General features: G+C 45.2%; 1 protein-coding gene and 3 pseudogenes across 2 annotated transcripts; all 4 read right to left on the bottom strand.

The window, feature by feature from the left end:
* Window positions 1-42,560: 42,560 nt before the first annotated feature.
* LOC100350513 (tyrosine-protein kinase Yes pseudogene) lies at window positions 42,561-44,419 on the bottom strand (annotated as a pseudogene).
* Window positions 44,420-45,868: 1,449 nt separating this feature from the next.
* LOC149122604 (ubiquitin-conjugating enzyme E2 variant 1 pseudogene) lies at window positions 45,869-46,569 on the bottom strand (annotated as a pseudogene).
* LOC149122603 (ubiquitin-conjugating enzyme E2 variant 1 pseudogene) lies at window positions 46,451-52,371 on the bottom strand (annotated as a pseudogene). The gene is made up of 2 exons (XR_016219020.1): window positions 50,943-52,371; window positions 46,451-47,698 (listed from the first exon to the last, which is right to left on the bottom strand). The product of XR_016219020.1 is annotated as a ubiquitin-conjugating enzyme E2 variant 1 pseudogene (transcript).
* A 26,550-nt stretch (window positions 52,372-78,921) lies between these two features.
* On the bottom strand, window positions 78,922-138,544 carry LOC103351035 (nidogen-1). The gene is made up of 14 exons (XM_089311253.1): window positions 137,560-138,544; window positions 132,021-132,320; window positions 131,730-131,856; window positions 127,362-127,613; window positions 125,185-125,385; window positions 118,998-119,123; window positions 114,032-114,167; window positions 104,301-104,350; window positions 92,172-92,344; window positions 86,469-86,597; window positions 85,941-86,097; window positions 84,393-84,516; window positions 83,630-83,742; window positions 78,922-82,720 (listed from the first exon to the last, which is right to left on the bottom strand). The coding sequence occupies exons 1-14, from the start codon at window positions 137,761-137,763 to the stop codon at window positions 82,599-82,601; spliced, it is 2,214 nt and encodes a 737-aa protein (XP_089167379.1). The 5' UTR covers window positions 137,764-138,544; the 3' UTR covers window positions 78,922-82,598.
* Between the last annotated feature and the right edge of the window lie 5,635 nt (window positions 138,545-144,179).

Genomic DNA, 144,179 nt, shown 5'->3' with positions numbered 1-144,179 from the left:
ATTGGTTTTCTCATTTCTTTACCTATCTGTATTCTCCTGCATCTCACTGAGTCACACCTATTATTTGGCATTCTTTTTCTGTCATTGCAAAAATGTCCTTCAGTTTTAGGATCTGATTCTGGAGGATTGCTGTGTTCTCTGGAGATGTCATGCTACTCAGCTTTTTCATGTCTCCTGTGTGTCTATGTTACTGTCTGCCCACGTTCTGTATTTGTCCTTTCATCTTTCTGATAAATAATGTACGGTTTAACTGGTATACAAGGTATCCCTTGTGCTGTTCCTTTGGGTTTGGATCTAGATGAGGCCAGGGGTATAGTCTGAGTGATTTCTTTTTGTCTTAGTATCAGCTGTGTTATGCTTTGCCCCACACATTGCCCTGAGTCTGTGATACTGGTAAAAGAATAGAGGCATACTGCGTGATTTTTCACGGTGGAATTTGTCACTCTGTGAAATTGGGGTAAGGAAAGGAAGCAAGGCAGTTTCCCTGCTGTATGCCCAAGCATTGCTCACATCCCAGTCAGCTCTCCAGGCTGAAGGACAAGTGAGTGAGTCTCTCTCTGCCTCTGGCTCTCTGTAAGTCTGCCTTCTAAATTGATAAACTTTTTAAACTGGGGGTGGGGGGCTGTGGCATAGTGGATAAAGCTGCTGTCCGCAGTGGCAGCATACCATCCCATGTGGGCACTGGTTCAAGTCGCTGCTGCTCCAGTTCTGATCCAGCTCTCTGTTGTGGCATGGGAAAGCAGAAGATGGCCCAAGTTCTTGGGCCCCTACACCCAGTCAGAGAACTGAAGGGTGCTTCTGTCTCCTCGATTCGGATTGGCCCAGCTCTGGCTGTTGTAGCCATTTTGGCAGTGCAGCAGTGGATAGAAGACTTCCCCCCTCCCTCCTCCTTCCCCCCTCCTCCTTCCCCTCTCCTCTCTCCTCTCTCTCTTCCCCTTCTTCTCCCCACCTCCCTTACTCCCTCTCCCTCTGACTTTCACATAAATAACTAAAACTTTAAAGAAACATTGAGTGGGTTGCTAGGGAATTCCCTGTAAACTAGAAGAGGGAGCAGCATGGTTTGTTTCAATTTCTTCCTACCTTTACATCAGATGGAAGCTGGCAGCTGGCAGCTGGCTTTGCCACTCAGCTATCCTTCCAACTCAGCTGGCTTCAGTGGTGCCTGTGTCTTTTCTAGTCCTGGGGAGGCTTCCTTGTTTGTTGCTTCCTCCCCCTCCCCCAGTCAGTCAGACCCCTGGAAAGGTAGTCATTCTTTTGTAGTTTTCATATTTCAGAGCAACTTGTTAGTGTGGCCATGCCCAATTCCACCATATTGATCTCTGTAATTTCTTGGAAATGGGATTATGTTTTTGAATTCTGTGAGTGTTTATGTACTTTCAGTGACACTGCTTGTATGAAACTTACAAATCCCTTATTCTCGACATTCATTCTTGACAGTGAAACACAGGGGAGAAATACAGAAAGAGTACAAAGAGTGTTTGAAAAGAAAAAGAAAAAAAATCTGATTTACTATTAGCTGTTCTTCAGACTTCCTGTATTTGTGATTTCATTTTGAAAAGCAAATCAAGGCCAGCACCGCGGCTCACTAGGCTAATAATCTGCCTTGCGGCGCCGGCACACCGGGTTCTAGTCCCGGTCGGGGCACCGGATTCTGTCCCGGTTGCCCCTCTTCCAGTCCAGCTCTCTGCTGTGACCCGGGAGTGCAGTGGAGGATGGCCCAAGTGCTTGTGCCCTGCACCCCATGGGAGACCAGGATAAGTACCAGGCTCCTGCCATCAGATCAGCGTGGTGCGCCGGCCATTGGAGGGTGAACCAACGGCAAAAGAAGACCTTTCTCTCTGTCTCTCTCTCTCACTGTCCACTCTGCCTGTCAAAATAAAAAATAAAAAATAAAAAGCAAATCAAGAGGCCGGCGCCATGGCTCATTTGTTTAATCCTCCGCCTGCGGCGCCTGCATCCCATATGGTCATCAGGTTTTAGTCCCGGTTTAGCCAGACCAAAGCCAGGAGCCAGGAGCTTCTTCCAGATCGCCCACCTGGGTGTAGGGGCCTAAGGACTTGGGCCATCTTCTGCTGCTTACCCAGGTGTATTAGCAGGGAGCTGGATAAGATGTGGAGCAGCCAGGACTCAAACTGGTGCCCACATAGGATGCCAATGGCACAGGCAGGGCTTAGCCTGCAGTGTCAGCCGTTAATATGGCTCCAGTATTAAAATTTAACAGGGTAGGCCATAATTTAGACAAATACCCGTTGATGCACATTTGTATCATTTCTACTATTTGGCACTGAAAATCTGTCAAAAATGACATGTATATTCATATGTCAATCAACCTTTAGGGCCAAAGCTCTGGCATACCTGTGGTGTTGGCATTCCATTATGGGTGCCGGTTCGTGTCCTGGCTGCTGCTCTTCTGATCCAGCTCTCTGCTATGGCCTGCAAAAGCAGCAAAGGTGGCCCAGGTTCTTGGACCCCTGCATCCACGTGGGAGAGCTAGAGGAAGCTCCTGGCTCCTGCCTTCAGAATAGCCCATCTCTCTGGCCGTTATGCCATTTGAAGAGCAAACCAGTGGGTAGAAGACCTTTCTCTTTGTCTCTCCCTCTCTCTCTTTATAATTCTACCTCCCAAATAAATAAAGAAAATCTTTAAAAAATACAAAAATTATCCTTCATTTTCAATATCTGAAAGAGTCTTACTGTTATTTATTTACATGACTGGAGTTTACCTTTTGTTTTTTAATTTATTTGCAGCTTATTTTCCTAAATTAAGCATGCATTTTCCCAGCAAAAATTAGAAAATCATACCATTTAGTAAAATCACTTATTCAATTTTATTTATAGAAAGGAACAATCTTCAGAACACAAATAGCATCCATTATTATTTTTTTTAAAAAAAGAAAGCTAATTTGTGTATATCTGTGTAATTCTATCTGGTCATCTTTTGTAGGATAAGTTCACTTGAAGTTGAATTATTAAAATTAAAGTATAGTGTGCACATTTAAATTTTTGATAAAATCTGCAAACTGGCCTTTAAAAGCTTATACCCATCTGTGCCACCAGCATGTGAAATTTTTTTCTCTGCAAAATTGATAGGATGAAATTTTGTTTAATTTTATTTTTGCTTCAGTTTCCAAATTACACAATCATTTTGTCCTTTGGTATCCTGGTTAGAATGAAACCTCTGTGTATGCATATGTGCTCTGTGCATGTGTGTGTGCTTGTGTGTGTGTGTAGGTATGTATGTTTCGGTTTGTGTGTATGAACTCATATGTGTACTGTATACTTGCTGATCTAAAAGCATGTCAGTAACACTGTGATATTGTTTGTTTTATAGCTAGTGAAAAAAATAGAAAGCAAAGTGGTCTGTCATAAGACAACTCAGGACCACCTGTTAGGTTGGCATTGTGTTGCCTTTCAGTGCAATTTTTTTTTTTTGACAGGCAGAGTGGACAGTGAGAGAGAAAGAGAGAAAGGTCTTCCTTTGCCATTGGTTCACCCTCCAATGGCCGCCGCAGCTGGCACGCTGCGGCCGGCGCACTGCGCCTATCCAAAGGCAGGAGCCAGGTGCTTCTCCTGGTCTCCCATGTGGTGCAGCGCCCAAGCACTTGGGCCATCCTCCACTGCACTCCCGGGCCGCAGCAGAGAGATGGACTGGAAGAGGAGCAACCGGGACAGAATCCGGCGCCCCAACTGGGACTAGAACCCGGTGTGCCGGTGCCGCAAGGTGGAGGATTAGCCTGGTGAGCCACGGCGCCAGCAAAGCCAGATGATTTTTAAAAATTAGATATAGGTTCTAAGATTATAAATTGCTATGTAGTGTTATCTATTCTCTATAAATAAAGTCATTTAGTTCTGAGTGTTTTTTCAAATAGTGGTCCTGAATATCCCTTCAAATAATGATCCATGGGCTTCATTAATAGTCTGTTATGGATAAACAGGATGAACAATTTCTGAGACTTCCAGCCAAGGCCACTTATGGCACTGAGTGTGACTGAGCTACTAGACTCAGACTTTGTTGTGTCTACCTGGAACCATCTGATTTGATACAGCTGAACAATTATTTGTCATTGGCTTGAGAATCCTTTGCTTAAGAACATGTATAAAATTTTCTGTTATTTCTTCTCTTAAAGTAAGGAGGGCAACTGCTCAGTTATCCGTAACATTAAGAACATCTTACTTCAGTAGATGTCTTGCACAGATATATATGCTTCATATATATAGCTTCAGCTATATGCTTATTGCCAAGTTAAAAGCTGCAGCAACTTTGCTGTGTAATGGGAAGTTCTTTCCATTTGTAGATGTTGACCAAAGACATTCCATATGCTACCAGGTAATATGAACAGGTAGCACACTACTGAATGGGCCTTCTTTTGGTGGGTTCTGACCTACACTGATACAAAGGCCTTTACAGAAGAACGCTGAGGGCTGCGTTGTGGAGGATAGGTATAATTTGTGTAAGCCTGTGAAAGAACTAAATCTGAAGCAATCTGCAGATATTATGGACCGCTATTTTTACGATGCACTAACCTGGTTGTCAGAAACTGTTTGCTTAGTTATGTTATAAACAAAATAATGTTCATTTTAGAAACTACTCCTATAATTTCTGTTAGTCACAGTAGATTTTACTCAAAATATTTTAAATATCTTAGTTTGGCTGACAGACATGAGCGGAAACACTTTTTCTGTGAATGCCAATGAGGCATTTCTACAATCTGTAACCTGAGAAATCCCCAGAAATCACAGCCCTATGACAGAAGGTAAAACACTTGATTTCTCTTTTGAATTACTAAATTTAAACTATGGAAGTACAGGAAAGCAAACCAATAGTTTATCAAATGTGAAAGAATGTCATAGCAAATATTTTTTTTTCTTACAAATTAGAGAGATTTTGCTTCTTTTAAGGATCCTCTACATGTTTATGTCAATTCTCCAGGAAAGCTTCTGAGCTTTGCATCTGGGAAGCAGAATCTGTCAGCCACCGTGGCCCAGCCTTGGGTGGTGGGAGGTCCAGGACCACCGTGCCATTATCAAATAATGTGTGCACGTGCATATATGCTCTTGAGAATGGCCTCATAATGTCTGGAGTAGAATCTTTTATTTGTCACTTGAAAACACATACTGGGCAGTAACTAAAAAATAAATACACAAGGGCACATGGAAGCTTTCAGCAAAAATAAACCTGCTCATAAATTTTCTTTTGGTCCATCCTTTCTTATAGCCAAAATCATTGTAGTTTCTCACTTTGGTAACGGAAAAGAGCCAACAAACACTTAAAACACAACCATTTTGGCATTTATAGTATTCCTTTTTGTGTAAGTAATCATGTAAGTAATCAGATTGAGACCATTGCCGCGAGCGTCTCGGGGAGTCTGGCCAGCAGACTGAACCCAGGGCCCGCGACGACCGTTTGTCGGGCGAGAAAAGAACGAACAACGCTTATTGGTCTTCAGTAGACTTTTTATTAGAGAAAGTAGACGTGACAGAGGTAGAAAGGAAGGAGAAAAGGAGAGGAGAGAGAGAGAGCTTCCTCCTCACACCCGTGACTTATATACAATATGTGGCCAATCAGAAGCAAGCTAGAGTCCATGCATCAGGCACACCAATCCGGTCTCTGTTCACGTGAAGGGCACGCGTCCTTCGGCCAATCAGGTGAGGTGTCACGCAGCAGGCAGGCAGGCAGACTCACTGCAGGGGGGGTCCTGGCGCCATCTTGTTGTTTACCGCGACCTCGATCCGTCTGCCTCTGGAGAGCCCCGCCCGTTGGAAAGCCCCCAGTCAAAACTGAAACTAAAAACCTCCGCCTAGCAATGCCACCGCGGACTATTCCCCAACATCTCCCCCTTCTTTATTTTAAATTGGTGGTGTGGAAACCTGTCTGTCTTAGGTGACCAGGAGCGCAATACCAGCGTACCTGTCATGGGGTCGGGGGGGAGCATGCCCCTCCGCCCTGTCTTGGATTGCTCAACATGCCTCCCAGAACTTACCCGTCTTTGACTACCATTCCAACATGCTAAGCCACACTCCAGCTTGGGGGTTAGTCATGGGGTATTGTTTGTGCATCGCTAACATAGCTTGTTTAACCACCAGCTGCGTTTGCCTATGGCGGCGTATAATGGAGATCAGGAGGCGAAGTAGCCCAGAACCAAACAAGAGTACCACAATAAACAGGGCCCCGATGGCCACCCATTCTTTAACCGTGTTCCAGGATTTGCTAAACCAGGACCCTAGGGTTACAAAGGGCGACCATATAGTTGTACCAGAAGGAGAGGTTTCCCTTAACCGTAATATATCACATCACAGCTTATCTAACATCAGAGTGAAATTGCTATTCCAAGTAGTATTTATCATTTTTCCTAAAGCTTTAGAGTCATTGGCTAAGTGAGAAAATTCTGCTGCTTTAAAGGTTGTAACACAAGTGGACACGGATTGAAGTAAGCACGGCATACCCGCAAGAGCCCCCAATAAGTCCAGCTCTTCCTGCATAACATGTACATGCTGATTTAGCATTCGGAGGCCAGTATAGAGGTGTAGGTCCATTTCTTGTTGATGTTCCAGCACCGCGGCCGTGTCCTTAGTAATGTTATCCAGTGTGGATAGGGTGGAAGCCTGAGAGACCACCATATCGATGGCCACCGCGCCGGCTGACAAGGCTGCAATAACTGCTGCAATGATGGCAGTGGCACCGAAGTCTCTTCGGTTGTGGAGGGCGACCGCAAAGTCCTGTTCGCGTACCAGTACCCGTACTGGGACCCAAGTTGGAACGCGAACCATGACAGCCATGTGGTTCCCATCCCAGCAGTTAGTCAGATTTCCTGAAAAACAAGTACCATTAATGTCTTGACAAACATACCAAAGAAAAGGCGTGCTCAGGCACACAGGAAATTGACCCTGCCTTCAGCTTTATGGGACATGTTATAGTACTTTAACGTTAGGTTAGCAAGTTGGTAGTATGAGCCGCAGAAGGTGCCGTTAGCCCAGTGGAATCCTTTAAGGAAAAGTAAGGGTGTGATATCTGTACAAGCTCCAGCAGCATTACACATAACAAATGGGTCCCACACACTACCATCCTCATCAGTTTCAAACATATTTTGGTTGGACCAAGCCTGTATGCTGTTACTGAGTGGCTGTATGTGGGTGTTATTGGAATGAGGGTTGGAACAGGTCACATTTGTAGTAGTAAAGCAGGTAATGACTGAATTATTGAGGTCTGTCCAGCCCCCGAATAATGCGTGGCGAGTGAGAAAGAATCCATGACCTAACTGCGCGTGAACTGTGCTAGATAAGCAAGATGAGAAAGCGGGGCATACAGGGTTGACTGAGGATTTACAATGCTGGATGGGGTCTACAATAGGTAAAGGCTTATTAGAAGTGCAGTGGAGACAACGCAGTGGAATGCTATTAGAGGAGAAAGAGGCCACGTTGCCGGAATTATTCTGACATGAAGAGTTGGAGTGGGAAACATTCACAAAATCACTGAGAACAAAAGGGAGTAAAACAATGCATGGTGAAGGGTGGGTGTGATTAAACCCGCACTCATCCATACACTCATCCATACCGTCCTTGCTTATCTGAAAGCAAAGAGATCCGGCTAGAGATAAGGTGAGATTCAGGCTAGCTTAAGCAGATTTAGGCGAAGCTACCAGGTCAGCAGCCGGAACATTGTAGCGCTGACCAAGAGTAGCATTGGCTAAGTACATTAAGGGGAGGATCTTGGAAGAGTTAGATAAAGGGAGAGGAAAAGGGAGCACCCGAAGGAGCCCCCAGTAGGGGTTGCCCTCATCAGAGCTGCTGGTTGCGGTGGATAGGAGGATCTTCAGGAGGAGGTGGTGCGTCAGCGATCTCCTCGTCCTGTTCCAGATGGTAAGCATCGTCCTTCGATGGCTTGTCTAATCTCCTTGTCCTTCTTTCTGGGGTCCACATCGGTTGTGTCGCGTCCTGTGGGAGAAAACAAACTGCGCCTCGCACCCGTCGTAATATCGGGAATGGGCCTTTCCATTGATTATCCTGTGGATCCTTCCACATCACTCATTTTTTTTTTTTTTTTTTTTTGACAGGCAGAGTGGACAGTGAGAGAGAGAGACAGAGAGAAAAGTCTTCCTTTGCCGTTGGTTCACCCTCCAATGGCCGCCGCGGCCTGCGCGCTGCGGCCGGCGCACCGCCCTGATCCGATGGCAGGAGCCAGGAGCCAGGTGCTTTTCCTGGTCTCCCATGGGGTGCAGGGCCCAAGCACCTGGGCCATCCTCCACTGCACTCCCTGGCCACAGCAGAGGGCTGGCCTGGAAGAGGGGCAACCGGGACAGAATCAGGCGCCCCGACCGGGACTAGAACCCGGTGTGCCGGCACCGCTAGGCGGAGGATTAGCCTAGTGAGCCGCGGCGCCGGCCAACATCACTCATTCTTTACTTGGCTTCTCAGCGGAATGTGTATGCTGTTCGGCTGGAGTGGTGCCATCAGATTTCTGATTTAAAAAATTTATGGTGTATAGGGCTGTGTTCAAGATATCTTTGGGTGAGGAGGATAATACTCCTACTCCCCCTTTTTGTTTATTAATGATAAGTTTTAGATACTGATTGGTACGTTCTACTATGCCTTGACCCTATGAATTATAGGGAATTCCAGTTATATGTTGGATGCCGAATTGTGTTAAGAAATCTCGAAATTTTGCAGAGATATAAGCGGAACCATTGTCTGTTTTAATGACTTGTGGGGTTCCCCAGGTGGCAAAACATTGTAAACAATGTTGAACGACACAAGTGGTGGATTCTTTGGCCATGGCCGAAGCCATGACCACACCTGAGTATGTGTCCACAGAGCCTTTGGAGATCATTGAGTGTTTTTATGTCATGTGTTGAAATATTAAAATCAAGAGGCATGACCTTAGTGGGGGTTACTTTTAGGCCCAAGTACTGTACAACAGTTTGAGATTGAATTTTTTCTGGAGGTATTTGTAGACCATTATTAGTGAGTTGTTTTTGCAAGGCAGTAAATGCCGCCAGCATGGTGTGGTTGTCCTGAGTGGGAAGGAGGATATCATCCATATAATGTAGCACTTTAATCTCAGGAAATTGTTGTCTTACTGGCAAGATGGCCTGTGCCACATATAATTGACATAAAGTAGGACTATTTGTCATGCCTTGTGGCAAGACTCTCCACTCATAACGTTCGTCGGGGGCTGCATGATTTTCAGCGGGAATTGTAAAGGCAAAGCATCGGGTGTCTTGTGGGTGAAGTGGAATGGAAAAGAAGCAATCTTTTAGGTCTATTACTAGCACTTTCCAGTTTTGAGGTATCATAGTTGGCACCGGGAGGCCTGGTTGCAGGGCTCCCATAGGCTGCATCTGCTGATTAATGGCTCTGAGATCATGAAGAAGACGGTATTTACCAGATTTCTTTTTTATTATAAAGATGGGTGTGTTCCATGGCGAAATGGACCTCATCAAATGTCCTGCCTCTAATTGTTCTTTAACCAATTGTTTAACAGCAGCCAACTTAGGAGAAGGTAGGGGCCACTGCGGAATCCACACTGGGGTGTCCATAAACCATGTTAAGGGAATTGACTGCTGTTCAGTGGCCCCTTTTGAAAACCCAGTCCTGACCTGTCTCTCCTTTGTTTCGCTTTGACGGGCTCAACTACGCCTTGTCCATGTTTACCTAAGCCTCCTTGTTTGTATCCCATTTTTGCCATCATTTGCCAGCCCACGCCAGCTTTGCTGTTACCATCTGTGAGTGTGAGTCCTAATTGTACCAGTACTCTCCCGCACAGCGTGATGGGGAGGTTACATACATATGGTTGAAACTGTCCCTTATGTTGTTCTTCATCCTGCCATTCTAGGACTTCTGCGCTCCTGGGTGGCGCCTCCATCATTCCTAATCCTACAAGTGTATTGTCTGACTCCTGCAGGAGCCAGGAGGAGGGCCAATCCTTTTGTGCAATAATGCTCACATCGGCCCCAGTATCTAATAATCCCCTAATAGTCTTTCCTTTAATTGTTGAGGCCCAAATAGGTCAATTATCCAATGTCATAGTTAAGGCCACAAGGTGAATTCCCTGCTTCCCCCTATAGTCTGCAATGGTAGGCCAATGGAGTGCTTGAGCAAGAGGCTGCCCTGGCTCGATTAGTGCAGCCCCGCTCGTGGTCTGTAAGAACACTTTTAATTTCTCTTGCGGGAAAGTCAGTAATCCCGGGACAATCTGCAGCCCTTTAAGTGAATTGGTGGCTTTGCCAGTGACGAGCGCTACACCTTGCAAGGGGGCTTGTCGTGCGATCGGTTCTACCCCCCACTGCCTGCATTCCCATTGAGGGGGTTAATATTTGAGGCAGTTGTGGCTTGGAGCTCGAAACAGGATATACCTGTTGGTTGTTGTTTTCCCGAGTCTCTCCCACCCACTGTTGTTTGCGGCCCCGGGTCGCTGGGGCCCAGCTCCCATTTTTTGGTTTTTGGGGATGTCTGTTCACCTTTTGCTCTAAAGGATTGCCCGCCTTGTCCGTTTTTGAGTAGCATTCATTGGCCCAGTGATTACCCTTCCCGCATCTGGGACACAGTCCTGGCTGTTGGCCTTGTATCCAAGTCTCCTTACAGTCCTTTTTTAGGTGCCCTTCTTTGCCGCAGTTAAAACACTTGCAGCCGTTGCCTCGGATGGTTTTTGCTATGGCCATAGCAGCATGAGCGCCGGACGCAATATTGTCCATCACATCCTGACATATTTTTATGAAAGTGGGAATGTCTTTATGCTGTCAGGGTCTAAGCGCCATACGGCATGTTTTATTAGCTTGTTCATAGGCCAGTCTCCTCAACAATGGGGCAGCTTCATCCATCGACTCAAACAAATTGCCCACAGCCTCAAACAGTCTGTTAATAAAGTCTGCATATGGTTCATTGGGACCTTGGATTATTTTAGTAAGACTGTGTTTAATTTCCCCCTTTTTTGGGACTACCTTCCAAGCCCGAAGAGCCATGACTTGAAATTGCATCAGTACTTCATTTGGGCACCGTGCTTGGGCGTCCTCTGTGTCAAAGGCTCCATTCCCGGTTAACATATCCTCATTCCAAGCGGGCTGTCTGTTGGTTCTATTAACCAGTGCCTGTTTTTTTGCTAGCTCCCCATAAGCTGCAGTCCATAGAAGATAGTCACCCCCTGACAAAACTGCCTTAACTATGTTTCTCCAATCTTCCACTATAAGGCCTCCCAATCCCATGCCTTCAAGGACTGCCTTAGTAAAATTTGCATGGGGCCCATAAAGTTGTACTGCTTGCTGCAATTCCTTAAGAAGTTTAAAGTCCACCAGTGTCCAACCTCTATTGCCCTGTTGATCTATGAATACCAGGAATATCTGCTGTGGTTTATAGAATTGTGACCAATCCAGAATCGGCCCTCGGCGGGATTGGATTCCCCTGCCGACAGGGCTGTCTCGCTCCTCCTCCTCTGGGTCAACGGGAGTCATGGCCCTTCCCTTTTCCTTCACTGCTGTCCTCCCTGAACCGAGTACAACAGGGCGCCACTGTGGGGCACTGCTAGCAAGGCAGCGACAGTGGGGAGAGTCCTCAGGGTAAGGCGGGACAGAAGGCAACGGAGGATAAAGTGGTGGGGAGATATCAGAGGGAGGGACACTCTTCTTACTTGGCGTCCCTCCACCAGCGCCACTTTCCTCCTCGGAATCTTTGCTGCTGCTATCCTTGGAATCCTTGCCTATCTTTTCTAAAATTTTTAAACCTTCATCCAGCAATTGCCCTATGGTTTCTGAGTCTGTAGCCAAAGTGTTATCAACCAAGTACCACATTCGTAAGACCGTTTCTTCAACTTTAGCGGCGCGCAGTTCCCTTCCTACCGTGTGCCAGTTCTCCCTTGATAAATCCCCTCCTTCTATGAACCACGGCAAAACTTTCACCACTGCTCTGGTGAAAGAGCAGACAGTTGCAGCTTTGACGGGCGTCCCCGTCGCTCTCAACAATCGGTTGAGGAGCAGCCGCATTTTGGCAACTGAGGGTGTATTTTCCATGGTTGCAACCTGATTTGCTTACTCAGAACCGCAGTGGTCCTAGGCTTTATCCCCTAGATTTCCGTATATGTACATTTTAAGTTTTCTTGCCTTCTTCCGACGCTTGTCCCTCGCCGAGGAACCCGAGTCACGGCACCACTTGCCGCGAGCGTCTCGGGGAGTCTGGCCAGCAGACTCAACCCAGGGCCCGCGTCGACGGTTTCTTGGGCGAGAAAAGAATGAATGATGCTTATTGGTCTTCAGTAGACTTTTTATTAGAGAAAGTAGACGTGACAGAGGTAGAAAGGAAGGAGGAAAGGAGAGGAGAGAGAGAGAGAGAGAGCTTCCTCCTCACACCCGCGGCTTATATACAATATGTGACCAATCAGAAGCAAGCTAGAGTCCATGCATCAGGCACACCAATCCGGTCTCTGTTCACGTGAAGGGCACGCGTCCTTCGGCCAATCAGGTGAGGTGTCACGCAGCAGGCAGGCAGGCAGACTCACTGCAGGGGGGGTCCTGGCGCCATCTTGTTGTTTACCGCGACCTCGATCCGTCTGCCTCTGGAGAGCCCCACCCATTGGAAAGCCTCAGGTCAAAACTGAAACTAAAAACCTCCGCCTAGCAATGCCGCTGTGGACTATTCCCCAACAGACCATGCCAGATATGCCAAGGATTTTTTTTTTTTTTTTTGACAGGCAGAGTGGACAGTGAGAGAGACAGACAGAAAGGTCTTCCTTTGCCGTTGGTTCACCCTCCAATGGCTGCCACGGCCGGCACGCTGCAGCCGGCGCACCACGCTGATCCGATGGCAGGAGCCAGGTACTTATCCTGGTCTCCCATGGGGTGCAGGGCCCAAGCACTTAGGCCATCCTCCACTGCACTCCCTGGCCACAGCAGAGAGCTGGCCTGGAAGAGGGGCAACCGGGACAGAATCCGGTGTCCCGACCAGGACTAGAACCTGGTGTGCCGGCGCCACAGGTGGAGGATTAGCCTAGTGAGCCGCGGCGCTGGCCTATGCCAAGGATTTTTAAATAATGCAGATTAACCTCAAAATCACTTTCCAAGAAAACTTTTCAAGATATACAACTTTATGCTTTGAGTACAGCAGCAAAGGTTAATGTCTGAACTGTTGTCCCAATGTATGCCCGCACATGTTTCTTTAAGCAGAGTGTTTTATAAAGTTGAGGTAGTGCTTCTCAGGACTGCATATCAGAAAAACTGAAGGATTTTCATAAACTATGAATATGTAGGCTCCAGCCCTTAGCCAACTTTATCAGAGTCTCTGGAAGTGGTACCTATACCTTGGTGGCTTTTTTACTTTAAGGTAAAATCTACTTGGGAGGGGCATGCAGAGGTGTTCAGTGTACCATTTGAGCAGTAGACAAAGGCACACACCAGTGTAATCCCAATCCCATGGAGCCATAGAAAACTCACCGCCATTGTCCCTGCGATGGTACCCACTGCCATGCCCTTCTCCCCAGATCACTGTTGTTCAGATTATTCTCCAGTGTAGATAACTTGTGCCTGTTTTATATTTATGGACATTGGTGCTTTTTGAAAGGCTCCCTGAGTGGTTCTAATGTAATAAACACACAAGTGTAAAATATCTCAATCTGAAGAGCACTAAATCTAAAGTACACAATCTAAAGAGTGCTAAATGAGGTCAAGATTTTCCCAGAGTAGTATTTATGAAGGTAATATATTGAAAGCATTCTGGATAGTTTCCATCAGATAGAGCTGAGAAGAAAGGGAGTGGGTCTTACCCAGTCAGCCAAGTTTCTTTGCACACTTTGCCAAAGGGTTCATTTTTCCAGACTCAGGTACCTATTTTTAATTGTACTTAGAAGAAAAGAGGTACTCTAGCACCTCTAAGCAAATCTGAACAGAATATAAAGTCAGGTTTTCATTCTTTATTAAATTATTTAGTTTTCTGAAGTGAATGCTGTTGGCAGGAATTGTGTTCAGTCATCCCAAAAGTAAACATCACTACACTTGGTTAACACTAAATTAGCCATTCATCTAGAAACATTTAAGGAGTTAAAACCAAAGTGTATGAGAGCATATACTATCCATAGTTTGTGTAGATTCTGTATTGAAAGAGGGTAGAGGTTGAATTTAAATCTTTATTTAAACTGGATAATTATATCAACTAGTTAGTACACAAACTACTAAACTTAACCAAAGTAAAGTAGGTTTTTCCATAATTGCTTCAAAGTGTTTGAATATTTGTTGTTGTTTCAAAGATAGAACAGTCTGGTTAGGATCTTTTAACTATAGTGATACTAAATCTGGTTATAGCATTGCATTATTTTTGCCCACAGAGAAACACTGGATGGCTTTATTTTCTAAGGCTCTAAAAACAAGAGAATTAAGATTCAAGCTAACAGAGTGAAGTACTTCATTGATTTATGTTTCAAGCACAGGAAGTAAAAATATTCTTATGCATAATTATAGTGCACAGCAGCCTTGGGACTGGAGCATAGAGCTTTTACAAAAGCTGTATATGGTGAGGCCAGTCAGTGGTGCTCAGACACATTCTAGTTTGTCAATGGTCAAGTGACCACAGACAGCCTAGAGCTTAGCCCTCTGATTGATTATTCTACTTAGGGTTGGATTATTCAAAGGAAGGTCTAGAGAGCAGTGGTTTTTCCACCCTGTTTAATTGCCAGAAGGGCTGAGGATAACATTTAGTGAACATTAAAATTAATTTCAGCACTACATAGGGTTTTGTATTTCCTCTGAATAATATATTGCATTAAAAAAAACTATAACCCCATTGATGGTATAAGTATACAAGATATCTGACCTGTTAGAGATTGCTATTATATCTGAATTTGTACAAATTCACCATCTAATGATGAGACCGATATTTGAAATCAGTTTAATAGTACATATAAAATGTTTTAGACATAGCATGGAAGTAGGACACATAGCTAAAAGGATTTGTTTTTATTCTCCCATTTTTTTTTTGAAAAGGAAGATAGATTTTCTAAATGCTGAGAAACTGCCTCTGACTTTGTTATCACTTTCTCTATCCTATAGCTAACATTTTACCAGACTCTTATTTAGTGTAGAGAGCAATGCATTGAAGGATGTCCATGCTACTTGTAAAAATATGTGTCCCAAAGCTTCAGTAGCTGATTGTGTTTAAATACCACTGAGAGCTCTTGTGCCAGTCACTATTGTAGGCTGACCAGCTAATAATTCTCATGTTTGAATTAGAATCACTGGGACATCTTGCTGAAAATGAGAGTAATTTAGTTCTTACTATGACAAAAATGAGTAAGTATGTGAGGTAACACATACCTTTAATTAGTTCAATTTAGCCATCCTACAGTGTGGATGTATTTGAAAACATGTTTTATACTCTAAGTACATACAATTTCTGTTTTGCAAGTAAAATGTTTTTAACTTAAAAAATGAATTGCTAATCTAGACCATTGCAGAAACAAACTTATTAGAGCTCAATTTTTTTTTAAGATGTATTCTATTTATTTGAAAGAGTTACAGAGAGAGGTAGAGCCAGCGAGAGAGAGGTCTTCCATCCACTGGTTCACTCCCCAAATGACTGCAACAGCCAGAGCTGAGCTGAACTAAAGCCAGGAGCCAGGAACTCCTGGCTTCCAGAGTTCGTGATCCTAGTTGTGCCGGGTTGAGAGTGTCCGGGTGTTGGCAGTGAGGATTGAGAGTCAGATGGCAGGTGTGCCAAGACGTTGTGGTCCACAGCGTTTAGCTGGCTTTGTTATTTGGGTGCTGATGAGACTGTGGCTACAAGTTGTGGCAGGAGTGAACCTCCATTTCAAGTTGCAACCCTGGTGTCTGACAGGGCCCTCACTATTCATGGAGGGTCTGGGAAGCAGCTCCCATCAGACAGACGATGGGCTGCACCCTGGGAGAGTGGCTGGGCACTCCTGTATTCCTGGTGGGACAAAATGTTCTCCGGTGGTATCTTTTTTATTTAATTATTTATTTTTTGTCATTTCCAATAAAAACTCTTACCTCAGTTTTAATAAATTAAAAGGAATAATTACCAATGCATTTTAGAATATTTTTAAATTGATGGGATAGGCAGATGCATTTGAAATATTTTTGTCTTAGATGATTCACAGTGTGGAGGATTTTTCTTATTGTCACAGAGTTTGAGTTTCATTAATTTTTTTATGTGACTAGTGTGGGGAGAAATTTTAAGATTATCAAGGGTTCTTTTTTATTTTTTGGTTGTTGCTGTTGTCATTTCCTATTTAATTCTGTTGACAGGAATTGTTACTAACCAGACAGATATTAACCAGTGAAAAATGATTGTTTTTGGTCTGTACTCTTATATTATGAAATCAGGACCAGACTTCAGGTAGGCATTACAAATGAAGAGATTGGAGAGGAAAACTTGTCATAATTGTTACAATATGCTAAATGAAGGAAAAGGAAGATATGCAGAAAAATCCAAGGGAGTTTTCATTTGGCTTTGAAAGATCACCTAATTCTAGCTTTAGGCTTTTTAACAGCCTTTGTGTGTAATTTTTTGTTCTAAAAGCTTTCTTGGGGGTGCACATTTGGTGTGGGAGTTAAGTCAGTCCTTAGGATGGCTTGTGTCCTGTGTTACAGTGTTCAGACTTGAATTCTGGGTCCATTTCCAATTCCAGCTTTCCTGGTAATGTGTGTCCTGGCAGACATCAGGTGATGGCAAAAGTATCTGGGTATCTGTCACCTACATGGGAGACCAAGTTCCTGGCTCCCAGCTTCATCCTGACCAAGTCCTAGCTGTTTGCAGGTATTTGAGGTGTGAGGGAGTAGATAGGAGAACTCTCTTTGCCTTTCAAATCAAAAAGTTAACATTTTTTCAAAAATATGTGATTTTTATCCTGAAAATTTATTTCAGAGGCAGATACTGATACATGCATGTGTACATACATATATGCACGCACACACACACACACTGCAAGAAACAGATATAAAGAGGACTCCCATCTGCTGGTTCACTTCCTAATTCCCACAACTTACTGGGCCTGAGACTGGCTGAGTTGAGGAGTTGGGAAATCATGCCATGTTTCCCACACAAGTGATAGGTGCCCAAATACTTACAGCCATAAACATTTCCTTCCAGGTCCGCAGTACAGGAAGCTAAAGTCAGGAGCCAGAAACAGGTACCTGATTTCTTGAGCCATCACAACTGCCTTATAGGTCCACATTAATGGGAAGCTAGAGTCGGGAGCTGGAAGCGAATACTGAACCCAAGTACTTGTGGTGTGGAATGAAGTGGCTTTAATTGGCATGTTAACCCTATGTTTCAAGTTTTGTGACATCATATGTAGTTTTTTGTGTACCATATTGTTTATAGTTAATGTTTCTGTATCTGTTATTTACTTAATGTACCTTATTTTCTTAGTTCTATCTGAGTCTTTGTATTTCTTTTTGCAGATAGGTAAGCAGTGATGTAGGGAACAAATTAATGTGCTTCGTTTTTCTTTGTATTTTCTTTTAATTTTAATTAGAGTTTCACAGACTCAGTGTGCTTTGTAGACACAATTGTAAGAACTTAATGATAGTCCCTCCCTCCCTCCACCTTTCTGCCTTCCACCGTGTTTCCTTCTCCCTTTTCTTTGTCTTTGGTTTAGTTTTTGAGATCCAATTTTCAAATTACATTACAGTAAAAAGGCTTAATACATTACCAAATAAGTTTAACAAGTAAAAAGCAAAATGAAGCCAGCGCTGCGGCTCACTAGGCTAATCCTCCACCTTGCAGCGCCAGCACACCGGGTTCTAGTCCCGGTCGGGGCACCGGATTCTGTACCGGTTGCTCCTCTTCCAGGCCAGCTCTCTGCTGTGGCCCGGGAGTGCAGTGGAGGATGGCCCAAGTGCTTGGGCCCTGCACCCCATGGGAGACCAGGAGAAGTACCTGGCTCTTGCCATTGGATCAGCGCGGTGCGCCAGCCACAGCGTGCTGGCCGTGGCGGCCATTGGAGGGTGAACCAACGGCAAAGGAAGACCTTTCTCTCTGTCTCTCTCTCTCTCACTGTCCACTCTGCCTGTCAAAAAAAAAAAAAAAAAAAAAGCAAAATGATGTCAGTTTAGTTAGAATATTGACAATGACTGTAAACAATAATTGAATAGGAAAATGATCATTTCACCCTTATGCAGTAAATTTTAAAGTAATTACAGGTCATTAAAACTATGGTACTATAAGATTGTTAACTATTGATTTCACAAAGTTATAAAACAAAGTTTTACAAACTGTATTTGCGGTAATACTGATGCACAAACATTTCTCTTTTTTTCCCCTAAATTCAAATAAGGGGGAATATATGCTATTTGTCTTTCTGGGTCCAGCATATTTCACTCAACATGATGTGCTCCAGTTGTGTCCATTTTGCTGCAAATAGTAGAATTTCATTCCTTTTTATGGATGGGTAAAACTCCATTGTGTATGTATACCACATTTTCTTTACCCATTCATCTAATGGCGGACACCTTGGTGGATTCCAAATTTTGGCTGTTGTGAACAGTGCTGCTAAAAACATGATGCAGGTATCTCTTGGATAGCTTGTGTTCAAGTATTTTGATATATACACAGTACTGTGATGTGGCAAATCTATTTCTGGTTTTAAAACACATCTCCACATTGTCTTCCACAACGGCAGCACTAATTAAGATTCTTCCCAGCAGTGTCTAAGTGTTCCTTTTTTCACTGCATCTTTGTCAGCATTTGTTACTCTGTGTTTTGGATTTTATCCATTCTATCGTGGGTGAGGAGATGTCTGGCTTTGATTTGCATTTCCCTGAAGCCTAGAGGTGAGCATTTTATTTCATATATTTGTTGGCCATTTCCATTTTCAATCTCCTTTTCAAGAACTGCCTGTAAGCCATTATCCATTTCTGAATTGAATTGATGTTGTTTTTGACTTTTTAAATTGCTGATGTATTCAAGATATTAATCCGTTGTCAGATAAATGGTTTGAAAATATTTTTGCATTCTGTTGGATGTCTGTCCCCTTCTGTCATTTCCTTTGCTTCTACATTTAATACAGTCCCATTTACTTAATTTTGCTTTTGTTGCCTGAGCTTTGGGGATCCTGTCCAAGAAGGTGTTCCTTATACTGATGTCTTTTTTCCCTTGCATTTTCTTTTAGCAACTTCAAAATATCAGGTCTTAAATTAGGTCTTTGATCTATGTACAACTGATTTTTGTATGTGGTGAGAAATATGGATCTAATTTCATTCTTGTGTGTAAATTCACCCAGTTTTTACAGCACCATTTTTGAAGATATTATCATGAACTCCACTGTGTTTTCTGAGCACTTTTGTCATAAGTTAGTTGGCTATATGTATATGGAAGGATTTTGGGACTCTCTTCTCTTACACTAAGCTATTCATTGATTTTTATGCCAATACCAAGCTGTTTTAATTACTGTAGCTTTGTAGTATGCTTTGAAATCAAGGATTATGATGCCTCCAGCTCAGGTTCTCATGTTCCAAGATCACGTCAGCTCTTCATGGTCTTTTGCGATTCCATATGAATTTTAGGATTGTCCTTTCTAACTCTGTAAAGAATGCCAGTGTTATTTTGATAGGGATTCCATTGAGTCTGTAAATTATTCAGGTAGTATATACATTTTAATGGTACTGAGTTTTCCTATGCATGAGTAAGGAATATCTTTCCTTTTATGTATGGTTTCTTTCATCAATGTTTGATAGTTTTGATTGTAAGGATCTTTCACTGCTTTGGTTGAATTTATCCCTAAATATTTGATTTTTTGGTTGCTATTATGAATAGAATTTCTTTCTTCTGTGAGTTCACTAGGGACCTCCACTGTGGAGCCTCTGCCAGCAGCTCCTGCATCCCATTATGGGTGCTGGTTCATGTCCTGGCTGCTCCACTTCTGATCGAGCTCTATAATAAGGCATTTGGGAAAGCAGGGGAAGATGGCCCAACTCCTTGGGCCCTTGCACCTGTGTGGGAGACCCAGATGAAGCTCCTGGCTCCTGGTGTTGGCCTTGCCCAGTCCCAGCCCCAACCCCAGCCCCAACCCAGCCGCAGCCCCAGCCCCATCCATTGCAGCCATTTTGAGAGTGAACCAGCAGATGGAAGATGGATCTCTCTATCTCTCTCCCTCTCTCTCTTCCTCTTTCCTTCCTCTGAGTAGATCTTGCTTTCAAATAAATTTTTGGAACTCTTTCAAAAAAGCTACTGTTTTTGTTTGTTTCTTTTGTACATGCAAGTTTACTGAATTGGGTTATTTCAAAGTTCTAGTCCTGGCAGTGATACATTTTTATTTCCTCCACTTGGTTTATTCTGATATTAAAGCTATTGATTATATTTTTGATTTCACTGACTGAGGATATAATGTCCAAAATTTGGTTCTTCTCAGTGAAGTCTATGTCCTTAGAAATATTTTCATTCATTTAACTTGTTGAATTCCTCATTTCTTCAAGCTGTCTGTATTCTCTTGCATCCCATTGAGCTTCCTTATACTTATTATTTTTAATCCTATGTCTGTCATAGATTTCCCTCAGTTCAGGATCTGAGCCTGGAGGATTATTACGTTCTCTTGGAGTTGTCATGCTACTTTGCTTCTTCTTATCTCCTGTGTCTCTGTGTTTACGTCTGCCCATCTTGTGGATTTGTCTCTTCATCTTTATGGAAGTGTAATTCCTTTATGATTTCCATTGTAAAGGAATGATTTATCTGGAATACAGGGTATCACTTGGCTTTTCGCTCTGGGTTTGGATCAAGATGAGGCCAGGTGTGTAGTCTCTGAGTGATTTCTTTTTGTCTTATTATCAGCCATGTCTGTGAGTAACACAGTGGATTAGTCCTCTGCAGTTTGTAGTAATAGAAGTGTGGCTTTGAGATGAATAAGGGTTTTGTTGGGTGTGTATCTTTAGTCCACTGGGAGTTCAGTGTCAGTCTTTCTGCCAAATGTGATAGTCAGGGCCTTATTCTTGGTGCTGAGATAGGTAGGTGTGGGCACCTCCTTGTCCTGCTGGCAAGCCAGAGTGATGCCTGGGCTTGGGCACTGATTGTTGTGCCTCTAAGATGGTGTGATGCAGATAGACCCTTCCTCTGAGCCTGCTAGAAGATTCCAACTCTTGCTGTGGCTTCTGATACCAACAGCTGAGGTCCTAGGATAGGAAATGTGAACTGGATGTGCTTGAGTCCTACAGGGTGATTAGAAGGTTTGCAGAAGATTTTCCTCTGGAGGGTATGAATCCAGAGGTTTGGAACACAGGTAGGTTCTTCCCTATGTCCATTGAGGAGATTACAGTTGCATTAAGAAAATTAGAATGAATTGTTACAGTCTTCATATTGCAGGGTATATTGGGGTCATTACCCAGATCATCCAGGGTGGGAGTGAATTTCCTGTGGGCTGCTTCAGGTGTTAATGCCCAGAAGCTAAGGTGACGCTCCCTTGCATACATGGAGTGTTTGAGCAAACTCTGGGCCTAATGCCCAAAAGCTCCCATGGTTGCAGGATGCAGCGGAATCTGCCGTTTGCCCCACACATTGCCCTGACTCTGACTGTGATGCTGGGTAGAAGAACAGAGGCATGCTGCTTGATTTTTCACTGTGGAATTTGCACTCTCTGGGATTGGGGTAGGAAAAGGAAGTGAGGCAGTTCCCCTGTTGTATGCCTGGCCATTGCTCAGATTCCCAGTCAGCTCTCCAGGCTGAAGTAAAAGTGAGTGGGTCTTCCATGCCTCTTGCTTTAATTCTGCCTTTTAAATAAATCTTTTTTAAAGTTAGGGGACGGCCCTGTTGCATAGTGGATAATGCCATTGGCTGCAGTGTCATCATCCCCTGTGGGTGCCGGTTCAAGTCGCTCCAGTTCTGATCCAACTCTCTGTTGTGGCCTGGGAAAACAGTAGAAGATGGCCTGAGTTCTTGGGCCCTTACATCCAGGTGGGAGACTCAGAGGAAGCTCAAGTCTTCTGGCTTTGAATTGGCCTATCTCTAGCTGTTGCAGCCTTTTGAGGAGTGAACCAGTGGGTGGAAGACTGTCTCACTGTCTCTCTCCTTCTCTACCTCTCTCCCTCTTCCTCTGCCTCTCTAACTCACTCTTTCAAATAAATATTTTTTTAAAAAGTCAGTGGGTGATGGGGACTCCAAGATGGCAGAATAGGGAGAGAGCTCACTGATAGTCCAGGAAAAGATAGTTTAATAAAAGTGGAGATACTGTAGTCTCAGGGAAGAGTTAGGGAAAAAACTGCAGAGGAAACTCTTCTGGAATTAGTGGGATATGGTGGACCTACCTGGAGGGCACGGGCACCCATGGCTCAGGAGCCCAGCTGCCGAGTCTACGCACCAGTGCTGGAAAGGGAGGTGAGACGAAAGCACAGTAGCCCGAGACACTGGCAGAAAAGCAGCAGGAAGAGCCTAGAGGGAACGAGGCTTGAAGCTCCGTGGGGGAAAGTACACCAGCCTAACTAGAGGAGAGAAAAAAAATAAAAGGGACTAGTACAGACACGATTCTCTCTCTCCACTCACCTTACAAAGGCAGGTGAGATAATAGAGCAGCACCATTTTGGACATACGTAACAGCTGCGCCAGCTTGGGGCTGCCCTTGCTCTCAGCCAAACAAAAAAACTTGACTCTGGTTGGGAGTAATAACAGGAGACTAAGATCTAGTGATTGTGTGGAGCTTATGAACAGGGACTGTGAAAAAAAAACTGAGGGTATGTGGGAGAACTCATAGGTGGCTGAGACGTGAGTAGTCTCATTGGGATATGCTGCAAACATGGCTTTGGCTACGCAGTGAGAAACATTGCAGGGGAATCTGAGCTTACACTGAGGACTGAACAGATCCTTTGTGTGGTCCTTGGGACAGAGCAGACAAATAATTATACTCACTGGGGCTAGTGCTCAGGCACTAATTGCCATCAAGGAGAAGAGCTCAGCTGAACGGAATTACTTCCCTTCTGAATAAAAAAAAAAAAAAAAAAAAAAAGGCAGAGAAGATTTACCATGCCAAACCTGGGTGTGTTACTTTGAAACACCCTTAACCCTGAAGAACTGAACAGAGCTCTCTGGCCACACCTACCACAAACCTCTAGAGATTCACCAAAATCAGACAGTCCACTTAATCTAGAGTCATAGTAAAACGAGAAAAGCCACCACAGTGAGAAAAAAAAAAAAAAAGAAACCAAAGAATATCTCCACAATGCCAAAGAACAAACACAGAAACTGAGGAAACAGAACAAAGAAGACATCATGACGCTCCCAAGTGAACATGACACTCTGGTCTTTTCTTCATTAAGATTCATTTTTAATTAGCTTTATACACAGAAGATCAACTTAGTATATACTAAGTAAAGATTTGAACAGTTTGCACCCACACAGACACACAAAGTATAAATTACAGTTTGAAAAATGGTATTACCATTAATTCTCATTGTACAAGACATGAAGGACAGAGGTCCTACATGGGGAGTAAGTGCACCGTGACTCCTGTTGTTGATTTAACAATTAACACTCTTATTTCTGACATCAGTAATCACCTGAGGCTCTTGTCATGAGCTGCCAAAGCTATGGAAGTGTCTTGAATTCACAAACTCCAACCTTATTTAGACAAGACCATAATCAAAGTGGAAGTTCTCTCCTCCCTTCAGAGAAAGGTACCTCCTTCTTTGATGGCCCATTCTTTCTGCTGGGATCTCACAGAGATCTTTCATTTAGGTCATATTTTTCCAGAGTGTCTTGGCTTTCCATGCTTAAGATACTCTCATGGGCTTTTTAGCCAGATTCGAATGCCTTAAGGGCTGATTGCCTCTGATATTTTCAAGTCTGTGGTTTTAGCCCAATTCTGATGGTCATATAAAAGGTATGTTACCCAATTTGGAGTCCTGTTTGCATGGTATTTTATGATCATTTCCCTATTAAATAGTACAGAAAGTGATCTACAAATTGTAAGCTGAAAAATACTATTGGCTAATGGAACAGATGAGGGGATTATTCAGGGCTTGGGATGTGTTCTGGCCTTCATCTTCCACATTGGATGGCATCTTCAGTTGCGTGATTAAGAATTAGGTGTAGCATGGCCGGCGCCGTGGCTCATTAGGCTAATCCTCTGCCTGCGGCACTGGCACCCCGGGTTCTAGTCCCGGTTGGGGTGCTAGATTCTGTCCCAGTTGCTCCTTTTGCAGTCTAGCTCTCTGCTGTGGCCCGGGAAGGCAGTGGAGGATGGCCCAAGTGCTTGTGCCCTGCACCCACATGGGAGACCAGGAGGAAGCAGCTGGCTCCTGGGTTCGTATTGGTGCAGCGCACCAGCCATAGTGGCCATTTGGGGGGTGAACCAATGGAAGGAAGACCTTTCTCTCTGTCTCTCTCACTAACTCTGCCTGTCAAAAAAAAAAAAAAAAGGAAAAAGAAAAGAAGTGGGTGTAGCTTGTTTAATAGAGCTGGGTCTGGGTCCCAGATGGTACCTGGCTACTCTGAGAGCCCTGAAAAAAAAATCCTGTTTTTCAAATATCTAAAAAACCCTATTAGTCCAAGGTAAACAACACTGAAAAATTATTCCTGGAAAGCTCTATGAGTCTAGTCTTAGGGAGAATTGGGAAACACTGCCATATGTTAAGTAGATTAAAAGCTGCAGAGTAGTTGATTTGAAGTGCCATGAGAAAAACTTAGCACAGAGAGAAACTATGCAAATCTGTAGCAATGCCTCGTCAGCCACCCCCAAATACTCATGGGATAAACACAGACGGCCTTGAGGCAGTAACCCACACGAGGTCATCCCATCCGCACCCAGTGAGGATCCCCACATTTGTGGCAGTCTTCAGGAACCCCAGGCTCTCAGGGCAGCCACTAGACCCCATCCCACTCACATGTTTGCCATTAATGTAGGAGCAGACACAGAATTTAGGCCCTGGATTCCAATGCCTGTAAAAAGGCTTCTGCTAACCAAGAGTCGAGGATATGTTTGTGTCTTTCCAGAGAATGCAGGACAGCCCATTTGGGTACCAGCCAGAAACATCAAGCCTGTAACTGACAGTCAACCAGAACCAGCTGAACACGACTGAGAATTCGACTTGTTAGCGGATGTACCTGCCCTATCATCCTTCCCTGAGAAACTGCCCATAGCCACATCCGTTACTGTTTAATCCCTACTTAGCTCCGGTCAGCCACTTGAACGGCCCACAGCCTGTGTGCAGTCATGCCATCCTGATAACCATTGTGACTCATTCCTACCCCTATCTGAGCAAGCACTCCTGTGGTCTCCCATTTTGAGCGCTGGTTAGTCAATGATGGGTAAGATCCCCTGGGGGACAGCCTAAGACAGGCACAGCCACGTACGGAGACCACATGGAAACGGGGTCAACAATGGTATGGCCAAGAATCATGCCTCCCATTGCTCAAAAATAAATTAAAAGGGGGAAATGTGGTGGAATGAGAAGGCCATCCCAAGATGGCCACTGGCAACTGACCATCAGTTATTCAGGAATGGCTTCAGAACCACCTGGCAACAGAGCCTGCCTGGCAACAGGCTGTGATTGGATGGCTTTGGAAACCACATGGCAATGGAGCCTGCCTGGCAACAGGCTGTGATTGGTTAGGGTGTAAACCACCCCTTGACCAGATTGGCTGCCTTGGCTATTTAAGCTGCTGTACCAACTGAAATAAATGAGTCTGCAGGCTGCTTGCCTCTGGCCCGCTTTCACCCAACTCCCAGGGTCTGTGTGGTGACTCCGCGCCTCTTGCCCCCACCATGCTCCTCCTCTCAGAACAAATCAACCGCAACATCAATCATTTTAAGTCCTTTTAGGAAAATAGCACAACACAGATTTTGAATCACTTCCTCTTACATTTTTCTCTTTTTGTAATCAGTTGGAATCTGAGAGTTGGAAGTAACTTTTGTGGTCACCTGTGTATAACAGCAGCCCAGCACCATCTTAGAGACCAGGGTCATTGAGTCCTCAGACTTCTTTAGAGATGTGCGGCTCATCTACTCATTAACGCCAAGTTGGATACTTCTAATTGTTAGATAGTACAACCTTTTATTGAACTAAAATTCTGCCTAGAACTTCTACCCATCAAATTTAAATTCGTCCTCTGGGGCTTGAAACATAATGTTTGATTTTTTTCCACCTAAGTGTCCTTTAATGTTTTAAAGTAATTATTGCAAATCACCCAAACCTTTACTTTCACAAAGTGTCTCTATTTCTTCCAGTTTTGCATGGCTTTGAGCAACTTCACCATCCTTGTTTCGGTCCAAATCTTTGAGTTACTCCTTCAGTAAATACCTATTGTGCTCCTACTGTAACCTGGCACAGTTAAAGGCACTGAGTGTAAGATAAGGGTACACTAATTAGTGAAGAGAGGACAAAATGCTTGTGCTGAAGGATCCTCTATCACCGAGGTGGAGGTGGAGGATAAATGAAGGGCTGACTCTGGAATTTATGACTGTGGCATGTGGCATCCAGAATATTCTAGATATGTCTACACAAAGCAGTGTGGTGACAGACCCAGTTTCTAACACTTCCATTCTGTTAACCTATACTTCTTCCCTACTATATATTTTTTTTTTTAAGATTTATTTACTGGAGCCAGCTCTGTGGCATAGTAGGCTAAACCTCCACCTGCAGCACCAGCATTGGATGCCGGTTCATATCTTGGCTGCTCTTCTTCTGATCCAGCTCTCTGCGTATGACCTGGGAAAACAGTGGAAGATGGCCCAAGTCCTTGGGCCCCTGTACCCAAGTGGGAGAACCAGAAAAACCTCCTGGCTCCTCACTTTGGATCAGCTCAGTTACAGCGATTGTGGTCATTGGGGTGTGAACCAGCAGAAGGAAGACTTATCTTTCTCTGTCTCTCCTTCTCTCTGTCTGTAACTCTACCTCTCAAATAAATAAATAAAAATAATTTATTTAATTCAATTCAAAGCAAGGAGCCTGGAGCTTTTTCCAGGTCTCCCACGTGGGTACAGGGGCCCAAGCACTCAGGCCATCCTCACTGCTTTGCCAGGCCATAGCAGAGAGCTGAATCAGAAGTGGAGCAGCTAGTCTAATCTATGGTGCTATCGACACCCTGGACACCATCCTAGGCTCTAGCTCCCACCCTCATGGCTAGCTGGAAGCCAGGTGAACCCATGGCCCAACCACAAGTGTCAGCTCCACCCCCATCCTAATGGGATTCACTGCTCCTACTTCCCTGCCCACCCCCTGGGAAAAGTTTTAAAAGGACCTGTTTCTGAACACTTGGCTCTCTCTCCCTCTCTCTCTCTCTCACTCTCACTCTCTTTCTCTTATGCTCTTCCTCCACCCTCTTTTTCCTTCTTTGCCCCTTCCCTCCAGTCTGTCAGGTTTCCCCTCAATAAATTCTTTCCCTTAAAAAAAAAAAAAAAGGTGGAACAGCAGCAGCCAGGACTTGAACATGAGCCCATATGGGATGCCAGCATATGGTGGCTTAAGCCACAATGCCACAGCGCTGGTGCCCCCTTATTAAATTTCTAATAATGCAATTTGGAAGTACACTATCTTTTGAGGGTAGGCAGACATACCCTCTTTTTGAACAATATTGAGTTTGCTTTCAACTCTGAGAATAAAACAGCAAAAATCAAATGTCTTCATTTGAGATGATATAATCTACCTTGTCCATACTGTGCTTAGTGCTAATCCAGCCCTCTCCCACTGTCTTTATTCTCATAGCTATAATAAAAATATCACAAACTAGGTGGCTTATAAATAACACAAGTTATTTCTCCCAATTGTAGAAACTAAGAAGTTCAGAATCAATGTACCAATAAACTTGGTACGTTGGTGTCCCATAAGGGCCTGCTTCCTCATAGTCTACTGTGTTCTCACTGTGACCTCACATGGCAGAAAGGACAAACAAGCTCTATTAGGCTTCTTTTATAAGGGCACCAATCCCATTCATGTTCCAAAGGCCTCATTTTTTTTTTATTTGACAGATAGAGAGAGAGACAGAGAGAAAGGTCTTCCTTCCGTTGGTTCACCCCCCAAATTTGCCACTACGGCCAATGCTACGTCAATCCGAAGCCAGGAGCCAGGTGCTTCTTCCTGGTCTCCCATGTGGGTGCTGGGGCCCAAGCACCTGGGCCATCCCCCACTGCCCTCCCAGGCCACAGCTTAGAGTTGGACTGGAAGAGCGCCAGGACTAGAACCAGCGCCCATATGGGATGCCGGTGCCGCAGGCAGAGGTTTAACCTAGTGTGCCACCGTGCCGGCCCCAGGCCTCGTGTTTTAATATTATCACTTTAAGGGTGTTAGGGTTTCAGTGTATGAATTCTAGGAAGACACAGACATTCACATGATTGCACAGATCTAAGTATAAGGCTTGATTTAACATTTATCTTTATTATATTTCATTCCTTTGGTTCAGCCCATCCACTCAGCCTGCCAAGACCCCTTGGGTCCCTGTGCCATTATACAGTGCATTGTCTGTTCCTCATAGCTTTGTTCCATTCATAAATTTGATACTCACAAGTGGGCAATTTGTTCTTTTGCTTGAGTCTCTTTGCCCAGACCAATTATAACTGAGAAATTCTGACAGTTAATATTCCCCATGAAGTCTTCCTTCTTGGTTGTTCTGGTCTTTTAATCAGTGTTCATTCTATTTCTCTCTCTCTCTCTCTCTCTCTCTCTAAACCTGAATTTCAAATAAATAAATAAATAAATTATTTTTAAAAAGTCCAGAGAACTGTTTTTTTTAGCTCCTGTATTACTAACATGGTTACAAAATGAACACAAAATAACCTGTGAAATGCCTTGATAAATAATATCTATTGCTTTAGTATGCTACTCTCTTGCCAGTCTAGAGATCACACTGAATGAGAAAAATTTAGCTGGTTTGGCATGACACATGCTTGGTGGACCCTTATTGGGCTAGTGTCCATCATTTTCCTTTTAAAGTGTCCAGAACACATCCACTTCTTAATTGGCTAAAATCTAAGCTTCCAAGTCTGGACTGTAGGTTCTTTGCGATATGGCACCAGTTTATAGACCAGCCTCCTTTCCAATGATAGCCACTCCCTCTTTTTGAAACCAGTGACATCAGTGTCCACCAAACCTCCAGCTTTATTCATGCTTCTGCAACTAGGCACATGTTGTCCAACCCATCTGAAATACTGCTGTGTTTTCCTTGTTTTTGTCCATCTGGAAGATATTCCTGATCTAATTTAAAATTCTGTATGGCATCAAGCCTCTGCCTGTGATGCCTGCATCCCACATGGATGGAAGTTCCTGTCATGGCTGCTCCATTTCTTTTTTTTTTTTTTTGACAGAGTGGACAGTGAGAGAGAGAGACAGAGAGAAAGGTCTTCCTTTTGCCGTTGGTTCACCCTCCAATGGCCCCCACGGCTGGCCCGCTGCAGCCAGCGCACCGCGCTGATCCGAAGGCAGGAGCCCAGGTACTTCTCCTGGTCTCCCATGGGGTGCAGGGCCCAAGCAGTTGGGCCATCCTCCACTGCACTCCCTGGCCACAGCAGAGAGCTGGCCTGGAAGAGGGGCAACCAGGACAGAATCTGGCGCCCCGACCGGGACTAGAACCCGGTGTGCCAGCACCGCAGGTGGAGGATTAGCCTATTGAGCCACGTGCCAGCTTGCTCCATTTCTGACCCAGCTCCCTGCTAATGGACTAGGAAAAGCAGTGGAGGATGGCCCAAGTGCTTGGGGCCCATGCCACCCACATGGGAGACCCAGATGAAGCTCCTGGCTCTTGGCTTCCTGCTGCCTCAGCCCTGGCCATTGCAGCCATCAGAGGAGTGAATCAACACATGGAAAATTCTCTCCCTCTCTCTCTAGCTCTTTCAAATGAATAACTAAATCTTTAAAAAGAGTCTGCTGGTGAGAGCCCCAGGGGTGGCTTATTCTAAACATTTAGTCCTTCTGCTGGGACACTATCTCTAATCTGATGGTATCATTCCAATTCAGCCCCCTGGGCTGTGACCACATTCTGGAGTAGCAAGATTTTTGCAGCAGAGCTAAACAAATCATGGTAGAAATTTTGTCCACAGTAGTGAGGCTTTAGAGTGATCAAGCTGATTGCCTAATGTAGCCTTGATTTTAAGCAGGGGAGTCAGGGTGAAAACTCAGATGTTTTGACACCTTGTCTAGCGTGCCAATCTGTAGAAGGGGCAGGAACAAAATCTCATCACTTTCTGTGCTCCTTGGACCCAGACCTTGCACACTGGCTCACTCACAATACTGCTCAATTAACTGAAAACTGTGTAACCTCTAAAAATTGGATAACTGTAAAAGTATTCTAGATCAAAGTTTAAACATTTCCAGGAAGGAGCACAAAATAAGTTCATGATAAGTACAATTCTTAGTTTCTACTTCTTTATCTTTGCTGCTCCTCTCACATTGGCATGGAAGTTCTAATTAGCAAGAAAACAGCCACAAAATGGACAAGGATGGTAAAAGAGGAGAACGATTCATTAAAGAAGGTATTGTATTCTAAATAATTGAGAGTCATTACAAAGAAGAAGGTATTTCTTGAAAACCTGTCATTTGGGGTAGGATTTCTCAAACCACTTTCTTTTTCCATCCTGCTTATGCTTAAATCAATTATCCTGTAAAATGTCAGTGTAGCATTGTGAACAACAGCATAATCTCTTTAACATTGTTCTTGTCTTTGTACTTGCCCCTATGTCACTTAGAATTCCTTCATACAATAGAAACCTCAAATTAACAAAGTGCTTTCTCTTAGAAAATCAAAATGCTTGTGGAGGAAGTGCTTTGGCTCTGCACCCACGTGGGAGACCAGGAGGAAGCACCTGGCTCCTGGGTTCAGATCGGTGCAGCGCGCCAGCCATAGCGGCCATTTGTGGGGGGTGAACCAACGGAAGGAAGACCTTTCTGTTTCTCTCTCACTGTCCAATTCTGCCTGTCAAAAAATCAAAATACTTTCTCCATGTTACCATTTAATTAGTTCTCAAAGCATTCCTCTGTGTTGTGGGAAAAAATTATTCTTTCTCTTGATGACACATAGAAAACAGGTTTGAAGGGTAGATCATTTCCATCCACTGTGGAAACTAATTCAGCTCAATTCAGGGTTGTTGACTGGGTTTTCCAGTCTACTCAATGTTTGACATAGAATCATGCTCATGGACTCATTCACTCCATAAATCCTCCAGATAATTACTGGAGGCCTATTGTATGTCAGATCCTGCTCTGTGCATTGGGGTTATTGCAGAGTAAAAATCCCTGACATAATAGAATTTGAATTCTTCTACAGGGAGACAGACAATAGACATAGTCAATAGGCAAACTGACCAGTATGTTAGAAAGAGAAAAAAAAAACTCTCAGTGCAAAGGACTCAGTGTAAGGAGGAAGAGGAATATAGAATATTTCATTTTGCACAAGATAAGAGTAAGCCTCACCAAGAGGGAACCAGTTGAGTCAAGACTTTGAAGACAGGAAGGGAGCAATAACTGAGGAAAAAAGCAGTGGTAAGGCTGCTTCCAGTGCAATGCCCTGAGGTGGTAGCACACCTAGAGTGTTCCAAGAATCCAGGAGGGCACTGTGGCTGGATCAGAGAGAGTTAGAAGGAGAGTAGCACCAACTGACCTTAATAGCATTATACAGGCTTCTCTCACTTTGAGTTGCATGGACTAGGGATTTTAAGTAGAAAATCAACATAACTTACTTGCACATGATCACTCTGGGGCTGTGCTGAGAATAGCCACAGATGGGAAGAGAGGCAAGCAGAGAAGCCAGTTAGGTCAAGGCCTTCATCCAGGATAGATTCAGTCACAGCTCACACAGGAAGAGCAGAAGAGTTGCTGAGAAATTGTAGAAATGAGTTTTAGGAGTTTTGAACCAGTTGCTAACTGTGAGAAAAAAGAAGAAAGTTTTAAGCTTGTAAACAAGACTAGAAAGTCCTTGAGGATGAAATTATCTACTATATTTCTGTATCTTCTTTATAGAAATATAATGCTTCCTCTGGCCTCAGAATCAGTCCTTAAGGCATTCGGATCTGGCTAAAAAACCCGTGAAAGTATTTCAGGCATGGAAAGCCAAGACACTCTGGCAAAAAAAAAAAAAAAACACTGAGATCCCAGCGGAGAACAGGCCATCAAAGAAGGAGATACCTTTCTCTGAAGGGAGGAGAGAACTTCCACTTTGATTATGGCCTTTTTTTTATTTTTTGACAGGCAGAGTGGACAGTGAGAGAGAGAGAGAGACAGAGAGAAAGGTCTTCCTTTGCCGTTGGTTCACCCTCCAATGGCCGCCGCGGCCGGCGCGCTGCGGCCGGCGCACCGCGCTGATCCGATGGCAGGAGCCAGGAGCCAGGTGCTTTTCCTGGTCTCCCATGGGGTGCAGGGCCCAAGCACCTGGGCCATCCTCCACTGCACTCCCTGGCCACAGCAGAGAGCTGGCCTGGAAGAGGGGCAACCGGGACAGAATCCGGTGCCCCGACCGGGACTAGAACCCGGTGTGCCGGCGCCGCTAGGCGGAGGATTAGCCTAGTGAGCCGCGGCGCCGGCCGATTATGGCCTTATTAAAATAAGGTTTAAGTTGGCGAACACAAAGAGGTTTCCATAACCTTGGCAGCTCAAGACAAGAGCCTCGGGTGATTACTGACGTCACAAATAAGAGTGTCAATTGTTAAATCAACAACAGGAGTCACTGTGCACTTATTCCCCATGTAGGATCTCTGTCCTTAATGTGTTGTACTATGTGAATTAACAGTATAACTAGTTCTCAAACAGTACTTTATACTGTGTGTTTCTGTGTGGGTGCAAACTGTTGAAATCTTTATTTAGTATATACTAAATTGATCTTCTGTATATAAAGATAATTGAAAATGAATCTTGGGGCCGGCGTTGTGGCTCATTTGGTTAATCCTCTGCCTGTGGCGCAAGCATCCCATATGGGTGCCGGGTTCCAATCCAGCGCTCTGCTGTGGCCCAGGAGGGCAGTGGAGGATGGCCCAAGTGCTTGGGCCCCTGCACCCACGTGGGAGACCAGGAAGAAGCACCTGGTTCCTGGCTTCGGATCAGCACAGCACTGGCCGTAGCAGCCATTTGTGGGGTGAACCAATGGAAGGAAGACCTTTCTCTCTTTCTGTCTCTCACTGTCTATAACTCTACCTGTCAAATTTCTTTTAAAAAAAGAAAATGAATCTTGATGAAGACTGGGATGGGACAGGGAGTGGGAGATGGGATGGTCATGGGTGGGAGGGTGGTTATGGAGGGAAAAAGCCGCTATAATCCAAAAGTTGTACTTTGGAAATTTATATTTATTAAAAAAATCACCAGACCGTGTATGTTGAAAATAAACATTAAAAAATAAAATACATTACCCTGTTTAAAAAAAAGAAATATAATGCTTCATATACAATACATATTTGAATAAGTATTTATTGAATGAAAGAAGGGAAAATGTAGGTCTACAACAAGTTTTCTGTATCCTTGGTAAAAATAGACATTTCCTGTGTTCCAAAATTATAAATAAAATTCAGTTCTTAGGCGGGTGCTGTGGCTCAGTAGGCTAATCCTCCACCTTGCGGCGCCGGCACACCGGGTTCTAGTCCCGGTCGGGGCGCCAGATTCTGTCCCGGTTGCCCCTCTTCCAGGCCAGCTCTCTGCTGTGGCCCGGGAAGGCAGTGGAGGATGGCCCAAGTGCTTGGGCCCTGCACCTCATGGGAGACCAGGAAAAGCACCTGGCTCCTGGCTTCAGATCAGCACAATGCGCCGGCCGCAGCGCGCCAGCCGCCGCGGCCATTGGAGGGTGAACCAACGGCAAAAGGAAGACCTTTCTCTCTCTCTCTCTCACTGTCCATTCTGCCTGTCAAAAAAAAAATTTTCAATTCTTTTCCAAGGTAAGACTGTTGAAGCTAAAAAGAAAAACTTTTAAATGTCTTTGTTTGAGCTGAATTGCATTACTTTGGTGAGCTTACAGGTGTTCTAACTGCTGTTCTAAGTTCTATATAGCTTGAAAAATGGATATGTTATTAGAATTTATAATTTAATTTGACAAAAATTTCACAGAAAAATAGGTTTTGCTAGGAAAAGAGTAATGATGGTTGGGTGTGGGGAGCAACTGGGACTAGACTAAATTACTCGAATTAAGACTTATTCTATGCATCTGCTCTCCCACAATATGGCGCTGAGAAGGGAGAAACAGCTTCTACACAGCTGCCTCCAGTTCAACCAATAGACTGTGGGACCTGCTCCTGATTGGAGGAGAGCAGCATACTCGGCGTGTGGGTAGCAGAGTTGGGATTGGTGGAAGAGGACTATAAAGGAGGAGAGAGACAACATGCACCAGGAACATCTAAAGGGAACACCTGTGCAGCCCCCGAGAGAGCCGGCCGGCGGTGTGCCGCTCCCCCGCGGAAGTGGGGAAAGTGGCAGGGGGAACCACCCTTCCACGGAGGTGGAAGGGTCAGTAGCCAACCCGGGAAGAATCAGCAGCAAACCCGGGAAGGGCCGAGCAGACAAAAGAACAGCGCAGGGTCTTGTGTCGTTCCTCCACGAAGAGGGGAGCGACAGTTGGGAATATGTACTTACATGGTTTTGAAAGCATGTGATAGAAAAAAATACAATATTCATGTCCCCTCTCCGACTCTTTTTTGCCTGTTTACTGTATGCAGGTCCTACTACACAGCAGAAAGTACAAAATAGAATGTTAAAATCTATGTTCTAAGACCCAGATGTGTTTTGGGAGGTGATCTAGTCTAATTTCCTGCGTGTATTTGAAAAATGTTGAGTCCTGGAGACATTAAGGTGATGAAAGTAATTTTGTTTCCAATACACAGTAACCAAGTTATGAGTTGTCTAATGAGCCTTAACAATAACAGTAGAAAAAGTGGTGAAATATATGCTATTGCTTGAATCTTCCTCCTTGATATTTGCCTGGCAACAGTAACTAGACATAAATAATCCTCAGTCATAACTGGCCAGACAATAGGTGTGCATTAGGTCTATGGAGGGCTGAAAGGTAGCAGGGCAATGGGACAGGCTAGAATGGCGGGTATCATAGTATACAGAGACTAGAATGACGGGCACCTGAATGTTTTCAAACTCATCCTGCCGCTAGGAGGCATTTCTGCATAATTTCTTCATAGGGCTTTAGAGTCACAGAGGAATGGTTGAGTCTAGCTTCTGACATTTGGAAGGTATATGATCATGGTCAGGTGTCCTAACTGGGGCATTGGTTTCTTCATATAACTTATAGGGTGAATTCTGTCAGAAATGGTGAGACTATTTGTTATTAGTTTAGAGGTAGCATAAATTCAATTAAAAAATGGTAGTTTTATACTAGCAGTTTTCCCATTGGGTTCCAGCATTTCTTGTCTACAGCTCATTCTGTTTCTCATTCAGTTCTTTACTAACCCATAGCTACATAGTTCAAGGTCTTACCTTCCTAAGTTGGATTTCTTGTGGAATAGTGAGAAGGTCCTGGAAGACTTGAATTTGAGTTTTGCTAGCAACTTGGTCATGGAAACAGAAACACTGTGAGTACAATGGAATTTGAAATATATTAAAACTAAAAGCACTTAGACAATCAGGGAAAAAGCAGGAAAAGTTATTTTCCAGAAGGGGCATTTGATGAGTCTAAGGAACATCAATATCAGACATCTTGAGGCCCTTGGTGGGTAAGCAAGTTAGAACTTCCTGGGGAATTTAGGAAGAAAGGCACATCCAGTTGTGGAAGGAGGATTATTCAGGGAAGTTGGTAGAAAATCCAATGGAAAGCTCCTGTCCTTGCGTGGCTCTTGCCTCTTCAGGTCCACATTAAGTCTCTCATTATGGGTGTATGGCTACTTTGGCCAATTAGACTGGAAATCTGGAAGATGGTTTTGGCAAGGAGAGCCACTTTGGGACTCTGCATGTGTCAATACATAAAATCACAAAGACCTTCAGAGAGAAATATATGCTGTTTTTCCTTGTTTCCCAAAACATAAACAAATTCCTCCTTTGGCCACCTGCAGCCACATGCATATAGACAAGAGGATCCTGGGAAACTGAGTTTCATCTAATAAGTTAACATGGTGAAAACCACCACAGCTGCTGTTGGTTATGTCAGTTGTACTGGGCAGTTTATTCAACCTTTCTGATCGTCTCTCTCCCTGTTTGTGTGTTGATGTAAAAGAGATAATTATAACCATCTCTGTATGGTTGGTTGTAAGTTAGGATTGTCTGTGATGTAGCTAGGGATAAGGGCATGATGTCCAGAGTGTCTAACGTAGAAAGTTTATGAGAACCTATTTTAATATATACCAAATTCCAAAGCAAGCGGTATCTACTTTTCTACTTTAGCTTTTATTCAAAGTCAGTTAATATTGCAGGGTCTTAGTCCACCTGTACGAGGATGGACTGGGCCCGAGGAAAGGTAAGTGTGCCGCTTGCCCGTATCCCAGCATCGCGAACCCTGAGACAATCAGAGGCAGCGGGGTGCCAAGTCAAGCAGGGACTCGTTTATTTCTCGTGTTAATAGAGCCTTTTAAAGCACAAAACTGCAGAGTCCCTGGGGCAGGGCATAAGGACCAACCAATCACTTAAACGGTCATTTTCATAGGACAAGCCATATGTCTATATACTCACCATTAGTTGTCGTCACTTCCCCTGATGTTGTGCAGCTAATCAGCTTTGGTGGTAAACAACTTTGAGTTCCGCCCATCTTACTTCCTCTGGGCGCCATCTTCTTTGCCCCTTTCACAGGGCCCGCTGGAGAGGAGGCCGCTGGCATCATCCTCGGCAGCCTGGTCCCTCTCCATCTGGTTCCCAATGGTCCTCTTGCTGGGGGGCTGTGGCGGCTGCACAAGCTGCTCCAGGATCCACTCGCCCTCTTTGCACAACAGCAGTTTGCTCATGGCCGGCCCTGGGCACAGTGGCATCATGGCGGCAGATGTGCACACGCTCCAGCTCACAGTCCCACTCCTCCAGTGCCTGCAGGCTGTAGATGAAGTCCTCCTGCAGGCACTGCAGCTGGCCCTGCACCTCGTGGAGCCAGGCGCGCTTCTGTTGACCCCTCCTTAGTGCCACTCGGTCTGGGGGCGGAGCCGCTACCACTGTGCACCATGGCGGTGGTCAGGGCCACGTGCACGTGCACCGGGCCCCTCCCTGCCCCGCCATCCCTGGGACACCTGGCGACTGGCTCCGCTGGCCCTGGCTCGGGTTAGTTCCCGGGCTTGGCTCCGCACGGCTCAGGCGGGGGCGTCCGGCGGCAGCTGCACGTGCGGAGCCGCCGGGCCTGGCCTGGCCTGGCCACGCCATGGCTGCGCTCATGTCCTGCAAATATGGCGATTGAGAATTGACCAGTAATTTAGCAAAATGGAAGTTACTACCAGAATGGGATTGATTTAAGACAGAACGGAAAAAGGAACTTTTAGTGGAAAAGCAAAAAGAAAAATAGGGTGGTAATAAGTGCATACTATGTCAAGTAAAATTATATAAAAATATATGAGGAGTCTTCTTTCTTGAAAAAAGGGAAACTTATGGCTTGCTTTATTTTTCTCCCTATATCAGAGTATATATCAACTTTGTGGCCTCATGGATTCCTCAGATCATCAAGGATTCCATTCCATACATAATGATGACCTGACAGTTTCAAGTGATCCATAGGTAGAGACCCACTTAAGTAAATGAAGACTCACCTTTTGCTGCTGATTTTACATAGGTTGATCTGTCATCAATAATAACACCGAGTTTGGGCATTCTATAGATTTTGTTTGTTACATGTGAAATTCTTAGGACCTTTTCCTTATAGACTCCCTAAACGTTTGGGTTATAATAATCACCTAAGGATATCCCATTCTAGATATTGGAAACAGTCCACTTTGCAGTTCTGTGACAAGACTGAACATGCTTGTGTGACTGTATGTGCTTTAATGATTTTTTCCCCTAACTAAACAATTCGTTTTTTTTTTTTAATCTTAGCCTACAGTGTTTTTTTTACTTTGTGTTACTTCTATGACATTGCTTATGGGTATTTGTATTCTGGTGTCCTATGTCCATTAAATATATCATTCCATTTCAGGATTTTTTTTGGGGGGCGCCACCATCAGATCTGTCAGTTTTATGCACTTAATAGCATTGCTATCAGCAACAAACTTCTAGACATTTAGTCCCCATATTAAAGATACATATGACAGCTGTGTGCCTCAGAGTGCTTGCTTAGGTAACTAACTTTACATTGGTTATAATCAACAATATTGTTAACATTAAGGGTCCTTTAACTTCTGAGCCACTAGGTTTTTTATTGCGTTTTATGCTAGGATTATTTTTCTCTAGCATATTATCTGGGGTGCTTATTGAGCAAGATTTCTTTAGTTAACACTGACAATGATGAAAAGGAAAGCTTCCTTGAAACCAAGAAAATTGATAAAGGTTTTGATTAGAGTGGGTCCACTACAGAGTCCAGGATGAGTTTGCATTTGTTTTATCACTGAGAGGATCAGAGCTTAGAGTGAATAAATATGAAAGCCTATGTGCTACCTTGACCTGCCCGCAGTAAAACTTTTCATCTAGGTAGCTTGGAATCATTAAAAGGCAGTAATGAATGTGCATGGGAGGCAATATTGTCTTTGCTTTAATGAGAAGATGTATTTGTATTTGAGCACAGTTCTAGCTGTTTTCTTTTCTAGCCTTGTGAATAGCACTATATTGTGTACCAGTTTTGCATGTCTGTGACAATACAGTATGATGAGAAAGAAAAATTTAGAATTAGTTGTCTATTTTAGTCTTAATCATTCCAACTGAATAGATCTGAAATATTCACTTGAGGCTGAATTATTATTACTGCAATCCTATGTTGATTGAAATAACTGGATATGTGATTATTCTACATATAAATATTTTGAGAAGGAAATAGTTTGGGTGTAGTAAGGTGCTTTTAAATAAGTTACAGTAATTTCTAATGCTTTATATGACTGTGAATGTTTTAATATGCATGGTGTGGATGTGTTCCATGTGAAGAGTTGGATTTTGGAAGCAAGATGATAGTAACAAGTGATTTTTGTTTGGTCAGGCCGTGTATCCTCTATTTCCCTATAAAAGATCAAGAATTGAATTGATCAGATGCCCCAACTGTTGTTTTGATTAAAAATAAACATGGTATATCACCAATGTGTCTCGTTTATTCAGTCATCCTGAGAACAAATGAAATGAGAGGATAGTGGATTCAGAAGTACTTTTTTGATATTTAGTGTACTTGATTCTCACATGTCCAATTTTGAATTTACTCTATAAATTGTCTTTGGCATCAAATTGCTCTTAGTTCTACTTTTAAGTTAACAGACTGTGATGATTTTAGGGAGAGAATGTGATACCTCTTTTACGCATTGCTATTCTGTTAGTTAAGCTTGGGGCTGCTATTCGTTTTGCCCTTCTTTTATTACCTCTTTGTTTGGGGTTAATGAGACATGTAAGTTATTTTTCACGTAAAGATTCCATTGTAATTCATAATGGGAAAAATAGCTTAATTCAGTGAATTTTACTTATAATGATCAACTGTGGATTGGCTATCAATGCTTTTAGTCTCTGAACACATTTTTAAATTTTTGTTTGAGATATAAATAATATACAAAAACTTCCAGGTAATTATAAAGAGACACAGTATCCTTGGTTATAATTTTCCAGTTATTAAGTCAAATGGTCCATATATTTGACGTTTATTTTATTTATGTGAAAGGCAGAGTAACAGAGAGAGAGGAAGAGACAGAGAGAAGTCTTCTTATGCTACCTGGTTCACTCCTCGAATGGCCACAATGACCTAGGCTGGGCCAGGTGGAAGCCAGGAGCCCAGAACTCCATCCAGGTCTCCCACATGGGTGGCAAGTACCCAGGCAGTTAGACCACCATATACTGTTTTCCTAGGTGCATTAGCAGGGAGCTGGATCAGAAGTAGAACAGCTGGGATTTGAACCAGCACTCTATATAAGATGTTGGTATAGCAGGAGGCTGCTTAACACACCATTCCACAGCGCTGGCTCTGGTCCATGGGCTTTGCATGGACATAAATTTATTACATCATAGATTTCATGTGACTTTTTAAAAAAAAATACATATTTATTTGAAAGGCAGAATTAGAGACAGAGAGAAAAAGAGAGAGCACTTCCATCTGTTGGTTCACTCCCCAAATGTCTGCAATGACTGGGCTAAGCCAGGCTGAAGCCAGGAGCCAGGACTTCTTTCAGGTCTCCCACATGGGTGCAGGGGCCAAAGGACTTGGGCCATCATCCACTGCTTTCCCAGGTGCATTCGCAGGGAGTTGGATCAGAAGTGGAGCAGCTGGGACTCGAACTGGCTCCTATGTGGGATACCAGTGTTGCAGACCTTGGCTTTAACTGGCAGTACCACAGCGCCAGCCCCCATGTGATTTTTGTACCTCCATTTCTTGTATCTTTAAGGGCTTTCTGTTTAGTATCATCATCTCAGTGGTGGCAAATCTTAGTGTGAAAATCACCAAATTGGAGATGAGTGTAGTTCAGATGTATGTATTAGGATATTTCAATTTCAATTCTTTGTAAAAGAATAATCACTGCACTACAATATTATTTTTTGGGAAAAAAAATCTCCAAATGTACAAAACTTTATTTTTCTCAGCAATTTAAAAATAAGTAACAATTTAAACACAACATTAAGTTAGTGTTTTATCCTTACTGTACATCTGTTATTATAAAGCACTGCTCCATTCAGTTAAAACCTAAAGAATACCATCAGCTTTTCCTGGCTTATTTTTCTAATCAGAATTAGTATATGAACATAATTTTGTTACCCTTTTAAAATGCTTAGAAAAGTTACAATATCATAGTTCACATAAAGCCCTTTAAATATCTCATGTCACAGGATAAATAATGACAGCACTATTCTTAGGAAGACCCTCTTGGGGTCTTCGTAAACAGAAGAAACAACCATAATTTTTAGTACCAGAACTGTTGCCAAATCTTGCATAAAGTTCACCTGTCACATTTTAAAATGGCCTGAATTTGAACATGGATGCTATGGCACAGAATATGAAATTTAATGATGAAATTAGGTAAGTGATAGTAGTTAAAAATTATATCCTAAAATCTGGGAACCTGATAATGCTTTATTTAAAGTATGGCTGTAAAAGAGTATTTTAAAAGATAAATGTCACTTTTACTTTAATTATCATGTTCAGTTTTCCCTCTTCTAGACACTTAAAGCAGTAATGCTGATATTCAAATCTGTATTTTGGAATTTCTTTCAGTTTATAATAAAAATAAAAATCAGCTTATTTTGCGTGTTTCACTCTGCACTTTAAGTAGGCAAAAAGTGTCTTTATGCTTACTACTGTTACTACACAGCATAAGTTTTCCTCCTCAAATCAGCTATACTTTAAGAGGGAAAAAATGATAACCATTAAGTATATTTCAAAAGTGAATGCATATTCAAACATGGATTGGAACACTAGAGTTCTAAAAATGTTTTACATAAAAGCTTTGTCATTGGAATTAGTGTGAAGCCCTGACTTCACTATTTTGAGGATATAACACTCATTTAGTGTATATGTTAAGAAAAATTAGCTTCATATTCATTTAACTCTTCAAGTCTCAGAAAATAGCTAAGGAGGTGCTTTGAGTACCAGCAAAGCCATGTTGTCACTCCATGACATCAACATTAAACATTCCATTCCATTCTCCACCTGTAAAACTTTCTCATTATCTTTTCTCATATTTCTTTTAAATACATTTCCCTATCTGTTAGTCTCTATTCAATACAAGCAAAAGTACATTCAAGTCCCTGATCTAGTGGTACTTTCTATTTGTGGCACCCATTACCATAACAACAACATATTAGCAACAATGCTCACAGCACCAAGACTATTTTTTTTTCTTCGAAAGGACTATTTAAATGCTGGGTCTTACTTTCATGCCATTTAAGGATTAAAAGATTTCCTCCTGGACTGGATAGTACAACTTCAATTGCCTTTAAAAAAAATCAATGCAAACTTTAAAAAGATTTACTTTCTACTTATCTTCATGATTATAAATAGAACTATTCAGAAACTGAGCAAAATGAAAAATGTTTTATTCTGTTTTCCAGTTCCATAAACATGAATATGAACACAGTATATCATACTTCTGAAATCTACTGGTGTGGTCTAAATTTAATTTCTTTTGATAATGTTTATATTCCTTTTTTGCTTCTAAAAAACCTGGCCCATTTCCATGCAAAATGAAGCATATGTTAAGATTACATATTGACTGATTTGAAACAAACTTTTGAGAATAAATGCAGGAAATTTTTAAGAAGTGGAATGGAATCATTTGGTCCCACAAAGTTCCTTAATTTTAGATTTTATGTATAAATTTTATCTCCCAATTTTTGTCTATAACAATAAATAATCTCAACAATTCTGTTTGGGGAAGTAAAGAACAGAAGTGATTTATAGACAGTAGCTTTGTTGCTCTTCACTACCATGCTACCAACTAAGCTGTCGTCAGTATTCTCAGCTCTACTTTCTTTGGACCCTGAAATAAGTTGGAAAATTCATCATTGGTACTTAATGCTTGGAAAAAGTGGTTTTGTGCATTCGAACCTGGAATTCCAGTTTACCATTAAAAACAGGCAGAGTGAAGATTTTCTTCTTTTGATTCCTTAATGTAAGTGAGGAACTCCACATAAATTCTTTACATTTTGGCAGATCTGTGCCCATAAAACAGGCTATTTAGATTATAGATTTTCTCCTGACTGGTACTGTGGCTCTGGAGCAGTGAAGTAGTCTTCCAGGAAAGACTGAATATACTCAGATGTTGGTCTTTCGTCAGGGTCCTTCTTCTAACACAGATTCATCAATTCCTGGAGGGATTCTGGGCAGTCTGGAGAGCAGGGCATCCTGTATCCTTGTTCCACCTGCTCCAGCACTTCCCAGTTCACCATACCTGGATATGGTACTCTGCCCTTTGTAGCCAGTTCTGTCTGTAGAATTCCAAATGACCATACATCAGACTTGATTGTAAATCAACCATACAGTGCTGCCTCAGGAGCTTTCCATTTGATTGGAAATTTTGCACCTTGTCTTGCTGTGTATTCATTGTCTTCGATTAATCTCACTAAACCAAAATCTGCGATTTTGCATACAAGATTTTCTCCTACAAGAATATTAGCAGCTCGAAGATTTTGGTGAATATAGTTCATTCTTTCAATATATGCCATGCCATCAGCAATCTGAGCAGCCATATCAACCAGTTGTGGAAGCTTCATACACTTTCCATCCCTTTCCTTAAGGAAATCTAATAAGCTCCCTTTTGATGTAAATTCAGTGACTATATAAATTGGTTCTTCAGAAACAACAGCATATAGTGGAACAAGTTTATCGTGTCTTAATTTTTTCATTATCTGAGCTTCTTGGAAGAAAGCTTCTGGCATCATTGTACCTGGCTTTAGTGTTTTGATTGCTACCTTTGTGGTTCCATTCCATGTTCCCACCCATACTTCACTAAACCATCCTTGTCCTAGTTTAACTTCTAGTCTCAAAGATTCTCAAGGAATTTCCCAAGCATCTTTTGCTAGACCTTGAGTCTGTGGTTCCACAGTTGAACACACAGTTGTTAACTTGTGACATAAACCATCAGCATGTTCTGTGTAGTGTTTCACCAATTTTTAAAGAGTATAAAATTGTGCTCTGGTTGTAAGGTAATATCCACTATTGTCAAGTTTCATAATTTTGTAGTGTTTCACATTATCACCCCTTACCTCATCCCAATCACAAATAGAGAGGGAATAAGCACCTTTAGTAGTTTCACTCTCTCTCACTAAAAATATACCTCGCTGATTCCCAGGATTCAGAAGTACTATCTTTCACATCTTTTCTCCTCATTTTTCCAAAATACCATTCTTCCGCCTGAATGGAATCCACAGGTGCTACATAATTGCTAGGGATATAGCCACTTTCCTGTAGCAATGGATCATGTTTCACACAAGTCTCCTTCCATATTGTTAATTACTTGAAATCGTTCACCCTTCTTAAATGAGAGGTCTTCTGTAGTTCTAGCTTCATAATCATATAAGGCCACAAATACAGTAACACCACCTGTTAAACCAGTAGGATATGAACTTGGCACCACTGACAGGAAGAAGCTCCTCCAAAAGGAGTCACCCCTGAGGATCCTCCAAATGGTGTTATGGAAAGACTGCTGAATTAACCAGTGCTCCCTTTGCCGAACACGATGGTGTCCCTGCAGTGTGATCTGCTCCATAATTGCTGGCACTTGTACTGACAGGCTCTGGAGTGTTTTCAGTTTTGTATTTATTGGCTGCAGTTTTGTTTACTTTTAATGCAGACCATTATAAAATCTACAGAAGCTGCCCTCCAGCCATGCTCTCATGAGGCACTGCAGCTGCAGCTCTGGGTAGTGGGGAAAGGGCGGTGGATGGAGGCGAGGCCCACGGGACCCACTCCCTCCTCATCCTCCAAGTCCTGGGGCATCCCGGTCCAGGACTTGTTACTTGAGGAGGAGGGAATTCCTGGGCTCCCCAACCCGTCTGCCTCACTCCCTGCCACCTCCCCGCCTGGATCCACCCACTCCACTCCTTGGCGTGTGGGAAGGGGGTACTAGAATATTATTAATCAGAAAGTCAGTTGAAGAAAATAAACTTCATTCCCAACAGTACACTGCTCAGTAACAGCCAAGAAAATGGATAGAGAAATCGCTGGTTTTTTAATTCTTGCCAATTTTCCCCTTCTGCTTCACTGTTGAAACCCAGTTCTGCAAAGTGTGCTCTGGTACAGCGACATCCATGGGATTTTCACCACGTCTCCCAGCCCCTGTCCATGCTACTTCTTGTTTACTGCTAAGGATTCTGATGATTTACACATATTCAAGATAGGGATATGTTGTTTCTGTTACATCTTCACAGACTATTAAAGATACATATGGACATTCCTGTGAGGAATAGGAAATAGTCAATGGCTACAAAGGTGCAATACACAAAAACTCTGGGTGATGTGAATTTTTTTTGTGTTTGTAGAATGTCTCTCTTTAGCAGTCATCATCCTCAGATGGGTTTAAGGATTATAATAATGGAAAAATTTCATGGATCTTTTTTCTATGAAGCAGTTCATAGGTATTTCATGGAAAAAAGTATAGAATTGCTGCCAGTGTTGTGAAGCTGTGGGTTAAACCACTGCCTGTGATGCTGGCATCCATATGGGTGCCAGTTTGAATTCCTACTGCTGTACTTCTGAGCCAGCTCCCTGCTAATGTGCCTGGGGAGGCAGCAGAAGATGGCCCAAGAAATTAGCCCGTACAACCCTCATGGGAGACTGGATGGAGTTCTAGGCTCCTGGTTTTGGCCCAGCATAACTACAGCCATTGTGACCATATGGGAATGAGCCAGTGGATGGAAGATTCTCTCTGTCTGTTTCTCTTTCTCCCTCTCAATCTCTCCCTCTCTCTCTGTAACTCTGCATTCCAAATGAATAAATAAATCTTTTTTAAAAATGTAGAGTGGGTAAATTTTGACTCAGGCAGAGTGAGTATCACACAGGGAAGGCTTCAGGAGGCAGTAATGCTTCCTCCTGATTAGTGTTAGTGCATGCAGGTCAGTCTCAAATATTTGCTGGAGTCTACTGTCAGCAGTACATTTAAAAAATCCATTTGGGCCAAATATTTGCCATACCAGTTAAAAAAAAAAGATTTATTTCTTTGAATTGCAGAGCGACAGAGATAGAGAGAGAGAGAGAGAGAGAGAGAGAAGAAGAAATCTTCCATCTACTGGTTCACTCTGAAGTGCTTGCAGCACTAGGGGCTGGGCCAGGCCAGAGCCAGGAACTCCATCCAGATCTCCCATTGGGGTGGCAGGGACCCAAGAACTTGGGCCATCTCCTGCTGCATTCCCAGGGAGCTGCACTCTCATATGCGATGCTGGTGTCATAGGTGTGGCTTAACCCACTGTGCCACAAGGCTGGCCCCTACCTTTCCGACTTTTTGATTTAGATTGCTGCTTTCTTTTTTTTTTTTTTTTTTAGCACAACTTACATATTTCAAATGGACAACAAATTAGTATCATTTACAGTATCTTTAGATAAATCTCCTTTGCATGGGAGCTTCCTTTCCAGTACTTTGAGGCCTACAGGATGACCTAGCAGATTCCTACTGCAGAGGGCACTGCTGTAGCACTGCCCCTCGGGCAGCTGAGGCAGCTTCATGTTGTCCTTGGCCATCATCAGGCGCCGCAGCTCCTATGGCACCACTCAGATGCTGTACGAGTTCTGCCACTTTGCTGGCACAGAGATGGCTCTTGGGTCCACCACTCCGTTGGAACTGTTAACTCCATTCATATTAATTTTTGTTACAAATCATACAAAGGGGGGTGCTTCTGAAATCAGAAAAGACCCCCTAAAATTTACACTAAAATGTGGCCCTTTAAAGTTCCCTAGAAATGCTACCTGGGGTGCCACATGTGCTACCGGAATTTGGGGTACCTTATGATTTCACCACGGGCTTATTGCTAAATCCCCGATATTAATAAGCCCAAGAGGGTTCTTGCCTAATATTTAGAGAAGAATTCTAAATACCGGCACAGATAAATGAGGCAGCATGGTATGTTTTAAGCTTTTATTTAGTGAGAAAGATGCATAGAAGAGTGAGAGCTTTATTTAAGAGAGAGAGGTAAATAGGGGTTCATACTGAGCACCAGCAACCAGCCACGTGGAAGAACATCTAGATCTGTATTGGCCAGGTGGCCTGAAAGCCATGTGCCCTGGAGGCGTGGGGCTACAGCAAGTCCCCTCCTGGCAAGAGGCCAGGGAAGAAGAGCGGGCCGGGCCACACCATGTCCCAGCTTTTAACCCACTTCCAAAGGGGAGTGGTTAATTAATATAATTGGCTAGTGGGCACCCAGGTGTGGTCATAAAGGGGGATGTGGCCACACAGGGGCATGGCAAAGGCATCAGGCAGGGACATGGCAAAGGCATCAGGCAGGGGCATGAGGACAGGGGCATGGCAAAGGTGTGGTCTTCAAGTTCACAAATCTAATCAATTTTAGCCTGTATGCTTGCCTACTTCACTTCTGGGAATTTGGGTCCACATTCTATTTAAGGCTGTATATTCTGTTTCCGTAAATTATTCTTGAAGGCCCAATTAATATCCCTGTCCATCTCGTAAGCATCATGTCTTCGTCATCTTCTAGACCCCAGCTAACTATGCCATCTCCTACTCCCTTCTGGCCTTCTTCGAGTTCTTCCAACAGTTGGAAATTGCGAGGGACTTTTACTCTCAAGCCCGTGGTGGCTGCCATCTTGCATCGCTGGAGCTCGAAGGCCAGCCCCTTCACTCTGCGTCCATCCCGGGCCCTGGTGCACAGGCGCACGTGCGCGCACAGACCGATTGCTGCTTTTTTCAGGAGCAGGTGATTAGAGTAGTTACATTTATGTATTTGATTGCAGCTGATTCAAAAGTACTTTTATTCCAGCCTCTTGAAGTATTTTAGAGGTGACAAGTTAGAATTGTTTTGTTTTGGGCTGATGGGTCTTAAACGCTGCTTTCATTTTTGGTCTTCTTTGGAATAGAGTCTCATTCATGGGGCTGGACCGGCTGTAAAGGATGACCTCGCTAGAACCCAGAGTACAGGGAGACACTCTCCAAATTTGGTGTCTGGCCAGAATGCTGCCCAGTAGACAGTATACATCACTTTTTGTCCAGCAGCTGACATGCCTTTATTTGAAAAACAAAATTTCTAGGGCACCTTGGGGCTGCCATTTCAAACTGGCTGGAATGCTGATTTCTCACTAGCAAGAATGCTCAAAATGTCCAATAATTTCTGATATTGCAGCAACTGTTTATGCTCCAGCTGTCAGAAAAGAAAATGAAAATGTTTTCCTCATCCGTTATTTTACTGGAATGAACATGCTTTTGGAAATAACAAACCCATCAAGTTCACCATGCGTCTCCCTGCCACCTCCCCTTCCATTCTTTCCCACATGCCTTTCTCCCCTCCTCCACTTCTCTCTTGTCTCCTCATTTATATAGTTCCTTGCCTCCCATTTCTTTTGATTTTTTTAAAGCCTTAAGAATGCAGATAAAAATTTTTCCCAGTATACTGTTGATTTTAGTTGTAAAGGAGAAGACAGTTGGCAGAAGAGAATAGACACCAGCCTTGCGTGAGTACCTGTTACAGGCACTTGGAGATGCACTTTTTTTTTTTTTTTTTTGACAGGCAGAGTGGACAGTGAGAGAGAGAGACAGAGAGAAAGGTCTTCCTTTTGCCGTTGGTTCACCCTCCAATGGCCACCATGGCCAGCGCGCTGTGGCCGGCGCACTGCGCTGATCTGAAGGCAGGAGCCAGGTGCTTTTCCTGGTCTCCCATGTGGGTGCAGGGCCCAAGTACTTGGGCCATCCTCCACTGCACTCCCTGGCCATAGCAGGGAGCTGGCCTGGAAGAGGGGCAACCGGGACAGAATCCGGCGCCCCGACCAGGACTAGAACCCAGTGTGTGAGCGCCGCAAGGCAGAGGATTAGCCTGTTGAGCCACGGCGCCGGCCAGTCATAGATTTTTATAAATGAAATGTTTCATGAATTGGATACGCAAGGAGATATGACAATTTTTCAAAGGTATTAAAGATTTCAGAATGCAATTATTTACATATAATATCTCAGAGATCAACAGTTCCAGGATTAACTTCCTTTGTAATGTCTGTGACAAAAAAAAACATTTTTCTTACAAAAATGCTACTAATACCCTCACTTCAGAAAATATTTTCCCTTAAACTCAGAGTACTTTATCATTGCAATAGCAATAAGAGGTAAAGAAGGCCATTAAACATTTTATAGGATAACTGATTGATTCAGTAATAAGATGAAGGCATTAATAGCTATTAAATAAGTTTTAAAATTATGAGATAGAGTAACATAAACTATTATGGCAAAACATAAATAACTTCATATATATATTGCTAGGCCAAGGAGTTAAGTGGTAATTTATAAAAAGGCCAGGTGATTGTTAATTAAATGTAAAAGAAATATGAAAGGAGAGGGAAATGAACTGAGTATACATCACAAAGTTTCAGGGAAAAAATTAAATTCTTTAGAAAAAATGTTAAGCACCAAAAAAACATTGACTGCTACTTTTCTACGCAAATACTAGTCCTTTTTATGATGTGTAATTTAAAATTGATTTCAGAGTTCAAGAAAGAACATAAACCAAATCATTATCAGCTCAAATTTATCAGTTACATGAGGATACCTCAAAATATTAATGGAAAATGGAATTAAAAGATAAAAAGTGTCAACTTATTTCTCAATATGAGCCCCATCAAATTCAAGAAACTACTTAGTCCATTCCTAAAATGTTGAAATTCCTAGGAACTGAACTTTGTCAATGTGGTCCTTTTTCTATTATTAATTGAAGAAAAATGAGCACCTTTAATTTATTATTTTTTTCAGGATTAGGAAACAAAAAGAAGTCCAAAGGAGCCAAATGAGGATACCTTATGATTTTGCATCAAAACTGTCATAAAAATGCCCTCATTTGATGAGAGGAATGAGCAGAGGCATTGCCACGGTGGAGAAAGTACTCTCTAGTGAAGTTTTCTGCTAAAGTTTAGGCTTTCTCAAAACACATCCTAATATGCAGATATGATTATTCTTTGGTCATGCAGAAAGTCAACAAGCAAAAATGTTCTGAGCATCCAAAAACACTAGTACATGATTTTGCTCTTGGCTGATCCACTGCTGATTTGACAAGATCACTTTCACCTCTTGGCAGCCATTGCTTTGGCTTCAAGAATGAATTGGTGGGCCGGCGCCGTGGCTCAATAGGCTAATCCTCCACCTTGCGGCGCCGGCACACCGGGTTCTAGTCCCGGTTGGGGCGCCAGATTCTGTCCCGGTTGCCCCTCTTCCAGGCCAGCTCTCTGCTATGGCCAAGGAGTGCAGTGGAGGATGGCCCAGGTGCTTGGGCCCTGCACCCCATGGGAGACCAGGAAAAGCACCTGGATCCTGGCTCCTGCCATCGGATCAGCGCGGTGCGCCGGCTGCAGCGGCGGCCATTGGAGGGTGAACCAACGGCAAAGGAAGACCTTTCTCTCTCTGTCTCTCTCTCTCACTGTCCACTCTGCCTGTCAAAAATAAAAATAAAAATAAAAATAAAAAAAAAAAAAAAAAAGAATGAATTGGTGAAACCATGCTTCATCTCCTGTTACAGTTCTTCCAAGATATGCTTCAGAATCTTGATCTCATTTGTTTAAAATTCCCAATGAAGACTCTGCTCTTCTCTGGAGCTGGTTTGAGTACAGTGAGCACCCAGTGAGCAGAAAGTTTGCTCAACTTTAATTTAATTATGTAAGCTGAACCAATAGGAATATATATGCACTCTTAGCTCTTGTTTTACTGTTAATTGCTCATCATCTTCCATTAAGGCGTGACAGTTTATCTTTTTTTTAATTTGCAAACTTACTGGGCTTCATCTTCAACATAGTCATACCCTTTTTAAAATTGGTTATCAGTTTGTAAACTACACATTTCTTTGAGGCCTTGTCTCTGCTAACTTTTTGTAATACATCAAAAATATCACCATGCTTTTATCCAAGCATCACCATAAATTTGATATTTATTCTTGTTTCAATTTTAGCAGAATTCATGCTGCTCTGATAGTGGCTCTTTTTCAAACTGATGTCTTATCATTCCTAGTGCCTCAAACTAGATCCTGTTCAGATACATTAACAAGTTAGTATGAGTTTACTTTGGTGCAAAAACATTTTGAAATCATGCAGTTTTCCCATAACATACACTTTCCATGAACTTTTTGAAGACACCTTCTGTCTAAGACTTATCAAATTAAAAAATAAATTTCGTCTCACTGGGAGTAATTATCAGTAAATTTCCAGATCAGATGAAGAAAGGCATATTGTTCTCGTGTTTTTTATGAGATTAGGGCACTGATGAAATATCAGTCCCGTAAGATGGAGATATGACTCACAGAATTCACCTAATCAAATCCTGGTCCATATTTTCTAACCATCAGTGTCCTAGTTCCATCCCACACATTTTTTCCCATGTTAGTCATACTAAATAACACAATTGCATGTTCTTCATACCTTCTCAGTGACAGTATCACTATTTTCAAAATCTGCTGAATGATTCCCCAGGGCAACTCGAAGCAGAGCATCAAACAAAGGCTTTGCTAATTCTTGTTTCAATCACCTTTGAGTGGGAAAAATGGTCCCTTATTTCCAATAATGTATTTTCCACAGACAAGTTCTAAGGTAAAATAAAAGACACTTAAGAATATTAATAATAAGCTTTTAAAAAAGTAACAAGTAAGTGATAAATTGACAATTATTTAGCAAGTAGAAAACTAGCCCATTTATTTGCAGTTAATATGAAATTTAAATGACTGCATAAATACTTGGCTTTTATACAACATCCTACTGTTAAATTAATAACATTTTTGTTTATCAAATACATTATTCATTTGGTTTTAAATTTCTGTGCATCCTAATTTAATTATGAAAAAATTCCTTGAAACATCAGCATTTTGATTAACCATCTCTGAAGTTTACAAATTCCTTATGGTTAGATATTTCTTTTCTTTAAAAAAAAGATTTATTTATTTGAAAGGTAGAATTAGAGAGAGAGAAGGAGAGACAGAGAGTGAGGTCTCCCATCCACTGGTTTACTCCCCAAATGGCCACAATGGCCAAGATAGGTCCAGAAGTAAGCCAGGAGCCAGGAGCTTCTTCCTGGTCCCCCATAGGGGTTCAGGGGCCCAAGGCCTTGGGCCATCCTCTGCAGCTTCCCCAGGCACATTAGCAGGGAGCTGGATGGGAAGTGGAGCACCTGGGCCTCGAACTGCTGCCCATATGGGAAGCCAGTGCTGCAGAGAGCAGCTTAACCCACTAGCCACAGCACAGGCCCCTAGAGATTTCCAAGACACTAACAAATGGTTCTTTCCTAATTTTTTTCTCTCTCTCTGTTTTTCACTCCTTCCCTTCTGTGTTTAAGGAAGTTCTTGCTACTTTCCTAAACCAGGTGATGAAATCATAAAGATGGCTAAAAAACTGGCTTCTCTCTTTGGAAGACAACAAGAAACAGATATGTACAAACCAGATATGATGACAACCATGTACCATAGCTATAAACAAAGTACTTTGAGGAAAGAAAAGAAAGAACAAGAGATCTGTCAAAAGTGTCCTAGGGGAGGAGCTGCATTTGATGGACAGCAAAGAACAAGAAGGAGAGAGCAGATGTAGAAACAAGGGAAAGACCGTACAAGCTAGAACATGTACCAAAGCACAGAAATAATAGCAAAGAATGGCACTCAGTATAGTTGATTGTAGCAAAGTAAGGAATGGCAGCATAATGAGGTTGAAGAAAGAAGTAAAGGGGCCGGTGCTGTGGCATAGCGGGTAAAGCCACCACCTGCAGTGCTGGCATCCCATACGGGCATCAGTTCGAATCCCAGCTGCTCCACTTTTTTTTAGATTTATTTATTTATTTGAAAGGCGGAGTTACACACACACACACACACACACAGAGAGAGAGAGAGAAAGAGAGAGAGAGTCTTCCATCCACTGGTCCACTCCCCAATTGGCTACAACAGCTGGAGCTGTGCCGATCTGAAGCCAGGAGCCAGGAGCTTCTTCTGGGCCTCCCACATGGGTGAAGGGGCCCAAAGACTTGGGCCATCTTCCACTTCTTACCCAGGCTATAGCAGAGAGTTGGACTGGATGTGGAGTAGCCAGAACTCAAACTGGCATCACGCGGAGGCTTTACCTGCTATGTCACAGTGCCGGCCCCTGCTCCACTTCTAATCCAGCTCCTTGCTATGGTATGGGAAAGCAGCAAAAGATGGTCCAAGTCCTTAGGCTCCTGCACCCATGTGGGAGACCTAGAAGAAGCTCCTGGCTCCTGCCTTTGGATCAGCCCAGGCCCAGCCATTGTGGCCATTTGGGGAGTGAACTAGCAGATGGAAGCTCTCTCTCTCTCTCTCAGTCTCTGCCTCTCTCTGAAACCTTGTTTTTCAAATAAATAAAATAAATATTTCATTAAAAAAGGCAGTAAAGCAAGAGTGTGAAGAATTTTGTATGCTATGCTAAATAGTGTGAATTTTAATTGTGAGCAATATGAAAGTATCAAGATTAGAAGAAAGATTTATTCATTTATTTGAAAAACAGTGTTACAGAGAGAGGAGGAGGAGAGACAGAGAGATATCTTCTATCCACTGCTTTATTCTCCACTAACAGCCAGGGCTGGGCCAGGCCAAAGCCAGGAGCTAAGAGCTTCATCCAGGTCTCCCATATGGATGCAGGAGCCCAAGCACTTGGGTCATCTTCTGCTGCTTTCCCAGGCATGTTATCAAAGAGCTGGATTGGAAGTGGAGCAGCCAGGACTCAAACTGACACCCACAAAGGATGCCAGTGTTGCAGGCGCCTGCTTAACTCGTTGCGCCATAATGCTGCCTCAAACATCAAGACTGGTTAGGAGGCTACACAGAGGCTGGTACTGCAAGAGGGAGAGCCTGTTATCTGACAGAAGAGTTAGGGTTGAGTTAATAAGGAAAAGGAGTCCACATTCCAAGGTTCCTTAGAAGCAGGACCTAATACTCAGGATTTCTTTCTTGGTGAGAAGTCGTCTCAGGAGAAATCTGGATGGGTGCAAGGGAAACACAAGTCATGGAAAGAATCCAGAAATTCACGTAGTTTTCAGGTAAGGCCCAGTCCCAGACTCATTACACGGGGAGCTCTGGAGCCTGAACTGTACACAGGGACTGTCCTCATTCCCCAGATCCACATCCAACAACCACTGGCTATGAGCACACTTCCTCTAGGTAACTCTAGGTGAGGCATCCCATTAGCCATGGGCAATCCTCAGAAGATAGATGCAGATGCAGTAGATGATGCCATATGAGGACATCAGCCTGGTTAAATTCTCAGTGCAACGTGAGGAACATACATACAGACAAGATATGATGAGAACTATACACACTCGAGCTACAAACCAAGGTAATGGGACCAGGGCACCCAAATAGGCACCATTCCAAGACTGTGAACTTTGAAACACAACATCCATTTTACTGATCTGACACTTAATGCATAAACTTTTCCACATGGGGCTTCGACATTCCCAACTGAACAGTAAGCTTCTTTAGGGTAAAAATGGGATCATGTGCTCTCTTTGCGTCCTCCACAGTACTTAGTACTATCCTAAGCATACAGAGCTTCTCAAAATGTAAAATCATTGAAAAGATAAAATGACAACAGTATTGTTAGAATTTTAAAAAAGATGTAATTTATGCAAGATCCAGATAAGGACAAAATATTACCTGATTAGGTAACTCCAATTCCATCTTCTGTTGACTACTTCTGGCACCATGAAGACAAATGGCTAAAATGGCTTCTAAGAGTCTTATGCTCTGAAGTAAGGTCTCTCTTTCTTGACTTATAAATACCTTTACTTCTTCAGTAGCTTCAGCAGGTGAAATTCGTTCCAAATTTTTGGAAGAAATATGCTGTGACTCTAATTTATCTAAACTGTCATTTAAACTTTTATTTAATGAATATAGATTTCCAAAGTACAGCTTATGGATTACATTGGCTTCTCCCCCCCCCAATGACTTCCCTCCCACCCGCAACCCTCCCCTTTCCCACTCTCTCTCCCCTTCCATTCATATCAAGATTCATTTTCAATTTTCTATATATACAGAAGATCAGTTTAGTATGCATTAAGTAAAGATTTCAACAGTTTGCACCCACATAGACACACAAAGTGAAAAATACTGTTTGAGTACTCGTTATAGCATTAAATCTCAATGTACAGCACATTAAGGACAGAGATCCTACATGAGGAGTAAGTGCACAGTGACTCCTGTTGTTGCCTTTACAAATTGACACTCCTGTTTATGCATCAGTAATCTCCCTATGCTCCAGTCATGAGTTTCCAAGGCTGTGGAAGCCTTTTGAGTTCACCGACTCTTATCTTATTTAGACAAGGTCATAGTCAAAGTGGAAGTTCTCTCTTCCCTTCAGAGAAAGGTACCTCCTTCTTTGAAGACCTGTTCTTTCCACTTGGATCTCACTCACAGAGATCTTCCTTCATTTGCCAGAGTGTCTTGGCTTTCCATGCCTGAAATACTCTCATGGGCTTTTCAGCTGGATCCGAATGCTTTTAGGGCTGATTCTGAGGCCAGAGTTCTGTTTAGGACATCTGCCATTCTGAGTCTGCTGAGTATCTCGCTTCCCATGTTGGATCACTTTCCCATTTATTTATTCTGTTAGTATTAGCAGGCACTAGACTTGTTTATGTGATCCCTTTGACTCTTAGTCCTTTCATTATGATCAATTGTGAACAGAAATTGATCACTTGGAATAGTGAGATGGCATTGGTACATACCACCTTGATGGGATTGAATTGGAATCCCCTGGTATGTTTCTAACTCTACCATTTGGGGCAAGTCAGCCTGAGCATGTCCCAAATTGTACATCTCCTCCCTCTCTTATTCCCACTCTTATATTTAACAGGGATCACATTTCAGTTAAATTTCAACACTTAAGAATAACTGTGTATTAATTACAGAATTAAACCAGTAGTATTAAGTAGAACAGACAAAAAAAAACTACTAAGAGGGATAATGTATTAAGTTGTTCATTAACAGTCAGGGCTATGCTGATCAAGTCACCGTTTCTCATAGTGTCCATTTCACTTCAACAGGTTTCCTTTTTGGTGTTCAGTCAGTTGTCACCGATCAGGGAGAACATATGATATTTGTCCCTTTGGGACTGGCTTATTTCACTCAGCATGATGTGTTCCAGATTCCTCCATTTTGTTGCAAATGACTGGATTTCATTTTTTTTTACTGCAGTATAGTATTCTAAAGAGTACATATCCCATAATTTCTTTTTTTTTTTTTTACAGGCAGAGTGGACAGTGAGAGAGAGAGACAAAGAGAAAGGTCTTCCTTTGCCGTTGGTTCACCCTCCAATGGCTGCCGCGGCTGGTGATCTGCGGCCGGCGCACCGCGCTGATCTGATGGCAGGAGCCAGGTACTTATCCTGGTCTCCCATGGGGTGGAGGGCCCAAGCACTTGGGCCATCCTCCACTGCACTCCCTGGCGACAGCAGAGAGCTGTCCTGGAAGAGGGGCAACCGGGACAGAATCCGGCGCCCCGACTGGGACTAGAACCTGGTGTGCCGGCGCCGCAAGTTGGAGGATTAGTCTAGTGAGCTGCGGCACCGGCCCCCATAATTTCTTTATCCAGTCTACCGTTGATGGGCATTTAGGTTGGTTCCAGGTCTTAGCTATTGTGAATTGAGCTGCAATAAACATTAATGTGCAGACAGCTTGTTTGTTTGCCAATTTAATTTCCTTTGGGTAAATTCCAAGGAGTGGTATGCCTGGGTTAAATGGTAGTGTTATCTTCAGGTTTCTGAGGAATCTCCAGTCTGACTTCCATAGTGGCTTGACCAGTTTGCATTCCCACCAACAGTGGGTTAATGTCCCTTTTCCCCACATCCTCGCCAGCATCTGTTGTTGGTAGATTTCTGAATGTGAGCCATTCTAACTGGGGTGAGGTGAAACCTCATTGTGGTTTTGATTTGCATTTCCCTGATTGCTAGTGATCTTGAACATTTTTTCATGTGCCTGTTGGCCATTTGGATTTTCTCTTTTGAAAAATGTCTATTGAGGTCCTCAGCCCATCTCTTAAGTGGGTTGTTTGGTTTTTCTGGAGTTTCTTGATCTCTTTGTAGATTGTGGTTATTAACCCTTTGTCTGTTGCATAGTTTGCAAATATTTTTTCCCATTCTGTCAGTTGCCTCTTCACTCTCCTGTTTCTTTTGCAGTACAGAAACTTCTCAATTTGATGCAGTCCCAATAGTTGATTTTGGCGTTGACTGCCTTTCCAATTTCTTGATATAGGCACCTATTGCTATAAACTTTCCTCTCAACACTGCTTTTATCGTATCCCATAAGTTTTGGTATGTTGTGCTGTTATCCTCATTAACTTCCAGAAAATTTTTGATTTCTCTTTTGATTTCTTCTATGACCCATTGTTCATTCAGGAGCATGTTGTTCAATCTCCATGAGTTTGCATATGCTCTAGGGATTCCTGAGTTGCTAATTTCCAACTTCATTTCTCTATGGTCTGAGAAACTGCATGGTATGATTCTAATTCTTTTAAATTTGCTGAGACTTGCTTTATGGCCTAGTATGTGATCAGTCCTAGAGAAGGTTCCATGCACTGCTGAGAAGAATGTAAAGTCTTTAGATGTAGGATTGAAAGTTCTGTAGATATCTGTTAGATCCATTTGGGCAATAGTGTCAATTAAATCTGCTGTTTCCTTGTTGATCTTCTGTCTGGATGATCTATCTATTTCTGAGAGTGGAGTATTGAAGTCCCCCAGTACTATTGTATTGGAATCTAAGTCTCCCTTTAAGTCCCTTAACATATCTTTTAAATAGACCGGTGCCCTGTAATTAGGTGCATATACATTTATAATAGTTACATCTTCCTGTTGAATTGAACCCTTAATATATATATAATATAGTGCCCTTCTTTGTCTCTCTTAACAGTTTTTGTATTAAAGTTTATCTTGTCTGATATTAATATGGCTACACCTGATTTTTTTTTTTGGTTTCTGTTGGCATGGAATATCTTTTTCCAACCTTTCACTTTCAGTCTGCATGCATCTTTATTAGAGAGATGTGTTTCTTGTAGGCAACAAATAGTTGGGTTTTGTTCCTTAAGACAGTCAGCCAATCGGTGTCTTTTAACTGAAGAGTTAAAGTCCATTAACGTTTAATGTGACTATTGATACATAGTGACTTTGCCCTGCCATTTTCCTGGAGATATTTTCTAGTATATGCTTTGAGCTTCCCATGCCCTTTTACTGGTAGGTGTTCTTCCTTTACCTTCTTTCATATTGATGGCCGTGTTTCTGTGTTTCTGAGCGTAGCACATCTTTAAGTATCTTTTGCAGGGCTGGACGAGTGGCGGCAAAGTCTTTCAATTTCTGTTTGCTATGAAAGGTCTTTATTTCACCTTCATTCACAAATGAGAGCTTAGCAGGATATAATATTCTGGGCTGGTAATTTTTCTCTCTTAGCACCTGTGCTATGTCTCGCCATTCCCTCCTAGCCTGTAGTGTTTCTGATGAGAAGTCTGCTGTGAGTCTGATTGGAGATCCTCTGAGAGTAATCTGACGTTTCTCTTTTGCACATTTTAGGATCTTTTCTTTATGTTTCACTGTGAGTTTAATTACAACGTGTCGTGGTGAGGATCTCTTTTGGTCATGTTTACTGGGGGTTCTATGAGCTTCCTGTACTAGGATGTCTCTGTCTTTCTCCAAACCCAGAAAGTTCTCTGCTAGTATCTCACTAAAAAGGCCTTCTAATCCTTTCTCTCTCTCCATGCCTTCAGGAACTCCTAGAACTCGAATGTTGGGTTTTTTAATAGTATCCTGTAGATTCCCAGCAATATTTTTTTAGATTTCTAATTTCTTCTTCTTTTCTTTGGTTTGACTGTATGTTTTCCTGTGCTCTGTCTTCTAAGTCCAATATTCTCTCTTCTGTTTCACTGACTCTGTTTTTTAGACTTTCTAATGTGTTTGTCATTTGATCTATTGAGCTCTTCATTTCATTTTGACTTCTCTTCACTATCACACTTTCCTATTCTACTAGTTTCTGCGTTTCATTTTGATTCTTCCTTAAAATTTTATTTTCACAAAAGAGATTTTCAATCCTGTCCAATAAGGATTTCTGTAGTTCAAGGATTTGATTTTGAAAACTTCTAAATGTTCTTATCATAAATTTTTTGAAATCTGTATCTTGCATTTCTTCTATCTCATCATCTTCATAATCTTGGCTTGGGGTGTTTTGTTTATTTGGAGGCGTCATAGTGTCATCGTTGATCTTGTTCCCTCGATTTTTGTGTTTGTTGCTGGGCATTGTTAATTCTTCTTCCCTCACTGTGAGTTTTATAGATAGATATATATATATACTATGTCTGTGTTAAGTGGACTGTCTGCTGTTGGAGGAGCCTTGGAGGCTTGAGATGGGTGTGGCCTGAGAGCTCTGGTTCTTCCAGGTTACGGGCGTGCAAAGGTGACACCCTCAGGTTATGCGTGGTAAATCTCTCTCTATTTATTTATTTGTTTATTCAGGAGGTAAGTAATACCACACGGCTGAGCAGAATTGATGGTATTTAGCTTCCGATCTCTGGCTTCTACCCAAAGAGTCTGTGCGGGCTCAGTTTCTACTGTAGACTCCCACTGGGTTGCCTAGGCTACTGAATTGTAGCGCCTCAGTTCCTTAGCTCTCCCCTTTTGTTATGTATATTCAGAGTGGGGCCTGCTCTTTGTCTCTTGCTCACGTTTGCAAGGTTGGCGGAGAGAGAAACTCCTCTGTACCAGTACACCCCCGCCCCACCTTTTTTTTTTTCTTTTCTCCTGTAGTCAGTCTGGTGAACTGTGGGGAGCAACTCAGACTAGACTGTTACTCGAATTAAGACTTATTCTATGCATCTGCTCTCCCACAATATGGCGCTGGGAGAGGAGGAAACAGCTTCTACACAGCTGCCTCCAGTTCAACTAATAAACTGTAGGACCTATTCCTGATTGGAGGAGAGCAGCGTACTCGGCATATGGGTAGCAGAGTTGGGATTGGTGGAAGAGGACTATAAAGGAGGAGAGAGACAACATGCACCAGGAACATCTATCTGAAGGAACACCTGAGCAACCCCCGAGAGAGCTGGCCGGCGGTGTGCCGCTCCCCCACGGAAGTGGGGAAAGTGACAGGGGGAACCGCCCTTCCACGGAGGTGGAAGGGTCGGCAGCCAACCCGGGAAGAACCAGCAGCAAACCCGGGAAGGGCCGAGCAGACAAAAGAACAGTGCAGGGTCCTGTGTCATTCCTCCACGAAGAGGGGGAGCGACAGTGAACTTTCCCGCCTCAAGCCCACTTCCCTCTAGATTCTGACCGCTGTTTCCCCACCAATGTCTCGGGTTACTGAGCTCACCTCCCCTTTCAGCACCGATGTTTGGACTCAGAGCCCTGGGCATCCCTGCTCTCCCCACTGGTTGTCTGTGTCACATCCACTCCCCTTCCCACACTGGCGCGCAGACCCTGTGGCTCCCGCAGCTCGGCTTCCGCGCAGTGGGCGACCTTGCTCTCCCCATAGGTCCTCTGAGTCACAGCCACTAGATCCGGAAGAGTTTCCTCTGCAATTTTTTCCTGATCCTTTTTCTGAGGCTACCGTAACTCCACTTTTATTAAACTAAATTTTCCTGGACTATCGGTGCGTGCCCTCACTATTCCGCCATCTTGGCTCTGCCCCCCAGAACTCTCTTTTGAAGTACCCAGTTCTGATGGTGTAAGGTCACTTTTTACAGTCAAAGATAATAAATCTTCCTTCGATGTTATCTCAGGCTGATAAGCTCTATTTAAATCTTGCCTTTCATTTACAGTTATATCTCCTTGTCTTCTTTCTTGTTCCTCTTCAGCACTTCCAAATAGTTTCTGTATTATCATAAACATTAATTTTTGGCATTTTTGGAAACCACCAAGTCTATAAAATTGTTTCTGGAAGACAGGACTCAACATGTAGATCCAACGGCACATTGACCAAATGTCTGCTGCTTGGTGCATATGTTCAGGAGAGGGCAAGACAAGGCTCTCAAGAGATAAACATGGCAGTATATGACTTAAAGCCTCGCTGGCTGTGCTGTCATAGCCAGAAGTATCTTCTGAATCATTGGCTGACTCCCTATCAGACTCTGCTTCTTTACTCACACATAAAAATGCCACACAGAGGAGGTTTATAGTGTTTATATGAATATCTTGGTTAACAGTCTTCCATGTCTTTGGATAGGCTTCTTTGAAAATTTATTGAGACTCTGAGGAGAGTCTGAATAAGCTTGCTGGTTATGAAAAGAAGTACCTACATGTAAGGATGACAACTCCTTCTGTTCAGTACTCGGAACTGAAGCATCTTTCTGTTGCTCCCCTAAGCAGATTATCAAAGTTTCAAATGCTTTTAGTGAATGACTTCAAGTAGCATCTAAATAATTTAATTCAATTACTTGATTTACTCCATTGCAACTTAAAAACAAATCTTGTATAACCCTATGAGAGAAAAAAAACACAAAGATTTTACAAACAGAAATATCATTTCTAAATAGGTACCCATACTGTTCAAATATATCACTGCTACACGTGGTATTTACTAACTACTGTCCAATTTGATTCATCTATCATCCAGCTAAAGTTCTTAGACAATGACCAGAATGCCAAGTTTCTTACTAATTACTCTTACATCCTTCTTCAAACCCTGAATGCATGATTCCAGCAGTATTTAAAAAGAAAGAATTACAGGCATGCCAAATCAAATGAAGCAATTTGGGAAGAATATTTTTCTCCAAATGGCAAATTATAAATTCTAAATGCCACAACCCACCACACTCAAGGTCAATACCCTGGGAGCAGATAGATATTTATTCATCTGCCTGTTGGCTAATTCAGGACTTTTGTTTGCTTTAAATCTGTACCTCATAATGGGAAAGAACCAAACTTCAGAGCAGAAAACCTTCTTCAGAAAATTTTCAGTCACATACAGGCCCAAAATCACATGAGTTTTCCTGCAACATCCATTATAATTTGGCTAGTTGATAGTCAAGGATACAATATTTTTAAAAGGTTTATGCTCTGTGTCAGGTGTCTCACATGTTTAAGTTCATTGGAATCCCAATAGCAACTTTAATATAAATCAGCTCAGTGTTTCTCATTGTTTATGTTGCAAAGATTGAAGTTGTCCACATATGTGTCAATGAGTTATAAAACTTTTAAATCAAGTCAGTTTTATTTAAACTCCAACAGAATGTCAAATTTTTTTACAATAATTGGAAGCCTATGGTTTAAATATCAGTATTTATTTTAAAGTTGCTGTCTTAACATGAATAAAAATGTCATATATGCAGATAATAAGGGTAAGTTATATGTTAAGTTTTTAAATAATATGTGTTGATTTCAAAGGACAATCTACCTATCAGAAGTTTTATTTTAAAATATATTTTAAATGTACCAGACTTCATCATCATAAAATGTGAAAAACTCATTAACAGAATTGCAAGTAATTTTATTTTTCTTTTCTTTGCTTATGAATATTTTCTAATCTTTCTATTTATATTGTTTAGATAACAAACATGACACTTAAAAAAATCGCCTTAATGTTACTGCCTCAATAAGTGTCATTGTATGTACATCTTTTACACAGTGACAAATTCCATTTTAACTTTAGTAAATTTTATATATAAAATATTATAAGCATTTTGTCATGTTCCTACATGATTCTTGTAAACATTTTTAATTGCTAATAAGACTTTCAAGTAAATAGCAAATAATTAACTTAACCTTGATCTTGCTCTTAGATATCTGTGTTGTATCCATATTTTTTCTCAGAAATGTATCTTAAACTACTCCCTCACCTACTGAGTGTGGGGAGCAAACCGGACTAGACTGAGTTACTGGAATTAAGACTTATTCTATGCATCTGCTCTCCCACAATATGGCGCTGGGAGAGAAGTAAACAGCTTCCACACAGCTGCCTCCAGTTCAACCAATAAACTGTAGGACTTGCTACTGATTGGAGGAGAGCAGCGTACTCGGCGTGTGGGCAGCTGAGTTGGGATTGGCGGAGGAGGACTATAAAGGAGGAGAGAGACGGCATTCACCAGGAACATCTAAGGGGAACATCTAAGGGGAACACCTGTGCAGCCCCCGAGAAGAGCCGGCCGGCGGTGTGCCGCTCCCCTGCGGAAGTGGGGAATGTGGCCAGGGGGAACTGCCCTTCCACGGAGGTGGAAGGGATAGTAGCCAACCCGGGAAGAACCAGCAGCAAACCCGGGGAGGGCCGAGCAGACGAAAGAACAGCGCAGGGTCCTGTGTCGTTCCTCCATGAAGAGGGGGAGCGACACTGAGAAATTAAAATCAATGGCTTTCTTCTCTCCTTTATAACTGGATATTCCAGACATGGGGTGGGAGATTTTTTGTTGGTATCTAAAATTAAATCACAGGAGATGAGCTGGGTACTACTTAGGAAGCCCTGGGAATATCAGAGTTAGAGGTTCAAATGTATGTGTTTTATCACAAATTCAAAAGTATTCACAAATCCACAAGTTCAAAAATATCTACATATACACACAAGTACACAAACAAACCTGGATTTCAGCAGGATAGGCAAAGTTTTCAAATAAATCTGAAGTACTTCCTGAGGCAAACACTGGTTACGATGGCTACATGTGTGAGTTCGAGCTGAAGTAACGCTTAGACGTTGACAATGATGTGCTAATTCAACTCCTCTTTGGAGTACAGGATTAAATATGTAATTATACAATTTCCACTGAACAACTATATTGCCTTTTTGGATTAAATTGCAAATGTGATTCGCGATCTGTATACTATGTAATCTGTCTTCCTCAAAAACAAAGTTCTGATAAGCTTCTAAAGCATCCCATTTCCACAGTAAGTCTTCAGATCCATTGCTGGGCAGAATCCCTTGAAACCTGTAAGAAGGACTGGGTAAACTTGAGGAAGGCATAGCATCACAAGAGTTTCCCTGCAACGCCTCTTCTAATTTGGCTAGTTGATCAGAGTCAACAGTACAAATATTGCAAGTTGCCTTTTTAATTTTTTGTGCTATTTCTGCTCCTCCTAATTGATCCAAAATAAGTTTGTTAAGGATATTCAATATATGCTGCTGAAAGTTTTTCAGTGCTGGCAATTTAAAAGCATGGAGCAAAGGAAGGATTACAGATTTGGGATCCATACAACAGCATATTCCAACACTATGAATGCCTGATAGAATCTGGACACAAGTACTGCTCAAGGAAGCCTGTTGCAGTAAGCGTAAGCACTGGTGAGCACACACTGCAATACAACAGCACCGCTCAGGATAATAAACATCTCCATCTGCAGTCTCTTCAAACGGGTTTTTGGAAACCTGATTTTTAAAAGCTGAAACCAGAAGACCTGAGAGATCTCGGTGGTGATGCATGAAGTGAGAATATTCGCAGCGTCTGTGCCTTTTTCTTGTACACATTGAATGATGAAGTTGCTCCGATTTCACTTTTTTGACAGTGCTCATTATTTTCATCACACTATTTATTAGGGCTTTCAAATGTTCTGAGGCTTCAGGAGGCACTCCATCTCTTAAAAGCAGCCATTCCATTTGAAGAACTGCGGTTTCAAATAAATTAAGCCCATGATGCTGAATGAATTCTTGAACCAAATCCATGGCTTGACTGAAGTAGAAGGGATTTGAAGCTGCACTTTGAAGACAACAGATCAGGATCTGAAGAACTCCTTCTAGAAGCTCAGGTAAAAGAAGGGCTCTATGACGATACTTTGAAAATACAAACGCTTCTTGAATCTCCTGTAGTGTTTTCTTCTGTCTTGGCAGAAAAGGGTCAGGTTGCTTTTCTAGGCAAGTTTTAATCTTTAAAGCTGCCCTAAGCAACTCAGTTAAATTTTTTCTAAGACTTTCTGGCATCATCTCTGCAGTACTAATATCTACTGACATAAGATGCAGCACCGTTCTAAAGAGCATCCGCTGAATCAAAGCTACCGGTTCTTCAGTCCAACCTGTAGAAACCACTTGACTTTCCAAATTGTCATTTAGATTACAGCAGTCCCCAGAGCCTGTTAGGAATTCAGTCAGTGTGGGCACTACATTGGCTGCTAGAGCAGAATCACGATTCAAAGTCATGTCAAACTCACACACTTTTTCCAATAAAGATAACAAAACATGACATAAGTCAAACGGAGAGTTGTTCATGTTATTGATAATAGACAAGGCAGCTGGGTCACTTAAAATGTCAGTATTTGACTCTTGTCTTGTAATAATCTCTGTAGAGTTTTCCAAAGCCATAGAATCAGCAGTCTGTTCTTCTTTGGTTGCTAAGTGGTCAAATTTACTTGCAAGGTGGTCATCTTTAGGAGGCTGTATTACAAAATGTTGTAGCAGATGGGGCCTTCTATGCTTATTCATTGCTATACTTTTTTCATCTGAATTGGCTTCTGAGTCTGAGGTGGACAGTTGTGTCTTTCTTACATCTCTTACAGAATAGCGATGGGTAACTTTACGCTGCCGTCTGCTCTTTCAGATGATGTTTACTTTTGCAGAAACCTGACCAGATGGAGCACTTCCTTCTAGATATAATTTTTCCTGAGTAGATTTATGTGAACTTGAATTCTTTTCTTTGGTCAGGATTATATCAGCTGACAATGGCAGATTAAAATCTAATGAAATAAAATAAAAATAATTTTTTTAAAAAATAATGAAATAAGGGCCGGCGCCGTGGCTCAATAGGCTAATCCTCCACCTTGCGGCGCCGGCACACCGGGTTCTAGTCCCGGTTGGGGCGCCGGATTCTGTCCCGGTTGCCCCTCTTCCAGGCCAGCTCTCTGCTATGGCCAGGGAGTGCAGTGGAGGATGGCCCAGGTGCTTGGGCCCTGCACCCCATGGGAGACCAGGAAAAGCACCTGGCTCCTGGCTCCTGCCAGGATCAGCGCGGTGCGCCGGCTGCAGCGGCGGCCATTGGAGGGTGAACCAACGGCAAAGGAAGACCTTTCTCTCTCTGTCTCTCTCTCTCACTGTCCACTCTGCCTGTCAAAAAAAAAAAAAAAATGAAATAAAGAAAGAAGGTTTAGAAAAATTCAACCTGTTTTTTTCAATTCAATTTGTTTGAGTGACAAGCCTCCCATTTAATACTCATTTTTTTAAAGATTTATTTATTTTATTTGAAACTCAGAGTTACACAGAGAGAGGAGAGGCAGGGGGGGGTGTCTTCCATCCGATGGTTCACTCCCCAACTGATCGCAACGGACAGAGTTGCACCGATCCGAAGCCAGGAGCCAGGAACTTCCGAATCTGGGTCTCCTACACGGGTGCAGGAGCCCAAGGGCTTGGGCCATCTTCTACTGCTTTCCCAGGCCATAGCAGAGAGCTGGATGGGAAGTGAAGCAGCCAGGTCTCGAACTGGCACCCATATGGGATGCTAGGGCTTCAGGCCAGGGCGTTAACCTGCTGCGCCACAGCACCAGCCCCTACTACTCACTTTAAGAGTTCACCCTCAGTAGAATTTTGCTGTGAGGCTTTAGTTATATATGTCTCTGGGTCATTTCCTCCTATATTTATCCTTTTCACTCTAAAAGCCAGCTAGCATTAGTTCAAGGGATATAAATTGATTTTTAAAATAACAAAAGAGAACAGAAGCAGTAAAGTAAATGAGATTTGAAACTTTCCACTGAGGTGAGCATTTGGCTTAGTGGTTTAGACACCCATATTTCATAATTGATAGGGCACGTGGGTTCAATATCCACCTCTGGTTCTTGACTCTAACTTCCTGCCAATGCAGACAGACCCAGAGAGACAGAGGTGATGGCTAAAGTAATTGGGTTCCTGTGTCCCAGATGAGAGACCTGGAAGGTGTTCTACTCTGCCAGCTTTGGCTTGGTCCAGCCCCAGCTGTTGTAAGCATTTGGGGAGTGAACCAGCAAATGGGACAACTCTGTTTCTGTCTCTCTGCCTCTCAAATAAAGACACACAGAGATATAGAATTTTTTAAAACCCATATATTGCATTCTAACCTCAACATAAGAGACTCTTTAGATTATCTGGCATTCAGTGCTGCTATTCAATATACCGCTTTACAAATCTGCAAAAGTGTCACTAATTAATAAACAGGAGTGCATTATATCCTTAAAAACAGCATTTCACTAATAACCTGACATAAGTTAAGAACTTTAAAATTTCCTAAAATTAATTCAAAATCATACACTTTGTACCAAATGTTATCCAAGACTGAGGCTAAGAGTACTTCACTCAAATATTTATAATGTGTCTCATGCAGTTAATTAGGTTTTGGGGCTAGACATCACTGTTTTATCCTTGGTGTCCAGAGCTTAAGGCTTGTCACATGGCCAATACTTAATAACTATTTAATTGGGAAATGAATGAATCCTCTTTACTAACTAAAAAGATAATTAAGTTGGTGTGTCCCTGTGCAATAATATGTAATAAGACATATACAAATTCTACAAATTCAGAAGAAAATAAGAGCAGAGAGTTAGTGAATCAACAAATAAGCAGTAAAATGTTATTATAAGACCTTAGATAACCCCCTAAAAAGAATCCTATATCAGAAATTTACCAAAAATACATACAAAGCATTAAATACAATACAAAATGATTTCTTTTTAATCTAAGAAATCCTCAAATATCTCATAATTTACATTTCCTAGAAATGGGGCAAGTGATAGAACTGTTAATCTCTGCAGTAAAACATTCAGGAGTTCATTATGTATAACACAAATATACCTACTCTCATATATTGATATAAGTATGTAACTATATATATTCATATATATATATATGTGAATTTTTCAAAATCAGAAATTAAAAATATTATTAGCCTTAACTATAACAATTCCACCCAGTTTTGAAACAAATTATTACTTCAAATTTATTCTTTCAAAGTAACATTAGAAAAACTATACTAAAACAAATACTGCAAAAGTCATTTATAGAGTACTAGTAATAGAAAGCAGTCATTAAATAAATAAATAAAAATACTTTAATTTCTTACATCAAACTTTGCACTATTTTCTGATGCTATGTGGTATACTTTTCTGCTAAGTGTGCTGCTTCTGTATATATTTTCTAATCATCATTATATTTGAAGAATCCCCCAAGAAACATGATTTTGAATTATTGGAAAAAATAACATGTTTCCCAAATAATTTTTACATTAAGTATATAATAAATCACAATAACATATACTGCTCTGAATCTGAAGCTGTATCAACTATTCAGGCAGAAGTAACTTTTCAATGGAAATTTTCTTCCTAAAGGAATTTTGATAATGCAAGGAAAAAACTAATTTCCTAAAATATTGTTTTAAACTGAACCAAAAAGCACTTTTTCTTAAAAAGTTGCATTTCACAAACTAAGAATCAAATTCACCACTTTAAATCCAATTAGAACTGTGATACTTTTCAATTTATAAGCCTTTCCAATGACAGAAAAATGTAAGCGTATTTGGTGGTATTTAGCACATTCTTGCTGGTATTTCCTAAAACAGCTATTACCACCATGCACATTACAAGAATTCCTCACCTATGAAAAAACAGATCTGTTAGGTGAAAACAAAAAGTTAAGCCATCTTAATTAGTGTCGCTCCTCCACGAGCTCGCGGGAGAAAGACGTCGGACCGGATGCTGTTGTTTGTGCACTCAAGTTCGCTCCTGTGCTAACCGCATTCTAACCGCATTCCACTTGGTGTGTGTCCACATTCTTGTTATTATTTCAGCGCGTGGTGTGAGATATCTGCAGTGCCTCGTGGCGCATAAGTGAATTCCCCTCCGCGACCCTTCTATCTCGCCTTTATAGTTCTCTCCTACCAATCCGTGCTGTGCTGCCCACATGCTGTGCTGAGCACGCTGTTCTCCTCCAATCAGAGGTTGGATCAGGAATCAGCTAATTAATGAAGCAGCTGTGTAAGATTTGTTTACTCCCTCTCAGCACCCTATGGTGGGAGATCAGGCACATAGAATTAGTCTCAATAGTCTCAGTAATCTAGTCTAGTCTCGATAGTCTCAGTACTTATTTCGCCATGTTGCGGGAGACGGGCCCTCCTCCCCACAAATTAGCAAATAACACAAGTTACTAGAAAAATGTAAAATGCTCATGCAGTTAAATATAAAACTCAGGGAAAATGATTTTTAAAAGATAAATTGATATTGTTAATAAGTAATATATATAAAAGTGAAAGATAAATCAAAGTAATGCAATAAATATTTATTGAGTGCACACTATGTATACAAGACTCAGTGTCTTACCCTTTCTGCAGTAAATGGTCCAAGCCCATGGGAAGGTCCCATTATTTGGCCCATAAAATACATACATACAAACAAGCAATGAACAGTAGAAGGCATGTAGTATGAGTAAGTTACCAGGCGCAATTATTATCAGAAGTGTGGAAGTAGTACTAGATCTACAAAGCTAGAGCAGGGACTTAGGTAGTCAAGGATTTAATGACAAATCAAGTTAAAATTAATTCCTTACACCAAATAGTGGGGAGCCTGGGTGATATAATCAGATTTGCTAGGCAGAGGTGGGGAGGGGGAGCAGTCACTGTTAGAGCCAGGGAAATGATAATCCAGATTAAAACAGAGGACTATCTGAAGTACTCTGACAAAAGAAGTGAAAAGAAAGAGATGGCTGAGAAACTGTAGGAACTGAAATGACATGCAAGTGATTATGGGCCATAAAGGAGGAAAAACCATCTAAAAGGACTCACAGGTTTCTAGTTTAGGCAAGGAGGTGGCTGATAATGAATGCACCATGACAGGAATTTAGTAGTGTTTTTAAGTTGGGATAAAGATGATAGGTTCACTTTTTAGATGTCTTGAGTCTGAGATACATGCAGGATATCCAAATGGTGAGAGCTTTTTAGTAGGCAGTGGATATATAGATCTGGAACTTAAGAAGAGGATATGAAGCAAATAAAAGATCTCAGAGGTGGACATCAAAGACATTCCCCACGAGGAGTGTGCAGAATGACAAGAGCAGACAGATAGGAGTAGAGCTCTGCACAATGTTAAAAAAAAATTAAAGATGGCAGTGCTGAAGAGAAGCCTGCCAACAAGACTGAGAAGTAGCCACATAAAGAGATGTTAGAACCATCAGAGAAAGCAAAGAAGAGAGCAGTTCAGGAAAGAAAAGAGAGTCAACACAGTCAAATGTTGTTCTTTAACTGTGTTAAGATGATGACTGAAAAAAGAGGATCCTTGGTGACCTTAAATGCAGTTTGAACAGAGTGATAGGGTACAAGTCCAAAAACGATATGGTGAAGAGTCAAAAGAAGTGAGAAAACAGAGCTTAAGTATTCAGACTATTCTTCCTGGTGTCATGATGCCTGTTCACCTGCCCCGCTTCAATTCCCATAGAAACACCTAAGCTCTCCCTACACGTTCAACTAGTGTGTGCTTCCCATGAATACCACTGGTCTTTACACTCCTCAATACACCTCGCTCACACACACTGTTCCAGTAATTCTATCCCAATGCTCTCACTTGACAAACTCCAATTCACTCTTCAGGCCTTGGTTCCTCCATGGGGATACTTCTCTAATACTGTCCCTACCTCCTTTGGTAAACTCATGTTTCATCTTCATAATTAATTTAACATAATTAGCATAATAACATAATTATACTGCTAACATTATTAACAGCAACCACCATGCTGAATTGTTAATGTCCAAATTTACATTTTCCTCCTTTATTCATTCAACAAATGTTCAGTCCACTACTTAAGGGCCAAGCTCCGTGTAAAAGACTGGATACAGTGGTGAATGAGAAAGACATATGCATGTCCTCATGAAGCTAACATTCTTGAAAGGGAGACAGAAAATAATGAGAATAAATTAAAAATTCAGATATGAGGTTATGCCATAAAGGAAATTAACCAGGGGCACATTTTAGAAAGAATATGCAGGATAGACTGTGGGGAGCAACTCGGACTAGATTAAGTTACTGGAATTAAGACTTATTCTATGCATCTGGTCTCCCACAATATGGCGCTGGGAGAGGAGTAAAAACAACTTTTACACAGCTGCCTCCAGTTCAACCAGTAACCTGCAGGAGCTGATCCCACTCCTGATTGGAGGAGAGCAGCGTACTCAGCGTGTGGGTAGCAGAGTTGGGATTGGTGGAAGAGGACTATAAAGGAGGAGAGAGACAACATGCACCAGGAACATCTAAGGGGAACACCTGAGGAACATCTGAGCAGCCCCTGAGAGAGCCGGCCGGTGGTGTGACGCTCCCCCGCGGAAGTGGGGAAAGTGGCAGGGGGGCCCGCCCCTCCACGGAGGTGGAGGGACGGCAGCCAACCTGGGAAGAACCAGCAGCAAACCCGGGAAGGGCCGAGCAGACAAAAGAACAACGCAGGGTCCTGTGTCGTTCCTCCGTGAAGAGGGGGAGCGACATAGACCATTAGAATGAATATTTAAATGATGAGAAGGCATCATGCAACAAAATGGAGATTGTTAGCAAGCTATGGAGGGCTGGGAATGAATTTTGCTTTTCTATGGACTAGCAGGAAGACCAGCTTGGCTGAGCACAGCAATTGGGAGAATGCAAGATGAGGCTGGAGAGTGTGGGTTGGAGAACTGGGCAGTACTGGCTGCTAAAGGAAAGAGGCCAGTCCCAAGTTCAGGGCCTGGGATGGCCTAGAAAACTGGACCCTCTCCTCCCACCACTGCCCCCTAAAAGGAAAGCCTCCTGCAGAAGATGCTGAGACGGCCTCAGAGAATCACAGAGGGAGAAAGCAAGCTTCTACAGTGCTTCCCCGGAGGCCTTGCAGGGGAAGGAGCCCCCCACAGCCACGGGATGGATGTGAGTGGGGAAGCTGGGCCACCCAAGGGCACGCTTGCCTCTCTCTGGTTTTACAGAGGTGGCCCTGGTGGCTCCCCTGGAGCCATCCCCTTGGCATTCTTGGCAGTGCACTGCTAGGCTCCTGCACCTTAGGAGGCATGGGTTTGCTTTTGTTTTTGTTTTAAAATTTATTTACTTGAAAGGCAGAATTAGAGACAGACAGAGAGACAGACACAGATAGAGGGTTGGTTCAATGCTGGTTCACTCTTCAAATGGCTGCAATGACCAGGGCTGGGCCAGGCTGAAGCCAGGAGCCAGGAGTTTCTTCCAGATCTCCTATGTGGGTGCAGGGGCCCAAGCACTCAGGCCATCTTCTGCTGCTTTCTCAGGCTCATTAGCATGTAGCTGGATAGGAAGTGGCAGCCAGGACTCAAGTTGGCACCCATATGGGATATGAGGCAGGGACTCTGTTATGTTTCTACTGCTGTACCCCTAGTCTCCCTCACAGTAAGTGCCTAGTCAGCATTTGTTGATTAAATAAATAAATGAGTGATTATCCCATCTGCCAGATTCTACCCCAGGGACAGCCACACACACACACACACATGCACGTGCATGCTCATCCATACTCCAGGGCTGGCAGAAGAAAGGTCAAGGGCAGAGTTCTGGGCAGAGGGAGCGTGCTCATGGGGCAACAGCATAGCACAGAGAGAGGAGGGCAAGGAAAACAGATCTCTCCATCGAGGGAGGCCTGGGAAAAAGAAACGGGTGCAGGCATTTGGAGTAGCATGCTGTTCAAATGCCATTTGGGACCCCCACATTCCACATTGCAGTGCCAGGGTTTGGGTACAGGCTCCACTCCTGATTCAGGTGCCTGCTAATGCACACCCTGGGAGGCAGCAGGTGATGGCTCAAGGACCTGGGTCCCTGCCACCATATGGCAGACCGGGACTGATACTGGGCTCCTGGCTTTGGTCTGGCCAAGCCCCAGCTGTTGCTGGCATCTGGGAAGTGAACCAAGAGACAGGAAATTTTTGTCTGTTTCTCACTCTGTCTCTCTGCCTTTCAAATAAATAAAATAAATATAATAATAAAAAGAAACCAATCTGAGGTTACAGGAAAAGTATCATAAATTGGACATCTGGCCTGAGATCTGATAGTGGGTAGTTTTCAAACTGTGGATGAGGTCTACTTTCAAAAAATCATTATTTGTGTTGCATGCAGAGGGCGGTGGTGTGGGTAACAATGGCCCCAAGCAGAGGAACCTGCCTGGGATTCTGGACTCAGACCCAGTTGTAAGGTTGCCTTGTGGGGAAGGCTATTTTGGTAGCTCCCAGAAGGGTGCCAAGAAGCTTTTTGAGGGCCAAACTTGAACCAGAAGCAATGCTAAGTTCACTTCCATTTTCTGTGTGGAGAGAAGCCCTTTGTACCTTTTCATTTTGGGCTAGAGTTTTGCACAATGTTCCAGCGTGCCTTACACAAGGCTTCATTGCACCATGAGCAGGCTGGGGACTCTACACCTCCAGTGACCAGGTGAACACTGCTTCTCCCTACCCTGAGCTCCTGAAACTCATCTGGGCTTGGCCCTCTGTTTGAACGCTCCATTGATAATTCTGTGACCAGCACGGGGCAGAGCGGCTCCACTCATCTTCCCTCTCTGTGCTGCCCGTGCCAGTGTTCTCAAGGGCTGGAGCACGGGTTGGGGCATTTTGAACTGTGTGCAGTGTTGAGTGGGTGTGTCAACCACTCACGGTCCCCGAGGTGACTTCCAGACAGGAGCACTGAGGATAAGACCCTCCATCTAGGCTACCCGTCTGTGAGCTCCTTTGTAATAATCGCCTCTCGTGTGACAGTGAGAAGTGGACGTCAATGAGAGGCACCACAGACCCCACACTCTGCCAGCTGCTCTCCCACGAGAAGTTCCATCAGAGCTGTGGGTCCACACATGTGGAGAAGAGACTGACACTCAGAGAGATGATGGACGACAGAGCCAGAGCCCACAGGGACTGAACACCAGGGTGCAGACTCTGGTGCATTCCAGATAGCAACCTGTCGTTCTGGGCAAATGGCCTCACTGGAACTCAACCATGGAGGAGTGAAGGTGGCTCAGCGATGGGACATGATGGTCGGCACTCTGATATGGAGTGCAGCTGTCCCGAGTCTGAACCACTGTGCCAAATGCCCACTGCACAGGCCTTGTTAACAGTGAGCTGATGATGCATCAGCATGAGGGGAGGTCAGTTTCTTTTTTGCTTAAACTCCAAGTGTGAACTAAAATTCTATAAAAAATAAATGCAGGGGCCGGTATTCAGGTACAGTGGGCTTAGCTGCTGTTTGTAACACCCACATCCCGTACTGGAGTGCCAGTTCCAGTCCTGGTTTCTCTGCTTCCCAACCAGCTTCCTACCAATGTACCTGAGGCAGAAGGAAATAGCCCAAGTGTTTGGGCCCCTGCCATTCCCATGGGAGACCCTGATGGAGGTCTTAGTTGCTGGCTCTGGCCTGGCCCAGCCTCAGCCATTGTAGCCATTTGGGGAGTGAACCAGCAGGTGAAAGATCTCTCTCTCTCTCTCCCTCTCCCTCTGTTGCTCTGCCTTTGACATACACACACACACACACACACACACACATGTAAGTCTTTAAAAATGAAAGGTATGGACCAGTGCTGTGGCTCACTTGGCTAATCCTCTGCATGTGACACTGGCATCTTGGGTTCTAGTCCCAGTTGGGGCACTGGGTACTAGTCCCTGTTGCTCGTCTTCCAGTCCAGCCCTCTGCTGTGGCCCAGGAGGGCAGTGGAGGATGGTCCGAGTGCTTCGGTCCCTGCACCTGCATGGAAGACTGTGAAGAAGCACCCAGCTCTTGACTTCAGATTGGCATAGCACCGGCCGTAGTGGCCATTAAGGGAGTGAACCAAGAGAAGGAAGACCTTTCTCTCTCACACACACACTATCTATAACTCTCTCTCTCTCTCTCTGTCTCTCTCACGGTCTGACTCTGCCTGTAAAAAAATAAATAAAATTTAAAAAATGAAAGGTATGACCAACTTCTCAAAGTAGAGCAGTTAGTCCACGCTTGTATCACTGGGGTGTAACCTCAGCAGAGCTCAGGAAATCCAAACATTCAAGGACTAAGCATGGCACTGGGATGCTCCTCCTCTGTGAAAGGGGGAGTTCGGTGGCCTGCACTGTGCCAGGGGCCAGGCCACGTGGGCGAGCTCCTCACTGTGGCCCTTTTGTCCCAGACACTTCAGGCACCCAGAGAGCTCTCTGAGGCAGTTTGCTCTGCTTCTGGCTGTTCTATTTCACTTTCCACTTCCCCTTTGAAGCCAGGGTAAAGGGAACCTAATGTGAAAATGGCTACAAACGAAGCATTCCAGTACACACAACTACTTACCACACAGAACACCAACTTAACCTACAATATGGGCGGCTCTTTTGGAAAGAGATGAGATATAAACATATACTGGGGGCTAGCGTTGTGGCATAGCGGGTAAAGCCACCACCTGCAGTGCCAGCATCCCATATGGGCACTGGTTCAAGTTCCAATGGCTCCAATTCTGATCCAGCTCTCTGCTATGGCTTGGGAAAGTAGAATATGGGCCCCTGTACCCACATGGGAGACATGGAGGAGGCTTCTGGCTCCTAGCTTCGGATTGACCCAGCTTTATCTGTTGCAGTCATTAGGGAGTGAACCAGTGGATTAGAAGACCTCTCTCTCTCTCTCTCTCTCTCTCTCTCTCTCTGCCTCTCTCTGCCTCTCTGAAATGCTGCCTTTCAAATAAACAAATAAATCTAATAATAAATCTAACAAATAATCTGATTTATTTGTTTATTTGAAAGGCAGCATTACAGAGAGAGGCAGAGACAGGGAGAGGGGTTTTCCATCTGCTGGTTCACTCCCTAGATGGCCACAATGGCCGGAGCTGAGCCAATCCGAAGCCAGGAGCCAGGAGCTTTTACCAGGTCAACCATGTGGGTACAGGTTAAGCCACTGTGCCACAGTGCCAGCCCTAACAAATAAAACTTTAAAACATATATATGGGGCTGGTACTGTGGCGTAGCAGGTGAGGCCTCCACCTGCACTGCTGGCATCCCATATGAGGTCCGGTTCGAGTCCTGTCTGCTCCACTTCTGATCCAGCTCTCTGCTGTAGCCTGGGAAAGTAGTAGAAGATGGCCCAAGTCCTTGGACCCCTGAACCCACATGAGAGACCTGGAAGAAGCTCCTGGCTCCTGGCTTCAGATTGGTGCAGCTCCTGCCAGCGTCCCAAGCTCCTGTGTGCGGAAACCTTTCTCCTGAGATAACTGGAGGGTCTCTGTGTTCCTTGCCACTCCCAAGATGGTGGCAACTTGGAACATCCTTCAGTGGAACCAGAACCGGATGCTCTGGGACTATGGGTTGAATCGTGAACCTCCAGATTCCTGTGTTGAAGTCCTAACTCTTAGGAGCTCGGAATATCTCTATGTTTAGCAACAGGGATCTCTGTAGTATAATTTAGTTAAAATGAGGTCATTATGGTGACCCTAATCTGATCCAACTGAGCTCCTTATTTTTTGTAGAAAAGGAGAGGAGTATTTAGCACAGTGGTTGGTTAAGACACCACTTGAGATGTCCACAATTGCACTGGAGTGCTCGGGTTCTCGTTCCAGCTCCACGCCCGATTCCAGCTTCCTGCTAGTGCATCCTGGGGAGCAGCAGGTGATGGCTCTAGTGCCTGGGTCTCTCCCACCTCTGTGGGAGCCCGGATTGAATCCCTGCCTCCTGGCTTTGGCCTGGCCTGGGCCCAGCCACTGTGGGCATTTGGGGGAATGAACCAGTGGATGGAAGATCTCTCTCTGCTTCTCTGCCTTTCAAATCAATAAAACACATTTTTTTTTTTTTCAAAAGAGAAATTTGGAAACCGAAAGCCCACAGTGAGAATGTCATGTGGAGGTAAAGATGGCCCTGTGCAAGCCAAGGAGATGGATCTGGAACATTCTTCCTCATACCCTCAAAGGAACCAGCTCCACCCTCCCGCTAACCACCCCCCCACTGCATACTAATTTCCATGCTGTTTGAGAATCTCTTTCTGAGGTTTCAGCTGTGGAGACCCTCACAGGGAGGGCTCCAACAAGTCCATGCAAATGTATTATGAAAACACTGCACAGACTTTCCAAAGGCCCTGTGTATGCAGCGTGGCCCAGCAGGCCACCAGACCTGCACAATCCTACATCATCCATGACAATTCCAACGCGTTTACCTTTAGCCTGCAAAACAAGACCTATGCATTGATCTTTCATCTTATTTTAAACTCTGCATTTAAAACGTGCATAGTTTTAAATCCAATTCTTCCAGAAAGCTTTATATGAAAAAGGCAGCTCCTGCCTCTAGTCCCATCCTGCCACCCAGAGGCGTTTCTTGGTCGTGCTTTGAGCTCTCAGGAGCTAGCACCCCGAGCACAGGCCAAGGTCTCAGAGGGCAGCAGAGCCCAAACCCCGTGCTGGTTCTCCGTCCCAGGAGCTCCTTCACAAGAGCAACTGGAAGACTGCAGAGAAGGCGAAGGGATACGCCCATGGGGAAGCCGGAACTGCCGTGTCTCCCGGGTTGCCAAAGGAATTCGTGTCCTTAGAAGGGCACTGATGAGACCGGGGCCTCCCTGCGGCCTCCTGATGAAGGAGCCACGACAAGACTGAGAGCAGACTCCGAGCTGGCGGCCTGGAGAGTACCAGCCAGACATGGAGCCCCCACCAGACTTGCCCACAGCACCTCTGCTCGGGCCCAGGGAAGACCTTGGTTTGTAAACGTTAGATGCCAGTGGTCGTAGCAGCAGAATGTTACTGTGACTACCCTCATGCTTCCACAGGCCAAGTAACTGGCTTGCTGGGACTGCTTGCTCCCTCTAAGAAACTCGGTATTTTTCAAACTGTTCCAAACTATTGAAAAAGAAAAAGGAAAAAGTACAGATAACTCCCAGATACTCCTTTGCCCACTGCCCCGCCTCATTTTCCCTATTATTATCTTGTGTTAGGATGGCATATTTGCTCTAATTGATGAGCCCATATTCATTATTCTTACCTGGAGACCAGAGTTTACATTATGGTCACTCTTGGGGTTGCACAGCCTATGGGTTTGGACGAAAGTATAATGACGCTCATCCACCACTGTGGTATGCAGAACGGTTTCACTGCCCTAAACATCCATGTCCCACCAATTCATCCCTGTCCTCTCACCCCAAGTCACTGAGCTTCTGACTGTCCCCATGGTTTTGCCTTTTTCCAAGTGTCATATATTTGGAATCCTACAGTACGAAGCATTTTCAGAATAGCTTCTTTGACTTCGTAATAAGCACTGACTTGTCCTCTGCGTCATTTTGTGGCTCGACAGCTCATTTCTTCTTAGCACTGAATCACAGTCCATCGTCTGGGTGTGCCATTGTTTCTTTATCCAGTCACCTGCTGAAGGATGTCTTGATTACTTCCACACTTTGGCAATTACAGAGCAAAGTGCTACAAACAACTCCATCCAGGCTTTTGTGCATGCTTTTAGCACATCTGGGTAAATACTAAGGAGTATGATTGTTGAAGCTTATGGTAATAATGATTCATTTTGTAAGAAACTGTCAAACTGTCTTCCAAAGTAGCTGTAGCTTACTGCATTCTGCCAGCAATGAGTGAGAGTTCCTGCTGCTCTACACCCACCAGCATGCTCTCAGCATCGTCAGTGGTTTGGATTTTAGCCATCCTAATGGGTGCGTAGTGGTATCTCATTGTTATTTTGACTCGTAATCCCCTAATCACCTCATATCGATCCTCTTTTCCTTTGCTTATTTGCCATCTGTATATCTTTTTTAATGAAATGTCTACTCAGAGCTTTGGTCTACTTTTTAATTGGGTTGTTTCTTATTTTTGAGTACAAGAATTCTTTGTATACTTTGGATACCAGTCCATTAGCACATTCATCTTGCAAACATTTTCTCTCAGTGTAAGGCTTGTCTTCTTATCCCATTAGGCTTCACTGGATCTACAGCTGTTGCTCAAGAGCTGTCATATGGTACCCGTGCTTTCTGTATTGGAGTTCCTGAGCTCCAGTCCCAATTCCACTTCTGATTGCGACTTCCTGTCAGTGCACCTGGGATCCAGCAGATGAAAACTAAAGTACTTGGCCCCTGCCACCCATGTGGGAGACTCAGAATTCCTGGCTCCTGGCTTCAGCTTGGTCCAGCTCTGGTTCTGGGAATTTGGGGAGTGCACCTATAGATTAAGATCTTTCTCTCTCTCTTTCTCTGCCTCTCTCTCTGTCACTTGCCTTTCAAATCAACACATTTTCTTAGAAGAAGGAGGAGGAAGAGGAAGAGGAAAGAATTAAGGACTTGAAGGCAATCCACAACAGAAACTGTCACAGTTATATATATCTTAAAAGTTTACCTCAACTAAAAGAATGTACATTTTATTATAACAAGACATCACCCTATCTCCACACTCAATTATCAGATGGGCAGTGATGAAAGAAACTATCAAAAGTCAAAAATGTAGGAAACTGGCAGTCCTAAACAACCCTTATGAGCATGTAAATTGGTACAAACTTTCTGCATGTAGTTATCTATTGACAGTTTAAAATTTTTGAACAACAATAAGTTGGAATTTATCCCAGAGATAAAAACAGGGACACTGATATAAGTATGATGGTATTTATTGTTATTTACCACAGTAAAAAAAAAAAAAAAGCAGAAACACTCTAAATGTCCAACAGTAATAATGTTCGTGAGCATTTTTTGTCTGTCCATTCAAATAATGGATTATAATACTATTATGCAGTCATTATCTGATATTCATATATGCATTTATTTAGAAGGCAAACTAAAGTACTAAAAGTAGTGAGACCCAGTTTTTGTTATATACATTTAAAATTATATACAATATAATTATATTAAATGTAAATATGCTATATATATTATATATTAAATGTAATTATATTATAAACATTAAAATGTTTGCCAGGTAAATTTTACAAAATATATAACAGGATGGTGTGTGTGTATTTACACTTCTGGGATAAAATATCCAAGCATTGATGAGACTATTGTTGAATAATGAGATTCCTGTGATGTATTTTTTGGCACATTATCTTTATTTTCTAAATGCAAATGTGTTAAACACAAATAACAAAATGAGATAAAGTAAAACTAAATCTTATTTAAAGTCTTGTAAGAAGGAAGGTGGCAAGGGATGTTTGAAGCAACCCAGAGCTGGAGTTGGACCCTGCTCTGCACCTGCGGATGGCATGCCCTCTGCCAAGTCACTCCACTTCCTGGAGGCTCAGCTTCCTGCTCACACGCTGGGCATAACTGATCCTTCCTCACAATGTCATTGTGAGGGAGGTGTCTCCTTTCTATCATTCAACAGATGAATGCCATTCTACCAAGACCTCTCCTTTCCCTGATTCCGTCACCTCCTTAACTAGAAGTGATTTTGAACTAATCATTTAACACCAGCTGTTAGTAATTCCTAGTTAGGAATCAGACATGCACTGTTTTATTTGCAAAGGTCTTGCATTTTCTGGATTTGGTATCCTGTGTAATTCTCCATTTAGATTCGCTCATAACCTTGTCCATGAAGAAATGTATACGTATACTTACGTGTCCATAGGATGTATTTAGGAATGTTTCATGTTTAAACAATTAATTATTTTCATTTTATTTGGAAGGGAGGAAAGGCAGGGAGACAGCTTTTATCTGCTGGTTCACTCCCCAATTGCCCACAACAGCTGGGGCTGGGACCAGGCTCAAGCCAGGAGCCTAGAATTCAAATCTACGTTTCCCATGTGGGTGGCAGGAATCTAAGTGGGGTACACATTAGCAGGTAATTGGAATCAGGAGCTGGAGCTGGGGCTTGAACCCAAACGCTCCAGTATGGGATGCAGGTGTCCCAAGCTGTCTCTTAATCGCAGTACAAAATGCCTGTCCCAGGAATACTTCTGTGTATTCCTCCTGGTGCTAAGCACATGGCTCTGGCCTTAGTGTGATGGATGTCTACAAATGTTCAGAATGAAGAGATGGCTTTGGGAGGAAAGGTGTTGGGCTACTTGGGAGAAAATCTGATTTAAAATGCAGAGGCTTGAGCCTCCACATTTGGGCTTTCTTTGGCAGCAGGCTGGGCAGCTGGCCAGTATTAAAGTTCTCCAGCAGGGCACTGGGAAAGCCTGGGCACAGCTTTTTTTTCAGGGAGTTGCCTGGGCTGCCTGGCCCCTCCCACCTCCTCACTCCCAGACAAAGGCATTGAGAGGCTCTTACTGCCCTCATGTGGTCTGTTCTGGAACTACCTTTGAGAACACCCGCCCAGATCTAAACTTGGAGGAGTAACAGGGTTGAAGAGGAGGTGTGTTCATCTACAAGTATTTGTATGTGATAAAATCAAGGAGTCATCAAATATTTGTATAAATCTGGGGCAACAGTTATTAAGCACCTCCTGGGGTTTCCACAGTTTAGGAATTTACCATTTAAAAACTTTTAGAATGAATCTAGTAATACAGTGAATAAAATACTTATAAAATTTACAAAATCATGATGAACATCTGATACAGAAGGCTTGGTGAGGAATGATAAATACAAGAAAAAGAGTAATTTATGAGTTTGCACTATATAAAAGACTCAGAAGTTCCGCAAAGCTTATGATTATTGGAAACAAAATTGTCTCTGAAAACAAACTCCAATCATTTAAGGAAACACTTTCCCAACTTAGTTTCCAATGTGCTTCACAAGCAAGTGCAGACAATGGTAGGAGGGTATGTAGGTGAAGGAGTTGAGCACACTGGGATTTGAAGAAATAGGGAGGGATCTCTGCTCCAAGGAGAATTTCAGGAAAATTCTTCCATGTTCTCAAGTATAAGTGTTCTTTGGCAAAAATGTGTTATTTTCTCTGTGTAGTTATTAAAGGGTTTTTTTTAATTGCCATTCATAAATCCCCTCCCCTCACCCATTTCTCTTGGGTTTTCCATTCCTGCTCTTGGTTAATCTCTTCATGATACTTTAAGTCTTCTGTACTCCCTTATCCCATCCTTTATTGACTCAAACACCTTATGCTCAACTTTCAGTCCAAAATTTCTATTGCTTTAGGACTCTGGGAAGCAGTTGACAAAAGACAACACTAGCTACTAATGGAAGAGGTTCTCTAAACAAATTGTAAAAACATAAATATGAAATGTAGCAGTGGTCCCTTTAATTAGACAAACGAGCAATAAAGAGTCTGGACCATTAAGATAATTATTGAATTTGCTCTTCCTATACTGTGTCTTTAGATGCACATTTAGCCACTAAAGTTAAAGGATCGAGAACAAAAGGATAAGCAGATTCATGGTTAAGTATAAACTGGTTCTCTGGAGCAAAGACCAAAACTGATGAACTGGTTAAGTCATCACCTTGTACCAGCTCTAAGCTGTGTCTCAGACCTCAGACAAATCTCCATGAGGAGACTGGACATCAGTGCTAGCAGTGAAGGTGAAGCACCAGAGACCACATGCTGGAATACAGGAGCTTTGGGAAAACAGGATGACTTTGGTAATCTCTGGTATAATTTAAGGCACATCAAAGTAATTCCTCATCCTCAAACATCTGACTCTACACTTTGAAATTCCTATCATAGGATACTCCTTTGACTTAAGCCTTTGAGTGTCAAAGGCTACTAACTTAAATGCCAATACCTCATCTGGAAAAGGATGCTCATTAACATCCATAAAGTACCCATATATTCTCTATGATGGGTAATTTCTCATCAAAAGGCAGATCATGGTTCTTACAATGAGGGCCTTGGGATGAAGGTGATGAGGAACTAGGGAATAAAAAAATGTGAATATAAAGAGGGAAATCAGAGCACCAAGAGAAAAAGTAAGGGAGGGCTAACTCCTTTCTTCACTCACAACCTCACCTAGGCAGACCCAGGCTGGTGTGTTGAACAGCTGATAGGATGGTGGGTGCCTCAGAATGAAGCTGAGCTTTTAAGGCCACAGAGAGGGGGCTGCTTAGGCTTTGGGTGGTTCTACTCACCACTGGGAGACTAGGATTTGGGAAAGGTCCAGGGAACTGGAATGGGGTAGGTAATCATCACCCAGGCTTGTATAAGCTTATCTGGAGTTGGGCCAGGGTGGGAATTCTGTCCTTATACAGGGGGAGAAACTTTCCCATTAAAGAAGTGTATGTTTTGGGGAATAGTGGGGGGGAAGTTGTTGAGGCTCAGGCTGGGATGGGCCTGAACCTAGTGGTCACTCAGGCAGAGGACAGTTTTTCAGTCTGGACCAAGTAGATTCAAGTAGGATGCTCCTGTGAAATACTTGGAGAGGAAACACGGCAGTCTTGTCTTCATTTCCGCTCAATACAGTCCACTCCCATGGTGTTGTCAGGGCAACGGCAGGTCCTGCTACCTGGAGTGGCCAAGCAGAGGTGAGTGCAGCCGCCGTTGTTCACAGAGCAGTAGTTGTCGCCTGCAAAAGGCAGAAATCAGTTCAACAGCCTTCTCTGACCTGGCTCAACAGCCACTGAGAGACAGGACACCGTATTAACTTTACTTCATTTTCTGAGAGGCCAAAATTGTGGCCCGTTCCAGGGGAACAGAGAACACTGTACTAGGTGCTTAGCTAAGCTAATCTGTTGTTTGTTAAACCAGACAGACAAAAACGCTGATTCTCCATTTGGGGGCTATACAAACTTACCACTAAAGCTATAAAACAAATCTCAGGGAGGGTTTTCCAGCTCTCATTAGAACATGGAGGCATAAAGCATAGAGCGCTTTCTACCTACTTACACTCCTGGTTTCACTCTAACTGGGGGAGAAGGAGAAAAGTAGAGAAGGGGAGAGGCCTTTGAGAGGCAGCATGGTATGGACTCTGGAGCCAGGTTGGCACCATGAGAGGTGCGACTTTGAACTTGTTTCCATTTCCTCATTTTTAAAATGAGCACAGCAGTGCCCACCTCATAGGGCTGCTGTGAGGATGAAATGAACTACGAATACAAAGCGAGTTGATCTATGCCAACTTACTAGCTCTCAGTAAATGCCAAACATATACTTGAAATTATTTTTATTAGTTATTGTTATCACTGTTAGGCCAAATATATGGACTTTAAATCAGCAGAGATCCAAACATTAATGTTCCATTTGGAACCTGAAGACTGTATACTTCTAGACCCAGTCCAAGACTCAGTACTTTATCTCTGTCTACTTCAGGCCTGGGTGTGTTCTATGTATTCACCTGGCTCATGTGCTCAGTAATGAAGATCCTTGAGAGACAGGACAGCTAGCAGTTGTACCGGCAGCCCAGCAGCAGCCACAGCGTGGACTCTATATCATCAGGTTGCCCCCAGGAGTATGGGGAGTAACAGTACAGGCAAGTTACCTTGGGGACACTGAGACAGGGCCGTGGTGATGCCATACAGCCGGGTCTGCTTGTGGGGGTGGAAGGAATCCATCTCTTTGGAAACAGCCAGATCGACAGCCACCACAGAATTCCTACAGAGCACAAAAGTCAGGAGCTCAGAAGTACATCTGATGGTTTGAACCTTTCTCCAGGGAGTGACTTTTTTGCAGTTTTGGGTATAAACTGGAGGCCATAAGCAGATACGGTGGCCTTGCTCCTGAGACATCCCTCCCTCCTGGGGTGCATCAGGCCTGCATTTCTCTGGCTTCCTAAAGAAAGGTGACGGTCAGCCAGCTTTCTCCTCCCTCTCTAAATTCCAGGCAGGAAACGGGCTTTCTCTTCAGAGCCCTTGGCCAGCTGCCTCCTCAGTTTAACCCCTCCTTTTGCAGAAAGGGTGGTCAACAAGGGGCTGTGGGAACATTGCGGTTTAAGAACCATAAACAGGGCATGAGTGGACATGCAGCTGGCCCCGGGGCCAGCTCCTGGGGGGAAGGGACAGACGTGCTCAGGAAGTCCAAGTTCACAGACTTGAAACTGCCCTGCCAGGAGCATCCAGATGACAATGGGCACCTCCTGCTCCCCTTCTCCTCCACCCCCCACCTGCATCCTGACAGCCCAAGGGTGAGGAAGAAAGGACATCTCTGCGTGTCAAGGTCAAGACAAGGGGCCAGAGGAAAGGGCCTGGCTTCCCAGAGACAGAGTGAAGCACAGGCCCGCCCAGCCTCAGCAGCAGCCAACTTACGTCTTCCAGTCTGTGTAGTACAGATTCTTCCCGTAGCTCGTCACAGCAAAAGGATACTGGAGCCCTTCGAGGACCTTGCGTCTGCCTGGCTGACTGGGGTGCAGGCACTCTGCCCGGTTGGTGCCTGTGTGCAGCAAAAACAAGTCCCTCATTGTTCGCTCCAGAAGTGGGCCCTTTGTGTCACAACTGGAGGGTGCCAGGGGCAGAGGCGGGAGAAATTTGGCATTACAGTGACAAATCCTAGAGAATACATGCAGCCTGGTCTTAAAACTGGAGAGCTGTCCCTCGCTCCTGTGCCCTGCCCCTTTCAACGATCGATACCCACTGCCACTCTGGCTCCCACACCTGCTTCTGCTGGGGAGTCGGGGGCTGGGGCAGAGAAAATGCAACTCGGCTCAGCTGGTCTGGAAGCAGCTGGTGCCTAGGTCTGCTCCTACCCCCAGGCTCCTTTCTCTCGGGAGGAAATACATCATCTTCCAGCTCTTGTCCAGGTTCCTCCTTCCTGAAGCTTCTCCAGCCCCTCCTGCTCTATGAATTCAGAGCCTTTAAGGATTGCTAACCCACAGCACTGGTGAGCAGCTGCACCCGGCTTCCATCAAAGGCCTGCATGATGACTGCATCTTAAGGCCTGGGATTTCACTGAAGTGCTCATGCCTCACTCTGTCCTAACAGGATGGGGACTGTGCCTCACAGCCTCTGCGTCCCACGTGGCACCTGACAGAGTGTCTAGAACAGATATTACTCAATAGAGACTCCTACGGAGAGAGACGATAGATGTTCCTCCCTGACTGAGCATTCTGCCCACATCCCTGGCCCGAGGGACACCCCACAGTTGCCAGGAAAGGGGCATACAGCAGGGACTGCTTGTGGGTGCTCTTACTTTATCTTTCTTGGCTCCAAGTCCTGCCTAAGCTTCTGGGGGACAGAGAGAGCTATGAAAAATGTAAGCTGTGAATTGCTTGACAGATATCAGGATGTCTACAGGTCCGTGCGGTACCTCTTAGAACAGGAGTCAGACAGCTTTGGCTGTGAGGCAAAACCAGGAACAGTAGGCAGGCATTTATACAACAACTTAAAATGTAACATTTTGGGGCTGGCACTGTGGTGTAGCAGGTGAAGCTGCTGCCTGCAGTGCTGGTACCCTATATGGGCACCGGTTTGAGACCCGGCTGCTCCACTTCCAATCCAGCTCCTTGCTATGGCCTGGGAAAGCAGCAGAAGATGGCCTGACTCCTTGGGCCCCTTCATCCACATGGGAAGACCCAGAGGAGGCGCCTGGGTTCGGATCTGCACAGCTCCAGCCGTTCTGACCCATTGGGGAGTGAACCAGTGGATGGAAGACCTCTCTCCTTCTCCCTCTGTGGAACTCTGACTTTCAAATAAATAAATTAAAAAAAAAAACAAATAAAATAAAATGTAACATTTTAAAATGCAAAACCCATATAACTTCTGGGTTACATGAAAGTAAGTGGCAGGTTAGATTTGGCCAAGGCTGTAGTCTGCCAAAGATGGAGAACTCTCCCTGGACAGGGGAAAGCCTGCCGTCACCTGCACCCACCCAGCAGAGCTGAGATGAGAACGTGTCGAAAGTCAGCCCGTTGGGCAACCCCAGGTCATCCTGCACAAGAATCCTGTGGTTGGTGCCGTCCATGTAGGAAGTCTCAATTTTGGGGTTGTCTCTGTTCCAGTCTGTCCAATAAAGGTTCTTGGAGGAGGAAAAGAAGGGGAAAGAGGAAGAGAAATAAGAAAGACCTATGAGAAAAAGTTTACACCTCGGTGCACCTAGGTGCTTTTTGGAGGTTTATACAGCTGGAGTGTTGATCTGTACTCAATCCATAGGGAAAATACCCAACTTCTGAGCTGTCACCTTACAAAGCCTTGGCAAAAGGTGTGCAAGCGGGGCATGGTTGCAAGTCCACATTGGAACACGTGCCCCGCGTTCTACTGACTATAGTCACGTATAGCACCCTCCATCCTGTACTACTTCACCACTGGAGTCAGAGCCTCACATCTGGGAACATCCGGAAGGGCAGATGTGGGTGGAACAGAGGCACACACATATTCACGCAATGATACCCTCTCACGGAATCCGTCACGATGCCTCGGGGGTTCACCAAATCGGTCTCGAACAGCACCCGGCGCTGGGTGCCATCCAGCTTGGCGACTTCTATCCGGTCCAGCTGAGAATCCGTCCAGAAGATGTTGCGGCCCAGGTGGTCAACGGCGATGCCTTCTGGGCTCCCGAGATCTAGAACCACACAGACAGCGCCGCTGACTTTTTTTTGCCTGAGCAGGTGCCGACTTGGTTTGTTTCTGATTACTCAGTGCTCTTTCCCATGACATCCACTCCCTGTGGCTTTGAATGTGAAATGCCTGCTGTTTATAGACAAGCAACCCTCAGAGTGACAAATCCGACATCATTCATTTGCTCACTGCGCTGGGGACCAGGACTGTAATGACCACTGTGCTGTTGCCCACAGCCCAGGAGAGACCCAGGGCCCAGCCTGGGGAAGCCACGGAGGGATTCCCAGGGAACTAGCTTCTTGAAGCTGGCTCCTAAGGATGGATAAGAGTGTGTCAGGCAAAGATGCTATATGAGGGTTTCAGGTAGCAGGATCAGAATTTAAGGAAAGCTCAGACCTGGCTTGATGTGAACTGTATGTAATCTTACACGGCTGGAGACAAGAAGCGGGACAGTGGCCAGAGATGCAGTTAGGGTGCTGAGATAACAAGCTTCGAGCTTATCTCATGGGCCAAGGGGAGACCCAGAAAGATCTTAAGGTGGGGAATGGAACACATGGAGCTATGGTATTTGATAATTGTGTGTTAGAAAGGTCATTTCAGAGAAACAATACCTCCAAGAAATTGTAGCTGTTACTTCATAGAAGTATAAGGGGTACATAGATGGAGTGACAGTAATTACAAATAAGCCTCCTGGAGGTCTCCACTGGGCCACAACAACTGGTTTCAAACCAAGGGTTGCCACTGGGAACTTGCAATGTGAGTCTTCTGCTCCCTTTTAAGTTGTATTAGTTGAAGATAGCAATGCTTTCTTAAACTTTAAAACAATACAAAAAAAAAAAAATGAGGCAACTTGGGTTTTATTGGTACCACTGAAGGCCACTGAGTACAGTGTACACAGGAAGGGGAAGAGAATGCCCCATTTGAGGAATCTGGGCTGTGAAGACTGGGTTCCTCCATCAAGTTAAAAGCACTGCAGACCCTCGGCTCTCTGGGTTCAGGCCTTCACTGGGCCCCTAAAACAGAAACACTGAAGTCCGGGAAAGGACATTCCCAAGGGACATTTATGAAGACTCAGAAACCACACTTGAACAAGGTCTGTACTACCCAAAATAAAGTGGGGAAGTATACAGTATTCAGATACTTCCCACCTCCCTGAAGGCACAGAGACAGGGTAACTGATCCCCTGTCAGTCCCTTTGTGGCTTTCAGACAGAGCAGATCACTGTGGGGGTATATTTGGAACGAGCATGTTCTATGAGAGACACGAGCCGCTCAGACTCAGAGAGGGAGGGAGGGAGAGAGAGAGAGAGGGAGAGAGAGAGAGGAGGACCAAAGCTGGTCAACAAGAAAATCAATAGGATACCAGCAGGGAAACCCTGGAGGAAGCTCCATGTCCCGCCGTCTCTCTATAACATCTGGTCCTGACAACCAAAGCCCTTCTCCACCCCCAACCAGAAAGAACTCCCTCGGGGGCTGTGCTGGGAAGCCTTGCCCTTTACTGTTCAGTGGGAGGAAGAAGCCTAGAGAGGAAGGTGACAGAGGTGACAGAGCTGCACTGCTCCTGTCAGAGGAGACAGATTACCATCGTTCCTAGAATATTTGGCTGGGACTTCACCTCAAGGGAAGAGAAGTTCAGGATTCGGACTGAACGAAATAAGGAAGAAAAGGTAACCACCGCCACTCTCATGCACTAGGGAAGTCCAACCTGTACCATGCAAGTTCCTGTCCCTCATATTAATATATAAATACATAGAGTTCTTTCTTCGCACAGATCCTGTTTTGGTTGTATTCTGTTTCCCCAGTGAGTAGGCTTTCTGCTTGGAATGTTTCTTGCTGTGCTTCAAGTTTTCTTGGATGACTATCAGGTCCAAAAACAACAGGAAATGGCAAATGATGACATACTCCCCACTTCCACTGGGTTTTTAAATCAAATAGTAGATAATAATAGCAACATTTTTAAGAGAGAAAGAAAGAGAAAAGAGAGAAAGAAGATGCAAAAAAAGGCATTTTTGAACTTCAATTCATTAAACCAAAGCATGAAAACGAGCAGACTTTATATAGTCTGTTGGCTCCCAGAGAAGGATTTGGGGTCTGTATCCAAAGCCAGACATAGTAAATTCATCCTCAGCTTCTTGTCTCCTGTGAAGGAGCCAAGGAAGGGAAAACATGCCCCAGGGGTTGTTCACCAGGATAGGGACGCTTCCAGAACATCAATTGTTAGGGAGACGTGTAAGCTGGAAACCGAAAAAGCTACACTCGTTCCTAAATAAAAAGAAAATATGACGGGGTGGTGCTGTGTACAGTGGGTTAAGCCTCAGCCTGCCGACTCTGGCATCCTCTATGAGTGCTAGTTCTAGTCCTGGCTGTAAATGCCCTAGATAGAAACTGGGGAGTTAGTGTTTTAAAAATTAATGGTCAGGGCACCAGCGCTGTGGCATAGGGGGTAAAGCTGCTGTCTGAGGTGCCAGCATCCCCTATGGGCATCAGTTCAAGTCCCGGCTGCTCCACTTGTGATCCAGCTCTCTGCTAATGCACCTGGGAAGGTAGCAGATGATGGCTCAAGTACTTGGGCCCCTGCACCCATGTGGGAGACCTGGACAGAGCTTCCGGCTCCTGGTTTCAGCCTAGCCCAAACCCAACCATCATGGCCATTTGGGGAGTGAACCAGCATATGGAAGATCTCTTTCTCTCTCTCTCCCTTCTCACTCTGTCTTTAAAATAAATAAAAGGAACCTTATAAGTAAATAAAAAGAAACATGAAATAAGGCTCAAAGACTTTAAAGATGACCGAACAAAGGTAACTTTACAACAAGTACCATCAGCTTGATCATGTCTTTTGAGCAAAAACATTCCCAGCTAAGCTGATGAGTCACTGACCTATTGAGCAACATGTAATTCTTGACCTTTTCAGAACAGGGTCATTTTTGCCTGGATTTTTGTTGTAATGCTCTTTAAGCCAGATAAAGGACACCTGTTGTAAAACAGTCCTGACTTGTTGAATGTAGGCAATAAAACAATGTAGAGTTCTTGATTTCAATTGGTATCCTTAAGGGATTGGGGTTAGGTGGTGAAGTGCAGGCTGTGCCAAAGCATCAGACACTTTATCATCAGTGACACAACAAAAAAACCGAGAAATGTCTGCAGCATTCAGCCTGATCTGTTGTCCTCCGGTGCAGGCAATCAGAGCGAGTGCAGTGGGGACAAGGTGAAGAAGGGAACCTACCCCAGCTTGTGATGTGACAGCTGAAGTGACAACCCCTTAACTGGACAATTGTGTTGGGAACAGGTGCAACCATCGGAGTTGCTATTTGCTACATGCTTGTGATTCTCTGTACGGTATGGTTCATCTTCTTGCTGCTTTTGGGAAAATCCAAGTGGAACGCCTCATGGGACAGACACTCAGACAATCAATTCCAGGCTTAGAAGCTTGAGGGAGAATGCATGTTCAACCCTGCTGGCGAGTCTGACTTTTATTGTTCATGAAAACTTGACAACATAAAGCTTTCAGAAAAGGCCTAGGCACTAGTGTTTTTTCTGTTAGCTATTCTGAAATCCTCAATGATCGTCAACTACTTGCTGGCACCTTACTATGCTACAGACGTTACCTATAGAGGTTTTTTTTTTTTTTTTATGTCTCTTTTTTTTTTTCTTGGCAGGCTGAGTGGACAGTGAGAGAGACAGAGAGAAAGGTCTTCCTTTGCCGTTGGTTCACCCTCCAATGGCCACCGCGGCCAGCGTAATGCGGCCGGCACACCGCGCTGATCCGATGGCAGGAGCCGGGTGCTTCTCCTGGTCTCCCATGGGGTGCAGGGCCCAAGCACTTGGGCCATCCTCCACTGCCTTCCCGGGCCACAGCAGAGAGCTGGCCTGGAAGAGGGGCAACTGGGACAGAATCTGGTGCCCTGGCTGGGACTTTTACCTGGGGTGCCGGCACCGCAAGGCAGAGGATTAGCTTACTGAGCCACGGCGCCTGCCACCTATAGGGGTTTTTTTAAAAAAAATATTTATTGGCTGGCACCGCACCTCAATAGGCTAACCCTCTGCCTGCAGCGCCGGCACCCCAGGTTCTAGTCCTGGTCGGGCCGCCGGATTCTGTCCCGACTGCCCCTCTTCCAGGCCAGCTCTCTGCTGTGACCCAGGAGTGCAGTTGAGGATGCCCAAGTCCTTGGGCCCTGCACCCACATGGGAGACCAGGAGAAGCACCTGGCTCCTGGCTTCAGATCAGGGCAGTGCACCAGCCAGGGCAGCCATTGGAGGGTGAACCAACGGTAAAGGAAGACCTTTCTCTTTCTCTCTCCATGTCTCTCTGCCTGTCAAAAAAAAATTTATTTACTTTCATATTATTGGAAATTCAAAGAGACAGACAGAGGTCTTCCATCCATCATTCCAATGCCCACAAAGCCATCAGCCCAGATCTTAACTGGGTCTCCCACATCGGAGATAAGGACCAAAGTATGTGAGCTATCATCTGCTTCCTCTCAGGGTGCACCTTAGCAGGAAGCTGGATAGGAAGTGGAGTAGCCAAGACTCAAACCAGGCACTCTGATCTGGGATGCGGGTTTCCCAAAGGGCGTCTTAACTGCTACAACACAACCACCACCTTGCCTACAGTCTTCAAGACCCAGGAAGGACTGGATTTTATTCTAAAGTCAATTGGGGACCCATTGAGGGTTCTGTGCAGGGCAAGGACATGAATCTGATGAAGGGTGCTTCGGAAGAGGCATTTGAGAAGCCTCTTTTATTTTGGATACATTTGTGCTGTTTCTTTTCTAGCCCAAAAGAAGGGATATGGTAGTGTGTGGCATCTGTGATGTGGAAATCCATGCAGCAAGGAAGAAAAGAGAAGCTGGAAGCAAGGCCTGAGACAGGCAAGATGCACACATGGAATCGTTCCAAGATTCCAGCAGGCCCTGGTGTGACAACTCAGGAACAATGGACCCGTCTGCTGGAATTTCATTTACAAGGGCTGAGGACCCAGGCCCCTGGCTCTGCTTCATTCCTCATGAGGCTCTTACACCCCTCCCACTCTGTTGGCAACTCGGCCCCAAGTCCACTGTGAAAGCCCCCAGGTCTGTGTGGTTTCTTGGCAGAGGTCAGGGGTCCCTAATAAACAGAGTGCTCTTCACAAGTGACTGACCTATAATGCACACAAATGTCCTATTCACAAAACGCATCTCTGAAGCTTTCAAAGGCCTCGAAGCCAGAGCTTGCTACTTGCCACAGTGCAGACAGGAGACCTCGAGATGTCTTTGAAAAGATGGAATCATGATCAACTTAGCAGGAACAGAAGGTCAAACCCAACAGGTGCATGCAGGTGAGATACCAAAGTCTGCAAAGGCCCCACCAAGGCATCACTGCATGGCCTTCCTAAGTCTGCTCCCATTCATTCTGAGCCTCCCAGGCAGCTTGGGAATACAGTGAACCCAGGACCATGAAGATGAGCAGCCCTGGTTCCAGGGTTTGAGCCCAGGCCCCTGTTTATTTCTGCAGGTCACAGAGCAGGAGCTGTCACCAGGTACAATCAGCCAGCACTCACCGGCATATGCAGTAAAGCCTTGGCTTCCGTCTTCTTCTTGGTGTTTCCATCCAGTAGCATGTTCTCTATCTTCCCAGTCTGGGCAAAGAGTAGGTGGGTTCCAGGGGGCAGAGGGATCACAGCGGTAGGTACTAAGGGTCTCTGATGAATCGGTGGAGCCACAGTACTCAGACCTAGGTTGCAGTAGAGGTGGATGAGCAAGGCCGGTGCACACAAGGAACACACAGATGCACACATACACACACGCACACCGTGTGTGCACACCCACACATCCACACATCCAGTAACATAACCTTCATGGCCCAACAAACTCCATAGCCACACAACACTCATTTCCCACCTGGAAGCAGCAGAAGTAGGATATGCTCAGCCAAATGACATTTGTGGACGAGATAATGTAGGCAGGGGCTTCACATTCAGCTCAGGTGGGGGAAAAGTGCTTAGCTTCCCTCTTCACAGAGATCACTTGGCTATTCACGCTCTGCTTTGCACACTGGGGCTGGCCACTGGTGAACCAAGCACTAACAGCAGCAGCCTGAATCTCCTGCCATGGGGAGTCGCCTTCTAATGGAAGCTTCGCTGCAGGAGCCCAGCAGAATGAGCCTGCACTATGGGCCCTGTCCCTCGGCCATGGGCTGGGACTGCTGTGCATGGGACAAACTGGAACATGCCCCTTCTGGGCTTTGAAGAACTAAGGGATGGTGGGGAACTCCTTCTCCCTCAGCTTCAGCCTTGCCCTCCCAACTGCTGACCTTGGCCCCTGGCACCACTTCCTGACTCACCTGATGACACTGTCCCAGGAGTGCACAGGTAGCTGGTGCTGCAGGGGAGGAGCACTGACCAGGTGCTGGGGGACCTGGGGGAACCTAGGACTGGGCCCTGTCACTCTCTCATTGTGTGTGCACCTTTCTAGGCTCTGTCCTCTTCTCTCAAAAGTGAGACCTGGACCAGGTCATCGCCAAGGTCATTTCCAGTTCTCTCCCTTGTCTGTCTTGCCTGTTACACCTAACTAGTGACATAAACCAGTCCAGTGCACCTCTAGAATCTCCGAGTTCCATCAGTCCACTCCAGACTCACTGCCAGCACCCTGGGTCGGCCCCTCCCATTCCTCACCTGGCTTAATCCTAAGCTGGCAAGAGAGGCTGAGGCTCTTATGCCCGCATCCCAGTTCCTGCTGTCCAGCAGTGATATCGCTAAAACCGAAATCTGCTTCGCACCATTGATGACCACTCGAAAGCCTCCCAAAGCCTTCTGGGCTCCCTGCTGTCCTCAGGACCAACACCCAGGTCCACAGCTTAGCACGGACACTGCTCTGCTGCCCGGAGCAACAGCCTCACTCCCTGCTCCATGCTCTGGAAAGTACCCTCGCCCCCCCCCCCCAGCCAACACCCTGCACAAGCCCTGCACTGCCCCCGGCTGCAGGCCTGTCCCTCAGTGTCCTCAGGGGCTGGCACTATGACTTTCCGCTGGGTATCCACAGCGCTGACGCTTGGCTAACACTGGCTGTGTGAAGGCTGTGAGTAACCACTTCTCGGTCTCTTAGCAGCTGATGTTGGGGTGGGGGAGGTTGTCCATCTGTGATGATTATTAGGTAATTTGAGAACAGAGACTCAAGGATTGGTTAGGTCTGCTTGTGGCATTTGTGACAGTGACCAGTTTCTGGGCCAGAACCAGCATTTCAGAGCTGAGGGCGCGCCCCAGGATGATTTTGTTCCTATCTGCTGTTGAGGCTGAGGCTGGAGGAGCCTCATTCACAGCCACGTAGCCCAGCAGGGTCTCAGACAGGGCCCCCAGCCCTCAGCATGGCGCCTTCCCAGCAACCTTTGCAGCGGTCTATGCCTTGGGTTTGAAAATCCACCAAAGCCCCTCAAGGCCCTGGGCCCTGACTGTGAAGGAGGCGAGTGCTGCAAGGGTGAGAATGGGCCCCCCCCTGCGCCTGAGGAAGCAGAGACCCAAGGAAGGGCTCGCCTCACCACCCCCACCCTGTCCTGCTGCGGCGCATCCCAGCATTCACCTGGGAGACCACCAGTGTTCACCAGAGCACCATCTGCTCCCTGCCACATCACAGTGGCGGTGCAGCAGGTCCCACTAAGGACTGACAGAACTTGCCAGTGCGTGGAGAGGGAGGGGGAAGGTGAGAAGATGGAGAGGGGCAGAGGGTAGAAGGGGGTCAGGGAAGGGGACAGGCACTGCTTATTCGGCCCCGGAGGCCCTGCTGGGGCATGAATCCAAGCACAGCCCGCCCTCCACTTACACGGGGGCCTCATCCCGGGTCTGGTCCTTGTGCCCTCCACCTCACGGCCATCGCGATCCACGCACCAGCAGTAGCCTGTGCTGCCGTGGCACTGGGTAGGCGAGTAGTGTCCGTGCTCATCACACTTGGGGACAAACAGCCCCGGTGGGCGGGGCCGCTGTGCATCCGCTGCCCCCCCCCCCCCCGCTCCAAGAATGTGTTCTCACTCCAGCCGGCACCGGGTCTTCTCCAGCTCTGTGTGTGCTGTCACCAAGCCACACTTTTAAGAGAGTAACGTGCTGTAATCTAGAACTTACAAAAAGGAGGAGGAAGCCTCAATTCTGAGCCAGGAAATGGAATTTCAAGCACGCTTACGGAAAGCTGATGACGTGATGAGCTCAGTGGGATTCCTGGGATGGTTCCTCAGTGTGGGGAGCAACTCGGACTAGACTAAGTTACTGGAATTAAGACTTATTCTATGCATCTGCTCTCCCACAATATGGCGCTGGGAGAGGAGGAAACAGCTTCTACACAGCTGCCTCCAGTTCAACCAATAAACAGCAGGACCTGCTCCTGATTGGAGGACAGCAGCGTACTCGGCGTGTGGGTAGCAGAGTTGGGATTGGTGGAAGAGGACTATAAAGGAGGAGAGAGACAACATGCACCAGGAACATCTATCTGAAGGAACACCTGTGCAGCCCCCGAGAGAGCCAGCCGGCGGTTTGCCGCTCCCCTGCGGAAGTGGGGAAAGTGGCCAGGGGGAACCGCCCTTCCACGGAGGTGGAAGGGACGGTAGCCAACCCAGGAAGAACCAGCAGCAAACCCGGGGAGGGCCGAGCAGACGAAAGAACAACACAGGGTCCTGTGTCGTTCCTCCACAAAGACGGGGAGCGACATAATGGTGCCGTGACTCGGATATGAAGCCTAGGCAGGGTTTAGTGTCGTTCCTCCACGATGAGGGGGAGCGACATAATGGTGCCGTGATTCGGATAGGAAACCTAGGAGGGAAGAAGCGGGAAAAAGTGGGAAAATACCGGAGAGACTAGCAAAGAGCCTAGGGAAAAGCTGGACGGAAAAGGTGCCGGAAGAAGCTATTGAAAGCCTAGGCATAGACTCGGATATGGACTGTGGGAAAGAAGCTAGGATTTAAAGTGAAAGCAAGAAGAAACTTAGACTCAGATACGTACTGCAGGTTGAAAGCGAAAGTGAAACCTAGAAGAAACTTAGACTTGGATACGGACTGTGGGGAGAAGCCAGGAGAAATGAGAGGGGAATATTGTTGGAAGAAAAGTTAGGAAACATACCGGGTAGAGAAAAATATGTTAGGGAGGATGAAGCCGCGGGGGCAGGCCGAGGCGGAGACGTAAGCTATCTTGGAATTCTTCAAGTCAGCCCGGGGAGCAAAAGGCGAAAATCTGGAACCAGAGGCAGAGACGTGGGCCGCCAGGTTGGAATCCGTCAGATTAGCCCGGGGAGCAAAAGACGGGAAGTCAAACCGAAAGGCGGAGGCGTGAGCCAGGTTGAATTCACCAGGTTAGCCCGGGGAACTTGGCTTGAATGCCGGTGGCGGAAACGTGAGCTGGGCTGTGTGATTCGCGGAAGCCGCCGCGTGCAGAGAGAGCACGGGGCGTGAATAGATAGGGAACGCGGGGCTGGCGCGAAGGCCTTGGTGTGGGCGCGAAGGGCGTGGAGACCACGGAGCACGCGAATAGATGCCGGGAAGCCGCGCAGAGCCGGGAAGCAGCCTCGGGGTGAGGCGCCAAGAAGCAGCCTTGGGGCGGGCGCCGGGAAGCTGCGGGGATAAGAGAAACAGAATTTAGAAGTAAAATGAGAGAAATAGGAATGCTGGCAGATAGAAGTAAAATAGGAGAAATAGGAATGCCCGGAGATAGAGAAATAGAGAAAAATAAGGCCTCCCCACAACATGGCAATGAGAGAGCTTGGATTCGGTCTGCCTGATTAGTAAGACGATAAGCACCTGTGGGAGGCCGCAGGTCACCGAAGACAGGCACGAATTAACATCAATAAGTCTCCCCACAAGACGGCAATGAGAAGGCTTGGATTCGGTTTGCCTGATTGGTAGGGCTTCTAAGTACCTGCAGGCAGTTCTAGCAGACCAGAGCATGCGCTGCAGGGCACCGAACTCAGGCACGCATCAGTGCCTAAAAACCTCCTCATAACATGGCGAAGAGAGGACCCGGATTCGGTTTGCCTGATTGGTAGGGCTTGTAAGCACCTGTGGGCAACTCCAGCAAGCAGAGCAGAGTGTGCGCCGCGGGGCACCGAAGACAGGCGCATATCAACGCCAAAAATAAAAAGAAAGGGGGATGTGTGGGGAGCAACTCAGACTAGACTAAGTTACTGGAATTAAGACTTATTCTATGCATCTGCTCTCCCACAATATGGCGCTGGGAGAGGAGGAAACAGCTTCTACACAGCTGCCTCCAGTTCAACCAATAAACAGCAGGACCTGCTCCTGATTGGAGGACAGCAGCATACTCGGCGTGTGGGTAGCAGAGTTGGGATTGGTGGAAGAGGACTATAAAGGAGGAGAGAGACAACATGCACCAGGAACATCTATCTGAAGGAACACCTGTGCAGCCCCCGAGAGAGCCAGCCGGCAGTGTGCCGCTCCCCCGCGGAAGTGGGGAAAGTGGCCAGGGGGAACCGCCCTTCCACGGAGGTGGAAGGGACGGTAGCCAACCCGGGAAGAACCAACAGCAAACCCGGGGAGGGCCGAGCAGACAAAAGAACAGCGCAGGGTCCTGTGTCGTTCCTCCACGAAGACAGGGAGCGACATAAAGGTGCCGTAACTCGGATATGAAGCCTAGGCAGGGTTCAGTGTCGCTCCTCCACGAAGAGGGGGAGCGACACCTCAGCCTGGCCAGCAGGCAGTGGGAGCAGCCCAGGGGCTCCCAGGGAGCCTCCTGCTGAGGGCCCCAGGCCTCCATGGAGGATTTTCCATCAAGGGCCTGGAGGATGGAGGGGCAGGGAGCTGGAGTAACACTCACATACACATACTTCCTAGGCTTGCTTCTGGCTGATAAAATAACTCTGGCAAGCTGCCTCTTACTCATCGCCTCTGATCTGCTGCAGGAGGAAGACCTGATACTTATCTGACCAGTGGCAGGAAGTTGGGATGACTTTTCTCAAGGTGAAGGCCAGAGAATGAGAGGGAGGGAAGTTATGAAGAAAGCGCATTTTTGATCTCCAGATTTGCATTCCACTCCCTCGTCAGGTTAAAGCTGTGTCTCTGTGTTCTGTGAAATAATGGCTATTACAGTCTCGGATTCACTCTGGAGTGGGGGAGGGGAGGAGTGGTCAGGAAATGTGGAGCCTCTCTGGGAAGAAAAGACTTGAAGCAACAGCAGGACCTGTGGGCTACCTAAGAGTGGAAGTGTCACAGAAAGCTTAGCAAGGAAGGCTAAGCCTCTGCCTGTGGTGCCAGCATCCCAAGGCGTCGGTTCATGTCCTAGCTACTCCTCTTACAATTCAGCTCTCTGCCTGTGGCCTGGGAAGGCAGTGGAAAATGGCCCAAGTATTTGGGCCTCTGTACCCTGTGGGAGACCCAGAAGAAGCTCCTCAGTTCTGGTTTCGCACTGTCCTGGCTCCAGCCAATTTTGGAGTGAACCAACAGATGGAAGCCCTCTCTCTTCCTCACTGCAACTCTACCTCTTCAAATAAATAAAGTCTTTTTTAAAAAATGGAATTTTCATGGGGAGACACTGTTTATCCAATATCTTCCTGCACGATCAGAGCTGTGCTGCTCCCAGGGGCTTCACCTGCTCTAAGCACCTCCACAGCATACATCCTTGCATGCGGTAATGCCAGTGTGGCAGATGACGCCTGGCCTCTGCTGGCACTGAGACCCGCAGCTCACAGCCTCATCTCATGAGCTGCCAAATGTTCCCAGAAAGCACATTTCCAAGAGTGGAGGTTCACAAGTAAAGAAGACACTGGCAGCCTGACATGGTTTTGATCCTGCTGTCCCCAGGGATTTGTTACAAACACTACTACTTGTAGAAAACACAGTAGATCCTTCTAGTAGCAGAATGCTCTTCAAGGCTTCTCCCAGCCTTCCAGGATTGGGGAGGAAGCAGCACATCCAGGGAGGGGAGGGGAGCTGGCAATGAGCAAAGCACAAAGAGTGGAAAGCAAAAAGGGCGTGGAAGGGCTGGCACTGTGGCACAGCATAAAGCCCCACCCTGCAGTACCACCATCCCATATGGGTGCCAGTTCAAGTCTCGGGTGTTCCACTTCCAATCCAGCTCTCTGCTAATGTGCCTGGGAAAGCAGTGAAGGATGGCTCAAGTTTCTGGGCCCCTGTACCCAAGTGGGAGAGCCAGAAGAAGCTTCTGGCACCTGGCTTCTGATCACTTCAGCTCTGGTTATTGAGGCCATTTGGGGAGTGAACCAATGGATGGAAGATACCTCTCCCTATATAACTCTCTCAAATAAATAAAAGTATTTTTGAAAAGATTTTATCTATTAATTTGAGAGGTAGAGTCACAGACAGTGAGAGGAAGAGACAGAGAGAAAGGTCTTCCTTCTGTTTCTTCACTCTGCAAACTGCCACAATGGCTGGAGCTGTGCTGATCCAAAGCCAGGAGCTTCTTCCAGGACTCCCATGCGGTGCAGGGGCTTGAGCACCTGGGCCATCTTCTACTGCTTTCCCAGGCCATAGCAGAGAGCTGGACTGGAAGAGGAGCAGCCAGTACTAGAACCAGTGCCCATATGGGATGCCAGCATTGCAGGCAGAGGATTAACCTACTACACAACAGCACCAGCTGCAATAAAAGTATTAAAAAAAAAAAAAAAAAGCATACAACACCAGGAAAAGCAGTTAGCCCTGTAGCTTTTGAGTGCCATCTCTTTTGTCACCATTTGAAAGTGCACTGTTGAGCTTTCTTCATCCCTGTGTCCCAGAGTGCTCCCCCCCAGCCCCCTTCTAAAACCCTGCTGCTATATGCTTTCAAATCACTGTATGTAGGGGCTGACATGGTGGTGCCCCTGACATTAAGCCTCTAACTGAAACACCAGCATCCCCAGTGAGTCCTGACTGCTCCACTTCCAATCCAGCCCCCTGCTACTGCACCTGGGTAGGAGGCAGAAGGCCCGAGAGCTTGGACCACTGCCACCCACGTGGGAGACAGAGACGGAATTTGACTCCTGGCTTCAGCCTGGCCCATCCCCGGCTGTAGCAGCCATTTAGGGAGTGAACAAGTGGATAGAACATTTCTCTCTCTCCCTCTAACTCTGCTTTTCAAATAAATAAACCTTTTTAAAGAATCACTGTATTCAGCAAACTTTTCACACCAAGAAGCTTGAATCACCTCTCTGTTGTGTTAAGAATTTACTGTTGGGCCTGGCGCCAAGCCTCACTTGGTTGATCCTCCACCTGCAGCACTGGCATCCCATGTGGGTGCCGGGTTCTAGTCCCAGCTGCACCTCTTCCATTCCAGCTCTCTACTGTGACCCAGGAGGGAGTGGAAGATGCCCCAAGTGCTGGGGCCCTGCACCCACATGGGAGACCAGGAGGAAGCACCTGGCTCCTGGCTTCAGATCGGCACAGTGCACTGGCCGTAGTGGCCATGTGGTGAGTTGGCCAGCAGAAGGAAGGACCTTTGTCTCTGTCTTTCTCTCTCTCTGTCTATAACCCTAACCTGTCAAATAAATAAATAAAAGTGTTTACTGTTGACAGCCAGGTGCCCCGCTCACAGGTGAGTCCCCGAGGTCACAGGCTAATGGGAAAGATGAGGACCCTGGGCAGGAGAGCACAGTAGGGGAAGTGGCTGGCAGTGGTCTGAACAGGATACTAGGGGAGCAGAGAAATGAAGCCGAGACACTCAGGGCATGGTAAGATCAGCTGTGTGGCTGTGTGACAGGTGGTCCCTGGGGTTTAAGTAAGAGAGGAATTCTAGTAAGGGAAGGCGTGGCAGAACCACAAGGACCAATGAGGAGCCTGCTCACCTGGAAATGGGGCAGTTCAAGAGATGCAAGGGAGGGAAGGGGGAGGCCGTGGTCAGAGAGGGCACGGGCAGGCCATGTAGAGGACAGAGGAGCACGCTCAACTATACCAGGAGTACATGATCAGCCAAATCCAGAATTGGGAAACAAGACTCAAAAGGTGTGTGTCCTTGAGTAGACCCAATGCAAGGAAAAGGATGGATGGAGGGGGCCAGTGATAGACACGTGGGCAGCACTCAGCCTGCAGTGTCAAGGAATGTTCGAGAGTGTGAGAAAAATCCTAAGAAGTGCAGGGCACTGATTAGTACAGAAGTCAGGTTTGTGCTGCCCCGAGGAGAGGGAGGAGGTGGGGGGGGGACTGAGCACATGGAGGGGTTCTGGGGCAGGTGGCAGAGTTCTAACTCTTGATCTGGGTGCTGGGGACAAGGGGGTCACTTCAGAATAACTCCCTGAACTACCCACATGTTCTGCATGGTTTTCTGTACCTATGTGTTATTTTATAAGAAAACTGTAGGGAAAAAAAGTAATGGGAGAAAAGAAATGGAAGGCAGCGATTTCAGATACCTCTGATGAAGGATTAAACTATAAAGTCAAGGAGTGAGATGAGAGGCCAGCAACACAGGGGTGCACAACTGAGGAGAACGTTCATTATTTTTACTTGAAAGGGAGAGAAACAGAAAGAGATCTCCCATTCACTCACTCATTCCCCAAATGCCTGCCACAGCTGGAGCTGGGCCAGGCTGAAGCCAGGAGCCCGGAACTCACACTGGGGCCCCCAGATGGGTAGCAGGGATCCAATTACTTGCACCACAACCTGCTGCCTTCCAGGGTGTACAGCAACAGGAAGCTGGAATCCGAAGTGGAGCCAAGACTCAAACTCAAGCACTCCAGTATAGGATACAGGCACCGAAAGTGTTTAAGATTTCATTTATTTGAGAGGTAGAGTTACTGCCACTGAGAGGGAGAGACAGAGAGGTCTTCCTTGTGTTGGTTCACTCCCCAGATGACCGCAATGGCCAGAGCTGTGCTGATCCGAAGCCAGGAGCCAGGAACTTCTTCCAGTTCTCCCACGCGGGTGCAGGGGCCCAAGCACTTGGGCCATCCTCCATTGATTTACCAGGGCACAGCAGAAAGCTGGATTGGAAGAGGGACAGCCAGGACTAGAACCGGCACCCATATGGGATGCCGACACTGCAGGCGGATTAACCTACTGTGCCATGGAGCTGCCCTCCTGCCCACACCACAAACTGTTGTTTTAATGGCTGTGTCAAACCTCTGCCTGAAGATTCACTTTGATTTATCTTTTGGGTGAGCAGTATCACAGCTTCTTACGCAGGTTAATTGGAATCACCAGCAAAGACAGAAAGGTGCCCGCCCAGGACAGGAGCCAAGAGCAGGAGTGACAATTTCATCTCAAACAGCAATCCACCCAGTAAATTACTGCTGACTGGAAATTTATCATCTGTAATTGCATTTAATGTGTACACCTCTTTTGCTCTTAGAAAAGTAGTTGAGGGGTCAGCGGTTAAACCACAGCCCATGATGCCATCATCGTATTCAAGTCCTGGCTGCTCCACTTTTGATCCGGCTCCCTGATAATGTGCCTGGGAAGCCATGAAAGATGGCCCAGGTGTTTAGGCCTCTGCCACCCACATGGGAGATCCTGACAAAGCTCCTGGCCCTCAGCTTCAACCTGGCTCAGCCCCAGCTATTGTGGGTTATCTGGGGAGTGAACCAACAGATGAAGATCTCTTTCTCTGTAACTCTGCCTTTCAAATAAATAGATAAATCTTTTTGAAAAAGAAAAGAGAGTTGATACTGGGCTTTTTATCTATAATCAAAATAACTTGCATAAATTCCAGGGATCTTAACTGTTTCTTCAAGGTCTGGATATGACTATATTTTGAGAAAAACTGCTATGAAAAAGCCTTTTTATATAAAAAATTCAAGCAAGCTTTTTGTAAGCTAAGAAATTATTCAGGCCTCCCAATCCTGGTTTATACAATGAAAAGATGAATTACAGCATTTCCAGAGCCCCTTTCAGCTTGGACTAGGAAATCCTGGCTTCTTCACTTGGGGTTTGCTTGAAACATGAACCATAAAACAAGCTGCAGAAGACTACGAAACAAAAGCCTGTGTACTGAATCATCCCCTGTTGCCTCTCCAGGTTGTGTTACCCTGCACGCTTCCCTCTCTCCTTGCAGTGCTGCTCTCTGAACTCTTCCATTTGCCTTCTCTCTACAATGTGTGGTGTGCACCGTTGGGAGTATGCTGGGAAACACACTGGTGCCAGGGGTTGAGAGACGCGAGGGAGCAGCCACAGGCTTGGAGCCTGCCCTTAATGACAGGGCTTACACCTCCAGCCAGGACTTTTGAAGACCACTAGCAAACGCCCTGTTACAAAACTCTAGGCAGTAGTCATTCCTGGTGTTGTCCAGGCAGGTCAGCAGCTGGGCTGGTCGCCCTCCAAGGTGGGCCCCTTTCTCCCCACCTCCTGGAATTCACACCCTTGGGTAGCTCCGTCTACACTGTTAAGAGGTCTGGCTTGACACTAAGAGGATCAGCGGAAGTGACAGATGTCCCTACTCAGAGCAGGATATAAAAGACTGTGGCTTCCTTCTTGGGCTCAGCTCTCCAGCCCCCTCCCTGCCATCACTTGTTGGGGAAGAAGCCAGCTCTCAGGCCTTGAAGAGATCCATGTTGTGACACACTGAGGACAGCCAGCAACCACGTGGGGCCTGCAGCGGGGACGTTTCTCTGCCACCAGAGAAGGCCACAGCCTGTATAACATCTTGACAGTGACCTCATAGGAGGCTCTGAGCCAGGACAGCCCGGGGGAGCAGCTCCTAAATTCCTGACCTCCAGAAACAGTGAGATAATAAATGCTTATGGTCTTAAGTGGCTAGTTTAGGGATATGGACTGAGTGTTCCTTATCTGAAATGTTTGGAACCAGAACTGTTTCAGATTTTGAACTTGCGGATATTTGTCTAAACTACTGGTCAAGCATTCTTAACTTGAAAATCTGAAATGCTCCAAAAGTCTAAAATTTTGCTAACAAAGTGGCACTCAAAAAATTTGGGGTTTTGGATAATTTCATATTTCTGGACTAGGTATATTCAACCTATACTTGCTATACAACAATAGGTAACCAATATGGTGGCTTTCAACCTTACTAACCATGACTCAGGAAAAGAAACACATTTTACTTGGCATCTCAGTACACACACACACGTAGTCACCCATGCACATGCACCAGCATACATATGAGTATTGTTTAATGAAACAACGCTCGACCCTACTGCACATACTCTATGTGCTGGTATTTTCTAGGTTATTGTTTTCATTCACTCGATTCAGAAGGAAGTGATGAGTGTGATCCACTAAGCTGGTTTCACAACCCCTACCTGGGCTGTGGGGAAGAGTGCAGAAGGAGAGAGGGGAACCAAGTGTCATTTCTTCTGTTCTGTCATCAGTCAACACTGCAGCAGCCAGGATCTTGGTGGACTGACCTTTAAGTTTCCATACAGTTGTTTTGGAAACTGGGCCTTCTCTACAGGGTAGGTACCAACAGGTGCTTTGGACCCCTGGCTTTCATTATGTATAGCACCAGGAGCCCACATGACACTACACATTATTTTTCTCTCTGGAATATTTCACACAATATTTTAGTCATACAACATTTAGAATATAATTAAAATCTGTACATTATATTCTAGCTGAAAAATAATGCCAATGTAGCCTCAGGGCTATGGTTTGAATATCTGTGTCCCCCATGCATTTCTGCTGGAGCCTTTGGGAGGTGATTAGGTCATGGAGGCAGAGTCCTCATGAATGGAATTCATGCCCTTATGAAAGAGGACTCAGACTCTCACCCGTTCTGCCACGTGAGCCCCTCTGGCCACCTGTGGACCTGGAAGTGGGCCCTCACCATGCACTGAATTTGCCAGCACCTTGATCTTGGACTTCTCAGCCTTGGAACTGTGAGAACAGATTCCTGTGGTTTATAAATTACTCAGGCTAAGGTGTTACAGCAGCCCAAACACACTAAGACATAGCCCACCCCACTCCCAACTGTCCCTTTTAACAGACATAACCTCTATCCTGAAGTTCGTTCTCATTCTCATACATGCATTTTATAGTTTTCTTTTGCATGTTTATGCACAGGTTCATTTTCATTCCAGTTTGTACTTTCTTGTTTGTTTGTTTTTATTTTTCTTTTTTTTTTTAACTTTTATTTAATGAATATACGTTTCCAAAGTACGAATAATGGATTACTATGGCTTCCCCCCCATACCGTCCCTCCCACCCACAACCCTCCCCTTTCCCACTCCCTCTCCCCTTCCATTCACATCAAGATTCATTTTCGATTATCTTAATATACAGAAGATCAGCTTAGTATACATTAAGTAAGGATTTCAACAGTTTGCTCCCACACAGAAACATAAAGTGAAAAATAATAGATGATTTTTTTTAATGATGATGAAATCAGATCAGACCTATTGTCATGTTTAATCCCAGTGAGAGTCAAGTTGGGAGTTGATAGTTTCTTTTCTTTTCTTTTCTTTTCTTTTTTTTTTTTTTTTACAGAGGATCAGTTTAGTATGCATTAAGTAAAGATTTCAACAGTTTGCACCCCCATAGAAACACAAAGTGAAATATATTATTTGAGTACTCGTTATAGCATTAAATCTCAATGCACAGCACATTAAGGACAGAGATCCTACATGAAGAGTAAGTGCACAGTGACTCCTGTTGTTGACTTTACCAATTGACACTCCTGTCTATGGCATCAGTAATCTCCCTATGCTCCAGTCATGAGTTTCCAAGGCTATGGAAGCCCCTTGAGTTCTCCGACTCTTATCTTGTTTAGACAAGGTCATAGTCAAAGTGGAGGTTCTCTCCTCCCTTCAGAGAAAGGTACCTCCTTCTTTGAAGACCTGTTCTTTCCACTGAGATCTCACTCACAGAGATCTTTTGCCAGAGTGTCTTGGCTTTCCATGCCTGAAATACTCTCATGGGCTTTTCAGCCAGATCTGAATGCCTTTAGGGCTGATTCTGAGGCCAGAGTGCTGTTTAGGGCATCTGCCATTCTATGAGTCTGCTGAGTATCTCACTTCCCATGTTGGATCACTCTCCCCTTTATTTATTCTATCGGTTAGTGTTAGCAGGTACTAGACTTGCTTATGTGCTCCCTTTGACTCTTAGTCCTTTCATTATGATCAATTGCGAACTGAAATTGATCACTTGGACTAGTGAGATGGCATTGGTACATGCCACCTTGATGGGATTAAATTGGAGTCCCCTGGTATGTTTCTAACTCTACCATTTGGGGCAAGTCAGCTTGAGCATGTCCCAAATTATATATCTCTTCCCTCTCTTATTCCTACTCTTATGTTTAACAGGGATCACATTTCAGTTAAATTTCAACACTTAAGAATAACTGTGTATTAATTACAGAATTAAACCAGTCATATTAAGTAGAACAGACAAAAAAACTACTAAGAGGGATAATGTATTAAGTTGTCCATTAGCAGTCAGGGCTATGCTGATCAAGTCACCGTTTCCCATAGTGTCCATTCCACTTCAACAGGTTTCCTTTTTGGTGTTCAGTCAGTTCTCACCGATCAGGGAGAACATATGGTATTTGTCCCTTTGGGACTGGCTTATTTCACTCAGCATGATGTGTTCCAGATTCCTCCATTTTGTTGCAAATGACTGGATTTCGTTGTTTCTTACTGCGGTATAGTATTCTAAAGAATACATATCCCATAATTTCTTTATCCAGTCTACCGTTGATGGGCATTTAGGTTGGTTCCAGGTCTTAGCTATTGTGAATTGAGCTGCAATAAACATTAGGGTGCAGACCGCTTTTTTGTTTGCCAATTTAAATTCCTTTGGGTAAATTCCAAGGAGTGGGATGGCTGGGTCGAACGGTAGGGTTATCTTCAGGTTTCTGAGGAATCTCCAGACTGACTTCCATAGTGGCTTGACCAGTTTGCATTCCCACCAACAGTGGGTTAGTGTCCCTTTTTCCCCACATCCTCGCCAGCATCTGTTGTTGGTAGATTTCTGCATGTGAGCCATTCTAACCGGGGTGAGGTGGAACCTCATTGTGGTTTTGATTTGCATTTCTCTGATTGCTAATGACCTTGAACATTTTTTCATGTGCCTGTTGGCCATTTGGATTTCCTGTTTTGAAAAATGTCTATTGAGGTCCTTGGCCCATCTCTTAAGTGGGTTGTTGGTTTTGTTTTTGTGGAGTTTCTTGATCTCTTTGTAGATTCTGGTTATTAACCCTTTATCTGTTGCATAGTTTGCAAATATTTTTTCCCATTCTGTCGGTTGTCTCTTCACTCTCCTGACTGTTTCTTTTGCAGTACAGAAACTTCTCAATTTGATGCAATCCCAATAGTTAATTTTGGCTTTGACTGCCTGTGCCTCCTGGGTCTTTTCCAGAAACTCTTTGCCTGTGCCAATATCTTGAAGGGTTTCTCCAATGTTCTCTAGTAACTTGATGGTGTCAGGTCGTAGATTTAGGTCTTTAATCCATGTTGAGTGGATTTTTGTGTAAGGTGTAAGGTAGGGGTCTTGCTTCATGATTCTGCACGTGGAAATCCAATTTTCCCAGCACCATTTATTGAATAGACTGTCCTTGCTCCAGGAATTAGTTTTAGATCCTTGATCAAATATAAGTTGGCTGTAGATGTTTGGGTTGATTTCTGGTGTTTCCATTCTGTTCCATTGGTCTATCCATCTGTTTCTGTACCAGTACCATGCTGTTTTGATTACAGCTGCCCTGTAGTATGTCCTGAAATCTGGTATTGTGATGCCTCCGGCTTTGTTTTTGTTGTACAAGATTGCTTTAGCTATTCGAGGTCTCTTGTGCCTCCATATAAATTTCAGCACCAATTTTTCCAGATCTGAGAAGAAGGTCTTCGGTATCTTGATTGGTATTGCATTGAATCTATAAATTGCTTTTGGGAGAATGGACATTTTGATGATATTGATTCTTCCAATCCATGAGCATGGAAGATTTTTCCATTTCTTGGTATCCTCTTCTATTTCTTTCTTTAAGGTTTTGTAATTTTCATCGTAGAGATCTTTAACGTCCTTGGTTAAGTTTATTCCAAGGTATTTGATTGTTTTTGTAGCTATTGTGAATGGGATTGATCCTAGAAGTTCTTCCTCAGCCATGGCATTGTCTGTGTATACAAAGGCTGTTGATTTTTGTGCATTGATTTTATACCCTGCCACTTTGCCAAACTCTTCTATGAGTTCCAATAGTCTCTTGGTAGAGTTCTTTGGGTCCCCTAAATAAAGAATCATGTCATCTGCAAAGAGGGATAGTTTGAGTTCTTCCTTCCCAATTTGTATCCCTTTAATTTCTTTTTCTTGCCTAATAGCTCTGGCTAGAACCTCCAGAACTATATTGAATAGCAGTGGTGAGAGTGGACATCCCTGTCTGGTCCCAGATCTCAGTGGAAATGCTTCCAACTTTTCCCCATTCAATAGGATGTTGGCTGTGGGTTTTTCATAGATTGCTTTGATTGTATTGAGGAATGTTCCTTCCAAACCCAGTTTTCTTAGAGTTTTCATCATGAACGGGTGTTGTATTTTATCAAATGCTTTCTCGGCATCTATTGAGAGAATCATATGGTTTTTCTTCTGCAGTCTGTTAATGTGGTGTATCACATTGATTGTCTTGCGCACATTAAACCATCCCTGCATACCAGGGATAAATCCCACTTGGTCTGGGTGGATGATCTTTCTGATGTGTTGTTGCATTCTATTGGCCAGAATTTTATTGAGGATTTTTGCATCTATGTTCATCAGGGATATTGGTCTGTAATTCTCTTTCAGTGCTGCATCTTTTCCCGGCTTAGGAATTAAGGTGATGCTGGCTTCATAGAAAGAATTTGGGAGGATTCCCTCTTCTTCAATTGTTCTGAATAGTTTGAGAAGAATTGGAGTTAGTTCTTCTTTAAATGTCTGGTAGAATTCAGCAGTGAATCCATCTGGTCCTGGGCTTTTCTTTGTTGGGAGGGCCTTTATTACTGTTTCAATTTCTGTCTCAGTTATGGGTCTGTTTAGGTTTTCGATGTCTTCCTGGTTCAATTTAGGTAGGTTGCATGTGTCCAGGAATCTATCCATTTCTGATAGGTTTCCCTGTTTGCTGGCATACAAGTCCTTGTAGTAATTTCTGATGATTCTTTTTATTTCTGTGGTGTCTGTTGTTACATTTCCTTTTTCATCTCTGATTTTATTGATTTGGGTCTTTTCTCTTCTTTTTTTAGTTAGTTGGGCCAATGGGGTGTCAATTTTGTTTATTTTTTCAAAAAACCAGCTCCTCGTTTGGCTGATTTTTTGTAATGTTTTTCTTGATTCAATCCTGTTGATTTCTTCTCTGATTTTAATTATTTCTCTTCTCCTACTAGATTTGGGTCTGGTTTGCTGTAGGTTTTCTAGATCCTTGAGGTGAATAGAAAGCTCATCTATTTGGTGCCTTTCCAATTTCTTGATGTAGGCACCTATTGATATAAACTTTCCTCTTAACACTGCTTTTGCTGCGTCCCATAAGTTTTGGTATGTTGTGCTGTTATCCTCATTTACTTCCAGAAAGTTTTTGATTTCTCTTTTGATTTCTTCTATGACCCATTGTTCATTCAGGAGCATGTTGTTCAATCTCCATGTGTTTGCGTATGCTCTAGGGATTCCTGAGTTGTTCATTTCCAACTTCATTCCTTTATGGTCTGAGAAGCTGCATGGTATGATTCTAATTCTTTTGAATTTGCTGAGACTTGCTTTATGGCCTAGTATGTGGTCAATCCTAGAGAAGGTTCCATGTACTGCTGAGAAGAATGTATAATCTTTAGCTGTAGGATTGAAAGTTCTGTATATATCTGTTAGATCCATTTGGGCTATAGTGTCGTTTAAATCTACTGTATCCTTGTTGATCTTCTGTCCTATTGATCTGTCTATTTCTGAGAGTGGAGTATTGAAGTCCCCCAGTACTATTGTATTGGGGTCTAAGTCTCCCTTTAAGTCCGTTAACAAATCTTTTAGATAAACCGGTGCCCTGTAGTTAGGTGCATATACATTGATAATTGTTATATCTTCCTGTTGAATTGATCCCTTAATCATTATGTAGTGTCCCTCTTTGTCTCTCTTAATGGTTTTTGTGGTAAAGTTTATGGTGTCTGATATTAAGATGGCTACGCCTGCTCTTTTTTCATTTCTGTTGGCATGGTATATCTTTTTCCAGCCTTTCACTTTCAGTCTGTATGGATCTTTGTTGGAAAGATGTGTTTCTTGTAAGCAGCAAATAGATGGGTTTTGTTTTTTAACCCAGTCAGCCAAACGGTGTCTTTTAACTGGACAGTTCAGGCCATTCACGTTCAATGTGACTAATGATAAGTGGTAACTTTGCCCTGCCATTTGCCAAAGATAAGTTCTAATATATGCTTTGAATTCCCTGTGATCTTTTGCTGTGAGCTTTCCTTCCTTGGTTTCCTTCCTTTACCTTCTTTCATATTGATGACCGTGTTTCTTTGTTTCTGTGTGTAACACATCTTTAAGCATCTTTTGCAGGGCTGGACGAGTGGCAACAAATTCTTTCAATTTCTGTTTGTTATGAAAAGTCTTTATTTCACCTTCATTCACAAATGATAGCTTTGCAGGATATAATATTCTGGGCTGGCAGTTGTTCTCTCTTAGTACCTGGGCTATATCTTGCCATTCCCTCCTAGCTTGTAGAGTTTCTGATGAGAAGTCAGCTGTGAGTCTGATTGGAGATCCTCTGAGAGTAATCTGACGTTTCTCTCTTGCACATTTTAGGATCTTTTCTTTATGTTTCACTGTGGAGAGTTTAATTACAACGTGCCGTGGTGAGGGTCTCTTTTGGTCGTGTTTATTAGGGGTTCTGTGAGCTTCCTGTACTAGGATTTCTCTGTCCTTCTCCAAACCTGGGAAATTTTCTGCTAATATCTCACTAAAAAGGCCTTCTAATCCTTTCTCCCTCTCCATGCCTTCAGGAACTCCTAGAACCCGAATGTTGGGTTTTTTAATAGTATCCTGAAGATTCCCGACAATATGTTTTAGATTCCTAATTTCCTCTTCTTTTCTTTGGTCTGACTGTATCCTTTCCTGTTCTCTGTCTTCTAAGTCCGATATTCTCTCTTCTGCTTCTCCCATTCTGTTTGTAAGGCTCTCTATTGTGTTTTTCATTTGATCTATTGAATTCTTCACTTCAGTCACTATCCCAGTTTCCTGTTGTACTAGTTGTTTTGTTTCATTTTGATTCCTCCTTAATATTTCATTTTCACGAGAGAGATTTTCTATCTTGTCCATTAAGGATTTCTGTAGTTCAAGAATTTGTTTTTGAGAACTTCTTAATGTTCTTATCAATTTTTTGAGATCTGCTTCTTGCATTTCTTCTATGTCATCATCCTCATAATCTTGAATTGGGGTGTCTTTTTCAGTTGAGGGCTTCATGGTGACTTCCTTGTTTTTATTACCTTGGTTTTTGCGTTTGTGATTTGTCATATTGGAGATATTTGGTTTCTTCACTGTGGTGCTTTTTCTTGTTATACTATGACTCTAGATTAAGTGGACTATCTGTTTTTGATGGAGCCTTAGGGCTTGAGATGGGTGTGGCCTGAGAGCTCTGTTTGGTCCAGTTTGTACTTTCTACACATGGAATCATACTGTACAGATCTTTTTGTAGCCCCTGCCCCCAACAACATATGGTTTTGAGTTTTATCCATTAACTCGAGTTCATTTGTTCTAGCTGCTGGATGCTGTTTCATGGCATGGATTCTGCCCTAAGTCCTCTGTGCACTCCTCCTGCTGACAGCCATTGAGACTTTCTGCTATCGTGAACAGCACTCAGTGAGCATTCATAGGCATTTCTTGAGTTTATAACTAGATGAGGAATTTCTTAAGGGACGCGATCAAATACATAAACAATTCTGGCAAACAGCTCTCATTGGATTTATCCTTGGCCCATCTTTATAACCCAGTCTACAGGTCTGGATTTGTTTCTGTTTAGTCAACAGAGCCTTAACAAGGGGACAAGGAGTCAGGGTAAAAAAAAAAACAAAACTCAGAAAATGAAACATCTGCTTCCCTTTGAACTGGAGATGTGAAGCAAGCCTAAGGAAATAATGAATGCTAGTCATTTTTAATGCTGGCATGCCTTGACTCAAATGATCACAAACTGGTCTTTATGGAATCTGCCTATCAAAATCTATGAACAGCACCGCGGTCATGACCCATAGTTTCAGGATCAAAAAGGCTGGCCTCATCTGGCCCCTCTAAGCCAAGGAGTCAGCACATTTCTGTCAGGAACCAGTCAGGAGGCTATGCAGACTTTGTAAGCTTTGCAGGCTTCATATTCTCTGGGACAAGCGCCGAACCCTGCCTCCGTAACAAGAAAGCAGCCATACATTATACAGATGGCTGTGTTCCAATAAAACTTTATTTACAAAAACAAACCATGGGCCAGATTTGGCTCAGGGTCTGCAGTTTGCTGACTCTTGTTCAAAGCAGATCAGCAACATGCAGTGTGATATATCAAAGTTTAGACTTGAATCTGATATTTTCTCCTAAAAACTAGACCTAGGGACAATGTGGATAAATAAATACTTCCATGAACTGTTGGTGGGAATGGAAACAGGTGTGCTCACTTATTTCTTCAACAACTATTAACAGCTGTGAGCCCCACCACGGCCACAGACTCCATCACAGACCAGTGATATGGATGGACATCTAAGCAATAATTAACCACTTTAGAATGTGGGGAGATGAAAATCCCACTTATCTCTTACTGAAAACATTTTTAGTGGCATGAATGTATCTGACCAGCACAGTAGCAGTCATTAAAAATAAATACAACAGGCAAACTCCAGTCTGATGTGTCAGGTACATCTGCAATCTCATGTCAGAACACTGTGTGTGGTTGAGAAGTCTGAATGTGGATTTGGACTCAATCCAGCAGGCTGGATTTCAATCTCAGTTCTGGCAGCGACTCTCTGGGTGACCTTGGTTACACCTTTCTCTTTTTCCATTTCAGCATCCTCTGTGATTTGAGAGAGTAATTGTACTTACTTCAAAAGACAGCTATGAGCATTATGTGAAACAGCATCTGTCAGGAGCACACAGCAGGAGCCTCACAAAGGGCAGCTGGGGGTGTGCATTGATCCCACAGCACTGGCTGGGTGCTTCCCGAGTTCCCCGACTCAGGCCAGGTAGTGGACTGGAGCTCTCATGATCCTCACGCTCTAACAAGATGCTGCTCGGGTCTCAGAGCAGCAGCAACCCGAGAAGCCACACAGTTCAATGCAGACCATCCTATGGAGGCCTCAGCCTACATCCCCACACCCCACACCCCACACCCCACACCCCACACGCCCCGGACACAAAGGAACCTGTGCTGGCTATGTGTCAACTTGAGCGGGCTACAAGGGTCCCAGCTGTTTGGCCAACTGTTCTTCTAGGTGCTTCTCCGAGGGTGTCTGGGATGAGATGAACATTTTACTTGACAGACTCAGTTGAGCAGATGGGCCTCCCTTGTGCCATGGGCCTACCTCATGTGGTGGGCCTTCCTTGTGTGGTGGGCCTCATCCAACCAGTGGAAGGCCCAAGCAGAACAAAACACTGATCTTGCCCTGAGTAAAAGGCAGGATTCCTCCTGACAACCTCTAGACCATCCTCCATTATCCCCCCCACACTTTTTTTTTGGACAGGCAGAGTTGGAGAGGGAGAGTTAAAGGTCTTCCTTTTGTTGGTTCACCCCCAAAAATGGCTGCTATGGCTGGCGCTGTGCCAATCCAAAGGCAGGAGCCAGGTGCTTCCTCCTGGTCTCCCATGCAGGTACAGGGCCAAAGCACTTGGGCCATCCTCCACTGCCCTCCAGGGCCACAGCAGAGAGCTGGACTGGAAGAGGAGCATCCAGGACTAGAACCCAGTGCCCCAACTTGGACTAGAACCCAGGGTGCCAGTGCCGCAGGTGGAGGATTCGCCTAGTGAGCTGCAGTGCCGGCTCTCCCTTTTTCTTAAACATCAGCTTTTCCCTATTTTCAAGCCTGCCAGCCTCAGACTGGACTACACCATTAGCTCTCCTGGTTCTGAGGTCTCCATGAAACTATCAGTGGCTTGGGTCTTCTGCTTGCTGAATGCAGAATAGGAACTTTTAGCCCCCATAGTCATATGAGTCAATCTTACCATGAATCTTTTTATGTTCACATATATACACACATATCATATGTACACACGTATATGTATCATATGTACACACATGTATGTATATGCGATATGTGTCTTCATGTGTGACAGAACCTCATGGTTCTGTCTCTCTGGGGAACCTGACACACAGCCCAGGTCTTACCCTGCACTGCTGGCTCAAGTTATATGGATGATCAGCCCCCAGGCTGCCAGCACATGTAGGGCCCATGTGGGCAGCACCAGCCCATTCTCTGATCGTTCACCTCTACATCCTTTAGTAAAAGGCAAAAGATTTATACAATCTGAAGAGAAACCAGAGGATTCACCTCTTGAACCTTAGACACTCTGTGCAAACAGCTACTCTGCACCTCCCCTTCTCTCCCAGAGCCTTGTACTTGGTACTCACAGAGACAGCAATGAGCCAGCAATGCCACATACCCCATCACCGTACCTCCAGGTATACAACGGAAGCCGTCTCCCTGGTAGCCAGGTTTGCACTGGCACGTGAAGGATCCTGGGGTGTTGTAGCAGAAGGCGTCAGGGTGGCATCGGCTCGGCTGGCATTCATCCACATCTGTAAAACAGCCACCGGGCCCGGGACGATGAGACTCTCAGAATTTGTAGTTTGCACAAGAATTTAAGTGGATTTAAGCTCAAATCTATGTGAACTTGCTTTTGATGGGGGAAGAGTGACTTACAGCTCATTGAAAAAGAATTTTCAAAACAGTAAAAAATATTTTTTCATCTTTTATTTAAAAAAAAAAAAAAAGACAAATTATCTCCCATCCGCTGGTTTATTCCCCAAATGCCCACAATATCCAGGGTTGGGATAGGCTGAAGCCAGGAGCTTAGAACTCCATCTGGTCTTCTGGGTGGGGGCAGGGATCTAAGTACTTGAGCTATCACCCACTGCCTTCCAGGGTGCACCTCAGCAGGAAGCTGGAATAGGAAGCAGAGCTGGGACTTAACCCCAGATCAAACCCAGGAGATGCAGGTGTCCCAAGTGCTGGCTTAACCTGCACCAAATGCCCGCTCCCACCCATCACTTCTGTGCTTTTCTCAAGGGTCCTCTTTCCCTGGACCCTCTAGCTACCAACACATGACAGGGAAGGCTATCAAAGAATTGCAGCCCCCAAAAAGAAACCATAGGACGAATACGGTCCTACCATGACCATCACAACCATGAATGAATCTCATTCCACCTTTTCCATAGACCATGCGTATGGCTCTCGGTGCATCAGGTCCCATGGCACCAACTGTGCAGCCTGGGAGCCTCACCTTGCTGTGAGGCACACAGGCCTGCCCTTTGCCTGTTTGGCTGGCACCATCATACATGGCTTTTTGGAACCCTCAAATCATTTACAGAAAAAGGCAGTTTATGATGTAATTTTTAAAAGTCACATCAACTTTCATGTAAGATATAATTTTTTGTGCCAAAGTGATTTTCTTCCTACAGAAATTTCAAAAGTCAACTATGCCACACTATAAAAAGTGGCTCTACTTCTTTCATTTTTTTTTTTTATTTATTTGACAGAGTTAGACAGTGAGAGAGAGAGAGAGACAGAAAGGTCTTCCTTCCTTTGGCTCACTCCCCAAATGGCTGCTATGGCTGGAGCTACGCCAATCCGAAGCCAGGAGCCAGGTGCCTCTTCCTGGTCTCCCACACAGGTGCAGGGCCTAAGCACTTGGGCCATCCTCCACTGCCCTCCTGGGCCACAGCAGAGAGCTGGACTGGAAGAGGAGCAGCCGGGACTAGAATCCAGTGCTCATATGGGATGCTGGCACCACAGGCAGAGGAATACCCTAGTGAGCCATGGCACTGGGCCCTACATCTTTCATTTTTAAACTAAATAAATCAAGGGCAGGCCTTATGGCATAGCAGGTTAAACTGTAGCATCCCATATAGGTGCTGGTTTATATCCCAGCTGCTCTACTTCTGATCCAGCTCCCTGGTAATGGCTTGGGAAAGCAAGAAGATGGCCCAAGTCTAGCTTGGTCCCCTGAACCAACGTGGAACACCTGGAAGAAGTTCCTGGCTCCTGACTTCGGCCTGGCCCAGCTCTGGGCTTTGTGGTCATTTGAGAAATGAACCAATGGATGTAACATCTCTCTCTCTCTCTCTCTCTCCCTCCCTCTCCCTCTCTCTTTCTTTCTCTCTATCTCCTTGTAACTCTCCCTTCCAAATAAATAAACCTTTAAAAAGAAAAACAGACAAAGCATTCATATGTCGCTCACCCTCTTCATGGAGGAACGACACTAAACCCTGCCTAGGCTTCATATCCGAGTCACGGCACCATTATGTCGCTCCCCCTCTTCGTGGAGGAACGACACAGGACCCTGCGCTGTTCTTTCGTCTGCTTGGCCCTCCCCGGGTTTGCTGCTGGTTCTTCCCGGGTTGGCTACCGACCCTTCCACCTCTGTGGAAGGGCTGTTCCCCCTGCCACTTTCCCCACTTCCGCGGGGGAGCGGCACACCGCCGGCCGGCTCTCTCGGGGGCTGCTCAGGTGTTCCTCTTAGATGTTCCTCAGGTGTTCCTGGTGCATATTGTCTCTCTCCTCCTTTATAGTCCTCTTCCACCAATCCCAACTCTGCTACCCACACGCCGAGTACGCTGCTCTCCTCCAATCAGGAGCAGGTCCTACAGCTTGTCAAGTTGGTGAAAGGCAGCTGTGTAGAAGCTGTTTACTCCCTTCTCCCAGCGCCATATTGTGGGAGAGCAGATGCATAGAATAAGTCTTAATTCCAGTAACAGTCTAGTCTGAGTTGCTCCCCACATTCATAAGCTGATGTTTTCCCAGCACTGGAAAGGACAGCATTTCCAAAGGGCTAGCTGTAGCCATGGCCTTTTCCACAGCCCCGGTAGCTGTTCTCCAGTTCTCACAGAAACAGAGTCCGGCTGATGCTGCTGAAGAATGGCTATCCAGAAAGGAGCCGAGGAACCAGCACAGTCCTTGATTCATCAGCACAAAAGAGAAGCTGCTGCTCTAGCAAACTCCAGGGGACCTAATACACAAGGACAACATGTGCAGCTCCACTTCCCTTGAGGCTCCTAACCTGCAGGCTCCCTGCAAATCTGACCCTCCCCATTCAACTAACGGGCACTGCAGGATGAATGAGGGGGAAGTCTTAGAGAAGAGACAAAGCCAGGAATCAAAAGATGGTCAGTTGGGGTTTTGCTTTCCTGGTTCCTTCATTTCTGAACCCTGGAAAAGAACCATGCCCTGACCTGGAATGATCAGACAAGGGTTGGCCAGCCTGGAGATGCTACTGTCCCCCTGACACGGTCCCTGGGAGACCCACGCGGGCAGGTGGGGGCTGGGAAATGAGGCAGCAGAAGCCAAGGAAGGAGGCTTCATGAGGAAGAAAGACAAATCGAGGCAAGGAAGTTACTCACGAGGAGAAGAAAAGGGCAGGGCACAGGAGTTCAAGCGCTTTCACACAGCCTCTGGGTACCCGAAATTCTAAAACTAGGCCCGCACTGAATGCTTTCCATGGCTTTTCCTGACCCACAGAGGAGGGAGAGCAGAGCACTGGGGAGGCAAAGCCCGGCACAGTGTGTACCACAACCTTTTGCTTAAGCCCGGCCCTCTTCTCGCCATGACGTAAGGGCTGGGGCACAGTGTTGCACACTGCACAAAGACACCCAAGTGACGGGTAAGTGAAATTCGAAGTTGGACCATGCCCCATACATCAGGCCAGGATCAGGGCCGGGCCCACTCGGAGGCATCTGTGCCTTCACGTTACAGGGACTTATGGGCAAGCTGAAGCCTGTCTTCCCTCCACAAAAACATGCTTTGCAGGAAAAGAGAAGTCCCAGGTTTATGGAAAATGCCAAAGTATGGCAGTCCGCAAAGCAGCTCCCCCGTGACGGAGACACAACCTCAAAAACCCCAGGTCACCTGCCTCCCACCCACCTGTCCCAGGATCTCTGTGACCATGCACGTCACCGCTCCAGCAGCAAAGAGCCTGCCGACCGAGGCTGAGCCAGACGGGATGTAAGTGCTGCCGTTAAAAGTAAGCTCTGGAATCTCCTTCACCTCAAGAAGCAGGGAAGGAAGTGAGGCCAAATACACAGAAAAGGAGCCCAAAACAGGAAAGTCACTTCAACAGAGCTGGAGTCTCAACTCTGTGTACAGGGAGCTGGCCCCCTGAGAGCACAGATGTTTGGGTCACAGTCCAAGTATGAGAACGGCCTGTTCCCTCCCGCCCTGGAGACACTGCCACATCCTGGGACCTCGGCCCCCTCGGCCCCTGGGTTTTAAGACAGAGCAAAGAGCAAGTTTCCTGAGTGCAGCAAGCAGCAAGAAGGGGCAGGAGATGCCTGCTGACACAGCACAGGAGGAATCTGGTTTCAATCGGGAAGGCATGTGGAGTGCAGACACCCACTCAGCACATGGCCCTCCAGACCTGGAAATCTCTGAGAATCTTGGAACTGAAAATTCTTAGAACCAACAAGGCAAAGCAAAGCTGGAAAAAAAAAGAGAAAAAAATATAAACAACCTGGCTCCTGCGGTTGGCCTATGAGCAGCACCGTCTCCCAAATCATCACTGGCCAAAAGCACCATCAGCCAAATGAATAGCATCCAATTACTTCAAGAAGGCTAAGGAGTTATGCTTGTAAAATCAAAATCCATACATACAATGGTCTCAAATGGAATTCTGCATGTAACTCAGGTACAATTCACTCTATGACAGGTGGTAACAAAAGTGCCTAGAAGATGGTCCCTCGACATGAATCCCAAGGCTGTGAATAACAAGAAGAAACCTCTAACCGCGATAGTGACTGAAAGGATACTGAAATAGTCACAAGAAGTTTGTAAGAAAGAAGGTTAGGGCTGGTGCTGTGGCTCAGCAGGTTAAGCCACCACCTGCAATGCCCAGCATCCCATATCAGAGCTCAGTTCAAGCCCTGGTTACTCCTCTTCTCATCTAGCTGCCCTGTAATGCACCCGGGGAGGCCCTGGAAGATGGCCTAGGTACGTAGGTCTGGCTTTGGTATGGCCCAGTCCCGGGTGTTGTGATCATGTGGGGAGTGAAACAGTATATACAAGATCTCTCTCTCTCTCTCTCTCTCTCTCTCTCTCTGTCTCTCTCTGCAACTCTGACTTGTAAGTAAATAAATGTTTTTTTTTTTTAAAAAGAAACAAGGATAAGACAAAAGCTTGTAGCAGGTGGGCTGATGGGGCTCCTGGTCTAGACGACCCCGCCTACTGCTGGTAGCTGTGGCTCCCCAGGTTGTTGAGGGCGGGGCTCAGTCTGATTCGTCTTTGTGAGTTGCCCTTCTTGATGGCACATTGGTACCCTTGTGTCTCAGGCAGGATCATCACCTGGGACAACTTTTATTTCCTAGGGGGTGACCTCCTGCACAGGAACAGATGTTTTGACAGTTACTTGGGGAACTTACCCACACACGTTCCCTGGTCGGAAAACTGGTAGCCCTCCACACACTCGCAGCGGAAGGTGCCTGGGTGGTTGTTGCAGAGAGCGTGGCTGCCACACACTGATGGCTGCTCTACGCATTCATCAATATCTGCAGAAAAGAAAAAAATTCTTCAAATGCAAGCTTTTTAAAAAATCTTCTTCAGGGGCTGGTGCCGTGGCTCACTTGGTTAATCCTCCGCCTGGGGCAACGGCATCCCATATGAACTCTGGGTTCTAGTCCCGGCTGCTCCTCTTCCAGTCCAGCATTCTGCTGTGGCCCGGGAGTGCAGTGGAGGATGGCCCAAGTGCTTGGGCCCTGCACCCGCATGGGAGACCAGGAGGAAGCTCCTGGCTCCTGGCTTCAGATCAGTGCAGCGCTGGCCATAGCAGCCATTTGGGGGTGAACCAATGAAAGGAAGATCTTTTTCTCTGTGTCTATCTCTCATACTGTCTATAACTCTACCTCTCAAATAATAAAAAAAAAAAAATCCTGAGATAGATTAATTTTTTAAAGATTTATTTTTATTTTTATTTTTATTTGACAAGCAGAGTTACAGAGGAAGGTAGAGGCAGAGAAAGAGGTCTTCCATTTGCTGGTTCTTCCCCAAATGACCGCAAAGGCCAGGGCTTGGCCAGGCTGAAGCCAGGAGTCCAGAGCTTCTTCCAGGTCTCCCATGTGGGTGCTGCGGCCCAAGCACTTGGGCCATCTCCAATGCTTTCCCAAGCATGTTAGCAGGGTGCTGGATTGCAAGTGGAGCAGCCAGGACTCGAACTGAGGCCCAACAGGGATGCTGGTGCTACAGGCAGCAGTTTTACCCACTACACCATGGCTCCAATAGATCAATATTCAGACAAATTTTTGCAGTCCAAAAGGAAGTGGAAACAAAGATGTGTGTGTGCTTGTGCCTGTGTGTGTGCACACGCACGTGTGTGCACAGGCCCCACATTAGGGAGTGAACCCCAGGCCCTTTTTCTGAGTAAAGGTGGCTTTTTCCCCTTCCTCTCCTGGAGGTCGCTGCTGAGGCTGGGGTCCAGGAAAATGAGTCACTCATCAGTGTGGCAAACCGTGTGGGAAGGACACGGAGATGGTGTCTGGACATTGAATAAGGTTTCTAAACTTGAGAGCATATTTAAATATGCGATTGTTTGAAAATATTACCTTTCTCTAACTACAGTCACCAACATAAGTTGCCCCACTTAAAGACCAATGGGATTTCTGAATGTTATCTGAGTTATTGGCCCTTACAGAGCAGCCTCAGGCACAAGCTAGAGATGAGGGTGGGAATGAGGGGATTGTCCACCAAGTGTGGACTTTCCAGCTCCATCTGACAGCTACGAACAGCAACAACACAGAAGAAAGATCATTCCTGTGCCCGCTGTCTCTGCACTGCAACTCTTCAGAGGATGTCCCCACACAGATGGCTACACACGTTGCACAGACTGCAGGGCTTGGTGGCCTAGACACAACTGCCAGAACCAAAAGCTCAGAGCAGCAGGATTACCATCAGGAACAGAGTACCATCACCAGGGAAACACGTCTAAGCTCCACTATGCCCTGGGGACTTGGACAGAAAGACAAGTCAAGGGTTACAAGAAAGCTTCTAAGGTGATAGGGCTCTTAAGTCTGACATCAACAACCATGGGTGAGTCAGAGCTCAAGGTCAACAGGATGAGGGAGTGCATGGCTCCTGAGCACCACCTCCACCTCCATGAAGGCCAATGCACAGAAGTTATCCTGGCAGATACCCTTTTTGAAAATTGTTATTTATTCAATAGGAAAACAGAGCACCCATCCATTGGCTAACTTCCCAAATGCCCACATAGGGCTGCATGAGGTTGAAGCCAGGATCCAGAAACTCAATCCAGATGTCCAATGTGGGTGACAGGAACTCAATTACTCGGAGCACCAGACCATCACCACCACACCCCAGGGTCTGCATTAGCGGGAGGCTGGAGTCAGGAGCCAGAGCCGGAATCAGAACCCAGACACCCTGATATGGGATGTGGGCACTCAACCAGCAACTTACCTGCCAGGCCAAACACCCGCCTCATGGTTGACACCATTCTTTAGGAACAAGACCCTAGAAACTCCCCACTCGTATCACACAGTATTTGCAGTTTGGAAATTCTTCCTCATGTGTGATTTAACTCTTCTCTCCTAGAAATGGGGGCCAAGACCTTAACCTTTTCTTTAGTGGACCAGTGATAACTTTCTTACAATATACTACAGTATCTGCTTGAGGATGAGTATTCCTATTGTCCAGCATCTGGTCAACTTCTCTAGAAAGTTTTCCTTTCACATAATCACTCCCTAATTCAGCTGGAAAACCCTCGAGTATTCTTGTAATTAAGTACTGCTTCCCTTTTTATTATTTCTAGAGTGGCTACTTTGCACATATTTTCAATGACTGTTAAGTCCTGCAATTTGTCTCCTTATGCAAAGGCCAAGATCTTCTCATCATTGACTCATTAAATGCCTTCTACAAACTGGAAAATTATTCAATGAAATGATTCAATTAACCAAAACCATCTCTAGAGACTCCAAGCTGTCAGTTCTATGGGAACCATTCCACCATGTACCACAGAGTGAGTCAGAGAGCTCTGGGACTCGACTCAGCATCGGCTCCAAACTACCCTGGGGATTCTCCGGAAGATGTCTATCCAAAGCTATCCCTGTCTTGGATGCCATATGTTCTTATAGCAGTGCTACACACAATGATTAAAAAAGACTCATCCTCATTCTCCTATAAGATACTTTCCCAGTCCAAAAAACACATGAAGTGGTCTGCTTAATGCAACTTCCTATTAAAAGCCTCATGTCTCAATGCATTAACACTTTGAGGCACGTACCAGTGGCCAAGAACAATGAGTAGGCTGACTGGGACATCCACACATTCCACAGAGCTAACACGCCAGAACAGTCACTAACCCCAGGACAAAAGCAAGTCCACATGCGACCACCTGTGTGCCTGGGAAAGGACATCCAGGGATTTTCCACGACAACAACAGATTACCCAAAAGCCTGGCCAGTTGTGCTTTCTGAAATGAAGCACTCCCTCTATGAAGTACTCTCACACTGGCATGCTCAGAGACCAAAGCAGAATCAGTCCAAAGGGCATGTTTCAACAGGGGCAGGTTGGGGCATCTCCATACTTTATCAGTATTCAGGTGGCCCATCAAGTTGAAGCAGGGGTGATAAGTCTAAGTGAAGCAGCCCCTCTCCAGAATGATGTCTGTCACCATCTTCACAGCCTGGGCAGGTTCCACTTGTGTACACACACACACACACACACACACACACACACTGTGTCAAGCTGCTCCAAACTGGTCTGAGTCACTTCAGCCATTGAAGACTGTCTGGCTCTCTGGAGAAATACTGGGAAGCTGATGATACAGGTGAGTAGGGACAATGTCTCTTCCCTGAGCCTCAGGTTAATTCCTACCACATGCACAAAGTTATCAGCAACCTGGTCAATAAGCACACAACCTTTGTCTGTAAGCACAAGTCCCCACCCTCCAACATTTCAGGCAACCCAGTAAGCATCTTATGCGACAGCATGATTCCATGACAGCAGGATCTGTCAGGACCTTTCATGTTCAATCAGCACTTCAAATGCACCATTAGTTGGGAGTGATGGATTGCAGACCAGGACATTATGCCCCAATTCTGAGGCTACTGGGTCTGCCAGGTTCTTTCACTTTACTCAAGCAAGGGTGTAGAGAGCCATCCATCGTTCCGACCAACAACATGTGGGTTCACTCCTCATTCCAGCAGGGTCACCCACTTCTAGCATTCCTAATGCTCATTAGCGAGCCCTTTGTTGCAGATAAGGTAGTGCTGGTTGAAGGAAGGCCTTCACATCCTCACCCTTGGCAATGGACTAACTGCCCTTTGGTAGTGGATTAAAATGTAATAATGAGCAGAGGAGAAACCCATCTCCATAGAATATCTGAAATTAAATTATAAAAAATAAATGCAGGAAGAAAGCAGAGTAATATCAGGGCTTCAAACAGAGCCTTCAGTTTAAACGTAACTCAGTGGTTCACTTTAATGAGCCTCAGTTTTCCCATATGTAAAAAGAGCAGTCAACCTTACTTCTCTTAGGGTGGCCACCGTAAGATGAAAACAAAAACCAAAACCAGAAACTAGCAAGCGGGGCTGGGGTTCTGGTGCAGCAGATGAAGCTGCTGCTTCTGATGGATGCCGGCAGCCCATATCAGAGAGCCGGCTGGGGTCCTGGCTGTTCTGCTTCCTATCCAGCTCTCTGATAATGCGCGTGGGAAGGAAGCAGAAGATGGCCCAAGTGCTTGGGCCCTCCACCCATGTGGGAGACCAGGATGGAGTTCCTGGATCTTGGCTTTGGCCTAGCCCAGACCTGGCTGTTGTGGCTAGCTGGGGAGTAAACCAGTGCATGGAAGATCTCGATCTGTGTCTTTTCCTCTCTCTTTTACTCTTTCAGATAAATAAATAAATCTTCCTTTAAAAAAAGAAAATAACAAGAGATGCCAAGGTTATGGAGAAATTAGAACCCTTGTGCACTGTGGTGGGAATATAATATGGTGTAGTCTGGAAAACAATATGGTGGTTCCACAAAAGAAATTAAACCCTTTGATCCAGGAACCCCACTTCTGGGTAAATATTAAAAGAACTGAAAGTAGACACTTTAACAGATATTTGCATGCCCACGTTTCTAACAGTAATATTTGCAACAGTCAAAAGATGGAAACCATCCACATGGCCATTGATGGATGGATGGATGAACAAAATGTAGCAAATACATATAATGGAATATCATTCAACCTCACAAAGCAAAGAAAATTCCAAGACACACAAAAATACGGTGGGGGGGGGGAACTTGACAACATTATGTTACATGAAACAAGCCAGACACAAAGAGACAAATGCTGAAGGTTATGTAATGTAGGATGACCAAATTCATAGCTATAGGTAGTAGAATGATGGTTTCCAGGGGTTGAGGGAGGGAAGCATGAGTTATGGTTGAATGGGTAGAGTCTATTTTCCCAGATGAAAAGAGTGCTAGAGATGGAAGATGATGATGGTTGCACTACAAAGTGAAAGTATGTAGCACCACTGAACTGCACACTTTAAAGTGGGTGAGATGGCAAATTCTGTTATGTGCATTTGACCAAAATTAAACATATTTTTGAAAAAAAAGGGAGCAAATGAATCTATAGCAATAGATTCATTGCAAAATTAGATGAGATGGTATTTGTGAAGTACTTACCACAAAGAGTACTTGGATAAATCACAGTTCCAATGGAGTGAAGTATGTGGAAATTCTATTCTGCTGCTTAGCACTGATGCATTAAATCAGAGGAAAGACAGGGACAATGCCCTAATTTTACAGAGGAAACAGTGAGTGCCGGTCGCAAACAATCCAGGCATGGCACTCCTAGCTGTACTTACCCCAACCACACTTCCTCGCCCCAGCACTCTGGTTTATAGAATCTGGATGGTTCCTCCCTGCCCACCTTCCCAGCTCCCCCATGAGCCAGAACCAAACGATGCCATAACAAGTTAGCCCATCTCCTCGGAAGCCAATGGAGCACTTGCAGGTGAATTGCGTCCCAGGGCCAGGGTGACAGGCAGCGTTGGTGTCACAGCCGTGAGTGCCAATGTAGCAAGGATTTTCAAATGACCGTATGGAGGAGAATATATATATAGGGTGAGAATTGACAAAGTAAATGTGACAAAATGTGAATTAGTGGAGCTTAGTAGACAGCTAGGCTGTTTTCAACTGTTCTGGAAGCTTGAAATTATTTGAAACCAATACCAAATTGAGAATAAATACAGTTTGTAGAAACTACATATAGGTACGTATTGTAGTAATATTATTTTATCTTTAATTGATAGAATGTGTTGGGATGCTTGATGCAGACTGAGGTGTGTTTTTGCTCATAAAAGGCTGAAAGGAAAGACACTTAAATGCAATTAACTATTATTTCCACCCAGGTTTTACAGCTCTGAATTACACTTACTTTCTTTTTCACACTAAGTTCTCTACAACAAGCGTCTGCTATGTCTATAATTAGGGGGCAAATGATTGCAACTCGGTGAGGTCCAGTGCATTTCCCTCTACAAACCCTGGAGAGTGCTCCAGCCCTATGAGGCTGCAGTGCTGCTCCCTGAGGGTGGCCCTGGGGCTCACCTGAGCTGGAGTAGTGGTAGAGCTCAGTGTAGGGCTCAATGTGCACGGAGGAGCCGAATGGGATCTGTGGCACGCGGCCCTCCAGCTCTGTGTCGATGGTCAGGTGTCCATGCTCGTCGATGCCGCTGAACTGCTGCTTAATGACCAGCTTGCCTGGGTACCCCACGAAGGTCACCGCCGCCCGGCGCGTGAACTCGCCCCCTGGAAAACAAGATCGGCCCTGTCACTCGGCTGTGGCGTGAGCACGCCCTCCTTCCGGCCCTCAGCTCACAGGGTGGTGCTGCCAAGACAGGAATATGCAGGGACCTCCTTGGAGGAGGCTTCAGTTTGGCCAATGGATCACGGGGTTGCTGACACTGAGGACATCCACGCAGCCCAACTGAGCCAGGCACAGAGGAGAGGAACTGCTTCCCAGCCACAAACCAGCATCTGAGATGGGGGCTCAGGGGTCATGTGGGAAACAGCAGGGGACCCAGGCTGGACTGGAGCTTTGCTAGATCCTGGCTGAGTGATCTTGAATAAATTGCTGAACCCCTCTGAGCCTCTGTTTGCTGGTGATTAAAAAGGGACACAATCTATCTTGTGGAAATTAGAGACAAAGTATGCTCAAATGTGCGTGGAGTGCTCCACAGATACAGTGCAGTGATAATTATCGAAATAGGTAAGTCCTGGTCAGAATGGACAAGTTGCTCAGGGCAAACCAACACCATTTCCAGAAACCACCATAGGATCCCATGTGTTTTGTGGGTTCAGGAACTTCCCTCGGTCTGGATGACACAGCAGTCACAGACACACAAGAAAAAATACAAATATCCCCCCTCCACCACCTTTCCATCTTCTCTCTCCCACAATGGTATACTCCCTTTACAGCAGGGGCTGGCAAACTATGGTCCCAGGGCTAATCCTGGCCAACTGCCTGTTTCAGTATTCCCTCTCAATTTAAAGAGTCCTTTATTTTCCAGTTTAAAAAAAATTTCAAAGAATTATTTTGTTTTGTGACATTAAAAATCCTACAAAATTTAAATGTCAGTGTTCATTAATAAAGTTTTATCAGAACACAGCCACATTTCTTCATTTAAATAGGATCTATGGTGACTTTCTCTGTACTAGGACAGGGTTGAGTGGTTGTAACAGAGATCATGTGGCCTAAAATATTTAGAAAAAGCTTAAAATATTTACTGTCTGGCCCTGCTTAGAGTCACCCAAGTCCCATGCAGACAGCCAGCTGGGACCGCAGGTCCTGGGGGAATTTAGAAGGATCAGCGTCATTCACCAAGATTTGCTGCTGCAGGGCCTGTGTGAAGGCTTCCTCTCCCTGGGACCTGCTGAAGCTGACACACGTCACCAAGCGTCACCAAGCGTCACCAAGAGAAGTTAGGCCACAGTCAAGGCAACAGCAGTGTGCAAAGCCCTGCAGGGAAGAAGCTGGGCTGTGAGTGGGCCTGCAGCAACGAAAGAGCATCCTGCTCACCTGAGAGTGCGGATAGGGCTATAACACTCAGAACACACACACCCGAGGAATAGGGAGAGAAAACATGAGGCCCTAAATGAGTGATTCCTACAGGCAGATTCGGCCTCTTTCAAATATGTATTCACAGATGCAAGATGCAGGCTCCTCCACTCCAGCTGTTCCCAGGAATGGCCCCAGCGAGTACAAGGGGCCTGGCCCAGGCACAGCCAAGGGAATGCCCCCCATGGGACCTGCCCACATGTCTCTGGAAGACTGAGTTTTCCTTGACAGGGCACCGTCCCTAAGAAACTCCCGGGCAATGCCAAGTCCCTAAGACTCTAGTTCCCTTCCCTGAGCAGGTGCTGAGGATGCCATGTGTCCATCTCAGAGGTGTTTAGAACAGGAGGCGGGCTCCATAAAGGGAATGAGGGAGCTGTAAGCCCTACGCGCTGGGCTGTGAGGGAGAATGAGCTGAAGTGATTTGATTTGCTGGATTCTTCTAAATCTCAACTGTGAAATCACACCATGATCCAAAACACGATTTCAGGCAGCCTGTTTGTGTATGTCAATGACACATCAGTGTGAATTGTACCTGCTCATATTTCCATTCTGTCTCTCTAGACAATAAGGATCCACCGGTAATTCATTTGCAGACAAGCGATTGCTTCCTTTTATTCTCAGGCCCCTCCCCTCCCCCAGTGTGATTTTAATGTTGGATATAAATTACCAGTGATGCTGAACCCATTCTTGAATCCGTCCTGCTCCACGGCAAACATCCATCCAATGATGCCTCCGATGGGGGCCAGAGGGAGCAGAGAGTACCCCACGGTCTCGGGAATGGTGCTGATGGCTGTGTAGGAGCGCCCGTGGTTCATCACCACGTAAGAGTGCAGGTCGGTGTTCTCAAAGACCACGGGCACCTGGCTGGTCCCCACGAAGATCCTCCCTTTCACCTTCCCGTTGACTCGCTGAGGGGAGCCTGAGGCACAAACGAAAGCAGGCAGCGATCACTTTCAAAGAAGTGTGACACGTCTGGTAGGACCTGGACCCACACATGGAGAGAGAGAGCCAAGCCGGAGTAGCTGTGCTTCCTGAGAGTTCTCGTGATCCGTGTGCCACGAGCCTTGGAAAGCCCAGCACTCCTACTCTTCCACGTGCCTGGTAACAGACGGCACGAAAGCTGGCTCTACTGGAACTTCAGGGCCATGCGAGAAGTGAGGAGTAGAGCACGTCACCAGGGATCTAGGATGCAAGTGACTGTGGAATCGGTCACTGTTAAGGGTAAAGGGGACAGAAGCACGCATCTTGTTCAACAGCAGGGCTGACTGGATGGCCCTGATCATGACAGACACACCTTGTGCTCTACAAAGCTCTCCCTCCAGGGCTGGGATTGATGGGCTGAGTCCCAAAACCATGTCTTGTGCAAGCCAGGACAGACTGGGAGGACATCACAGGCCACAGGCAGGCCTCTGTCACTGACTGTTCTGCTTAGACAGCTGGGAACGATGTAACCAGACCTAGTATGGCAACTCTAAAAGCTTTCTTAAGGACCAGGCATGTTGTGGTGCAGCAGGCTAAGCCACCGTTTGAGACCTGCATCCCATACTGGAGTGCCTGTTCGGGCCCCGGCTACCCTGCTTCTGATCCAGCTTCCTGCTAATGTGCACCCCTGCAGGCGGTGATGATAGCTTGAGAGCTTGGGTCCGTGCCCGTGGGAGACCTGGAGGCAGTTCTGGGTTTCTGGCTCTCATGTGGTCCCCACCCAGCTGCTGTTGTCTTGCAGGGAGTAAAACAGCAGATCAAAGATCTGTTTCTCTCTTCCTTTCAAATAAAGTGAAAATAAATAAATAAAGACTTTTAAAAAGCTTTCTCAATAAACTGACACATAGCATATCTATATAGGATTCATGCTTAAAAATTACACTCATAATGTTGGCAGGTACCTGGGGAAAACTGCTTACTGCAATAACACAAGGCAATACGGTGAATGGTCCTTTTCTGTCACATGCATCTCTATAATGTTTACTTATAATTTAATATACTGATTATTGTCTAATCAGGAGAAAATAAGACCTAGAGAAATTAAGCTGCTCTTGTTGTATGACCCAGCCATTCTAATTCCAAGGAATACACCCAAGAGAATGGAACACATAAAGCCACACAAAAACTTGTACACGTATGCTCTTAGCAGCATTATTCATAATATCTCAAAAGGGAATTAACCCAAGTACTCATCAACTGATGAATGGATAAAAAAATATGGAATATCCACCCATAGGGAAATTATTCCATTAGAAGAAAGAATGAAATACTGACACATGCTAAAACATGGATGAATTCTGAAAACAATATGCCAAGTGAAAGAAACCAGATGCACAAGATTACATGTGGCAGGATTCCATTTACATGAAATGTCTAGAACAGGAAAAGAGGTAGTGCCAGAGAGTAGATGAGAAGTTGGAAGGGGCTGGGGAATTTGAGAGAATGAAGAGTGACTGCGAATGAGCACAATGCTTCCTTTGGGGTGATGAAATGAAATGATCGAGATTCAGAGGTGGTAGTTACATAACCTGATGAATATATCAAAACCCACCTAACTGTATACTTCAAAAAGTCACGACACTGGTCAAGATGCCACCTCCCATATCGGAGTCTGACTCTGGCTCTTGACTACTGCTTCCTGATAAAGCTGTGATGGTTCAAGCAATTGGGTTCCTGCCACCCACGGGGGAGACTTGGATTAAGTTCCCAGCTCTTGGCTTCAGTCTGGCTCAGCCCTAACCATTGTGGGCATTGTGGGCATTTTGTGTAAATGTATGGTTCTTTCTCTCTGTTTGTCTCTCAAATAAATTTTTTTTAAAAAATTAAGGTAAGTGAATTACATCTCAAAAAAGCGAAAGGCAAAGAAAGCAGTAAAACAAAGGTTACCTTGGATTGTTTAGGTTTGCTGTAGAATTTAATTCTGTTGATGATCATGTATCTTATTTATCTTCCTAGATTACAAATATGCTAGCAGCATAATTTTCATACCCAGCTACCTCACTTATTCTTGGAAGTCTCCCTCACTTAGTAAGTTCTTGGAAAATTTTATTGAATAACCCTAGACAGATCGCTTGTACCTGAGGGTCACTCGGGTCTTGCTGACCTTTTGCCATCTTCTAGAAACTTAGCCCTGTTTATGGGGCTGCTGACAGGCCAGGATACATTCAACCCAGAGACCTTGTGTGCACATTGTGTCATTACACTTGGGAATGCTGTGAAGTTAGCAAGTTAATAGCACAAATATGCATCCTGGGAACCATTGCAGAAACAAACAGGAACACCAAGTTCGGGAAACCAAACAAAAATTTTCCACCAAACCTTGAACTAGGAAAAAAAATTTTAAATATCAAGAATCCAACAAATATTTAAACCACAGAACAATTAAAGGGTATAGATACAATGCCAAATATGTGGTTGAACAGTTTATTGCATCTGAGGTAACCACCAAACACAAACTATTCAGCTTTTGAGCTCTTTTATTTGGCGTGCAAAGAGGTAATAGTTTGCTCCTTGAGAAGAAGATTTCGCTGTGGATACTGGAAGGTTTGCACAGGGTGGGAGAAGTAGAGAAAGCCAAGCCTCAAACAAAGATGCAAAGGCACACTGTTCCCCTGGGTGATGTGGTTTGGAACAGAAAACACTTTAAACATGTTGAAAACATCCCCCCAGATATGAGAAGCATGCTAAATTTTTTTTTCATTACAAAAGGAAGTATTAAAAAATACTCACTTTATCTGATTGTAACCTAGAAGGAAACAAGTTTTTGTTTTTAGCAAATTAAAATGATAACGACTTAACTATAGCTCTGGTAGGGGAAATCTCAAAATCAGGAAACATTCCTCCAATGGAGTTTTATTCAGTTACATTTTGCAAAGCAATGGAAGTTCCCCCATTAAACACACAGGAAAAGTGACTTGTGATGCATCAGACATCTTTTCTGCATATGAAGGGGCAAATGTCCAATATAGTGGGGTTTGGGGTTTTTCATTTGTTTTTTCTTCTGGTATGTGGTTCTGACCTCCCACAGGAAGCTGTAACCAAGGCCCTGGATACTTGTACAGAAAGGATTCTTCTGACCTGCTGAGAACATGAAATCTGGTGTTTCACAATTATCTTTTTTTATTTGAAAGGCAGAAGCAGAGGGGAGGGGAGGGACAGAGGGAGAGGAGGAGGGGGGAAGTGGGAGGAGGGGGAGAGGGGGAGGGAGGAGGAGGAGGGAGAGGGAGGGGGAGAAGGGGAAGGGGGGAAAGCGAGGAGAGGGGGAAGGGAGGAAGAGGGGGAGAGGGAGGAAAAGGAGGGAGAGGGAGGAGAGGGGGGAGGAGGAAAGGGCGAAGAGTGGATGGGGGAGGGAAGTGGAGGGAGGGAGAGGGGGAGGGAGACAGAGAGGAAGAGGGAGAGAGGAAGAGGGAGAGAGGAGGAGAGGGGAGAGTAGGGAGAGAAGGGAGAGAGGAAAAGAGAGAGAGGAGGAGAGAGAGGGAGAGAGGAGATAGGGAGATGGGGAGAGAGAGAGATGGTGAAGGGGAGAGAGTGAGAGACAGAGTTACCTTCTATCTAATGCCTTGCTGCTTCAAATGCTGCAGGCTGAGGATGGAGTTGGGAACACCATCTGGGTCTCCCATGTGGGTGGCAGGAACCCAAGTACTTGAGACATCACCTGTTGTCTCCCTGGGGTTTATATTAGCAGGAAGCTGGAATCAGAAGTAGTGGCAGGACTTGAACCCAGGCCCTCCGAGATGGGAGGCAGGTATACCCAGGAGCATCTTAACCACTAGGCCAAAGCCCACCTAGGATGTGGTCCTTTTGAGGGCAGAGTTTAAAACTAATGTCAGCGTCCAGCCGAATCCATCTTAGAGTTAGCCTCACAACAGGTCTGGTATGGTCTACCACATCCATCCTCCAATTTCAGGGGCCCAAGGAAAGAGAAACACAAGGGGAGACTGGTATACACCTGACCCACAGCCTTCTGGGATGGGAACCAGAGGATGGAACATCTCTGTCTCTCTCTACATCAATGGCTCCACGTCTACAGATCGAACATACACAAGAAAATTACCTTCTGCAACACACTGCTTGCCATTCCCTGTGTAGCCAGCAACACAGCTGCAGCAGAAGCCGGTAGCATAGTCCCTGCACTCTGTCTGATCATCACTGAAGCAGATTTCTACAGCCTTGCTAAAAAGCTTTTAGAAGTTTTAGACCTGCGATAGCCAGCCTGCTAGATTCTGCTTTGGGTCTCATGTTTATCAATAACACAGGCATAAGGTGCATAAGGATACTTCAAACCAAAAGAACAAAGAGCACAATGTGTCAGATGACTGGAGCTCGTACCTGGGCAGGTGCTTACCTTGCCTTCTTGGATAGGGTCCTGGTTAGGCCCTTGGTAAGCAGCCACAGATTCCCAAGTGACAACCACCACGCTGCTGGGTTGGAACGAGACCTCTGGGAACCCTCTCTGGACACATTCTGCTGCCAGCTGCATGATGGAGGGAGATAAGTCTTCTCGATAATAAACCTTCCTGAGGCCATCGGTCGTGTCCAAGTCCACCAGGAAAGGTGTGACCACACCAAAGCCTGGTGGGAAGAGCCCGGGATGGGATTCCTTGGCCAGGGGTTCGCTCATGGCAATGATGCCATTTGTGGTGACCTGTACAAAACCAAGTATGGTTAGAAGCAAGGCAGAAAGGACTTCTTCCCCAGACAGACCGAGCACCCACTTGCAGGGTGCTGCCACAGATGCCCGCAATATGGGAAATACAGTAGAATCAGAGAACAGCAAGAGCCTACGTTGCAAATCCAGCTTTTGTTTTCTATGCAAGGGGGGCTGGTTGAAGGAGCACGGGCAAGACCTGCAGGGCAGCCTGACTCTGCCACATGCCAGTCGCTGGACCTCAAGTGAGTGTCTTGGGATTCACCTCTCAGGTTTCCTCGCGTGCGCCCTCCTAACCTCAAGTAAGAAGATGGGAACAAGAGTGCTTCATTTACTGCATGCATTATTGAAACATAAGTCAGTCTAACAGCCTGAATTCATTTACTCTCTAAGTGGAATAAATTGTAACTCCATACCAGGACTGTGTTAAGTGCTTAGGGCACAAAAACAGGTAGGATCCAGTTCTTGCCTTCAAGGAACCCACAATCCAGATGAGGAAAAGGGCTAACAAGGATGATGATAAAACAAAGCATCAAGAAATAAATCTGGGCTGGCGCTGTGGCTCAGCTGGTGAAGCATCCATCTGTGATCTGGGGTCTCATATGGGTGCCCCTTAAATTCCCTGCTACTCCACTTCCAATCCAACTCTTTGATAATGAGCCAAGAAAAGCAGCAGAGGATGGCCCAGGTACTTGGGCCCCTGCACCCACATGGGAGACCTGGATGGCGTCCAGGCTCCTAGCTTCAGGCTGGCCATTGCAAATTTGGGGAATGAACCAGAGGATGGAAGACCTCTCTGGCTGTCACTGTCACTGTCTCTGTCTGTCTCTGTCTCTCTCCCGTTCTCGCTCTCTCTGTCCCTGCCCTTCAAATAAAAAGATAAATCTAAAAATAAATAAATATGAATGGGGCACTATAGTCTTACTAATTATTTTGGATAGTTTAATATGTTAGAATAATAGTTAATGTTCATTAACTATTTACCATGTTCCAGATGTCTTACTAAGATTTAATCCTCAGGGCTGGTGCTTTGGTGTTGTGGGTGAGGCCGGTGCCTGCAGTGGCAGCATCCCATATGGGTTTTTTTAGAGTCCAGGCTGCTCCACTTCCGATCCAGCTCTCTGCTATGGCCTGGCAAAGCAGTGGAGGATGTCCCAAGTGTTTGGACCCCTGCACCCTCATGGCAGGCCCAGAAGAGGCTCCTGGCTCCTGGTTTTGGATTGGCCAAGCTCTGGCCATTGCAGCCATTTGAATAATAGACAGAGGGAAGACCTCTCTCTCTCTCTCTCCCCTTGCCTCTGCCCCTCTAATTCTGCCCTTCACATAAATGAATAAATATTTTTTAAAAATAGATTTAATCCTCAGAATTACCCTAGGGGACTAGGGACTGCCAAGATACCTATTTTTCTGATAGGGTGAATTAGGTTAATCAGCCGATCTGCCCAAACTCACTTAGTAAATGCAGTGACACTGGGCTTTGAACCCAGGGAGCTTGACCCCAAAGTTGGCTCTCTTCATACTTGGACAGTCTTCTGGAAATCAGTAATAACTGCCTACTAAAAGGTGCTATTACTCTTACTCAGCGAAAACCCACACTTCTTTGGGAAAATGAGCCACTGAGGAATGGTGGCAAACAGCCCCACAGCAGAGGGGACCCTGGGCCTGCTTCGAGTTTGTGCTAATGAGTGACGCTTGACATGCATCCCCTTTCTTGTTACTGTGCAATCCATTGACAACACAAAATTTCAACCCAATGATCCTTATACTTAGAGAATCTGTGAAGTACGAGAAAAACTATGTCCCAATGAAATGGGAGCAATTTGGCAAATGGTGCCCAATACTGTCCTTTAAAAGGCTGCAGCCTGGAAACACAAGGATCTAAAACAGTGACTCTCCACTTGTCAGATCAGATTCCTCACTTTCCCAGCACATGCCATGCCTATTCCCACCCTCGGGCATTTGTTCCTGAGGTTCTTTCCACCTGCAATGGTCTGTCCTTTTCCTCTGTGCCTACTCAAAGGGACCTGCCTGTGAAGTCTTACGTGTTATCTCTGTGAAGTCTTCTCTCACTACTCTGCCTACCAACAACTCCGCATGTCTATTACCACATGTTAGCCTGGGTGCTTGAAAGAGCTAGGAGTCAGACACAGACTGGGGTTGAACTCCAAGCTTTGGCATTTAACTGGTGGTACACACCTGTGCATCCCATAGTGGGATGGAGAGAATTTATCTGAAAAGAGATGGGAGGGGGTGTTTTGAGGATTAAATACCAGACACAGGCAGGTCTACTCCACGAGTAACTTTTCTTTCTTGCTGGGTGTGCCTTTCATTCTCCCAACAGCTGGACTGCACAGACCACCCAGTGCTTACCCATACTCCCTAGCAATGTGCCTTCTGAGTCATGTGAGGGTTTCCATCAGCTCAAAACAGCATCTACACAGCTACAGGTAGGGGTGGACACTGAGCTGTCAGCAGATGGCCCTTCACCCCCTCGGGAGTGCAGCCCTCAATTGTTAGCCTTCTTTGAAGATGGCTTCCAGCACAAACAAAAACAAACAGAAAACTACCTCACCTTAGGGCACATCTCCACCCAGGGGAGTCCTTATCCAGTGACCCACTGATCTTAACAAAGGGTCCAAAGATCTCCATAGTGGTTCAAGAAAAGAATTTCATGGATCTGTTAACCAGATGCTAAAAGGATTTTTTGTTAAAGATTTATTTTATTTGAAAATCAGAGTTAGATTTTCAGCAACAAAGGGAGAGATCTTCCATCTGCTGGTCGACTCCCCAAGTGGCCACAAGGGCCAGGGCTGAGCCAGAAGGAAACAAGAAGCTTCATTTGGGTCTCCCAAGTAAGTGGCAGGTGTTAGGTAGGAAGTCAGATATGAGCTTATATGTCTGTGTGACATAAAGGCCTAAAGAGAAGACGTCTATGTCCAGCATATGCATCTGCATCTCAAAGTTTCAGGGGCAGCCCAGTGTTGGCATCCTCCCCTGCCCCCTCCTACCTGATAACCTGCCAGGTGGGGGTCCCCACCCCTTCTGCCTGATAACCTTCCAGTGCAGCCCAGTATCTGCACTTCAAAAGCCCTCCCTGCCCTTCCTCTAAAGGGGCCCAGCACCAGCCAGACTTCCCCCTGTCTGATAACTTCAGGGAGAAAACTCAGAAGTTTTTCTATTTACATACAAAAAGCCCTTTGTTCCAAGGGGAGCAGAGGTGGGGAAGCAAGACCCATCTCCTTAAAAACCCCCAGCCTCAACTGGACTGCTCTTTCAGCCTTCTGCCTCTTTGCTGAGTCGCCCACCTAACTGCCCAGGTGTAATCTCTCCACTCAACCATGTAACCTTGCTCCTCCCCCCAGTCCAAGCAACTGGGCACTCTCTCCCAGGTCCTGTCTGGAGAGGTGGCCATCCCTTCTTACAGATGTCCTTTTCCCTAATAAACTTTACTTTACTTTCCACTACTCTGTCTCACACCTAAATTTTTTCTTGCCTGAAGACAAGAACCCTGCCATTCACCAGTAACAGTAGGGGCCCAAGTACTTGGGCCATCTTCCACTGCTTTTCCCAGGCCATTAACAGGGAGGTGGATCCAAATTGGAGCAGCCAGGACTCAAACCAGGACCAAAGGGGATAATGGCATTGGCTTTACCAGCTATGTCGCAGTAGCAGCCCCAGAAATTTAATGTTTTAATACTCACCATTTAGCATTTCCTTCGGTTATGGATGTAGGCAACAAACCAATCCAGCAGCAAGTCTTGGTTTTGTTGCTAACACAACTCACAGGTATTTCAGTACCACACTACACTTGCTGCAGTGGTTTCTGAATTGCTCAGTCCTCATGATCTTCAAAGGTCAACAGTTATAGGATCCACTGCTGGACCCACTGCTACACCCTGTTACTCAATGTGGTGGATAGGAAGCATACCTAGCACTCTATAAATATGTGTTGTTGGTTGTTTGTTTTTTTTTTAAGACACAGAGAGACTCCGATCAGCTGGTTCACTCTCCAAATGTTAGCAACCACTGCCAGGAGCTAGGAACTCAATGCAGGAACACAATTCCTTGAGCCACCACAGCTGCCACCCAGGGTCTGCCATAGCAGAAGGACTGAGTCAGGAACCCAGCTGGACTGACTCCAGGCACTCCCATATGGGACATGGGTGTCCTAACTAATACCTTTTAACTGCTAAGCCAAAGCCTGAACCATTTAATATTTTGATTGGGTTTCCTTGGCAATCTTGTGGATTTTATTTTGTACATTCAAAAGCATTAAGGTGAAAGAGGGTCTTCAGGCTTCATCAGGCTGTCCAAAGGGGGGCCAGGGCTCTTCTTTGTGGGTGCTAAGTGGAGGGCTCCAGTGAATCCTGTTCAAGAGTTGCCTGCCAGGCCGGCCGAGAGCACAGCCTTCTCTCTGGCAGTGAGGACACCCTCCCCCCCCACCTGCTGGAATGTACATAGACCTTATAACAAAGCAACATGGTGGCTGCAGGGGGACCAGCAGTAGTGAAAGATTCCACCAAAGTGACAGCGCCTCCAGGTCGACCAGGTCTACCAAGGCTCCAGAGAGCTAAAGGTAACCTGACCCCCTCCTCACACATCTGGCCACGCCCCCGCCACAGTGACAGGCTCAGCCACAGGAACTGGGAATCCTAGGGTGCCCTAAACTCTGGACTCCGGGTCCAGACCAACTGGAGAACAGAAAAACTGCCAAGACATATCCGCGAGTCCATACACAAGCACACACGCGGCCCGTTCTGGCCTGGAACCGCAGGGGTCCCCAACTCCAGCCCTTCTACGGACCGCCTGCACCGGTCCCACTCGAGCTGGGCCGGGTCCTGGCCCCAAATGCGCGGGACAAAGGCGAGGCGGAGACCGACCTCCCGGTGGCGATGCAGCCCACAGTTGCAGGGCAGGAAACTCCGCCCGGGGTCCTGGGCGCCCGGGAACCAGAGTCAGGGCAGGGCGCGCCCGGGGCCCAGCAGACCCGGAGGGCGAGCCCCTCGATGACACCGGCCGCGCGCTGCGGAGACCTCGGCAGGAGCCTTGCGGGCGCGGAAACCCAGCGCCGCGCCCTGTGCGCGGGCTGCCAGCGGTCCGCGGTCGCGCCCGCTACGCCCACGTCCGTCCAGCTCCGCGGGCGCCCCCGGCGAGCCCCGCCTTCCTTCCGACGCCGACCTGCCCCCCGCGGCCTCCCTCCAGCTACCCCACACCGCCCGCCCCGGGTCGCACTCACGTAGACCGAGTCGATATCGGATCTGTCGTAGAAGTGGAGCGCCCCGCTCAGCTCCAGGGCCGGGGAGACGAGGTCGTCCCCGTCCTCCAGCTCCAGGTCCCCCTGCCCCGGCCCGAACGGGAAGAGCTCCTGGCGGCTCAGGCAGCCCCCAGGCCCCGCCAGCAGCAGCTGCAGCAGCAGCGCCCGCATCCACGCAGCCTGCATGCTGCCCAGCTGCGAGCCCGCAAACTCAGCGCTCTGCGGCCGCCGGGTGCGGAAGACCCATATGTAACCGGACGCCCCGCCGCAGCCCCTCCACGCCTCCGCCTCCCGACGTCCCCACCCCGGGAAATAGGGGAGGGGAGCCGAGGGGAGATGGGGAGGGCCCCGCCCCGCCCCGCGCACCCGCGCAACGCGGGGCGGCCCAATGGCCACAAGGGGGAGGGCGAGGGGCGACCCCCAAGTCCCCGCAGCCCCGGCCAGGGCGGGGATGGGGGAGTGGGCGTCGGAGCGCGCGACGCCGCAGCCCACCCGGTTCCCACAGAGCGGCGCCTCCCGGAGAGGGAGCGAAGCGCGGGACTCTGCAGCGCTGTCCTCGGGCCAGAGCGGGCGACGAGGACGTGCTCTGGATTCGGGAACCGAGCCCACCGCAGGTCCGTCGGCGGCGCTGGGGGTCGGGCTCGCTTGCCTACATTCAAAACCCGGTTAGGGCGCTGCGAATGAGGGAAGAAGAGGCTCAGCCAGGAGCGTGTTCCTTCCCACATCCATCCATCCGTTCAACAGTTTTTGGGTGTCTGAGCCTCGGCTCTCTGTTGGGGAGGTTCAAGTAAAGAAAACCAAAACAAAACATAAAGCAGGGTCCCACCCTTTGAGACAAAGTCACGGGTGCATTAGATAGTTCCGTGCTGGCCTGGGTGGGGATCCCAAGTGGGAAAAGTCAGCAGGTCAGGGAAACTGGTGGTGGGACGCACAGCAGGCCTTCCAGCAGGAGGGGGAGAAGGATCGCGAAAACGCGGTGGGTTCAAGGCACCGCCCCCAGCAAAGAATCCGGGGAAGGATTGTGCAAGGAAAGCCTGGAATGACAAATGGAGGAATCCAACCTCGCCCTAGCACTCAGAAAAAGAGCTATTGAAAAGTCTCCAGGAAGGGAGATAAGCGGTTTAAGTGGTATCCTAAATATCGGTTGATCATTCATTTGGCACAAAGTTGAAAGCAGAAACAGGTGTAGGTCTGTAGAGACCCGTGAGGGGTGGGAGGGGCACGGACGAGAAAGAAGGAGGTGGAAGTGGAAAAGGAACGAGTCAGAGAGGCATTGGGATGGAAGAAGGAGCCAGACCTGTGCTAGGAGAACAACTGAGGTTAAAATTGGGCTCCAGGTTTTGTGCGTGGAGGACGAAAAGGCAAAGCTGCCTTGGATGGCCAGGAAGAGGCACTGGGACAGCTGGCATGGGACACGTGTCTGATGTTAGACCTGTTAACAGGACAACCATGTTGCTGTCAGCAGCTACAATTAAAGACCTGGAACCTACTTTGTAATCATTCTCCCAGTAAACAGCAAATTCTGTAGAGCATTCTGTGGACCTGAGTCTGGCACCAGCTGAAAACATGAGGAAAAAGCCAATGAACTACTTGAGCATGCGGTTTTTGATCTACTCCTAATACCTTTCCTCTTTCTTATAGATGCCTTAGCCATCAGAGAAAACATTTCAATAAGGCCAGGCTGCAGACACCACCCCTGGGTACAGAGGCACAGAGACCCAGAAAGGTTTAATCATTTTGCTAAGGTTGCACGGCTGGGAGCCTTAATGTAGCCCACATGTAACAGGGACACCACTTTCAACCACTACGTTAAGTTTTTCCCCTTCTTGTTAAAAAGTGACTAATGCTGGTGGAGCTGTGGCTCACTTGGCTAATCCTCCCCTGCTGCGCCAGCACCCCGGGGTTCTAGTCCCGGTTGGGGCGCCGGATTCTGTGTCGGTTTCTCCTCTTCCAGTCCAGCTCTCAGCTGTGGCCCTGGAGGGTAGTGGAAGATGGCCCAAGTGCTTGGGTCCCTGCACCCACATGGTAGACAGGGAGGAAGTACCTGGCTCCTGGCTTCGGATGGGCACAGCACCGGCCATGGCGGCCATTGGAGGAGTGACCCAATGGAAGGAAGACCTTTCTCTCTGTCTCTCTCTCACTGTCTATAACTCTCTCTCTCTTACTGTTTAACTCTGCCTGGGGGGCGGGGGGAGTGACTACTGCTGCCTGCAGTCTGTTGTCAAGGGGATGGCTTTTCTTGCTGCCCCCTCCAGGCACTGCAACACTCCAGAGTCCCCTCCCCTGCCCAGAAGCAAATCCTCACTGTAACCCACGCCATCTGGAGCAGCCCTGGCTGCTACCCCATCCCTGTCTGCGCCTGGCCGCAGCCCGTCCTGACAGCTCTATATGGAGTGTCTTCTCTGGGTTCACCTGCACTCAATGCGGCCCCACGGCTCCCCTGCGCCTGGTGGATGTGGGAGACCTGAGCTGAGCTGGCCCTTTCGTGCCCACCGGTCTGACTCCCCTTGTTCAAAACCTGCACCCCACCCTCTGTGCCACATCAGAGCTGTCTCTGAAGCTGTGTTGTCTGTGCCTGCATGCTCTCGCCCCTCTCACACATTCTCTCCCTTTTTGGTACTCAGACAGCTGCTGAAGCTCCTATTGGTCCATGGAATTTTCCTGGCAAATGCAAGAGAGCAGTTCTCTGCTTTGCCAGCTCAGCAAAGCCCTGGAGTCTGGCCTGGCTGAGGGCAGACTCCCCGTTTGCTGGTTGTCTACATGGGGGCCAGTTTCTAAGCCTCAATAATCTCATCATGTGTACAGATTGTTCATGCTGACAAGCAAAGGATTGTTGGGAGGATTAGCTAAGGTGATTCATGACCTGCTCCTAGCATAGAGCTGGCACGAAGTGACTATTAAGCCTTCATGATCTGAATGTACAGTAGTATGTTCCTACTTCCTGACAATCTACCAGAGTCAGACACTGCTTAGATCTTTGAAAGATTGAGGCCATTAGGCACAATTGCTTTTGTGAGAAGCTTACAGTCTCCTAGGGAAGACAACAAGACAGCAACACAATGCCATGCTTTGGTAGATTGATGAAGGGCAGCAAGAGTCCACTTGCTGTGTGTTTGCTTCTGCTAGATGCTTGCAGGAGCACTGAACTTAATACCAACAACAGGAGCACAGGCTAGTGGCCACCTAGTAGATCGGGGAAATGAGGGCTGCAGAGTTTAGGTAACTTGACCAGGTTCACACAGGTAGTAGAAGAACTAGGATTTGCCGGAGCTGTGGCTCACTTGGTTAATCCTTGGCTTGTGGCACCAGCATCCATATGGGCTCTGGGTTCTAGTCCTGGTTGCTCTTATTCCAGTCCAGCTCTCTGCTGTGGCCCAGGAGTGCAGTGGAGGATGGCCCAAGTTCTTGGGCTCCTGCACTCACATGGGATACCAGGAGGTAGCACCTGGCTCCTCGCTTCAGATCAGCATAGCTCTGGCTGCAGTGGCCATTTGGGGAGTGAACCAATGGAAGGAAGACCTTTCTCTCTGTCTCTCTTCTCTCTCTCACTCACTGTCTATAACTCTACCTGTCCAAAAAAAAAAAAAAAAGCTAGGATTTGAATCCCAATTTAGCTGACACCAAAGCTTAAGTTCTTTCTGCCACCCCATCCTGCCTTTCTATGAAAGGACCAGTTTCCCCATCTGTCCCCACCTGTAAGAGATATTTGCTCCATTGTTTACGTAGAACGTCCATGCTCTATTTTTGTCTGTGTATGTTCCCTTTTACGTCAGTACCATCTGGTCTGCATAAGCCTTGTGTATACTGCAAATTCCCTGTCAGTTACTACTTATAGCCCTGTCCTCACTGCATGCCACCCGGTCCTAAAGGGGCATGACAGTGAGGCTGTTGTCTACTGCAAGGGCAGTGTGGGTTGTGTCCCTGTCACTCCTTTAGAATTCATAGTTCCAAATAGTGTGTATTCATCGTCTTCCTCACAGAATACTTCATACTGTGCTCTAGACATTTTCTAAGCATGTTTAATAACTTGATCTTTTTCTCCAGTTTTTTCCTGCATTGTTTTCCAAATATAAGCTCTTTGGGATAAAGATGTATTCTGTTTGTTTTTCTAAATTCGGTTTAGCCCAATGCTGCATGCCTTTTTATAAGGGTCACCCACCTAATAACTCAACAATACTTTAATAATCCTTTGGTATCTGCAGTAGCAACTGAAACTTATTTCCATGTTTTTTTTTTTTTTAAGTAAAACGCTGCTCTTTTGAGATTTGTATTCTTTGCTGTCATCCTGAAGAGGCAAGATTGTAACTTTCAAGCCACAGGCTATGTCTACAGGATTACCTGGTTATTCAGACTAAAACTCAGGCAACTGAGTAGGAAAACAGCTCATCAGTTATGTCTTTGAAGAATTCAGTGTTCCGTGAGGGTTAGCAGCTGACCACATGTGGTCCTGGAAGCTTCTTGTGTTTTCCAGATGCTACGTGGAGGTAAAGGTGTCAGTGTTTCAATTCTAGGAGAATTCACCTAACTCATGACTCAAACCTAAGCTCAGTTCTGACCTCAAATATAGGAGACATAAATTGAATAGCCATACCCTGACAAACAGTGATAATCAAGCAGGATTTGGTGCTCAATTTATTGCATTTTTCAAAGGAGATGTGAATGAAAGGTACTTTGGGGAAGCACAGTTAACTTTGTTCGTGTGTTTGCTTTGGAAGATGCCCAGGTTTCAGGATGAAGTTTAATCTTTCTGTTTCTACATCCTGTTTCCTCTGGAATTTTCCCAGTTCATTATCAGCAAACCTTCACCATAAACTTCCGAGTTCCACTTGCCTTTTTTGCTGTCTTATTTTTTAATCTTGATTCAGTAATTTTGAGACTTACACAAAAGTTTCAAGAATAATACAAAAAGTTTCCATACATGCTTCATCCAGTTTTTCCCAAGTGTTAACAATATTACCATATCTGCTTAATATCTCTTTCTCCACACATGCACACACACAAACATAGATAAATACATACCAATATACATATGTTGTCTAGGCCACTTGAGGGTGAGTTGCAAACATAAAATTCCTTCCCCTCTGAATACTTTAGTGTATGCATCTTAAAAACTCTTACACAGCAGAAATACAATAAGGAAAATTAATACTGATAGAATACAATGATCTAATTTACAGATCTTACCCAGAACTCACCAAATATCCTTCAACAGCAAAATAAACATGCATTCAGTTTTCATGTGGTTTTAGTCTTCTTTGATTTAGAAGAGTTCCTCAGTCATTCTTTATCTTCCATGACAGCAGTGTGTTTTAAGAGGACAGACCGGTTATTTTGTAGGCTGTCACTCCATTTGGGTTTGTCCAATGTTTCCTTTACAATTAGGTCAGAGTTTAGCACACAGTTTGGCAGCAGTCCCACGGAAGTGATGCTGTGTCCTTTTTGGTGGCACATGTCAGGAAGCACATGATGTCAGCAAATCCTACTGCTGGCATTAATTTTAATTCCTCAGTACAGCCACATTTCCTAGATTTCTCCACTTTAAACTTGCTGTGTTTTCTTTCATAATTAATAACTTAATTGGGGGGAGATAACTTGAGACTATGTAAATAGCCTGTTCTTCGTTAAACATTGGCGCCCTAATTTTAAGCCCCTTTAATGATCTTGCCAAAAATCAGTTATTATTGTGATGACTGCCAATTTTTTTTTCTTTTTTTGGTCATTAAATATTTTTTATTGTAGTAAAATGCACATGCATAATATTTACCATTTCTTAGGGTACATACAGTGGCATTAAGTACATTCATCTTGTGGGCCACCCATCAGCACCACCCATCTCTAACACACTTCTGCCAAAACAAGAATTCAGTCCCCATTCACTAACAACTCCCCGTTCGTCCTTCCCTCAGTCACCGGCTCTTTTAGCGCCCAGCTTGTTTCATTGATGGAATGTTCTTGAGGTTCATCCATGTTGCAGCTTGTGTCAGAATTCCCCTTTTATAAGGCTGAAAAATATCCCATTGTATGGATTGCCTCATTTTGCTTCTCTAGGTATACAATCCATATTCAAATTTTACCAGTTATCCCAATAATTCTCTTTGTAATAACAGTTTTTGTACGTGAGCCTGGATCCAACCCCAGATCATGCGCTCCATATGGTTGTGTGTCTCTTCAATCTTCTGTAACCCAGACTCACTCCTCAGGCTTTCTTTCTCTTTCACGTCATGGACACTTGTTGCAAGAATGGGCCGATTATTTTGTAGAGTGTCTCTCAGTGGGTGTTTGGCTGACTGTCTTCTCGGGATTAGTTGAAGATGATGCAGTCTGGCAGGAAGTCCTCCTCAGTGCGCCCCATCAGGAAGCCCGTGATTTCACTTTGTCACAATATTGGGGAAGTTAACTTGGATCACTCAATTAAGATGGTATTTGCCAGAATTTCCTGCTTGTCTTTTTCAGGGGGCAAACTTACTTGGTAATGTTTCCCTCAACTCCAGAATTATTACTACTATTACTAACAACAAAGACACTATCTTTCATGTTGTTAGGGTTTTAAAGCATCTGCACATTACCTAATTTTACTTCCAATCACTGTTTTTTTTCTCATT

Source organism: Oryctolagus cuniculus, chromosome 13 (assembly GCF_051225735.1).
Source record: "Oryctolagus cuniculus isolate XC-2025 breed Fujian yellow rabbit chromosome 13, ASM5122573v1, whole genome shotgun sequence".
NCBI lineage: Eukaryota > Metazoa > Chordata > Mammalia > Lagomorpha > Leporidae > Oryctolagus > Oryctolagus cuniculus.
This window is presented reverse-complemented; position numbering and strand designations above follow the sequence as displayed.

Excerpts from the sequence above, each read along its gene's own strand:
- LOC103351035 (XM_089311253.1), bottom strand. The coding sequence starts at position 137,763 with ATGCAGGCTGCGTGGATGCGGGCGCTGCTGCTGCAGCTGCTGCTGGCG. Across the intron at positions 114,168-118,997 it reads CGACCAGGGAACGTGTGTGG|ATGTGGATGAATGCCAGCCG; the intron begins GTAAGTTCCCCA and ends GCTGTTTTACAG. Across the intron at positions 86,598-92,171 it reads AGGCTTTACTGCATATGCCG|CAACATCTTCTGGACGGATT; the intron begins GTGAGTGCTGGC and ends CCACCTGGGCCG.